Source organism: Hakea prostrata, chromosome 4 (genome assembly GCF_041222555.1).
Source record: "Hakea prostrata isolate BN-2017 chromosome 4, UWA_Hpros_2, whole genome shotgun sequence".
In the NCBI taxonomy this organism is placed as follows: domain Eukaryota; kingdom Viridiplantae; phylum Streptophyta; class Magnoliopsida; order Proteales; family Proteaceae; genus Hakea; species Hakea prostrata.
In genome coordinates, this window is record NC_142603.1 from 15,802,003 (window position 1) to 15,905,766 (window position 103,764).

The window sequence follows — 103,764 nt, forward strand, 5'->3', positions numbered from 1 at the left end:
GGGTAAAAGATATTTTATTCAACACGCAAAAAACTACTGGATCGAACCAATGAGAGGAGGAAGAAGCAAGAAGCAAGAATTTCTGGGCTTGTGAAACGAATATAACGACTTAGGAAAGGATATCAAAACTTGAAAAAGCCGGGAAACGCTCAACAAACAACTTACAGTTATGTGATCCTATGCCAAATGTAAACTCACCATTGGTTGGATTTTATTTATTTATTTATTTTTTAATTTGGGTTTACGAAATTACCTGCAATTAACATTAAGATTGTGGCACTTGTTGACAATGTCAAACTCCAATTAACAATTTGTTCTATCTTCTCTCCTCGTTGCTCGCATTAGATACCTGTCTCCCACCGGCCGTCACACTCTTTAGCAGTGGCGGAGCCGCGTTGGGGCCGGAGGAGCCATGGCCCCTCGAATTTTTTTAAATTTTAAACATTTCTATTATTTTTCCTTATTTTTCTCATTTTTAATGTGAAATACCACTATTTGGCTCACTCCAAAAATTAAAAATAAAAATTTAAGATAAAGATAGTGGGTACAAATGTCATTCTCTTAATAATTATCTAATGATTATCATTAAATTCCTACTTTTAAGGAATAAAAGGTTAAATTTTAATTAAAAACTAACTCACGATCCATGAATTTCTCTTCTATATATTCTCTCATATTTTCATTTTTATTTTATTTTATTTTATTATTATTATTATTACTTTTTTTTTGGTAAGAAAATGGGGTGAAAAGACCCAGAAAACAAAACAAAATCAAATTAAAACACAATTCTTGAGAAAATCCTCTTTGAGGATATCTGTCATTTCTTGCGGGGATCATTGAAAAAGACCAGACCCTCTCTTTCAATTAGTCGCCTCTTAGACAACCAATCAGCAGTCATGTTATTTTTGATGCCTCACATGACCAAATCTAATATGGCATCAAGAAGCATGTAGGCTCCGAATTTCAGCAACTAATCTTCCCCATTGATCCTCTTTTATTCTCTCATGAATCTTCTCTTTTATTCTTATTTTTTCTCACACGATCTCACAAAATATTGCAATAGTTAGCAGACAAAATTTTCATTCCTATTTAATCTCTCATGTATCATAATCCTTAAACTTTCTACTAAAATTTCATTTCCTATTAATGAAAATTTAAATCTTGTTTAGAGTTTCAGCCATCAATTTTATCATATCTAATGATAATCATTTAATTTATTATTGAATCCCTAAACTTTCTCACAAAGTTAGATTCCTATTAATAGCAATTTAAATTTTAAATTTTATTAATTGGATGCTTAAATTTCTGCCATTAATATTATTATATCTAATCATAATCATTGATTTTTTTAAATTAATTTATGATAAATTGAGTGTTTATCCTATATTTAATTAATAGGCTTCAAATCTATCTTTTTTCTTAGGGTAAATATCACTTACCTCCCCTCTTAGCTGGACAAATAGCACTTACACCCCCCTTTTAGTTGGATAATATCATTTACCTCCCCTCTTACCTAACAAATATATCAAACACCTTCCCTCTGTCAATTTTCTTGGTTAAATTTAACTTTTACCTTTAAATATTTTTCTAAAACTATTACCTTTAAAAATATATTTTTTTTAAATCCTAAATTACCGTAATCACCCTCACATTTAAACTACTAAATTGCCCTCAATTAAAAAATTACTAAAAACCAAAACATAATTAAAACCTAAATTATCTTTAATTATTAAAAACCCAACGTACCCTTAAAAAAAAAAAGAATTATCAAACAATAAAAAACAACACGTACTACAATCAAGTAAAATTAAAAATGCAATTAAAAAAAGAGGGTATGTTGATAAAATTAAACCCGTACTACTTTTTAAAGTTACGTTGGGCTTTTAATAATTAAAGATAATTTAGGTTTTAACTACGGTATTTTGGTTTTTAACAATTATTTTAATTGAGGTAATTTAATAGTTTAACTGTTCCGGTGATTATGGTAATTAAAGGTTTAAAAGAAAAATATATTTTTAGCCAAGGGTAGTTTGGAGTTTTAGAAAAATATTTAACGGTAAAAGTTAAATTTAACCGATAAAGTTATGAGGGAGGTGTTGATTTTTGTAAGAGGGGAGGTAAGTGATATTATCCAACTAAGTGGGGGTGTAAGTGTTATTTGTCTAGCTAAGAGGGGATGTAAGTGATATTTACCATTTTTCTTATAATTTCTCCCACAATTTCTTTTTTACTTTTTTCTTTCATGATTTTTGAAGTTTTTCTCCAACAATTTTAGCCTTTACTTTATTTTAATATATATATATATATATATTATATAATTTACTTATAATTGTGTTATTTATATTTTAGTCCTTCTATTAATTTACCTAAATTTTTACTATAGACCCCACATCAAAATATAATAAAATAATTTGAGATGTGGGTCCCACATTGCCCACATATATTTGGCCCCCCAATGTTCAATCTTGGCTCAGCCCCTCAATGTTCAATCCTTGGCTCGCCCCTGCTCCTTAGTCAAATGGACAATGTGAAACTCCAATTAACCATTTCTTCTACCTTCTCTCCAATTTTGTCGCACTAGTTACCTGTCTTCCGCCGTCACACTCCTCTTTCCTCTCGAAGCTCTCTCTCTAGGGATGAAGGGATCCACCCTATTTTATCATGCAACTAATCAATATTAATCAATATTATTCTCACCATCTTTGAAGATATATTACACATAAATTACTATTATTTCTATTACACATAAATTACTGGATTGCAGGAGTTGCTCTCGAGGATAACACGTAAGGAAGTCGAGGAAGAGGAAGTAAATTAAGCATGGGAGAGATGGAGGTAATTCCTTATGGAATTGAAGTTCATTGGATCTCCACATCGATTACCTCACGATTTACTTTTTTCTTGGAGATGAAGACTTACAAGAGACAAACCCTCCTCTTCCCTAACGGTTGATTACCTACTGTGAGGAATGAGGAGATGAGGTTAGGAGAAATTGTAGAAAAATACTAAAATGATTATCAAATCTGGGGTTAACATTGTCTGTTCGACATTAAATGATCAAGTGTCACAATCCCAATGACTCATTGCAGATAATGACAGGAACCGAAATTGTTGAATATGTGAACCGATCCTCTATTCTTCTCTATGCTACTTGTTTGCATGATTCTCTCTTGTAAATATTATGTGGAAAATGATCTTCAAATATTGGTGTGGAGTGTTTTTATGTAATAATCATATATATGGGTTTTGCCCCTTGAAAATGTGACCCATATTGATGAAATTTAGTTACTGTGGCATGAATGAAAATTTCATAGTTATAATACACAAACAAATGCTATATTAATGAAAATATGAGATTGTATCTCAAATCCCTAAAACATCAAAGCTGCTACAAATCATACAAACTGAAAACTCAAACAAATTTCATCCACCTGAGGAGCCGAGAAACCAGCAAAAACAGTTCCAGTATCCTCAAATAATGAAGTAAATACTCCAGCAAAAGCAATATCCAGATGTACACCAATTCCTTCATATATTCTCTTTTAAAATGTAGATTCTAGCCAGCTGCTAGCTGTGGGATTCTAAGGGCTGGTGGTTGAGGGTGGTGGGGAGAGAAAAGGAATCGTGGTAGGGATGGAAGGAATTGTTGTTGGGATTGAAGACAATGGAGGCAGAGAAACCTTTGGGCTGGTGGGCAGTGTGGGCATTGGTGGCAAAGAAGAAGGCATCTGGGTACTTGGCAGGGGTGGCACTATGGTGGGTATAGGCATGTTGGGGATAGAAGGCAAAGGAGGCACCTGGGTTGTTGTTGGCATTACCGGCAAGGGAGGCAGTGTGGCCTGAGGCAAGCTTGGCATGGTGGGAAGAGGAAGCACAGGTGGTGGAGCTGCTGTATCCAGTAGACGGCGAGCCTCCGTGCCTGTAGTAATGCTTGACAATGTCAGTGCCACCATCAAAGACAGAAGGAACGAGTTTCCTGAAGCAGCCATGGTGGGAAGAGGGAGAGACAGATGCAAATCAAAACCACGCCAGAAGCAGACTGAGATTTGATGATTTTGGGTGTGATGAAGATTGATATGAGGTGATGGGTTTTTATAGATTACCATGAACATTGAAGGAACCAATTAGAAGTGGAGGCAAAAAGGAGTTTCGAGTTTGTTGAAATTGGTAGTTGAGAGCAATGGAGAAGAACTATCTTCATTGTTAGTTTACCTTCTCTCATCCACAGCTTAACAATTGTCAAATGCTAACGTTAGGAATTTGGAAAAGGTAACCAACCAACAATTTAATATACGCACGATATCACTATGTCAGGTATAAACCTACAACTGTTGGAGTTTAGTTTTTCCTTGGCGCAGTAAGCAACCTGTAGAAATATGCCTCAGATCATTTCTTCCAAAGTCTGATCCGCTCCACTTGGTCATTGTACCTTCACTGTGATTGATACAAGCGACGCATTCAAGGAGGTTAGTTTAAGGAATATCGCAATCCCACAAACCTTCCCCAACCAAAAGAAAAGAAAAACTCACTGCCACTTGTCAAATGTACAACTTTCTCTCTCTCTCTATATATATATATAGTATTGTATGGTTGTGGGATCTACAAATAATATATTTTGTTAGTTGAATACAAGGTGACAATGCCATGCTTTCTATAAGTTCTCTAGGTCTTTGTGACTTTGTCTTAGAGGTGTAGGATTTTGCCTCCATATATAGGGTGAATGGGATCATGTACAATGGAGGCTGAAGAGGGTGGAAATAGGTATTAGAATGGTATTTTGGAATGGAGGGAAACTTAGTTTAAAATATATATACTCCTGATATCATTTCACTCGCATTTTAACAAATTCTCATTCACGATGACTGAAGAAAATCTCTATCCAATGAGTTTAATATCATGCAAATATGTGCAAAATTTATTTGCAGGCTTATCCAATTATGTGGAATCTCCATTTAAAGTCGAGGTTCTCCTCATTCATTGGCGAAGTCATTAGGTGAGGGAAGAAGATTTAGACATTTCTTTGCATGAGTGCAGATTCACAATTCCTAACCATACTGATCTCGCTAGGCGAGTGCCGTTGGGTGGTAGTTTCCATCTTTTCACCTAAAACCATGCCCTTAGAGGTGAAATCCTGAAGCCATCTTCCTAATGGGCAAAGGGTAAGTGATCCAAAGTCTCTTAATTAGCTTGGCCCTATCTAAGTTGTATGGGTATTATGTGTGGAGATTCAATCAATGGATTAATAGATACAATGATTTAAGTCTACATAATATTAATTCATTCATTAATGTGGTAACAAAATGCTTAGAAAAGTGGATTTTTCAGAACCCACTCTCCATAAATTAACGGAATTGTTCTAGTATAAGATATGATCATATGCTACAACAAAGTAAGGGTGTCAATCGGTACGGTTTTGGTAATTCAGTACGGTTCCAACTTTAAATACTGAAAACCAGAACCGTACCGAATTTAAAAACGGTTCGGTATGGTTTCGGTATTAAATCGGTAAGGGAAACGGTTTAAATACGGTATTTAGTGCGGTAAAATTTTGGTACAAATGAACTTATGCCACTTTTGTTATTAATTCATTAAGATCTTAATGAAATTGTGATCAATCAATCGATAGAATTTGACATTAAAATAGATAAAGTAAATCTAATTAATAGAGACAAAACAAGTAAATCTAAGAAGATGAGTGAATGATGAAACGAAAAATTGAAATAAGGAATTAGGGATAGGGTAAAGGTAAAGTGTTTTAATTGTAAAATTACAATTTATATTCCTTAATTTGGTACGGTACCAATTCGGTACATACCGATGGTATGAGTATCTAAAACCAGAACCGTATCGAAGAAATTCGGTTTCGGTACGTACTGTACTGAATTTTGAACGGTACGGTACGATGCAGTTTTAGACGACGCGGTTCAGTACGGTTAAACGGTTTCGGTACACAATTGACACCCTTACAACAAAGGCCAAGTCCAAGCAAGTGATGTCACGGTAGGCCAACTGTTCTTGGCAACAGTGCTAGCTGCCCTGGGTTGGGCACAGAAACTCCTCACACTGATGGTGTTGGGCAGGCCGTTCTCCCATCCACTCATCCTCCGAGTTGGGCTGACACATAACCTGTCCGTGGTACAAGAACAACCTATTCTAGAAGGTGAGGAGATGGGAGGATGGCATGCACTAGAAGGTCTGGATTTTTGTGGAGGATACATTCCTCCATGGACAAGTCTTTGTTTTTCTATAAAAACTATTGAAAATGTTTTTCTTATGATGTGGTTGAAACAAAATGGGAGATTCCTCCCACATTGCCAGTGTTGGTGGAGTTCTTTCTCTTCAAATAGTTGCATCGGCTTTGAATGTCAATATTTTCGCACACAAAAAAAATCAAGTCTAAATCATTTTATATTTGTTTATAAGTTTCACCGGACTTTCAACTTTTTTTTCCTTTCTTTTTTCGATTCAAATTGCAAATAGGCTCTTACCAAGGAAGAAAGCTTTTGTCTCTCATTGAAGGTGATATAGTAATAAACACTATAAATTAAATATATCATTTCTAAATAAGATATATACGAAACTTAATAGTTTATACCATCACATGAGGTAACGGATCTTGACCCCCAAAAAAAATGGTTTGAAGTTATTCATTTTATGTTATGAAAATTTTATTTCAATTCCCTTGCAACCAAAGTGTAGTTAGGGATTATTCTATTTATTTCTTTGTTTTAATCTTGAGAACAGTCTTATTATAATCTTGCAATTTTTTCTTCTTTAGATCTGAAGTTCATCTGGCTAACTTTTGCACTCCACTACATTATCAGGATAGTTATATATATATAATTAAATGTACGGTAGGGCTTTGCCCGTAAGTCTAAGATGATGCAAACTCTTTTGTCCTTATGCTGTGTGACAATGATCTTTTAAAATTTTTGAAAAACTTCGGTTTTGATGCCGGGTGATGCACCATTCAAATCCAACCCAAACTTAATTCAAGAACGCAGTTGCACATCAACTGATGATGGAACGTTCAAAGTAATACACACATATATTGATACTAAAATAATGACAATATGGGATTGAAACTCAAATTCCTAATACATCAAGGCTAACACAGACCATACAATCTGAAAAAAAAAACATACAAATGATCCACCTAAGGTGCCAAGAAACCAGCAAAAACTGGTTCCAGCTCCAGCATCCTCAATAATGAAGTAAGAACTCCCAGCAAGAAATTTCCAGATATCTGCCAAGCCGGCCCTACATATCTTCTCTTCTAAAATGTGGATCTGGCTAGTAGGATCCCAACAGAATAAATGATAGTGGGTTTTTAAGGGCTAGTTTTTGAAGGTGGAGGGGAGAGGAAAGGAATGGTGGTAGGGATGGAAGGAATTGTTGTTGGGATAGAGGACAATGGAGGCAGAGAAACCTTTGGAATTGTAGGGATGGTAGGCATTGTAGGCATTGGTGGCAGTGTGGGCTTTGGCAGAGAAGAAGGCATCTGGGTACTTGGCAGGGGTGGCAGTGTGGTGGGTATTGGCATGTTGGGAATAGTAGGCAAAGTAGGCACCTGGGTTGGTGTTGGCATTGAAGGCAGTGGAGGTAGTGTTGCCTGAGGCAAGGTTGGGATGGTTGGCAGAGGCAGCATAGGTGGTGGAGCTGCTGTGTCCAGTAGACGGCGTGCTGCTGTGCTTGAATTGATGCTTGACAATGATAGTGCCACCATCAAAGACAGAAGAAATAGATATCCTGCTGATGCAGCCATGGTGGGAAGAAGAGAGCTGGAAAGCCAAACTAAGCTAGAAGACGTACTGCTTGTGTAGAAGAAGATTTGATGATTTTGTCTGAGAGGAATGATAAGAGGTGATGGGTATTTATAGATTACCATTAATCATGGGAAGAACCTAATAGGAAGAGGAAGAAACAAGGAGTTTTCAGTTGGTTGAGATGTAGTTGAGAGCAATGGGAGAGGAGGTACGTACCTTTTCGTTGTAATTAGTTTAACTTCTTTCACCCATAGCTACAACAAATGTCAAATAAATAAGACTAAAAGAGAGAAACCAAATCAAAACTCAGAAAGGCAAAGAAGTTAATAGACGCACGCTATCGCTTACGTGGTTGTCTTTCAAGTGCAAACCCAACTCGTCTACACCTGCAATTGGGTTTAGTCTTGCTTTGGGGAGGTAGGTAGCCAACGGATCTGCCTCATGTTTTCCAAATCACCACTGTTACAAGAGCGTACCCAAGATTTATTGGGTTGTAGACGGCTATTCTGGTGTTGAACCCTTGCACTTATTTAGCCAAATTGTTATTTCATTCACTTGAAACATCATTCATTATCAAGCAAATACTTCCTATTTGAATCCAAAATTAGTGAAAAGATAACATTTGAAAGGTTGAAATGTTAACCCACCTATTCAAGTACAAAAACCGAATATTTAGTGTTAGATAATATCAAATGTTGTAGTTTTTGTCAAATCTAAAAGTTTCATAAATCTTTCTGGCAATACATTTGTAAGAACCAAAAGTGCGGTAAGATATTCATCTGTTAATCCTCACTTAATTATAGTGGCCTAGGGAGAACACGAGATTGGTTGGTCACTGATGGCCTTTAAATGCAGTCCAAGAGGTTATATATGGCCTAGCAGAAATCCTGTAATTCTTGCATTGTAATTCACATCTGTCAGCAGGGAATCCAAATGGTTGCCGAGAATGACCCAGCATTAGTTATAGGTTGGGTAGCTTCACAAGGCAGTGTTCATAGTCATTTGTTCTGAACTTACCAAAAAATGGTCCATTATGTTTCAACTTCTAGGTTTCTTGACTGATAATGGAAAGGACAGAAATCCATGTGTTTCCCATTAAATTGCTACACATTCAATTCCCACGCGATAGTAACTTCTGCCTTCTGACTTTAAGTACGGAGAACCCATTGATATAAATCTCTTTTTTGGTTCATATGGATTCCTTGCATCATTACTATAAAGCACGAGTATGTCACCTAAGCATTTTGATGGATTTGATCTTCTTTGGTTGGCTTTGTAAGTGCTCTCTATCTATGTGTATGGCCCTAACTGATTTCCAGCATGGGGAATTCTGTTTTGGTTTTGAAGTTGGAAGTCCTGAGCGTGCAGTGACCACTATTTTTGTAATCTTATTTGAGTTATAAGCAGTGAAATCATTTGACTACCCTTTACACAATTTCATGGATCATATGCTAATTTCCATTAAACTGGTCTATGAACACCTTTCAGTTTTTCTTTCAATAAACTTGATTTCCATTAATTTCGTGTTTACAGTCAGTTATGACATGCAACCCGTGTTCCTATTGCTGAAGCATATGGTGATTTATATACCCTTAAGAAAGTAATCCTCTTCACCTACTGCAATCCTTTAACAGTTTGTTGTTGGGATTGTAGGCATTTCTATTGAGTTTTACCATCCAACTTTTGGTCTTTTCACTTTTTTCTTTTCTTCGGGGGGTTAAGAAGAAAAGTTATGGAAAAAATAACTGCTACAGGCAATGGAATCTGCCTTGCAAGAAGCCAAAAGCCAACACATCCTCAACATCTTTGAATTTTAGCTTGAAGAAATATGGAGTCTGGGTCAATCTAAAAGATCTATACACAGATTTCGGGTGCCAAAGTATTTTTATTTACTGTATATGAATCAGCAATTAACAGTCCTAATCAGGTAGTGGAGAGCGCAAGTGACTGATTTGATTTCCCGGATGTACTAATGTTCCCCTTTTTTTGTTTCTCTTATGGCAACTATTTCAAAATGACTGGAGCTTGCAAGTTCAGTAACTTTAGATTTCTATTACAGGATATAACATCAAAGCCATCCAAACCCAGTCACAAATGACATACCAAGGCACAATTGAATATTAGAATAATAAAATTCATGGAACCAAGCTTGTAAACTATGGAAAGCGGTGAAGCCACACAAGCAGCTGGAACTGAAACAAAATTCAGCATATAAATATGCCAAGAAACCAGCAAAAACAGGTCCTAGCAGCCATAATAATGAAGTAAAACTCTGGCAGTCCCTTGGGAACCTCTCTTTTAAAATGTGGACTTAGTAAATACCCAATTCAATAGACGGACATGAAACAAAACTTATTGGACGACAGAGGCAGAGCAACCTCTGGAATCATAGGTATCAGGGGTGGCATAAGCAATGATGGTTTCGCCGAGAAGAAGGTATCTGGGCACTTGAAACGGGTGGCATTGTAGTAGGCAAAGGAGGCCCCTGGGTTGTTGGCATTGGCGGCAATGGAGGCTTTGCAGATGTAGCCCCTAGACGGCTAGCCGCTGTGCTCATACCAATGCTTGACAATGACAGTGCGAAGATCAAATACAGTAGAAATGACTCTCCTAAAGCAGCCATAGCAGGAAGGAGAGATGTAAATCAAAACCATGCAAGAAGACTAACATATAGAAGACGATGTGATTTTGGAATCTGGATCTTCTCCCCGTCTCTATGCTCCCCCATGGCTTCCTGACCACAAAATGCAGTGGGTCCCACTGGTGAAAAAGTTTTTTTCTTTTTAATTTTTTCCAAAAAGTGTTTTTCACCGTAGGCCCCATGCATTTTGTGGTCGCGGAAGCGATGCGAGGAGCTCAGAGTGCTCCTCCAGGCTCTTCCGGGCGGTCCGGACTCTTGATTTTGTGTGAGATGAAGAACGGTCAGAGATGATGATGATCGGCTTTTATAAATTATGTTTTTTGGGTAAGAAGATATTTTATTCAACACGCAAAAAACTACTGGATCGAACCAATGAGAGGTGGAAGAAGCAAGAATTTCTGGGATTGTGAAACGAATATAACGACTTAGGAAAGGATATCAAAAGATTCAAAACTTGAAAAAGCCGGGAAACGCTCAACTAACAACTTACAGTTATGTGATCCTATGCCAAATGTAACTCACCATTGGTTCGAATTTAATTTTCACATCCTTTATAATTTGGGTTTCTCAAATTACCTGCAATTAACATTAGGATTGTGAGTCACTTGACCGTTTAATCCAACGGACAGTGTCAAATGTTAAACTCCAATCAATCATTTCTTCAATTTTCTCTCCTCTTTGCTCGCACTAGATACCTGTCTCCCCCCATTACACTACTTAGTCAAATGGAAAATGTTAAACTCCAATTAACCATTTATTCTATCTTCTCTCCTATTTGCTCGCACTAGATACCTGTCTCCCGCCGTCGCACTTCTCAGTCAAGTGAAGTGTTTGTAGCTTTCTATCCTCTAGAAGCTCTCTCTAGGGTTCCACCCTATATCATGCAACTAATCAATGTTAATAAACTGGTTATGCAGTAGAAACATTATGCTCACCATCTCTGAAGATTGATTCCTATTTATATTACACATAAATTACTGGATTACAGGAGTTGTTGTCGAGGATAACACGTAAGGAAGTCGAGGAAGGGGGAGTCAACCATGGGAGAGATGGAGGTAATTCCTTATGGAATTGAAGCTCATTGGATCTCCACATCGATTACCTCTCGATTAACTTTCTTCTTTAACTTTCTTCTTGGAGATGATGACTTACAAAGAGAAGATAAGGTACGTAGGAGAAATTGTAGGAAATACTAAAATGATAATCCAATCTAGGGTTAACATTGTCTGTTCGATATTAAATTATCAAGTGTCACAATCCTAATGACCCATTGCAGGTAATGAAAGGAACCGAAATCGTTGAGTTACTTGAGTATGTTTACAGCCTTACAGGATTCTCTCTTGAGACTATTATGTAGAAGATGATCTTCAATACGTGGTGTGGAGTGTTTTTATGTTATAATCATATGGGTTTTCCCCCTGAAAATATGAGCTATATTGATGAAACTTCTTCCAAATCACCCTTTGATAAAATCTATCGTTACTAAAGATGGTATGAAATCTAACTAACATCACGGTAACACGTGGCCTGAATGAAAATTTCATAGTAATACACAAACAAATACTATATTGATGAAAATATGGGATTGAATCTCAAATCCCTATAACATCAAAGCTGCTGCAAACCATACAAACGGAAAACTCAAATAATGAAGTAAAAACTCCAGCAAAAGCAATATCCAGATGTACACCAATTCCTTCATGTATTCTCTTTTAAAATGTAGATTCTAGCCTGCTGGGATTCTAAGGGCTGGTGGTTGAGGGTGGTGGGGAGAGAAATGGGATCGTAGTAGGGATGAAAGGAATTGTTGTTGGGATTGAAGACAATGGAGGCAGAGCAACCTTTGGGATGTTGGGCATGGTAGGCATGTAAGGTAATAAGAAGAGGGAAAGGGATGGTAGTGTTAGGGATGGAAGGAAATGAGTAGTGTATAGTGGGTTTTTTAAGGGCTAGTTTTTGAAGGTGGAGGAGAGAGGAAAGGGATGGTGGTAGGGATGGAAGGAATTGTTGTTGGAACAGAGGACAATGGAGGCAAAGCAACCTTTGGAATTGTAGCAGCTGGGATGGTGGGCAGTGTGGGCATTGGTGGCAATGTGGGCTTTGGCAAAGAAGTAGGCATCTGGGTACTTGGCAGGGGTGGCACTGTGGTGGGTATAGGCATGTTGGGGATTGAAGGCAAAGGAGGCACCTGGGTTGTTGTTGGCATTGCCGGCAATGGAGGCAGTGTGGCCTGAGGCAAGCTTGGCATGGTGGGAAGAGGCAGCACAGGTGGTGGAGCTGCTGTATCCAGTAGACGGCGAGCTGCCATGCCTGTATTGATGCTTGACAATGTCAGTGCCATCATCAGAAGACATAAGCAACGAGTGTCCTGAAGCAGCCATGTTGGGAAGCTTGATGATAAAAGCCAAGTGGTGTAACTGCAAATACTCTAAATCAATTCTGCAAAGCCTGCAATAGAGAATGTGATGATTTTATGTGAGATGAGGAATGATCGATAACAGGTGATGCAAGGGTTTATATAGATTATCGATCATGAACATTACTTGAACTGGAAGGAACAGCTGCTAGGTAGTTTGTTGAGATGTAGTTTAGACTTCTTGAGGAGGCAGTGGAGAGAACTAGTTGTTAGTTTACCTTCTCATCATAAGCAGTACTTTCAATTCACAAATGTCAAATACAGATACCTGTAGTTGGAAGTTAAGCTAGCTAACTCGATTTGAACTTTGGACAGAGCCACCAAGTTGGCAAACGCATGCCACGTGGATGTATTCAAACTAACGATCACCGTTAGATTGTTTTTTCAAACCCATGAAATCAGATGTAGGCATTTCATGGATCCAGGGATGTCAATTTTGATTTCGAACCATTAAAAATCAAATCGGTCTATTACGAGCCGAACTGAACCAATCCAAAGTTAATTGGCCGAGGTACACGTTGGGCATTGAAAAACCAATTGGCGACTTATTAGTGGCTTGCTAACTTGAATCAAATGGACCGAGCCAGTTATAAATAAATTTAAAAAGGGTGAAGAGGTTGGTTTATTGGGCCTAAGCCCAAGAGCTAGATCTAAGGCCCAAATCAAAACTGATCCAACTTAAACCCAAACTACATCAATCCATAACTGAACCAAAATCGAGATTTTGCTAATGGTTCATAATTGGGTTTTTTTAATATTTTTTAATTAATTTATTAATTGGTGGCTCTCTTAAATGGGAGTGAAGCTTAAGGCACCTCCCTTAAAGTGTCAAGTATTACTAGTGGCTCACCTTTTTGACTCAAAATAAAATGACTAGAATGCCTTTTAATATCATTTTACTAAACTATCTTCCTATACCCAATCATTATGTAATCCAAAACCACCACGCCCCCTCCTACCCCTCTTACTGCCGGCTACCACCGCCCTTCACCCTTTTATTATTAATTACTCGCACTAAATTGACTTATTGGTTTTCCCTTTTTTGGGTGAAAAGGGTCAGTATTTGAGTCTTGTACTTTTAGCCTAAAACGTTAATAGCTAAACTAAAACCGACCAAGATCAAACTGTTGACACCCCTAGCAATAGAGGATAAAAACCCAAGGATTGAATGGATTTTCGCAGTTAGCCTTGTTTCCACTCACATGAGAATAATTCTTTTCATTAGGAACCTTAGGGACCTTGCATAAAGCGCTATACTCACTAACCAAGTCTTCCTCAATAGATTCCTTACCAAATGTTCTCCAAATTGGCTTTGTGGTCCATGAATCTCTAGAGAAGAGGCATTTTAGCTCTTAGCCATACGAAGGTTTGTGAGATCCGGTTTCTATTACCAAAGTGGCCATGTAAGGTTAAGACTGTAAAGCTGAGGTTTGGGCACCGTAAAAAATTAGATCTGAGTTCCTTTACCATACTATTATTTTGATTCATCATCATCATACATTCAGGAAAGAATTCATCCTATCAGTGTTCGAAGATGAACCCCTCTCCTATATATGCAATAAAAGAAACATCAGAATAGCGATATCCATCCCGCTTCGTTAAATATGTATGGGGACTAGCCTTTATTGGTGAGTGGAGTTCGCACCCACTCATTAATCACTATTCTATTATTATTTTTTAAAATTCTTGAGTATCATCGATTTTCAATAAGTTTCAATCACCTTGTTCTCAACGAGTTGGGACCCTCTATCATCGTTGCCTTGTAGGTGGAGGATTGTCCTCTCCTCACATTCATTTATCTTTTGAACAAATTGATCTCTAGTTCATTTATCACTACAGAATTGAGAGGAGAAACTACCATTCTCTACTCTTAAGAATTGAAGATCTGAACTCTTTTTCACTTTTCCTGTTGTCTATTATTTGTGGTCATCATAATTTGTGATTTTTTACTTCTGGTCCAATGTGACAACTTTGTTAATTCCAATCACTAATACCAGTGAAAGAAATTAAATCTTCTATTTTGGCACAAGGTGGGTTCATTGTCAGCTACCAGATATTGCTGAGTCACATTCAATCTTCAATCTTTGCTATGTGACTCATAGCACACCAATCCAAACGATCTATATATATGTGTATGTGTATATATATATGTGGAGCTTAGTAACAGTCATCATAAAATCTATGTCCTTCAACAATAATTGTATTTCCATGGGATATCTATTGCCCACGTTATCATGGGTTCCTCTTACCTGATCATGATGAAGAGATACTAATATTAAAATTTTGTAAAAGAAGAAAGAAACTTTAAAATGAGTGGCTCTCAATATTTTACCTACATATATAGACCAACCACCATACATGAAAGCTCCAGCTACCTCTACTTTCAACTTCTTTGGATCATTGCTATGATAATGATCAATAAATATTTTTCTTTTCCAAGATAGATCTAGAATGGGTTCTCTGTGTCATTATTATTTGATTTTGTACTCATTTCAAATTTTTAGAGGATCATAAAGGGGAGAAAAAGATTTGAAACTGACAAATGAAAATGAAATATTGCCCATCAATGATAAGCGTTTTTCTACTTGGAATCGTGTAAGGCAAATAAAGTAGAGAAGATTAGAGACATATCTAACCTGGCCTCGTACGGTCACAATAAAGGTTAGGGCCAGCCCAACTTCGCTACATAAATGTAAATTTTTTTTTTTTTTGTACAAATAACTTGTTATGGGTAACCCAAATGGAACCACCGAATAATAATGGTTCGAATAAGAACCAACCAGGCGGCTCGGCGGTCCAAGAAGATGTTGCATGACAGCTGGATCAGGAGGCTTCTCGGTTAACAGAAGGCGACGTTGGAAAGACTCGCTGACAAGTCCAAACGCCCTGTAACTTCAGCAGGGCCAGCGGCAGTTAGGGGATCCTTGATATCTCCTCGTTTGTGATGTCTCATAGCATTATGCATTAATTTCAGCAATTAATGTCTCGTAGGCTGTGCAGTGATGAGAGACAGCTTGAAAACCCAACATTCGTTCTAAGACTGCGGCAAGGACAACGACACAACTTTTTGTCTCCTCAACCATGGACTAAGGTCGCATCAGGCCGATACTTGAGTTGACTCCTTGATTACAAAAGATGTCCATAGCAGCCTAGGGTCTGCAATTGTCAGAGGGTGACATCTCCAAGCCCCAAAAGCCATCTCCACCATTGAGCAACGTGATGAAGAGCCAATCGGTCATCGTAGGCAAGAAAATGTCACAGGTTCGCTATAAATAGGAACGAGGTTCCCAGATATAACCAGAGCTTTCTCCAGCCATTATTCTCCTCCATAACTCCTTCAGAAACATTCCTTCTTTCACCTTAAAGATTAACTTAATCATTTGAAGTGGCTTCCCGTCCTCAAAGGCAGCCCACTCTCACTCTTGTTTTATCTATCAAGAAGCTGAGGAGAACTGGAACCATTGAAGGATCGTGGTTGGTCCAGAAAACTGATCTTCCCCACAATACTTGTACATAGAGAGAAGTTTAGCATTTGGGGGGTCGAGGAGAGTGTTGGTAAACTCTTAAGATTTTTCATTAGGGAGAATTGAATCCGTGACCTATTCACTAAAAGGTTTTGATGATTGCCAGCAAGGTCAACTCTTTCTACCAGTAATAAACGGTTGACCTCGTGATGAGAGAAGGTCAGGAATAATATTTTTCTTCTCAAAATCTTTTATTTGAAAAATTATTAAATGTATTTGATAGAAAAAGATATTTGCAAGAAACAAATTTGAAATTTGTCTCCAAATAAAATCCTTTTGAATACATTTTTCTGTCTGTCTTTCGAGGAGAAGCAGGAACATGGAGACTCATTAGACAATGCATATTAAATTGTTTTCATAAAAACGCGTTTGGAGCCACTTAACATCAATAATTTTCAAGCCTGTAACGGTTGGGTGGCAGTTGAAGCTTTACTTTCCAGGTTCTATTCACCGCGTTTACACTAATTAGCATTCAACAAAAGCCAAAAGCCAACCAAAAATTAAATAATGCCTTCTTCTAGCTTTCACATTCTGACCATTTTCCATTTAAAGACTTCAACTTTGAATTCTCTTCAAGGTTTCAATCAGGATTTTTAAAACTGTAATAAGGGATGAATCATTCAAGAACTTTTGTTGCTGTCGTGCCTGGTGATCTTTGTTCAGTTTTCATATCTCAATAACTAGTATTTTAAAGATTTAATGGTTGTGATCTCTCTTATTCTTCTAATTAGATCTTGACAATGTCATACGTTATGATTTTAAAGCTGAGCAAGAGCTCTTAGAAGGTGACGTGGCATGGCAAGAGTAGTTCAACAGCTACTATGATCATAGCTGGTAAAATTCAGTCAGGATCCTCACCCCGTCAGGGGAGCACAAACTTCTCCTCAACGACTTCCCAACCACACAAACATGTGGGGCCCACAGGTGAAAATTTGAAAATTTCAAAAAGTGTTTTTCACCTGTGGGCCCCACGTATTTGTGTGGTTGAGAAGCCGTCAGGGAGCAGTCTGTATTCCCCGACTGGGTGAGGATCCGGACTCGGGTAAATTATCTCATGTCATGCATCATCTTCTAAGAAATGTATAGATGTACCTTTGCTCCCCCATGGGGTTGGCAAACCCGAAAAACAAAAACAAAAACAAAAACTCAAAAAAACAAATGTATGTCTCATCCTACTATCTCTTCTTTTTTCTTTTCTTTTCTTTTCTCTTCTTCTTCTTCTTTTTTCTTTTTCTTTTTTTCCTTTTTTCTTTTCTTCTTTTTTTTCCATGCCTTTGAGAGCCAAGTAGTCAAGAAGGGAAAGGAATAACACAATACCTAATTAAATCACGATTCCCCCAAAAGTGTGTTTAACGGATTCACATCCTCGAATCATTTCCCACAATTTTCAGAATCCATAGATGCCTGTGGATTTAAGTAATCCAATGGTTATCCAATTTAAATTAAATTTGAATTTATTTAAACCCACCCATAATTTGAATTTTATTTAACTCTAGTTTGTTGGATCCTTGGTTACATAATTCCCTGGCCATCCTTGAGGATGGTTGTAGGGGGATTCGAGGTGGAATCGGGTGCTTCTCTTATTATAATCATTTTTAAAGAATTTTATAATTTTTTAAGCTATTTTATAGATTATTTTAGAATGATGTAATCTCTTTTATAATGAATAATTATAACAGCTCATGTGATTACTTTAAAAATATTGACGATAATGACATCTTATGATATTGATATAATGACGTATACTTTTATATTTTTATTTTAAATTGTTTTCTAGAATAAACACAACAATAAAAGTAAGATTTTTTAATTTAAAAAGCTAAGAATCTATCACCACTAGTGACTAAATTCTCACCATTTAAAGCTTGGGCAACCAAAGGGGGTTGGTCCAAGTGGTAAGCAGCTTGGTCCGCTTAAGCAAGGTTTCAGTATCGAAACCTTGTGGATGCAAAATATTCCCGTTGGGAGACTCACCCACCACAACCAGGTGTGCGACTCGGTCGAACACCGGATTAGTCAGGGCAAAGCCTTGGAACCGGGGTTGGCAACCAAAAAAAAAAAAAAAGCTTGGGCAATGTCGAACACCAACCCTGACTTAATTTGGCCTTAAGTGCGGCCCTAATCTTGGCCCTAATGACAAAACTATATAGTAATTTATAATTTCTTATTATTGTTGCCTATTCCAAAAACATCTATAACATGGCAGGACCATGTGAGGCGAGACTAAATCAAGCACTTGACTTTGACCAAACTCATTTTTATTTTGGGAGGTTCAAAACCAAGGCCTCTTTGGTTATACTGCTTCAAGCTACCATCATCGTGCTAGAAGCACATTCAACCTTGACCACACACTGGCCTAAATCTAAGACCATCCTGAATGAATCCTCTCAATGCTAGATTTAAACCTAAAAACCCTATAAAACCTTGGGGCTGACCAAAATGTAAGGTTAGATTTGCACACCAATGATTTTGCTTGGGTTAAGTGCAATAAATATTCTGAACCATTCAATGAGACATTGTGGGCTGACGGATCGAGATTTTGACCTCGACCGTTGAAAAATGAACGATCGAGATCAAAATCTCTACTAAGATGCACGATCTGACGGCCTAAAATCACGTCAATCCGAAGCAAAATCCTGCGCTTCAATAACCATACACTTAGGTGGGTTAATTCCACCCTAAACAAGAGAATTTAGGATGTAGATTACCAGGAAAAAGAAAAAAGAAAAAAAAAAGGAATTTAGGATTTTTCAGGTCAAATCAATTTCAAAGTCAGGCGGCCCAGGCCCAGGCCCAGGCAGCCTATAAGAAAGAGCAATGAAGGTGAACCGTTCATCACAACGGTACATTCTCTCTACCTTCCGGTCTTATTCTAAGGCATTAAAATTGGTAACCAATAAGAGAGAGAGGGAATCCAAATACGAATGGACTGTGGGCCCTCCTATAATTTGTGCTATTCGGTGAGACGATTCGGATTAAATTAGGGTTAGTGGGTCCCACAAACGCGTGGAGAACCCCTTCGTTCATCTTTCCTGGGCTAGTGGCAGCCAGCCGCAGCCGCGTTCTGCGTGGCATCTCGTGTGATCTGTCTCTATAGCTATAAATACTGACTTTCCTGCTCATGCCGAAACCCAGAACTCATTGCTCTTGACAGATCTGGTGGTGTTAGCATATGTCTCAGAGACTCACCGTTCCTCATTCTTCCTGTACAGCTTTCGGCCTTCACTCTCATCTCCTGGTCTCCAGTGAGATGAACTCTAATTCCGACTGGTCTTATTGTTCTTGTTAGTTAATTTTCCCCATTTCCCCTTTTTCCCTCTTGAGCTCCACCTCCATTCTCAATCTTTCTTTAATTTACCCGTTTTCTTTTCATTTTTGAAGAGTTTTCTTGAAGATCCTCAAGAAAACAAAGGTTATTTATTAGTTGAGTCGAATTAAACCCAGATCTCTCACATTACGAGATGGGTGTCAAAGGTTTTGTAGAAGGCGGGATCGCTTCTGTCATTGCAGGAGTTTCGACTCACCCACTTGATCTTATTAAGGTTCGCATGCAGCTCCAGGGAGAAACCCATGTCCCCAAGCCTGCAACTATTCAGACTCTTCGTCCTGCTTTGGCCTTCAACGGATCGTCTGCAGTCGTCTACGCTCCAGGAGCCGTACAAGCTCCTCCGCTACCTCGACCACCAAGAATGGGTCCGGTCGCCGTCGGCGTCAAGATTGTCCAGGCTGAAGGCGTCGCCGCTCTCTTCTCCGGCGTATCTGCTACCGTTCTCCGTCAAACTCTCTACTCCACCACTCGTATGGGCCTGTACGACATTCTCAAGCATAAATGGACCGATCCCAACACAGGAAACATGCCGCTCTTGCGCAAGATAACAGCTGGCCTCATCGCCGGTGGAATCGGTGCTGCCGTCGGTAACCCGGCCGATGTGGCCATGGTTCGTATGCAAGCCGACGGCCGATTGCCGGTGGCGCAACGCCGGAACTACAAGAGCGCTGTGGATGCGATTACTCAGATGACGAAGCAAGAAGGCGTCACGAGCCTCTGGAGAGGCTCGTCTTTGACAGTGAACAGGGCCATGATCGTGACTGCTTCTCAGTTGGCGACATATGATCAAGTGAAGGAGACGATAATTGGGAGCGGCGTGATGAAGGATGGATTGGGTACCCATGTAGCCTCTAGCTTTACTGCTGGGTTTGTGGCTTCGGTGGCGTCGAATCCGGTGGATGTGATCAAGACGAGGGTGATGAACATGAAGGTGGAGGCAGGAGCAGAGCCGCCATACACCGGAGCCATTGATTGTGCCTTGAAAACTGTTAGGGCTGAAGGGCCAATGGCTCTGTACAAGGGTTTCATTCCAACAATCTCGAGGCAGGGGCCTTTCACTGTTGTTCTCTTCGTGACGCTTGAACAGGTCCGGAAGCTGCTCAAAGATTTCTGAATTCTCTGCTAGATGATGACGAGAAACTTTTACCAATTTTATTTATATTGAGAAAAATCAGTTATAATTGCTGTTACTTCATTTTTTTTAACGATTATTGAATGGAAAATTACGATATCATTCTTCCCAGTGTTAATATGTCAAGAAATTCGTAGAGGATATTAGGTTATCGATTTTTTTTTTAATTTTTTATTTTTGGGTTAAATTAAGTTATCAATGTTTATGAATTCGAGAATGAGACAAATGAAAGTTGATTTGCAGAAAAGAAAAGGGGTGGCTTGTTGGCACTTGGATGGAAGAACAACATTGCGTCTCTAGATTTTTGTTTTCTCGAATTATGCAGAAAGATAAAGTTATACCTTTCTCTCTCGTGTAGCCACTCTCCAACCCCTTCTTTGTTCTTCATGGTTTTTCATTGTTCACAAGTGCAAAAATGCGAACCATCTGTGGAGGCGTCTTTTTTGTTGTCTGGTCCTAGTGGTGTGTTGTCAAGTGCTTAGAGCTTCGGTTGTTTGCATGTCACCTTCTACCTTCTGCAAATGGGTCTTTACCCCTGCAAGGGAACTCCTGAGCTCTACGCGTACCTTAATCAACTACCTGTCACACCCGAGCATGAAACAAGTAGTGGGTTTGCACAACTTTTTTTCCCTTCATCTTTGGCATATACTCTCTTCCTTAAGTGCAGAGTCAGGTCATAAGCTTGGATTGGCCATACATCTCTTTTGATGTATTCTTGTCTTTCAAGAAGCTGGTTGTTTGTATTAGTTTCCATAAATGAGGTTTATTTGATGGGTAAGTGTAGGGTTTTCTGTTCTCGTTGTGCTATTAGGCCCAAGGAAAGTACGGTATCGGTAGGCGGATTGGCGCCGGGGAAGGCCTCGGCATGATAGTTGGGTATGTATGGCTAAGTATTTGGTTCTGGAGAGCGGTGCGTTCGGTTAGGTTGGGGGGGGGGTTTTCGTGGTGTCTCATTGGGGGTCATGGAGGTACTACAACGTTTTCATGATTCTAGAATGTTGTGGGTTTGCTTCCGGTTGCTCTTCTCTGCCTCTATATATACTCATATGGGGTTGGGGTTCAGTCTATACAAGCTGTTTTGGTGTCTGGGAGTGGAGTAAATTACGTCTCAGACATCTTCTTGTGCCTTGTTTGGCTAGCTGTCTGTAGTTTGGACACTATTTCTTCATTCCCCTCCTCTTTGCCCTTCCGTTCTTGTCCAACCGGTTCCCTTCCCACTGGGGAAATTTTCTCTGCTGAGTTTGTAACCAGACTTGGCCTCTCAGTGCATCTGGTGGAAACAATAATAGCTCTCTGAGGGCTAAATGGAGGGTATAATTGAAGGAATGAAGGGTACTCTACTAGGTGGGGTTCATGATGGTTTATCAGTGAACCAATTTGATCTTGAAACTTTATACATGCATGCATGGATGCCAGAAGGGATCGAGCTCAAGGGTATTTACCCTATGGAAGGCACCAATGACAGGTTCATATTGAGATTCAAATATGAAAAAGACATGCAACTTGTCCTCTTCTCTCAACCGTAGACATATTGAGGTCATATCATTTTCCCCAGGCCTCGAGAAGTTTCTATCCTTGCCAAGTTAGATCCTTTTGAGGTTGGGATTTTCAAGGTGCAAGTTCAGAACTTGCATTAGATGTGCCATGATCATGACATGCTGAAGCTGAGGTTGGCTGTGTGTTTGAAGTGGAATGCCCAGAGGGGCTGATTGCTGCCAGCTTTGCACTGGCTACTCGTGTGGTTGTCCCTATGAATCAGGATCTGGTGACGTTTGTGAATATAGAATTGGGAAGAAATTTGAATATGACAGTAACTTTTGCTTATGGGTTTTATCCCTCTCTTATTTGTTTCAACTGTGTTAAGGATTGGACATAAAGGGGTGTGGATTGTCCTTAAACAAAGAATCCAGTTTTGCTTCAACAAGGGCCTCTTATTCGTGAAGTGGGTGAGCAAAACATGCCAAAGTTAGCCATTTACACCTAAAAAACAAGGTTTACTTCGAGATCTTTCTAGGCTGTATGCTGAAGTCTTTATCAGGTATTTCAGAGATGACCCACTACCACTGAATGCCACACAAACACAGTTTCTTAAGCCTGCCTTATGCTTTTATTATCACCTTTGCCAAGGCACTTGGAGTAAAGAAATTCTCTAGGGGTGGCTCTCATTAGGCCAGTGCGTCATATGGCTGGTGCTCCAACCTCAATGGCTCAATATGATGACTTGACATGCACTTTATGGTTCAAAAAGTGTGGGACACTCTGGCCTTACCCCAGTGGGACTCCAATCTAACTCTAAGTGAACAAGTTCGGGCACTTATTATAGGTATGTTGAACAAACCCACAAAAGAACACAAGTCTTACATAGATTCTTCTCTTTGTGGTATTTGTAGAGTCATTACACCTCTCTTTTTGGCACAGGCATCAAACAAGCTAAGGCACAGATATCATTCAAGTTGCAACGAGCTCTCAGGGAGTTTAGAGTTGAGCACTCATCACAACTTCAACCTCATACACCAAAGCTGTTAAGTTGGACTCCTCCACCTTCTACTTGGATCAAGCTCAATGTTGATGATCCTATATGAAGGAGAAAGGATGTTCTAGGTATGGAGGCCTTGCAATATACACTGATAGTGACATGATATTCTGTTTTTGATTGGGAAGCAGTGAAAGATGCAATGACTCTTGAAGCTTTGGGTGTTTGTCAAGCACTGAAGTGGGCAAAAAAATGTGGATTTCAGGAAGATTCAAGTAGAATGTGACAATCAAGCAATTGTGAACCTAAAGATTTTGAGGAACTCCAATTCATACATATCTTCAAGGAAGCAAATATGGCAAAATGGTGGCAAATGTTCATGCGAAAGATGCAGCCCTAAAACAAAATTGCTGTGTAGCTTATATAGCGTAGGATGTAAAGTTGCTAGACGGTTCACTCACCTTCAAAAAATATTACTTTTTTATATCAAAAAATAAAATAAAATGGAGAACGATATAAGGATGCATTATTATTAAATTAATTTTGAAGACCTTTTGTACTGGCACAGCACTTATATGAGTGAGATAATGTATTTAGTATTCCGAGACTACATCTAATTATACATAATTGAATACATTGGTAGACGTTGGGCAACAAAAATGAAAAAAGAAAAAAAAAAGAATACATTGGTAGATTGAATACATATCGACATGGCTAAAATACACGTGAGTAATTCTACTCACACTACTCTGTGACACGCCCTTGCAAGCCAGATGAGTCCATGACAATGAGCTTGTCACGTAGAAAAATAAATCTAGCATGAGATAGGCTCTTGCCTTTAATTTGATCCAAGGTAGAGATAGACCAAACATGTAACTATCATGCGGCTACAAGGTTCCTAACAAAGTGAAACTCTATTTCGATGTGTTTAGTACAAGAGTGAAACACAAAATTAGTTGCCATGTAAGGGGTGGTCTATCTCGATTGGTTTAGTACTGGAGTGAAACACGAGATTAGCTGCCATGTAAGTGGTGGCATATCTCGATGTGTTTAGTACTAGAGTGAAACACAGGATTAGCAGCCATGTAAGTGGGGTGCCAATATTATCACACCAAATAATTGGTGCGGTAGGAAGAAAGGCAACCATGCTCACAAAAGAAAAATACGAATTAGTTCCATGTTAGATGGGAGATACGCTCACCAAGAAATGGTACACCGTTTGCAAGAAAACCAAGAGACTAAATGACCACCAAGAAAGATACTAAAATCAGTGGTGGCGGAGCAGTGATCATCAGGACAACCCGCCCAATCCGCATTTGAATATCTGACCAAGGATAGAGTAATTTCTACGGATAGAAAATACCATGAGAAGCAATATTCTCACATAGATAGCGTAAAATATGCTTGACAACAGCCCAATGCATATCTGTAGGTGCATGCATAAACTAAGCAACATGGTTGACAACAAATGCGATGTTAGGGCCTAGTGTTTGTGAGATACTATAATGCACCAACTCTATGTCTATATAGAGTACCATCAGGTAGAGGAGAGAAAGAAGTAAGAGAAAGAGGTGTTGCCATAGGTGTGGAGATGAGCTTAGCCTCGTGCATTTGTGTATGGTGAAGCAAATCAATAATGTACTTATTTTGTGTAAGAAGTAAACCCTTGGAAGACCCTGTAGCATCAATATCGAAAAAGTAGTATAGGTCACCCAAATCCTTTATGATAAAAGTTGTGGCAAGAGCCTTGAGAAGACTAGAAATCGCATCAAGACTATTGCCCGTAACAGGAATATCATCAACATAGATGACGAAAAGAAAAAGGGTGATATCTGAGGAGTTGTAGATGAACAATAATGCATCATTCCTAGAACCAACAAACCCATGAGAAATAATAACCTTGGTAAGCTTGATAAACAGGCTGAACTTGTTTGAACCCATATAAAGACTTATTCAAAAGGGAACTATGACTCGGCTGTGCTAGATCCACAAAACCTAGTGGTTGGATCATATAGAAAGTGAGATCTCCATGAAAAAATGCATTAAAAACATTCAATTGCTTAATGGGCCAGTCATAAGTGATGGCCAAAGAAAGAACCAAATGATTGGTGGTGTGTTTGACTTTGACAACAGGGCTATAAGTGGCTGAAGTGAATGAGATAATTTGTTTAGCATTCTGAAAGTACAACTAAACTGAATATAGAAGGAAATGGCTAAAATAAGCCGGGAGTAATTCTAATCATTCTACTCTCTAACATGTACTTCTCTTTTATTAATAAATACTAATCAAAATAGGTTTTATAATAAAAAATACTAAGAATCTATTCACTGCTTAATACTAAATTCTCACCATCTTAGGAGTGCCACCATCTTAGAGTTGGCACTCCAGTCTTAGGTTTTATCCCAAAAATAAATAAATAATTTTGCCGTGACTGTAATATTTTTTATTTATTTATTTATTTATTTTTATCTTAAAGGATTTTGGAATCAACTTGAAGGTTCATTTCCAAAAACATCTTTGTTGGTGTCATTGGTGCAATAAGTGGTCTTTCAATTCACGACACTAATCCTAATTCTAACCATGAATACCAAAACATGATCTCGACTCTATCCCAAAACTTCGATTCTATCCTTAACCTTCTAAGTCTGACAAAGTCAAACACTCAACCTAACTCCTCCAGAAAAATTATATAATAATAAATAATTATTTATAGCATGGGAGGACCATGTCAGACTTGGCCAAATCAAACAATTTGATTTCACGTAGACTATAGGCTAAATCCATAACCACCTTGATCCAATCCTCTCAAGGCTAGATTTAAACCTAAACCCTAGACGAGACAGTAAGGTTAAATTCACACACCAATAACCATAAACTTTAGTTGGTTAATCTAAACCTAATTATACAGGGAATTTAGTATGTTTCGGGTCAAATTAATATCAAATTCAACTCAGGCGGCCAGGCCTAACGAGGCTAAGAAAGTGATCTTGCTACAGGTTAATGCCATAAATGCGTTGAAGTGTTTAGTAAGACTCACGAATGTCGGATTGCATGTTTGGATCGAGATTTCGATTTAACCAAGATTCACAACTCACATATTGCACATTTTGGTCTAGATTTCAATTTTGAATAAGATCTCGATCCAACGGTCGATTTTTTTCGCGTTGAATAGTTCATATATGGCACTTAATTGAAGCAATTTCGTTAAGGCAATCCAGGTCAACCCTCCATCACAATCTTCCAAATCTTATTTTATTCTGTTCTATTTTTCTGGTCAAAAAAATATCAAAGTCAGCTCAGGTGGCCCAGGCCTAGCCGGGCTAAGAAAGAGCAATGAAGGTGAACCGCCCATCACAATCTTCCAAATCTTATTCTATTCCATTCTATTGTATTCTATTGTATTCTAAGCATTAAAAATGGAAACTAATTAGGTCAAGTGAGAGAGGGAATCCAATTACGAAGGGAGAGAGAATCCAGTCCAACAAGGATTTTTATTTGCGGCAGTTGCTGCTGGCAGCTGCCGACGGTCGAGATTCGACCAACTCATCAAAAATATGTTGAACGGTCCAGATTAAAAATAAAAATTATTATATATAAATATGGTTTTCTCTTTTTCATTTTAAGGTTTTAGAAATTTGTTAATTTACAAACTCAGCCCCTGCAACATAGTAGCCGAACCGGAATCTCTGCCGGCTGATAACCCTCCGTTCACCTCTTCCATCTCTTTCTTAACCTCAGTCGCAACGACCTGAAGAAAAAAAAAAAAAAAAACGAAACTGGTTTTCCTAGTTCTTTTGGTTTACCTGAATGGCAACGACTGGAGAAAAACTGATTAGATCTGCAATTCTTTTATAACTATCTTTCTGAAAACTACGGTTTTTCCTTGTTCATTTTGGTTTACCTCCGCCTTTTTATTTTGCCTTCTATTGTGCCTGTCGCGATCAGGTGTACGGCTGTTGTTCTCGCTCAAACTACGACATCGACTCTCAGAGGTGGATCGACTTTGCAGCCAGTTTTGCCGCCGGAGAATCTGAGCGGAGGGTGGATTTGCCGTGGGCTTCCGATCCGGAGCTCATCCTCTGGGGGGTTCGAGTCCATTGCAGAGAGGAGATGAGGATATGGAAATCAGCGGTGAGTACTGGTTCAGAAATCTGAACATCCGTCTGTGTGTTCTTCGACGACATCCCAATCACACCACCTGCTATTCTTGTTTGTTTCTGAGATGGGAAAAGAAGAAGAAACCCTAGATTTGCAGAAACAAGCCTTTTCGCACCTTCAGGGTGCCTTCGACCAAGACTGCTCTGCTTGTGATCATTCCTCACACGTCGCCTCGCGCTGCCTGAATCGTCCCACACACCTCTGCCGATTAATTTTTATTTGCACCGGAAGGTTGAGTTCGTCACGGGGTTTGGATTCCCCTACCGAGGGGGCTGAGTTTGCAATTTATAATTCTAAACCTTAAAATGTAAAGAAAATTTATATTTTAATATAATATTTTGGAGTTTTAATCTGGACCGTTCAATATATTTTTGATGAGTTGGCCGAATCTCGACCGTCGGCAGCATATAAAAATCCTCCAACTTGGGTGGGTCAAGGTTTAGAGGTTAGTGGGACCCACACACGAACGTGTGGAGGAACCCTTCGTTCCAGTGGCAGCCGCGTTCTGTGTGGCATCTCGTGTGGTCTGTCTCTGTAGCTATAAATACTGACTTCCCTGCTCATGCCGAAACCCAGAACTCATCACTCTTGACAGATCTAGTGGTGTTAGCATATGTCTCAGAGACTCACCGTTCCTCATTCTTCTTGTACAGCTTTTGGCCACCACTCTCATCTCCTGGTATCGAGTGAGATGAACCCTAATTCCGACTGGTCTTGTTGTTCTTGTTAATTAATTTTCCCCACTTCCCCTTTTTCCCTCTTGAGCTCCAGCGCCATTCTCAACCATTCTTTAATTAACCCATTTTCTTCACATTTTTGAAGAGGGTTCTTGAAGTTCCTCAAGAAAGCTAAGGTTATTTATTAGTTGAGTCGAATCAAACCCAGATCTCTCAAATTACGAGATGGGAGTGAAAGGTTTCGTAGAAGGAGGGATCGCTTCTGTCATTGCAGGAGTGTCGACTCACCCGCTTGATCTTATCAAGGTTCGCATGCAGCTCCAGGGAGAGTCCCATGTCCCCAAGCCTGCAGCTATTCAGACTCTTCGTCCTGCTTTGGCCTTCAACGGCTCATCTGCAGTCGTCTACGCTCCAGGCGCCGTACAAGCTCCTCCGCTACCTCGACCACCAAAAATGGGTCCGGTCGCCGTCGGGGTCAAGATCGTCCAGGTTGAAGGCGTCGCCGCTCTCTTCTCCGGCATCTCTGCTACCGTCCTCCGTCAAACCCTCTACTCCACCACTCGTATGGGCCTGTACGACGTTCTCAAGCATAAATGGACCGATCCCAACACAGGAAACATGCCGCTCTTGCGCAAGATAACAGCTGGCCTCATCGCCGGTGGAATCGGTGCTGCCGTCGGTAACCCGGCCGATGTGGCCATGGTTCGTATGCAAGCCGACGGCCGATTGCCGGTGGCGCAACGCCGGAACTACAAGAGCGTTGTGGATGCGATTACTCAGATGACGAAGCAAGAAGGGGTCACGAGCCTCTGGAGAGGTTCGTCTTTGACAGTGAACAGGGCCATGATCGTCACTGCATCTCAGTTGGCGACATATGATCAAGTGAAGGAGACGATAATTGGGAGCGGCGTGATGAAGGATGGATTGGGTACCCATGTAGCTTCTAGCTTTACTGCTGGGTTTGTGGCTTCGGTGGCGTCGAATCCGGTGGATGTGATCAAGACGAGAGTGATGAACATGAAGGTGGAGGCAGGAGCAGAGCCGCCATACACCGGAGCCATTGATTGTGCCTTGAAGACTGTTAGGGCTGAAGGGCCAATGGCTCTGTACAAGGGTTTCATTCCAACGATCTCGAGGCAGGGGCCCTTCACTGTTGTTCTCTTCGTGACGCTTGAACAGGTCCGGAAGCTGCTCAAAGATTTCTGAATTCTCTGCTAGATGATGACGATAAACTTTTACCAATTTTATTTTTATTGAGAAAAATCAATTATAATTGGTGTTAGCCTGTTACTTCATTTTTTTAATGATTATTGAATTGAAAATTACGATATTGTTCTTCCCAGTATTAATCTGTCAAGAAATTCACATAGGAGATTATGTTGTCGATGTCTATGAGTTCGAGGATGAGACGAATGAAAATTGATTTGCAGAAGAAAAGAAAAGGGTGGTCTTGTGGACAAGTGGGGTTTGAAACGACATTGTCTTTCTGAATTCTCGTTTTCCTCAAGTATGCAGAAAGACGAGAGTTATACCTTTCTCCTCTGTTGCAGTTCCCATTTTGAAATTCTCAAATTGTTGAACCTTTTTCTCTCGTGTAGCAGCTCCCCAGCCTCTTCGTTGTTCTTTATTGTTCTTCATTGGTCAAATTGCAACAATGTCAACCATCTGTGGAGGCGTCTTCTTTATTTGTCCGGTCCTAAGTTTTTAGAAAAAATCTAAAAACTAGGTGAGATTATGTCATCAAATTTTTTAACAAAACATTTGATGCCGTGCTTTGAACACGTAGTCAAGAGGGAAGAAGAGTAACACAATTCCTAATTAATTCATCCAAAACGTGTTTAACAATGGTGATAATAATTTTTAAAAAATATATATATTTTTCTTGATCTTTTTAGTGAGTGATATAGTATTTTAAAGAAGAAATAAGAATACCAGTTTATACAAAAATATTAGTGATGTTGGCATCTTATGAGAATGATACAAGGGAGGGGGCGATTTCTTTTTCATTCTCCTTCTCCCTGTTTTTCTAGGGTGAGCTCTTGCTGCATGCTTATTCCTTCCCCTTCAAACTTCTTTCATCTGTATTTTATGCTGCATTTTTCTCGGATTTTTTCCTCAAGCTGATCGTGGTATGGTGATTGAGCTAGGTGTGTGCCCTAGATCTTTGCCAGTTGAATATTTATTATTTACATGCAAAGATTTTCACTACCACTTTGCAAGTTGGATGTGATATAATTTCCTTTTTCTCGACTTCTACTAGCCTATAGCTGTCCAAATCTTTGTCTTTTTAAGGAAATGGAGGATCATTCTGGATTGGAATGGAGTGGGGTGTTGTCAAGTGCTCAGAGCTTCGGTTGTTTGCATGTCATGACCTTCTGCCTTCTGCAAACGGGTCTTTTACCTCTACAATGGAACTTCTGAGTTCTAAACATACCTTAACCAGCTACCTGTCACACACGAGCATGAAACAAGTAATGGGTCTACACAACTTTGTTTGCTTCATCTTTGGTGTACTCTCTCTTCCTTAAGTGTAGAGTCAGGTATGAAGACACTTGGATTGGCTATACATCTCTTTTGATGTATTTTTGTCTTTCAATATGCTAGTTGTTTATATTAGCTTCCATAAATTAGGTTTATTTGATGGGTAAGAGTAGGGTTTTCTGTTCTGGTTGTGCTATTACACCTTGCATGATAGTTGGCAAGTGTCTGACTGGGGTTCATGGAGGTGCTACAGTGTTTCATGACTCTAGAATGTTGTGGGTTTTCTTCCGGTTGCTCTTTACATACCTCTATATGTACTCATATGGGGTTGGGGTTGGGGTTCGATCTATACCAGCTGCTCTAGTGTCTAGGAGTGGAGTGCGCTACGTTTCAAACATCTTTTTGTGCCTTGCTTACCTAGCTGTCTGTAGTGCAGACACTATGGCCTCCTTCCTTCCTCTTCCTCTTCATCTTTCTGTTCTTCTCCAACGGGTTCCCTTCCCTCTAAGGAAAAATTATTTGCTAAGTTTGTAACCAAACTTGGCCCTCTCAGTGCGTCAGGTGGAAACAATAGCTATCTCTAATGGGAAGATGGAAGATATAAATGAAGGAATGAAGTATACTCTACTAGGTGGGGTTCCTGATGGTTTATCAATGAACCAGTTTGAAGAGGGAGATGTCTTCTAGATTATCAGGCCAAAAACTAAATATAGGAAAGGCACGAACTCATTACAACCCTATTACGCCGGCTAGTATGAAGAGGGAGATGTCTTCCAGATTTAATGTATCTCCAACATCAGCTCTTGATATCTATTTAGGCATATCCTTGATACGTGGGAGGATTAAAAACAGACACTGTCATTCTCTTTTCAGTCAACTGAAGACTAGGTTGCAAGGTTGGAAGTCACGATTCTTATCATTAGCCGAAAAAGCAGTGTTGATTCAATCCACTCTAATTGCAATGTCAACACATTTCATGTCATGCTTCAAGCTCCCTGTGCGGTTACTCAAGAGTTGGAGAAAGTGTCAAATGGGGAAAAGCAATTAGTGCACACAATTGGATGGGATGTGCTTTGTCTTCAAAGGAGGAAGGAGGACTAAATTTCAAACACTTACAGTCTTTTAACCTAGCATTTCTAGCTCTAGCATGGGAATTGCTCCACGCAGCTCAATCACTGTGGGAGACGAATCATGAAGCAAAAGTACTTTAGAAACTGCTCATTCTTAGAGGCCAAATCTTCTACAAGAAAACTGGCCTACAGCGGCGTTTCAAAAATGCTGGCAAAAGCTGTGACGTATTGCCGCCATAGATAGAAGCTTTATTGCGGCATTTTTGAAATGCCACTGTTAGTAGTGTTTAATGTGTTTTTTGCGGCATTTTAAAACACCACCGTTAATAGTGTTTTTGCGGCATTTTTAAAACGCCATAGTAAACATAAGAATTCATTTTATTTGCAGGCGCTTTTTATAAACACTGTCATTTGTCACTTATGCTGGCATTTATAAAACGCCAGGATAAATTTTATTAATAAAAAAAAATTTTATTCCCAGGAAGCCATATTCTAATGCTGGACTAAAAACCATACCATTTTGAATGTTAATGTTATGATGAGAACAAGGGAATTATGCATACATGTGTATTTTTACACAGAGTTGTGGGTTCACCCATTACTTATGGTATCTTATATTTCATATAAACTTTATATGTGCATATGCTTTGAGTATCTAGCTGCATGGTTAGGGTCCCCATCATGTCATTATCCTATCAGCATGGGCATCAAGGCCAACTGACCCGTGACGTGGTTCTAAAGTGGTTGGGGCTCAATACCCTGTTATTGCAGGTGCATGAACCATTGTTATACCATGATTCAATCATAGTAGGGTTGCATATAATAAGAGGTCCATGGGCGTCCAATAACCTCTTTAGCAGGTGAGGACATGAGTAGTTTGTCTATTATATGTCGATGACCATAAAGTTATGGGTGTTTCCCGACAATCGGTAGACACTTCGATGAGAATTGACATTTTCTTGTTTAGGCAAGGATATCAGAACAAGTTGGTTGGTGCCATAGGAATGATATCTGAACCTTCAACGATACGATTGCGTATATGCCTTATGCATTAGGCTAGAGAGTTTCCCTGATATGCGGTAGATCTCATGCCAATGGTCGTGGTGAGAGAGTGTGGCCCTATATTCGAAGCCATAGTCGATGATTGAACTATAATCCCAAACCTCGGTCATGATGCCAATCGATTGTCTGTTGGGGTCTATGTGAGACTTTCCATAAGAGATTGGTGCTCTGTCTTCTTCCGTGTTTACCTTAGATAGACACTAACATGGTTAGACTCATAGAAGCATACTCACATTGCATCTTACAATTCATTTGGTCTCTTATTACTTGCATTAGTTCAATGCTTGATATATAATATTGTTGACTTCACTGAGTTCACTAGAGCCCTTCCTGCGTAAAAATATTCTTTTATACTATTATATTGGATATGAGGGCACTGGTCTTCCCGAGTACCTAGTGCCGTTGGAGTCTTGCGATTCATCGGTGAGTGAGGAGATTGAGACCCGTGGCGACACGTATTCATGTTTGGACTATTCATGTGGTGTTCAATTGTTTTGATTGCCAAGTGTTATTCAATTGTTTTACCCTTTCCTACGTTTTGATACTATTTCTAAGACTTCTGCAATTATAACCAGTGAACGAAATATCGCCCATCTTGCCACCCAGTTCGGTAAATTAAAATTGATAGCAGGGCATTAAGAAGGGTGCCGAGAATGGGAAGGAAGAGAGCACTAATAATACCATAGCCAAGGATCTCCAGCAGAAGCTCACTTCCATTGGAAAGGAGCGTGGCAGCTTGAAACATCAAGAATCCATACACGATAATAAGGAAAAGGTTCCCAAAGACAGTGGAGGTGCAAGGCAAGAAGCCGTAAGTCTGTTCGCATGTATCTTCTGATGACAAGATCCGCTTGAGTGAAAGAATGGATGGTTGCCAAACATAATCAATCCCATCAAAAATCCGATCGGATACAGGAACCGTCTCCTGAATAATGAATCTACACCTAACAAAACTAGTTGTTGGCTGTTGCAAGTAAGACAATGACAATAAACAGAACAGAGAGCACAGATTTCATCAAATTTCGGTGATCGGCGATATAATGGCGACTACCAGATTTCTTTCTTTCTCTTTCTTTCTTTCTTTCTTTCTTTCTTTCTTTCTTTCTTCTTCTTCTTGTTCAACGATCCAGCCATTTTCTTGTGACTCGTCAGAAAATCAACGATTTTCTGGCAATTTTCCGGCACTTTTCGGCCAATCTCGTTTCGGTTCACTAGGGGGGGATATCACAGAATTTCGGCGATAAAATGTTCCATGATTATAACAATGAATTTAGATGCTCAACTTTGATAATACATTGATATCTAATCTTGGGTAACTGTGATAACTTATATTTAATACATATAGTTATGAATTGACCGCGAACCTAGATCCTGTAGATGTGTGTCATCTCCAAGGGTATTCGAATCAGTTTAACATCGACTGAGTGGGATGTGACAATACACAATGGCCTATTTATGTAGGCAGGAACAAGTCAACAAATACACCCTTGGCGAGACAATCAGATCAACCTGAATTCAGATCGAAAGATGCTATCCATTGGGATATACAGGACCTCAAAAGCTAGTAGATTTCACCCCCAAAAAAATTCTTGTCTTAGGTTGTAATATTTTTCCTAAATACTTTTTAATATCCTCATGGCTTTGGAATCAACTTGATAAATATATTCTCATTCCTTCTGGCAAGATTCTTAGGTTCATTTCCAAAAACTTCTTTGGAGCTTGTTGAGGAATCTGCAAATATACTTGATCTTACAATTCTTCTTGAGAGCTGAAACGTACCAAATGTACTTTCTTTAAGGAATTTAAACACCCCGATTTGTGCAATACGGTTCTACAGTGTCTTCACCTCAAGATCAATCAGCCCAACCTTTAAGGTTGCACCCTAGAAAGGTCACTTAAGGTGTTTCATGTAATGTTCACTGTTTGACAGAACAACAACAAGGAGAAAGAAAAAGAAAAAGGAGGAGGAAATTTAGTGTCCATAATGAACTCGAAAATGAATTTATATAGAGCCCCAAAGGCTATGGGTGAAAGGGTAAGGTCAACTCTCTTTGTGAGGGTACCTTTCAACTCAACTCCCTTCAGGAAAGTACCTATCCAGATGACATCCCTGCAGGACAGTGCCTCTCACAGTAGGGTCACAACAGGATTCAGGCTCGATTCGTGTCGCTCAAATTAATAATACATGGGCCCTTACTATATATAAACCGTATAATCAGATCCTCTCAACCCGATGTGGGACTAAATAAAACCATGGATAAAAGACACGATTAAAATAGATATTTATATAAAATAACATTAATAAGTTTTAAACATATTTACAATAGAGGTGTCATTGTTGCTTTAAGTGGTCTTTTGGAACACTAGTTCCAACTCTAACCATGAATACTTAACCCTGATCTCGACTCTATGCCATGAACTTTGATTCTGAACTTAACCTTGTAAGGTTGGGCAAGGTCAAACACACGACTTCTACAGCAAAATTATATAACAATCTATAATTTCTTATTATTGTTACGTTTACAAAAAATATCTATAGCATGGGAGGAACATGTCAAATTTGGCAAAATCAAACACTTTGATTTCACCTGGGTTCTAAGCTAAATCTAGGACCACCATGACCCAATCCTCCCAAGACTAGACTTAAACCTAAACCCTAGACCAGACATTAGAGTTAAACTCACACACCAATAACCATACACTTTAGTTGGGTTAATCTAACCCTAAACAGGAAATTTAAGATACTTCCGGTCAAATCAATGCCAAAGTCAGCCCAGGCGGCCCAGCCCTAGCCAGGCTCCGAAAGAGCAACGAAGGTGAACCGTCCATCACACTAGTATATTCTTTCCATCTTCCAAATTTTATTCTATATTTCTATCTATCTAAGCATTAAAAATGGAAACCACTTAGAGAGAGAGAATCCAATTACGAAGTGACTCGTAGTCGTAGGGAGAGAGAGAGAGAGAGAGAATTCGGTCCAACTGGGGAGGCCGGGAGGGTCAAGGTTTGGGTTAGTGGGACCCACAAACGCGTGGAGGAACTCTTCGTTCCTCTTCCTGGGGAGTGGCAGCCGCGTTCTGTAGCTATAAATACTGACTTCCCTGCTCATGCCGAAACCCAGAACTCATTCACTCGATAGATCTGGTTCTGTTAGCATATGTCTCAGAGACTTACGGTTCCTCATTCTTCTTGTACTGCTTTTGGCCTCCATTCTCATCTTCTGGTCTCCAGTGAGATGAACCCTAATTCCGACTGGTCTTATTGTTCTTGTTAAATTTCCCCACTTCCCCGTTTTCCCTCTTGAGCTCCATTATCAGTCGTTTTGTTACCTATTTTCTTCTCATTTTTGAAGAGGGTTCTTGAAGATCCTCAGATCTCTCAAATTACGAGATGGGTGTGAAAGGTTTCGTAGAAGGAGGGATCGCTTCTGTCATTGCAGGAGTGTCGACTCACCCACTTGATCTTATCAAGGTTCGCATGCAGCTCCAGGGAGAATCCCATGTCCCCAAGCCTGCAGCTATTCAGACTCTTCGTCCTGCTTTGGCCTTCAACGGCTCATCTGCAGTCGTCTACGCTCCAGGCGCCGTACAAGCTCCTCCGCTACCTCGACCACCAAAAATGGGTCCGGTCGCCGTCGGGGTCAAGATCGTCCAGGCTGAAGGCGTCGCCGCTCTCTTCTCCGGCATCTCTGCTACCGTCCTCCGTCAAACCCTCTACTCCACCACTCGTATGGGCCTGTACGACGTTCTCAAGCATAAATGGACCGATCCCAACACAGGAAACATGCCGCTCTTGCGCAAGATAACAGCTGGCCTCATCGCCGGTGGAATCGGTGCTGCCGTCGGTAACCCGGCCGATGTAGCCATGGTTCGAATGCAGGCCGACGGTCGACTGCCGGTGGCGCAGCGCCGGAACTACAAGAGCGTTGTGGATGCGATCACTCAGATGACTAAGAAAGAAGGGGTCACGAGCCTCTGGAGAGGTTCGTCTTTGACAGTGAACAGGGCCATGATCGTCACTGCATCTCAGTTGGCGACATATGATCAAGTGAAGGAGACGATAATTGGGAGTGGCGTGATGAAGGATGGGTTGGGTACCCATGTAGCTTCTAGCTTTACTGCTGGGTTTGTGGCGTCGGTGGCGTCGAATCCGGTGGATGTGATCAAGACGAGGGTGATGAACATGAAGGTGGAGGCAGGAGCAGAGCCGCCATACACCGGAGCCATTGATTGTGCCTTAAAGACTGTTAGGGCTGAAGGGCCAATGGCTCTGTACAAGGGTTTCATTCCAACGATCTCGAGGCAGGGACCCTTCACTGTGGTTCTGTTTGTTACCCTTGAACAGGTCCGGAAGCTGCTCAAAGATTTCTAAATTCTCTGCTAGATGATGACGAAAATATTTTACCAGAAAAATCAATTATTATTGCTGTTAATTCATTTTTTTTTTTATGATTATTGAATGGAAAATTACGATATTGTTCTTCCCAGTATTAATCTGTCAAGAAATTCACATAGGAGATTATGTTATCGATGTCAATGAGTTCGAGGATGAGACAAATGAAAATTGATTTGCAGAAGAGAAGAAAAGGGTGGTCTTGTGGGCAAGTAGGGTTTGAAACATCATTGTCTCTCTGAATTCTCGTTTTCCTGAAGTATGCAGAAATTTGAGAGTTACACCTTTCTCCTCTGTTGCAGTTCCCATTTTGAAATTCTCAAATTGTTGAACCTTTCTCTCTCGTGTAGCAGAGCTATCCAACTTCTTTGTTCTTCATGGTTTTTCACTGTTCAAAGTGCAAAAATCCCAACCATCTGGTACAGGTGTGTTCTTTTCTTGCAGGGCTCTAACTTCAGCACAATGTCATGGATTAATAGATCACGTTAGAGTTCCACCCACAAGGAGTCGTAAGTCTTTTAAATTTGAACTATTGAAAATCCATAATCTCTTCCCGTAGCTTCTCTTACCTGAACTCTTTTATCACATTTTTCAGTTTTCATGCTTCAATACATGCAAACTACAAACGGTAGGTAAAACCACTTTTAGGAATGGCCGCTGCTACCTTCTGGCCTTTTCCCCATTACTGATATATTGTAAGAATGGTTTCTATCAAGATTGTCTGAACCAAATACCTAACTGGGAAGGAACAGCTGCTGGGATCCATCTTAATCAGTAGTGACGACCTGATTTCATGGCACAGTTAAAGGCACCATCCATCCAAGACTGGCAGTGGAGATGAAGAGCGGATGATGATTTTTGAAGTGAATCCATGTGAGTGATATCACATTCTTGATATCATAATTACCCTACCCCATTAGAAATTCGACTCATAACGTTTCCCCTATGTGTAAATGGATGTGTAAGCGTTTAAGCCGGGTGAGGAATGTGGAAGAGGAAAAATATCAAACAGCTGGTGTGAGTCTTGTCAATAATGTGAGTGTGAATTGTGATATCTTATCTAAGACTTTGGGCCCATCACAGCACCTATGGCTGTGGGGGATTGAGTCAGTTGAGTGATTGACTGAAGATGAAGACAAGGGGTTGTCACCATTAATGGCCAACTTGATGACTTGACGTAGACCAGGCCAGATTGCCGACAGCTAAATTAGTGGAACTTTTAATTTGATTACTCATTTGATGAGAACTGTTTTTTCTTAATTAAGCTCTCTCGAGAAAGTCTGCTTCCTTCTTCCTTCCTTCTGGGTTTTTTAATATTCTTGTTCTTCTTTCTATTTTTTTGGTCTTCGATCATTCTAATAAACTTAAAAGGATACTTAACTACAAAAACAAGAAAAATACAAAAAAGAAAAATATAGAAAGATAAATTTATGCAAACACAATCATTGAAAAAAAGAACAATCGAAACTAAGGAGATGATTGACTAAACTGTCATATATACAATAGACAAATGTGTTGTAAGGTATGAATCACGTCTAATAAAACCTTAAAACAATAGTTGTAAATAGAGCAGCAAACGGGAACTCAAAATATGCAAAAAAATGTATTCTCCATTGCAAGTACCCAAATAGGCAAGAATATGTTATAAAGGTGGAGACGGACTTGCTACAAGTGCCGAAGAGATAACAAGCCGCAGGTGCAGAGAGATACCACGCCAAAGAGGTAGAGAAACCTTAGCAAAAACACCTACTAGATCAAGTTGGAAGAGTGGATGGGCAAGTTCTTCAACAACAACAACTTTGCTTGCACGATATCTATGGCTAATGATGTTGCAGCAGAGGCTCGTGGCAACAAAACTCCTAGATTCGAGAGATTAACAGTTAGATCTGTGACCACAAACATATGTAAAACCTGTCTATTGTGAGACAAACGAAGTAGATCGATGCACATGGCCTTCCCAACAAACCAAATCAAAAAGATTAGTCTATTGACAATTTTTTTTTTTTTTTTTTTTTTTTTTTTTTTTTTTTTTTTTTTAAAAAAAAAAAAAAAAAAAAAAAAAATAAAAAATTTTTTATTTATAATAAAAAAAAAAAAAAAAAAAAAAAAAACACCCCTCAAAAAAAAAACCCCCCCCCCCCCCCCAAGGGAATGGCATGGGGCCCCCCCAACCTCCAACCAAAGGCAGAGGGGATGTAAACTAGTCAGATACCATGTGACCATGAACACGAGCTTCCAACCATTTATAATTGATTTTGCACCTTGATCAAAGCTTAATTTGCTTATATCAACACTTATCTTTGATTTCTAACTAGAGGGGTGTCATTAATATATTTTTTTCACATAGAGACTAATTAAAAAAATGGGATGACTCAAGGATACCAATAATTTTAGGGATTGCCCAGAGAATTTTTCAAAATAATACAAGAGAAGTTGGCCGCTATGTAAATTGCTTGGTTAAGCGCTCTTAGAAATCTTACCATTAAATTTGGTAGGATTAAATTTGAATTGTTCATCATAAATAGTTTAGATTTAGTTCAATAAATTTAATGGTAAGATTTATTTACACTGCTACATTTATGTTATAATATATTAATATTTTATATATATTTCTTTTGGGTTTAAAAATAGTAAAACAACCGAATCATAAATCATTGGAGTTTTATTCGACCAAGGTTGACAGTCACCGGGTTTTTTCCCAAAGGTAAGTGTGGCGAGAAATTTATAAACTTCATTGTACATGATTTTAGTAAAAATAACTCTTAGACATATGCCGTCTTAGCTCAGCTGGTAGAGCGCATGGCTTTTAACCATGTGGTCGTGGGTTCGATTCCCACAGACGGCGATGTGAGCGATTTTAGAAGTATTTTTAAAAACTTACCAAGAGTTGAGAATACACTATGGCAGCAGATTTCTTTTGGTCTTCTCAAGAAAACACATTGGATGGGTCTTTGCATAACAAGTATCCTAACTCTCATTGGGCAAAAGTAATGAAGAACATCTATTACCGAAGCTGTGATTTTCCTAGAAGCAAAGGCAGGCAGTTGTTAGTTGGTCGAGAGGTGTACTTAAACAAGGCTTGGCATGGAAGGTAAGACGTGGAGACTCCATTAATATCTAGCGTGATAACTGAGCTGGATGATGGGCGTCTTGCAAATGAAGTTCAAATATCAGATGAAGTCACTCAAGTGACATAACTACTTACAGAGGACGGCACCTGGGATAGAGAAAAGTTAAACCTATTATTCCCTGATATTAGCTTGGCGACTCAAAGGATACAACTGTCTATGTTTCCTGTGGAAGATCAAATCTACTGGTTTCCTGAAATATCAGGTCAATTTTCGGTCAAGTCAGCATATCATCTGTTGTCTAATGAAAGGAAAATTGAGAAAAATCTAAGAGCATCTTCTTCAACCCGGAAATCATGGGAGCTTATAGATAAAGGGGTTTGGAAGAAAGTTTGGAATTTAAATGCTCTTCCTAAGGTGAGATCATTACTTTGGAGAGCTTGTAATCAAGCTTGGCAACTGCTGCTAACTGTGTTCATCGGGGTATGAAAATGGAAAATACTTGCAGTAAGTGTGGGGAACTTGAAACCATTGAACACCTATTTTTCCACTACACTTATGCTAGAGCAGTTTGGTTGGGTTCACAGTTGGGGCTGCATTTCAATGAAAATCAAGAATACTCCATTGATCAGTGGATTATAGACTGGGGGCAAATTCAGCTAGAGGATAAAGGAAGATATCAGTTCTTGGAAGCTCAACTAGGGTTCATACTGTGATACCTCTGGAGAGCGAGATATACTAATTATTTTACAGCAGATACATGGCTGCCACAAGAGGCAATTCAGCTGGCAGAACAAGCTACCATGGATTTCATTACTGCTCAAGGTACGGTTGCTGGCAGGGAGGATCTCATCGTGGCATTTTCAATCACAAGCATCCAATGGAGGAGTCCTTCAATGGCAGCCACCAGCAAGGGGAGTGATTAAACTTAACTCTGATGCAGCTTTGCGAGCTGATAGATCTGCAAGTGGCATTGGTGTTGTGGCTAGAGATTGGCAAGGAGAACCGATATGGGCACAATCAATACCTGTAGTGTTTGGGGAGGCAGCAGTGGGGGAGGCTCTGGGTATAAAGTATGGTCTCTGGTCAGCAATTGAAGAAGTGTGGCTCCATGTTATACTTGAATCTGATTGTCTCTTTGTTGTCAGTTTACTCTTAAACCCAGCTCTCCAAGCTCCTACACAACTACAAAATGTAATAGCTGATATTAGACAGCTGGCTAGTGCTCCCCTATCCTGTGTTTTTTCTTATATTCCAAGAGATGCCAATGTTGTGGCTCACTCCTTGGCTCAGGAAGCCCTGGCGCTTGAGACAGCGTTGGTTTGGCAAAATTCCACTGCCTGGTTGAGGGAGCATGTTCCCCATCCAAAGCCTTTGTCACCTTCAATTTAATCTAGTTTTCTACCCCAAAAAAAAAAAATGAGAGCCATTTTTAACCCACACCCATGTCTATGTTTATGGGGCACTTGAGAGACTATACCCTATGAGAGCCATTTAACCCACACCCATGTCTATGTTTATGGGGCACTTGGGAGACAATACCCTATGAGAGCCATTTAACCCTCACCCATGTCTATGTTTATGGGGCACAGACTCTTTTTATGGAGTTCCTTTCTTGTTTTTTGCTTGATATGGAGTCCCTTTCACTGTTACATTCGGATTAGCAGGAGACCATAAGGAGAATAACGTATTTTGCCCACTGGAGATTTATAAAAAAGACAGATGGTATCAGTATTTTACGGAAAATGTGAATATGTTTGGAGAAATGAAATTTTCACAAACATTTGATCCCAACAGATACTACCGGTATTTTAAAAAGAACACTTATCAAGCCTCATGGTGGTAGAGTTACACTAACTTTTCAGTAATGTCATCTCTCAGCGGAATCCACTCACTGGTTATCAATCCAATGGGAGTGCAATTTTGATGCCTAAGATTTTTTTAGATTGTCTATATCAAACTGGAAATCCAAAGTCCACATGCTTTCAGCCTGTTCTTTGTAGCACTGTAGATCTCCGACTAACCATCCCTGTGGGGGGGCGCGGGGGGTGGGGGTTTTGGGGGAGGGGTGCTCCCCCAAGAGGGGAGCCCCGCGCCGGGGGGAGAGGGGGCCAGCCAGAAAGAAAGGAAACCACATTGATACAAAGTGAGAAAAAAAGCAAACATTATATATTCGCAGAACAGACTGGAGACGATTCAAGGTTTAGCCGATTTTTTTATTTTATTTATTATTATTTTTTTAATGAGTAACCGGTTTGGTTTATCTTACCGATTCATTCTCCGAACCGAATTATCTGTACTTGATTTAACGAAAAAACAGAGGAAAACGTAAAAGTAACCTAACCGCCGCCTGATCTGCAGGCGGGGGCCCCGGGGGGGGCCCCCCCTTTGGGCCCCGGGGATTTTTTCCCCTAAGGACACCCTTTCCTTTTATTTTTGAAGCCCTAGGATTTCTAGGGATTTTATGGAGTTCATTTCTAATTTGGATGGGAATGTGTGATGTGTCTTAAGTTCTTTACATTCCATTTACAAGTCACATTAAACAACTGAAATTAAATTTTAAAAAAATAATTGATGTAATTTATAAATACACTCAACCCTGTTGGAAATATGTTTAAAACTTTTTGTATATTATTATTGTTTAAATATATTTTTTAATCATGTCTTTTATCTTATAATTTTTATAACGAAAACTTTAGCCAACATTGGACAAAAAGAAACTGATTATCTCGTTTATGTATAGTAAGAACCTATGTAATATATATTTGGGGTTAAGGATCGAACCTTGTGTGATACGAACCAAGCCTGAACCCAAGTGTGACCCAACAATGGTTATATATAATTAATATTTAATTAATATTAATAATTCTATACAACTTGGGTCGTGCGTCGTGGGCCTTCATCTGGAAGTCCCATTTTATCAATGGACCGAAAAGCCCACTGTTGGGTGAAAGTGTTTAGCTGAATAGGTACCTTCATGTAGGGAGTAGAGCTGAATAAATACCCTCACAAAGAGAGGTGACCTTACACTTTCATCCACATCCTTGGGGGCTTTATATAAACCTATTTTCGAATTCATGTTTTATATGGAATTTTCTCCTCTTCTTTCTCTCTCTGTTGTTATTCTGTTAAGCAGTGAGCATAACCTGATTACACCTTAAGTAACATTTATAGGGTGCAATCTGATCTTAGATGAAGACACAATTGGTATCCGTATTGCACAAATTGGTGTATATTAATACCTTAAAGAATGTACCTCTGTTACATTTCAGCTCTGACAAAATTTCGTGGTTACTACAACCTTTCAAGTGTTTATGAAGATTCTTCTACAAGTTCTCAACAAACCCTTTGATGTGATGTTTGAACACATGTCACCCATCCACAAAGAAATGAATAGTCCATTTCTGCCACTGGATATCAGTCATAGAATACTCTGGGGAACCAATCTGATTGTCTTTGCATTTAAAATTTTGCAACTGTGTCCCATCTGGAATTCATATTATCCTACAGAGTCTCGCAGAAAATTTGTCTCAGCCCAAAATATTCGGTGTATGCTTGTCTGATCCCAAATCGTTCAAGATGAGCAGCATTTGCAGAGCGAATATGCTGAAAGGCAGTCGGCTGACTAGTCACTTCGCTTAGTATAGTATTGATTGTAAGGCATCCAATAAGGATGCTTGAATGAAAAAACTATACTCTGAGGAGCTAAAATAATTGATGTAAATTACTTTTGGAAGTTAAAATAACTGATGTTGCACACTTGCACCTCTCTCTGGTGAGACAAATTGCAATATTGAACATTTGATGAATACAGGTACAGTCAAATGTTAACCATGAGGCTACTTTCCGAATGACTAGAGAGAACAGAAAAGAAACACAAGGCAAAAGTAATGATGAATTTACTTGTCTTTACTTTTCCTTTCTATCATCCAAAAGGAAGCCCGGAAGCTGTCTTGTATTGTAGCTTTCCTACACACATCTTTGGCGAAAGAAAAAAAGTGAAAGGAATCACTCAATTAATCAGCTGACCTCGGCTACCATGAAAAGTGTTGATGAGAAGCAAGCTCATATGGTTCCCAGCCCAGCCTCAATATAAAATGGGTTGGTCCTTCTCATGCACCTGTTCTTGGTTAATATATCGTAGTCGTTGAAGAGAAAGGCAGAGCCCTTTACGGAGGGCATGGCAGATTAAGTTTGCAGAGGTAGAAAGAATATACATGAGATAACAATCTAGCAAACAACTATATGTAAGCTTGCATTATCTGGAAGTGGACCTTGAAGGAGTGTTGTCTGATTTGCCTCAAGATCCTCGACCCTTAGTTGTGTTTTGCAATTCATTGAGAATCTGGTGGCGGCGGTCTTTCAAGAAGTTGAGTCGGGTTATTAACTTTGATGGCCCAGATGATGCAGACACATTTCCCTGCAGGAGACAGATGCAGAAATAGTGAAAGAACAATTAACCAATGAATTCATCTTCTGAAGTGGAGAAGCAAAGAAAGACCTTCTAGACCTTAAGGACAAGATGAAATATGTAGAATACCAGACAAGCATTCTACTGAGCACTGAAGGCTTACCTCGCTCTTTGAACTACATTTCTTAGAGTCTGTTGAAGCATTAGGATTTGTAGCAGATACGATGCTGTTATGACCTGTTGAATCTAGCTTTTGCTTCCGAGGTGGTTGCTGGCTGGTTGAAGATGGCGCATCAGTTTCAGTAACGTGACATGTTGAATCTATCTCGTGTTTCTGAGGTGGTAGCTCGTTTGATAATGATGGTGCTTCCTGCATCTTCACATTTTTATTTCCCATTGGAGCCAAAAATAGTATTTTATTGAATTATGTAAATAGCAACAATCTAGCCTTTTCCTACCTAAATGGGGTGTCACACGCACACATACCACACACAAAGACACTTAAGACTGTCTCCTAGAACCCCTAGACAAATAGGGAGGAAGCAAAACCCTAGAAGGGAAGACATTCGCCCCCTATTTAGTATCTAAAATGGGAAAACAAGCCTAATTACACATTAGTACAAGCAAAAAGTTGGGAAGCTTACAATACAGCAACAACAACCAATGAGCCTTTGTCCCAACTAAATCAGGTCGGCTACAAGGATACTTGCCTTCCAATTAGCTCTATTTGAGGCCATACTGAATACAAGGCCTATGCTATGCATATCATTTATCACCACTTTTCTTAAGGTAATCCTAGGTTTGCCTCTCGTTCTTCTATTTCATTTCAATCTGGATTAAATCCCTTCTCCATACAAGGGCATTTAAAGACCTCTGGTGAATGTGGTTGTGCCACATCAATTGACTTTCTCGCAACTTATAATTTTTTGGAACTACTCCAAGACAAACTCTAATATGATCATGATCATTCCTATCTTATCCTTCCCAGTTTTACCACTCACCCATCTCAACATCCTCATTTCACACTGAGTTTACCTATATGATGCTTCTTAACAGCACAACACTATGCACTATACATCATATATTGTCATACAACGGTCCTATAGGATTTTCCTTTGAGCTTCAAAGAAATACATCGATCACACAAGACCCAAGATGCACCCCTCCACTTCATCCACCCTATTTTAATTCTTTAGGAAACATCATCATTTATATCACGTTTTCTATTTATGATTGAGCCAAGGTACCTAACATAGTCGCTTTGTGGATCTCCTTCTCATCAAGTTCCATCACCTCATCATCCGTCCAATCACGACCATAAAAACTAGATATTCCCTTTTCGTTCTACATAGTTTGAAGCCTTTTAATTCCAAAGTTGCTCCCATGATTCTAACTTTGCTACTAATACCTACTTGTGTCTCATGTATCAAAACAATATCATCAACACAAAGCATATACCAAGGAACCTCATGTTGAATTTCTTTAGTTAAATCATTCATTATAAATGCAAAAAAAATATGGGCCACATTTAACATTCATTACAACTAAAGGAGCTCCAGAGAAGGGGCTTATATCAGTGTGTTGATCTCCAGATGCTGATGGCCTGGCATAGCAAGAAGCAAAGACTGACCAGGTCCAGTAATAGCCGGGGCTAGTGGTCTATATGGCATCTGAACTTGCATGGTTAAAATATCCTCTTTGGGACTTGGATTTTCTATTTTCTCTACCTATGAAGATGTCATGTGAAAAGTGAAAACCAAGCTGCTGCTATCTAAATTGCAAACAATCCTTGTTCCATGAGAAAACTGAATAACATCAAACATGTTGAAGTTGATGATCACTAATTAAAAAATGCCATGACAAAGAACCTGATTGTTACTCCATATGTTTCATCTATTGATCAGTGATCAGCTGGTCTATCTATTTCCTATGTCTCTTCTTGGACCTAATTTCCAGAAAACATTCTTCCAAGGTGTGCATTGGTGATGTGTGTAACTCCAGCATGAGGAGTTCAGATGAGATCGCAGACAGATGGTGGCCTCGATTGGACTACATCATGTTGGTCAACTGTGGGAGTTCGCAGACAGATGGTGACCTCGATTGGACTACATCATGTTGGTCAACTGTGGGAGTATCTGCAATACTCATGAATGGGGAGTAACCCTATTATGAAAGTTGTCTAAATAGTTTTAAATGGTTTAGGTTTTAGCTTCCAAGTCAGCCGATGTTACTTTGCTAATATTCCTTGTATGTGTTGTAATCTGGTTTGGCTTTCTCCATAGATAAATTTATGAGTGATGGACCACATACTGGTTCCATCACTGAACTGTTTTTCTTGCACTCTTCTTTCTTTCATCTTGCTCTTATTCTCTTCACACTTGTATTCTCCATTACTCATGGGCTAGTTATTGACCCTTCTCTTGTCACCTTGTCACACAAAACTTGTACAGACGTACATGCTACTTCAATATAATAATTACATCCTGCCAGTACTGAACATTTTGAGGAAATTCATGATTAAGTCAGGTACATCTTGCATTGGGATGAAAAAGATCATATAAGAACTAGTTAGACTAGTTAGACACAATGAAAAGGCCTACCTCATCCTTTGTGCTAGAATTCCTAGAGTAAATTGAAGCAAGGGGCTCAACTACTACTGGCGGCACAGCAGATGAAGTAACAGGGACCTCCACCGATTTGGTACTGATGTCATAAACTGTCTGTTTCTGAAGTGGTTTCTCGTTTGAAAAATATTGATCTTCTTGACCCCTCACAATCATACTGCCTGCCCTATTGAAACTGGTGTTCTGAGGGAAAATAGGGGAAAAGACATTCATCTGTAAGTCAGGATCCCCAAAAAGGAAAGATAACCATTACAAATCAGTACATACTATGCTTACATGTGTAATTTCTTGAGGGTAGGCCGATTCTGTAGTTTCAACAACCTTCTGCTGATCATCCTTTCTACATCAGACAAATGTTTCAGATAAGCAAGTTACCCGTGAAAGAAAAACCCACTTAAGAAAATAACCACTTAAATCACATTACTATCCTGTTTTACAATATCAGTCATATTCCTCAGACATAATGCGAGGATACACCCCAGATGCCTGTTCGGTAAAAAAACATTTGTAAACAAGGTGGATATATGAGCAGAAGTGAAAACTCACAACGATGCTTGATGATTTGGGGTTTTTTGACAATGACATTGTGAAGTCTTCACAGATTCATTGTTTTGATGGCGTTCTTGATCAAGCTGCACATGGAGAGAAGCAACTTTCTGGTCCAAATTAAGGACTTCTACTTCTGCAGCAGCAATTTCCTTGAGATCTGCCTTGGTCTTCAGTACATATACATATTTTAAGTCTCTTTTCTAAACCATAACACTTCAAATATCAGGAAATAGTTAATTTGCTTTCTTGAACTAACCTTGTAATCAATATTAGCTGAGACAGGAAAATGCCTCGAGGACATACCAAGTCCTGCTTCCAAAGCTTCTCTCAAATCTCTTTCTTGTTGTAACTGTTCCTGTAGTCTTGCTACCTATATCCAAGATATCACCTTGACAATTAATGGCAAGCTATGTACTGAAGGACAGGAAGACTATGTTGAATGTCAATCAGAAACAATAGAATTATGCTGCATTCAAGCGAAGAGTTTACGGATTATACATCTTTCTCCAGAGCCACACGACGGTCATGCAAAGCCTGCTTTCTTTTCTCCAGATTTGCTTGCAGGGTCATATTCTCTTCTTCCTAGATTAAGGAAGTACATAACACTAAGATTAACAAAACAGTTTTCTTAAAGAAGCTCACAAATAGTGAAATGAAAACAGAACACCCTACTTCCTTTGCAAGTCTATTTTGCAAGTCAGCTTTAGTGAACTCAAGCTTCTGAACTACAGCCCTGCATTAAGGCAAACAGTCAGAATTGCAGATAAATTCGAATGAGAAAGAAAAGGCTAATTCCTCAATCTAATCACTTTGAGGGATGGGTTTGAATGAATTCTATGCAACAAACAGAACTTGCAAGATCATACGTGTACTGTAGGGTTTTCGGAAATAACATCATTTCAAAATGCTAGAGTTCCCCATTCCCTTCAAGTTTTACTGTATCCTAATCAAAATAAATTAAGAACCAGATGAAGATGCAGGGCAATGGTCTAACTTGTAAATCATGAAATACAAAGCAAACTTTATCGGTTATGATACCCATGAAAAGCCAGATTTGCACAACAGAAAAGATAAGAGACCTATAATAGTACAAGAAAGTGCATTGAAATCAGATCATATACTTCAGGTTTTCTTCGTATAAAAACAACTCAGCTTAGCCCAACTAAATGGGTCGTCAACATGGATGCTTGCGTTCCAATAAGCTTTAGTTGAGGTCATATTTGAGCTTTCTCAACACTTCAGAGATTATTTTGTTCCCCTTCTCCCTCCCCCCTTGCCCCCCCTGGTTTGGTTCAAAGATCATATACCCCGTCATTCCCTCACCCTTTGGGGAGCCCTAAACTTAGCCCTCCCCACCCAAGCTTTCCTTATTAGCTGCCATATCCCTGCTAATACCAATTGTATCCTTTGTTGGAATGGTACTGAGGACATTGAGCATTTGTTCTTCTCTTGCCCCTTCTCTAGTTCTCTCTGGAGAAAAGCCCTTGCTTCCAATTGGCCCCGCTCCCGTCGCTCATTTGGGTTTGATCGTGATTTCTCTTGGGTTTTGATTAACTTTTCAGGTACCTCTATTTATGACCGGATTAGTAGACTTGTTTTTTGTGCTATGATCCACCATCTGTGGTGGGAGCGTAATTTCAGGCGTTGGTCGTCCAAATCCTGCTCTTTTGACTTGATTTGGAATGCTATCCACTTTGATGTTTCCACTAGGATTATCTCTGTTCACCATCCCCCGGTTGTTGACTCCCCTAGAAATTGGCTCATTGTTGTCTCCTGGGGGCTCAACTCCCAATTCCAATCTTCTCTCTGATCCTTCCCCTTTTGGATCTTTCTTGTAGTTAGGTGTTTGTTTTATTTAATTATGTATTCATCCAAAAAAAAATTATCCAAAAGTTCAAATAGGTTCAACCCCAAGACCTGACAAACAACATTCAGGGCCCTCAGCCCATCATGAACAAAGACGTAACGTCAAATAACACAAACATTTAAAGAATGTTACTTGGTTTGCTTGACACATCTTCCCCATCTTAAACTAGCCTCCATTTGTTTTTTAAATTCACCTATATTTCTATATCTTACTTTCTTTGCTAAATCGCCAATACTCCAGAAAAAATCAACCTAAGGAAAAGAAAACTAAAACTGCATAAAAAACATCAAAAAATTCATGCAATGACACCAAAAGTTTGTACACAAGATGCAAGAAAACATACAGAGCTTCTCTAAAACAAATTTAGGTAAATTTTACTTCAGGTGCATTATGCATCGATTGCTTACTCGTCTTCACTTGGAAAGTCAATGGATTCCATGGAAAGGTTCTTCTTTGCCTGGAGAATGGAAAGGAATTTAGTTAAAATTAACATTAAATTTGGGATAAGCCATCTGCAAAAGATAGCACTAGTGACCCAGTTCATCTTGGATGCACACAACCAAAAATTATAGTGTTACTCAATGACAAAGAATACTAAGGAACATGAGTACTCACAGCAGTACGCCCCCAAACTGTTCGACGTTTGGCACAAGGAACAGGTTCATTCTCTTTATTTGTAGATACTGGAGTGGAAAAGGACCGATCAAAACCAACTTCTTCATGCCCATGAGTTGTTGAAGGAAAAATATCTCCCACTATTGAGACAGAGACATCTTCCAATGATTCAAAAGACTCAATACCAGGCATTGCCCGACCAATATTCTTTTCACCATTTGGATTGTTGTTTCTTTGAACAATAGAATCCTGAGGTATTAAAGACAGAGGTTCACAGGACAGCTCCTGGTTGGCATCAAAATTTTCACTAACTGTAGAAGAATCAGTGGAGGAATAAGCCCCTTCAGAAACCTGCACCATAGAAAAAGGATGTAAAAAATTGTGATATGTGATAAAACCAAAACAAAAGCAGCACACAGCCTAAGATGTGCGGAGATGTGTTAAATGGGGATGAGTGTTGTTAGTTGTAATAATATAAAGATATGTTGAAAAAGCACCAAAGACTGTTAAAGCTGACAATTATTCACTGACCACTGAAATCCTCATTTTATGATGGTTACTGTTTTAGCATCCAAATGCAATGGACAGCCTTAACCTCATTTTATGATAATTTTGTCCATAGCTCATATGTTTGTTTTTTCTGAAGATCTTTACTTCTCTCTTTCAGTTGCTCTAAAGGTGACTTATCCACTAGTGTCAACTGGTAAAATCAGAAACTTTTCTTTTTAACCTTTCTTCAGGGGACGGGTGGGTGGACGTGGAGGCACTCTCTCTCTTGCATATCCCAATTCAACTAAGAGACAGTTTGTTTGCCGGACAAAAAGGGGTGATATAGTTAAAAGTGTGGGACCAATCTAAGTGGGTTGAGGGGACAAAAAAGTTAATGAAAGAAAAGTGAGGGAAAAGTAACTTATGTAGGCTCCACAAACTTTATGTTTTCAACAAAATCCCACAAAAAGGGATGGGATTTAATTAGGCATGCAGTAGGAAAAGACATTCTACAATAGAAAGCTGAAGTGGATGAGTACATAGCAGAGACAAAGACATTCTCAGAAAGTTATTGTGTAACCATAATGTGTGATGAATGGACTAGTCCGACAAGAAAGTCCATCATCAACTTCACTGTGATGGGCAGACTATTCTTAAAATCAGTAGTGCATCCAAAGAAGTAAAAGATGCAAAATACATCTACAGACTCCTAAAAAGGGGTGACTAAGGTTGGGGTGCAAAATATTGTCCAATTTGTAACAAACAACTGTAGCAATTTAAAAAGGGCAATCAAGAAGTTGATGAACAACAAGAAGTATAAACTTTTTCTGGATGCCATGTGCTGCCACTGCCTTGACCTTGTATTGAAAAACATTGGGAAAATCAAGCCTGTGCAACTTGTAGTTGACAAAGCAAGGCAGGTAATAAACTCTGTATACAATCATAGTGAGCATGAGTGTGAAATCAAAAGACCATCGTGGGTTGTTTTTTGGTCAAACAAACACTCATGGATGTTTTTGTAGGCCTTAAAATAGGCACTTTAAGAAGAACCAGACCGGAAAATTGACTAAAAATCATTGTTGTCAAGTTGCTAGGCACCTTATCTGTGACTGTTGTTACCCACAGAATGTTTTATTTTGTCATTTCCATGACATAAAGGTTTAGAAGCGGAGAATTGGGCCAATATCATTGTTTCTGAATATATCAGCAATTTCCTAACAATCCCGATGATTTTAACAGAAGCAAGACATAAAACCATCACCTCAAAACTTATTTAGTACCAAAACATGTCAGTCTTACCACTGAGAACAACACTGGTAAACTTGATCATGCTCCAGAGAAACAGCTTCTGGTCTCTGACCAAAGGAATTTATCTTTATTCAAGATATTGCAGAAATATACATTGACCAAATGAGGACTAAAAGACTTTCTTCAACCACCAAAGTAATACTCTTATTTTCTGAATTATGATGCACCAGTATAGAAATAGAAGAATACCCAGGATCAAAACAATGCACAAGAAATAAACCAGCCACATGATCATATCAGAATCAAAACCTAAGAATTGCACATGATTTGCATTTGATTTATAAATGAAAAGAAATAAAGCATCATATGGTAGGTTTGCCTGACTGTAGATCATGTTCAAGTAAAGGAATGAACCTCTTCATTATTCAGATCATCACCATTGTTTTCACTGCTTTTGCTGCAAGTACCACTTACTGCATGATCATGATCTTCTTCTGCATCGACATCAAGATCATGCTGTGAATCACAGCATTCATCATCTCCAATGACCTCATCATCATCGCTTGCTTCCTCATCCACACTGCCACTCTCTTCCGAATCAGAGTATAATTCAGAAGAATAACCATCATTGAGCTGATCATCCTGCAACACTTCCATAAGCTTACAAAGCAACCGATAAAAAAAAATTAGGACTGTAAGATAACTAAGAAAGATAAGATGAAATAGAATACTAAATATATTTGTTGGTGTACCACAATTTAATATCAACTGTTATTTGATTGTCTGCCTAATTTGAGTCGGTGACAACAAAATCATTTCATGATTTCAACCAGATTTGTAGCTTTTATGATTTTAGTCGAATCATAGTCAGAAAATTATTTTGATTTTGAAATTTGGACCTGTCAAAACATAAGTAATGATATTTTCAAGTGACATTTGCTACTGGTCACATGCTGTTGAGGAAATGCTGAGATTTGACATCCAGGATCCATCCTTAGCAACAACGGAGAGTTGATGCAGGGATTCCAGCTGTCGGTACCCAGTTCAAGGTAATCCAGGAATCACAATCTCAGGTGAAGGCCCAAGCAGTACCAGCCCCCTGGCTTCTGTCCCAGCCAAGTGCAGACCCTGCTGATGGTCTCTCATGGCTTCTGTTTTTCCATTTCCTTTTTTTTGCACAGACGTGGATTCAATTTGTTTCTGTGTTCAAATAGTTATTTTTTGTTTTCTGAAATTAGTTATTTTTCATACGAAGCATTTTGTGTAACTTTTCACATACCTAGGCTATGTTTAGGAGTTAATAATCTTTTTGTATTCCCAGATTTACGTGTCATGTCTTTAATGTTTTCTGCGTAGGTGTTGGGAGTCAAAACTCAATGAAATGTAATTGCATGTAACCAAGAGGCATTCAGCCTCCAACCTTTTCTTTCTTTCTTTGTTATTTCTTCCAGTAAGCGCAGCCTCCATCTTATATATGATACAAACCATGAATTGAAAAAAATGGAGCTCTCTGAGAATTTTCACTTGCAACTCAAGTGGCTGTGGTCTCTTTTGGGCAACCTTGGTGGATTTGTAAGATGGTATCCAGCGGGTCCTTACCATCCAAAGCTATCTCTTATTTTGTGTTTATCTTCATTCACTGAGTTTCCACCTCATATACGACCATCATCTTCAACTTTCCGTCAAACAATTCAAACCACCTCAAACTCGCTAGGTGACTCCTCATCTTCCCTAGGTTGCAACCCTTCTATCCTCGTTTAGTGCCACAACCTGATTCTAATCTGGTTTTCCCCCAGAATTTATCTATCCCTATCCAGATTCTACATCAAGGTGTCATAGGTGCCACTAGGGTAGTTTCTATTTGCTGTTCTCGATAATGGTGAAATGTACTTTCATGGCGGGCTGAACATGAACAGGAGACTCCCCCTGAAGTGAAGGAACTTGAGTAGTGGAGTTAGAAGCAAGAATCAAGGTGATATTACCTGACCAAGAGCTAAGACCTTGATCAGGAGATGACAGTTAGCTAGATGGCAGTGCACGTGTCGTAGGTTCCACTGGGTGGTGTCCATTTTCAGCTCAGTGACAAAGTACATCTACTTTCATGGGGCACTAAACTTGAATAGAAGATCCGCGAACTAGAGCTAGTGGAAATAATATTGGTGGCCGAAGGCACATCTTCACCAAGCAGAGAAGTATTCCCCCAATTGAAAAGGTGCCGAAGAGTAGTAGATGGTAGACTTATGGAGCATGTTGTCCATAGAAACAAGGACCCAGCGAGGATGAGGATAACATTTGTTAACTTAAATGCACAATTAAGTCCATGGTGATCTAACTTGCCACGGAAATGATCCTGGACAAAACAGGCACATCCGAAGACTTCAGGTGGAATAACCAGTCAGGGCCTTGAACTCAAGAACAGCAATAGCAGTAGTGACAGACCTTCATTTTGATAATGAGGAACATTCGTTCAAAATATAAGAGCAACAGCCACTTGCAACAGGTGCCCATTCTTCCAACAAGAAACAACATTTTAAGTCTGTGAATTAATACAACAGGTCTGATGGAGACATTACCAAGCAGAAAGCAGAACCCCACTTCCTCTGTGAAGCATTACAGTAGTTGATGCAAATCCACAATCAATTTGGGCTTCCTTTTAGTGGAATAGGCCTAGGAGGACGGGATATTGGGTCCTAGACCCACAGGTAAACCTTGCAATAGGCAACTTTAAGTGCCCAAAGAAGTGTATCTGGACTAAGTGTAAAATTAGCTTATTATATAGCTTATTTTTATGTTTCTTAGCTAAACCATGGCTCAGTTGTCCTAAAATCTGATCCAATTTGACGTTTTAAGTCTTTGAAATCTTTAATTACTATGTAATGAAGCCCCAAGTAAGCCTCCATGCAGGGGAGGACTAGCATTAAGTTAGGCTAGTTAAAAGTAAGGCAATTAGTCAATTATTTTCCTATTGTTACTAGGATGAGCTGTATTCCAAAGACATTAGTACTCTACCTGTTAAGACCCTTAGCCCTTCCCCCCCCCCCCCTGGGCGGCCCAAAACAATAAGAAAAGAAAAGTATGAGAATAATTCAGATTTGTTTTTGTTAAAAATTTCCTGATTGCAAGAGTTTTTTATGCTGCTGCCTCCTTCTCCATCATGGGACTGATTGAATAAAATCTAGAGTAAACATGGTGTGTTATATCCAAGCACCACACATATCCAAGCTACAAAAGTTGGGAACTTGGGGAGTAATATCCAAGCCCTGATTTGACTGTGGAGTGAGGAATCAGTTCTCTACTACACCAACAAAGCTTGCTGCTGCTGAAGAACAACAGCTGCAGCGCCAGTTGAAGAAACTATCCTTCTTTTCTTTCATCCTTGCCTTTTCCTTTTTGATTTTCTGTTTAAACCTACACCATTCAAACCCCAAGTTTCCCAGCATTATTGTCCATTAGATTAGTTCATAAATCCTGGAAGAAAACCCCTCACGGAAAGCCAATCCCCCCCCCCCTTTTAAAGTCCCATCCTTCCATTAACACTCTATTAAAGCCTTAATAGCCCAAACCTACAACACCAAGGTAGACATGTTTTATCCATCATAATTTAGTATTATTGTTTGGAAATCACCCCCTACATTACCTTCCATCGATCCAAAACGCAACCTTGGAACTTCATTAACTTCTATTCCCTAATTCCTCTCAACTTCCCTACAAGTTTAGGGCCTCTGGGGATTACAACCAACCGTTAGAAAAGGTTGAAACTTGGATTGGAATCCATTTCTTAGCTCCCTCATCACTGTCCTAAAGTTAACAGCCCCATCTAAGATCTAGAAATCCCAAAACCAACTCCCCCCTTTGACACCTGAAATGCCTAAAGAGTGTTGGGTCTGATTTGAGACCTTGGCATTGGCCCTCAACCCAGTTGGGGCTACATGAGTGGTCGGCTTTGCAGTTTCACACATCAATAACCCACATAGACATTCGAATCAATGGAGAGGTAACATGAGCTAGACCATATCAAATAATTGCTCTCATCCAATAGAAGGGAGTTAAACAGGAATGAAGGGAAATCATTCTGAATCCGACAACTCAATCTTTCAATTCCATTTTATGCAGTAGAGTCTACCATTATACTTAGCGCTCAGTCAAAGCAAAGAACTAAGAACAATTGAATGTGACATGAACACTTGAAAGATTTATGCTCATCACAAAGGACTAACAAGAACACGAGAGATTTTGAACCTTGAAAAAGCTGATCCAGGCCTTAAATCCTAAATAAGTCAATCTTATCTTGAAATCCTAGAGAAGTCAAATTGGAACACAAGGGTTGTTAAATTATCATTCTAGGGAGATTAACCCAATAGAAGACGATAGGCCCTGTGAAAGAAGCAGAGGAAGGTAAAAAAGGACTAACAAGAACACGAGACATTTTGAACCCTAAAAAAGCTGATCCAGGCCTTAAATCCTAAATAAGTCAATCTGATCTTAAAATCCTAGAGAAGTCAAATTGGAACACAAGGGTTGTTAAATGATCATTCAAGGGAGATTAACCCAATAGAAGACGATAGACCCTGTGAGAGAAGCAGAGGAAGGTAACAAGGAAAGAAGTGCTGCGAGAAGTCAGAGAGGAAGAAGGAAGTGGGAGGTGGGAACCAAAAGAAGAAAAAAGGCGAAAGGGGACAGTGGGCCATGGTCAACTGTAAAGTAGTTCCGTTGTGATAAAATGCAAAGAGGTCACTGGTTTAAGTCTAGAAACAGCCTCTGTGAAAGCAAGAGTAAGTCCATTATAACCCTCCCCAAGGCACACAGTGGCAGAAGCATTAGCCATTGGGTATGCCATTTCAGAGTGGCAGTGGCTAGGGGTGCAACCTGAGGTGGATCTCAGCTTCGACAACATGTATGATTGAGGGGAATGATTAGTTGCTCCTGAGACAACCCTATTAAACATACGGTTAGAAGTGGAATGATGCCCCTATGGGCAGATTTACCCATTTTACAAAAAACATTCCCAGCATTAGATCAACAATGCATCCTGAAAAGTTAAAGTTGGGTGTTGCAAGGGGAAAAAATGCTTCCATTAGTTAAAAACTCAAATTGGTTTTTCAGAAACATTTCTTACAGGCTTTTTGTCAAGTGCTCTATCATCACCCAGAAGTGCTACCCACAAGAAAAGACTTAGAAAACGCACACACACAGCCACTCAGGCATCAAAGTGGAGACCCTCCAACAATGTTAAGTGTTGCAAAACATGCCCTAAAAATTTGGTGTGGCGCATCATGCATGTCACTGTCAAAGAAATCTTTGACACTGAATCTTAATCATCATCATCATCCAGCCTTGCCCCAACTAAATGGCGTCGGCTACATGGGTTCTTGCTTTCCAATCAGCTTTGTTTGAGGCCATGCTATATAAAAGGCCTAAGCTATACATGTCCTTTCTCACAACTTCTCTTAAAGTTATCTTAGGTCTCTTCTAATTCCTCAATCTAGATTATATCATTTCTCCGTATAGGGCATTTATAGGCCTTCGTTGAACGTGGTTGTGCCACCTCAAATGACTTTCTTGAAGCTTATCACCTATTAGAGCTACTCCCAGACCAGCCCTAATATGATCAACCCTAGCTTTGCCACTCATCCATCTTAGCATCCTCATTTCTACCACGTTGAGTTTATTTACATGATGCTTTTTAATAGTCCAACCTAGTACCATACATCATAGCTGGTCGAATGACAGTCCTATAGAATTTTCCTTTGAGCTTTAAAAAAATACATCAATCATAGAAGACCCCAAATACACCTCTCCACTTCATCCACCCTATTTTAATTCATTGGGAAACATCAACCATCACCTTTTTTATTTATGATTGAACCACTGTACCTAAAGCAATCGCTCTGAGGAATCTCCTTATCAACAAGTTTCACCACCTCATCATGCACCCCATCATGACCAAAGTTACAAACTACATATTTTGTCTTTGTTCTACTTAGTTTAAAACCCTTTGATTCCAAAGTTGCTCACCATGATTCTAACTTGGTATTAATTCCTACTTAAGTCTCATCTACCAACACAATATCATCAGCAAAGAGCATACTCCAAGGAACCTTATCTTGAATGTCTTTGGTTAATTCAACCATTATGAGTGCAAATAAATATGGGCTTAAAGTTGATCCTTGATGTAGCCCACCTGTAATTGGGAATCTTAAATATCGAAAAAAATTATACAACCTAGTTAGAGTGGTAAATCAAGAGAACTAATTTTCTACATAAAAGAAAAATGAAAAAAATTCAGGTTTTCATAACAGGTGTTAGAATTTGACTTATGAAGGAAAAGAAATGAAGGTTCCATTTCTAACTAGGCAAAGAAGTTATTAGTGAAACCTACCCCAAATATGTTGTCATACTCCTCCAGCAGAGTGATTATGATAGCTTGAGCATGATTAGCTGCTGCAGCAGCCTGCAGAAGCTGAACAGAACCATCCCCACCCATTTTAAAATCGTTGCCAAGCTCACAGTCTCCAGCTAGAAGAGGACGAAGAAGTAAGGGTGCCATGCAAGCTGCAACAGCTGATAAGCTCATCCTGTTCGTTGCTTTGTGAGAAGCCACAGTTTGCATCATCTTAAGTATTCTGAACCCACAAGCAAATGAAAATTTATAATAATGATAGCTGCAATAACATTGTGAGCTAATGCAAGAATAATTGCAGAAGAGAACATAATTTCTTAGGAAGGACCAGCAGATGAAGTAAAAGATACCTGAAAAGATTTTGGAGGTGGCATAAACCCCCTACTGGAGAGGTCACTCCCAGGCTTTTCATTAAGGTGGCAGACATGGTGTATTTAAGGTTTGGACACTCAAACAATTTTTAATGGGGATTGAATTGTAACTGGATTTTCTGAGAATCTTTCCTTAGAAGTGGAGTAAAGTAAAGTTCTCATTAAAAGAGACTGGGAGTGAGTGAAGTAGAAAGCAAGTTTTATGTCAACCACTACCACTAGTTTGCCTTGTGTTCAGAAAGCAATGCAAACTTTTGTCGTCCCACAGTCTTTTCTGTTTTTCTTCTTTTACCCATAAAATTTCCAGGTACTTCACTTCTAACTAAAACATTATGCTTATTGGTTGCTTAATTTATGTGGTGTTATGCAATATTTGCATGTATTGGGGGTTTCAATGCATCAGGATATACAAGGTTCTCCCATGATCTGTTGATCACCCTCCAGGGTCTTGACCTTCCATGGCATGGATTTTCCAACCCTCCCTTCACTCTTTAACTATTTTAATCTAAAAAGTTTTCCCTACACTACCATAAAGAAAATGCATGGAAAGGACAAAAATCTCCTGTCCTCAAATTAGGGACTCCCATTTGGAAATGGTTGGAATGTCAAATGCAAGCAGTTACTGGACTTCTTATATCCAGTAAAATGATCTTCCCATGCAGGCAGCAGGGATAGCAAGAATAGAATTTGTACCCTTAATGGTTCAACCTCCTGCAATTGTGTTCTATGCAAATTCATTTCTCACAGTTAAAAAGGATAATACTACTTGAGGCCCTTTCCCTATTATAGCAAGTGCAGGGAATTGAAATGGTAAACTAGTAGAACAACTTTCACTATGAATGACCAATAGTGCTTTCTCTGACATGTTTGTTTTTAAGTGCATGAAGGATGGCCACGTCCAGCATTTTAGATGCTTGAACTATCCCCCCAAGATGTTCAGAGCTGATTAGTTTTGGATCTCTCTCTGTCATTCGAAAGAAAAGTTTTCTTTTAAGGACTCTAAATGTGAGCTGGTGATTAGGGGTGTGGAAGGAACCAATGCAGAACTTTTCATTGTTGTTCCTCATATGTGTTGGCAAAGATCACCAAGGTCAGAACTAAAATGGCTCATTGGGAAACCACATGAAACCGAATCATAGATCTCCTGAAACATCAACATCAATTGATTGAATCTCAAACTCGCAAGATAGTAGTAATAAGACAATAAAAGGCATGATTCAAATGTAAACAACCATACAAGCACCCTTTTTTATTTAAATTATTTTTTTATTTCTTTTCTTTTCTTCGCTTGGGCAGCAAGACAATGGATGGGCCACATTCATTTCTATACCCTGACAGATTTTTGGCACAATTATACAAGGAAAGAGATGCGGAGATAGCAGATTGACTGCAGGCAACATGGAAGGAGGGGCCTTTAAGGCTGTGGTCTACCATGGGGATCAGTGGGGTGTTGCATTCGCCATTTGGCCTTTCTCACCAGAAGTTTCTAGTGAGTGAATCCATAGGTTTTTCCCCCTATTAGGTATATGATTAACAGTAGTTGGGGTTCTATTACAATGCAAGGAATTAGGCTTTGAAGTCTAGTCAAGTTAAGTACAGTGGATTGACTAATGCCGCATTGAATTAAGGTCAGGTTTCGATTAAGTATCAGGAAAAAAAGAGTGATCATAATGTTAATCAAAGTCGGCAACATTTAGGAGACTCCCCTATATCAACAGGCATATTTGGCTCCTCACTTATTTATTGAACTACTCATTATAAAAGATTTTAATCCTGAGGTTGACCAATAAGTAGGCAGATGAACTCACTAAAAAATGAGTGAAGTAAGACTAAAAGATATGTAGTGATATCCAAATTCCTGAAATCTCAAGTCTATCTTAGGGATAGAGTCTTAGGTGGTTATTGGGGACCATTTTCCTTTTGGAAGTTGTCCTTCATTATTGTCTAGTACTTCTTAACAGAATTAGTATCATTGACATCAACCTAACAGCAAAGATGTAAACAACGAAAAATGGACGCAAAAATATTCAATATAAACAAGTTACAATAAGGAAATCTAGCAAAGCACAATAGATAAAAGGAAACAAGTACCTCTGCAACAAGATGCGATTTGGCTCGGGGAAAGTTTCAGCTATAGCTGTATGTATGGCATTGATTCTGAGACTACGATCAGATCCTAACAGAAATGGCGAAATCCAGTAACATTAGAAGCAAAGAATCGTCCCAAATATTTGTAACAGTCATATTCTAGTAACATAAAAGCTACAAAAGAAAACAAAGAGAGACAAAAAGGCAAACAAAATCTGAGAGTGAACAATTAATTCTCCATGAAATAACCAATTAAAAGATTTGCCGCAGAAACTGAAGAGTACCTGCCTTCGTTCTTCTAGGGCACTAGCAATCAAAATGTAAACGGGAAGTTGAACAGTTACCAGAAGAGAGAAATGCACAAGTATGTAGCCTCAACTGAATGAGGAACAGTTACATGATCTCTAAAGAGAACCAGCTCAAATAGAGGGAGGAAAGTTTTCTATAAATTTCGATTAGAGCTGGGTAGGCCTAAGGAATCTTGTGGACCACTAGATGGATTAGGTTGAACCTGTTAGAGTTGTGATGGACTAGGTATAAATGCTTGAGGATCAAGTTTTAGTCCCTGATGGATTGGTTAAGGGATCACCATAGATGATACGCAAAAGGGTTTTCTAATTTGGGTTTTGTGAGACAAGGCAAAAGTAGGGTAATTTTCTTGAGATATGGTAGGAGATTTCTACTAATTGGATGGGATCATTCTTAGAGGGGATGTAGCAGATTTTACCTAAAAATTGGTGATCATCTAATGGGTAGATTGGCTTAAACCTAAGCCCTTGATTTTAGGGTCTTAAGAAGTATTCAAAAAAATACTGTATCATGAAATTCGCTGGTCAAAAGAGGGTCAAGCTTACTAGGTCTGGGAGGATGATGTGCCTGAAATTTGGGGCATATCAGATGGTTGAATTGGTATACCTTGAATTTTCGGTGTCTTGAGAGTCCCAAGAATTCAAGAAAATAAAAAGGAAAGGGGAAAGAATAGGGTGCGGAAGATTTGATCTGCAGCTAACCTGGCTGCTAATGTTGTTCTTCATTGGATAAAGTGCTGATTAGGGGCCTTGGTGGCCCTGAGCTGCCCTGAGCCTAAATGGGTTATGGGCTGAAGATTTTGGCTTGAGGGTAGGTCAAAATATTCTAGCCCTGGTTTAGAGCCAAGGGCATGCCTGGAATTAGTATTTGTCTGATCAATCCCAAACCATTTTGATTTTTGTGGTCAAGGCAGAAATATGGATTTATAATTGTTTTATTGTTTTGTGGACAAGGAAACAATATGGAGCTTGAATTGTTTTACAGTTTTGCGCATTTTATTTTTAGTTTGCCGAGAGATTTTTTTTTATTTTTTATATCAGATTTAATAGCAGGCCGGAAGTTTCGTTGGCTCTTTATTTTTGTTTTTTTATATATCAGATTGTTCAAATTAACTACAGATTAGATTATAAAAGTTTTAGTTTTTTCTATTGTACATCTAGTTGAAATACTATTAATACCAGATTTAACAAGGACATAGATAGTAATCACAACTTGGAAGTTACTTTGCTTCTTTGTTTTATTTTATTTTATATCAAATGATTTAGGGCCTGTTTGGTTACATGAGTTTGGAGATTTCAAATATCCAGATATTTCAAATCTATAGATTTCAACTCTATGGAGTCATAATTTATAAAATTAACTGTTGGTTAATCAAATATGCGGAATGAAATCTGTGGATTCATCTGTGATTTTTGTGAATGTGCAATTGTTTAGCGTCTTTATAGTAGGGATGAAATCTCTGGATTTCACCCCATACCCAAAAATCTACAGATTCACATTTTTAGTGTAAAAAGATGAATCTCTAGATTTCATGAATCTAGAGATTTTCACAACCAAACGGGTATATATCTCACATTCATGAATCCAGAGATTTCAAATCTCTGGATTCATTACAACCAAACAGGCCCTTAGATATAACAAAAGATTAGGCTATGGAAGTTACATTTATGATTTTATCTGTTGTACATCTAGTTAAGATTTTATCATATCAAATTTGATAATAATAGCTTGGAAGTTTGTATTTCTACTTTTCTTTTTATTTTAAATTTAATTAGAGTCTGGATTTTGGGAAGTTCCATTGTTTGAGTGGGCATCTCGCATTAAAATTGAGATACTTTTTATATTATATTTATTAGATTTGCTAGGCCAGGGCCAGGACTAGGGTTAGTGACAAGGCCAATTGGGGTCAGGCCAATCAGGGCCAGGGATAGGGCCATTCAAAGATAAGCAATGTGAACCAAATGCTAGGGCTTTACTTCTATGATTATTGCCCTAGAGTTCAGTTCAGTTCACTCCAGGATCCAGTCTCAGGAACCAGCAGTATTCTAGCGCTGTCGGTGCCTTTAAATGAAGGATTCTTGAATGGATAAGAGCTTGCAAAGATTAAGTATAGGCCTAGAAAAGTTCGGCTAGGCTTGGGGCTATGGAAGTCCAGGTTTTTTGAAGGCTACACCTTGCTATAATTTAGATTTCAGATCTTGGGCTTAGGTCTAGGGATAGATTTAGGGGTTATAGCGTTGAGTTTGAAGAGGATCAGGGCTTATAGGTTAGGGCTTGGAGAATAGGGTTTTGGGTTTCGATTGGGCTAGGGAAGGGACTCTTATTGTTATTTTATATTTTCAGGTTAGTCCTAATGGGTTTGGGTTTGGCTTGAAGTAATACTTGGTCTAGGACTCATAGAAAAGTCAACTAGGGTTAGGGAGAGGTAGAATTGAGGTGGTAGACCTTTGATGCATCAACTAGCAAGAAATCAAAATTTTGGAATGAATACACATCTAACTTCAACATGGGTGCAAAGTAGAAGTTTGTTGACAAAAGAGTGTAGGGATTTAAGGGAGAAATAAGGATTTGTAGCCAAAATTTTGGATCTTAGGTCAACATGGTAGAAATCTTCCAAGGTGAAACCAAGATGAGATCTGCAAATGTGCAAATCTCATTGGAACTAGGTATGGAAGTAACTTAAGATGGACCGATATGGTTCATTCCAGTCAAAACAAGCAAGACAGAGATGGACCGAGATTTGTTACTTTTTATCGTGTCGGCCCATCTCGTCTCGGTTTGTTGGGAAACCAAAATTTCAGGGAGATTTGAATCAGGCTTAGTCCACCAGACCACCTTTTGGGCCTAATTAGCAGCTGCAATTTTCTTTTGTCGCATTTTTATTTAGATGGACTAAGTAATCATATACCAAATTGAAGAAATAGAGGATGTAGGGGGGGGTAATAAATACAAACCAAATACAAGGCCCAGCCAGTATGAGGCCAGGTGCTGCTAAATAGAAGGAGATGATCCCCAAGCAATGACAAAACACTGCACACTAAACCATAGCATTAAGAAAACTAAAGCAAAACTTGACAAAGCGCTGGCACCTAGGCAAGCATACCCACACAATGTGTGCTCCTGGAATTGCAATGTTGTACTGCGGCAACAGGGTTGGCCATTGGCACTGCCCCAAATCCTTTACAGCATGACCATGCTAAGCATGATGAAGCTGACAGACATTTTATCAAGGAGAAGTTAGAAACAAGGCTGGTTTATGTTTCCTCTGTAGAGTCTTCTGATCCGTTAGTTGATATTTTCACTAAGGAACTCTCTAGGAAGTTGTTTTATCCTATCGTTATCAAGTTGGGCATGTTTGATATTTATGCTCCAACTTCAGGGGGAGAGTTGAATAATGTACACTAGAATACCAAGGGGTATTCTGGTTTTTTGGGCTATTTTTCTTTGGTATTGCACTCATGGTTACTGTTTATAACTATCAAACAATGTCATTGGTTACTGTCCATGTGACCAGCAACTCATGAATGGTGCTTTTTCTTTCCTCTTTTATTATTATAAATAAAATGGCAGTGTTCTAATTACTCACTCAAAGCATGGCAACTAATTGTTCTGTTAACAGCCATCATACATGCATCAAACTGAATGATAACCATCTAATCTTCTAATAGCATTATAGACATTGCGTCGTCTTTGCTTCATCAAAGAGATCCAAATGAAGCAAGAAAAATCATCAACAAATGAAAAGAAATAACAGTAACCAAATAAAGATGTAGTGGGAGAAGATTGATAAACATCAGTATGCACAATATGGAAGGGAATGGTGGATGGGAACGCGAGGATAAAAGGAACAATAGTGTTCAGCAGAAATGGTTCACACTGAAAAAGATGAGTGGAAGAAAACAAATGTAGCAATTTTTATCTCATCACACTTAAAATAGTGTGCCCCAAACATTGATGCCACAACATCATGGAGTCAACAACACACTGGTCACTACACCTAAATCTGTAGGACTGAGCAATAGGTAGAGGGGACATTCCTCCCTTTCATCAGGTCATTTCCAATGATCCTCTTTGTCTCAAAATCCTGAAAAACACAAGTGAAGCAAAGAGAGACAACAATTCTTGTATTTGGTCAGATGACTCACCAAAAAGAGGTTAGTGTTAAATAGAGGAAAACAAAGAACTGGGTCAAGGGACTGAGGGAGATGGAAGAACTGACATGGATACCAAACTTGCCAGAAATAGAAGAGAAGGAATCATCAGGCATCAGCAACCCTAACTTTTTACCTTCTAGAATAGGTAAATGGATGTGGATCATATGGTCAACTCATCAGCTCCAGCATCAACGCCCCAGGTAGAGGCAGTAGAGGAGCAAATGTAGAGGCCTATATAAGTTGGGATTTGAATAATATGGCCCCTAGGTTTAGAAGCAGAACTATCCAACAAAACCCTGCAAAATGTTGCTTATCATCCCCAATGAGAGAGTTGGCGTTTGTCTATACAGTCCATATGGATATCTCATAAGTTAAACCGCAGCCATAAGTGCGTGATCACTGGCTCCACCTCTTTTGTGTCCTGCATACCAGGGGATGAACTATAAAGTATCCAACAAGTCCCTCGAGTATGCCTGGATATCACACAGTAGTCACAGTTAAATCCATCCTAGTCATTCCCCTGGGAGGAACTTGGCCTCTTCGTCCAAGAACTGACATAATGTATACATGTAAAAAATAAGGATGATGAAACCATATGAACACACTCTACCCAAATAAGATCAAAAGAACCCTTCTAACACAGCTAACCACAACCCAGCAACTGAACAGGGAAAATATCTCAAAGAAAATAAACTCCACCACGTCCTTCAAAGCATCTATTCATCACACATTCACACAACCACTAGAAAGCTCAAAGAACACTTCTCAGCGACACCAACCTGTTGGTAACATGATAAGCGTCATCAACAAAAATTATAGACAAAAAAAAAAAAAAAAAAAAAAAACAGGGGCTGACAAAAGCATAAAAAGCAAGGAAATATTGAGCTCTAGAGTATCAACCATAAGCATGTCGAACAAGACTAGAGAGATGAAAGTATACCCTAGGTTGACCCAAAGGACTCCAACAACATTACCAAAGCCAGCCAAATGAGAGAGGGATAGAGTAAAAACCATAAAAGCTGGCAGTAATTCCTTTCTTGGTTTGTAGTGCTCATCTTGACCTCCAAGGGTCTATTCTTCAAATAAGACCTTCTCTAGTTGGAGTTAATGTTCTTTGCAAGATGTCTTTAACCATTTCAAAAATAAATTGTTTCCTTACGACCTCCTCAAAAAAAATTCCGATCAAACAAACCAAACACCAAACATGAAGAAACTCTAGTATTCATAGGGTAACGACATCTCATACCAACTCAAAGATTGCACATAAAGTATTGGATGTTTATCAAGAACAAAACATGACATATTGCATTCCAAATGCAAGGAAGAGAGGAGACAAGGAAAAAAGAAAAGAAAAAAACTGATACTGGTTGTACCTGGCAGTGCACCAGAAGAGTTGTACTCTAAAGTCTAAACAACTCTTGCTATCAATGAAAGAGGCCACATAGAAAAGGTAGGGATCCCTTGAGCGATCCTAATGAACCATCTCACAGCCTCAAAAAACAAACGAGAGAGAAAAAGAGAAGAGCTACTCCAAGAGCTTCGGATGTTGTTGTGAGCTTCTGGATAGCTCATAATTCACTGGAGGCCTTCTTGAAGACTTTGTCTAAGACCAATCCCATACTTATTCAATTGATTACACATTTACCTCCCCCTTGGAATCCTTTGTGCCCCAGGGTTCCAAAGAGAGGGAGAAGGGAAGAAAGAAATGCAATATGACCAAAGATGTCAAGGCACCTAGGCAGTCCAAAGCATTGAAGAGGGTGAAAATTCAACAACACCAATAAGGTAAGTGTCCATCCAAGGATCCTACATGCCGAAGCAACACCTATACCAAGCTGGAATATAGGTGTTCAAGGCAAGCAGGAAGAATATAAGAGAAGATGGAGAAGAAAAGAATTTGGTAGAATGTTGTGTGTTATAGAATGATCTCCTTCACACCAATATTACTTCACAAAAAAAGCATACAGAATTGCATACAAAACCCTATGGAGGTGACCAGTAGCAAAGCAATACTATGTATCACAATAAGTAAATATATAAGTTCCCAATTTTTATTTTATCTTGGAGCATGGTTATCAAAGCGTCCACCTAGGCGGCAAAGCGATTTTTGAACCGCTTAAATTGTTGCCGCTTAACTAACGAGCTGATTTCTTGCCCCTTTTTTGCTTAGTCACTACTGCTTTGCCGCCTTTTGCTCCATATTGCCCCCTAGATGCTAAAGCAGCCTTTTTACATTTGTAATTTGTGCATATTATTTTTTCTTTTTTTTTTAATCATAATTTATTCTACAATGCCATATATAAATTTAAATATGTGAGCCATTTCGGAATCAAGGCCCAATTTGCAAATGAACTCCAAGGCCCAAAGTGCCTATCAGCAACAGAATGTGAAGCATGAGCCATATTCAACATTGATAATCAATGAATCATTAAATAAACAATGACTTGGAAATCGGAATAATGAAATCTATTAATTTATCATGTCGGCACTGTTTGTTTAAAAAAAGGGGAAAATGGATACATCAATTCTGATTACTGATCTATGCACAAGAGTACACGACACTTATTTGGCGTCACACTATCATAGAGGTAAGTAAGAATGTAAAATTACTACTTTCATTTTTGTTTTTCACATTGATTACTGATATAGTACATATTACATAATTATTGTTATGAATCTTATGATGCTTGATGAGATAAAGTTATGTTTTTATTATTTTTTTGGATAATTTTTCATAATTGTGATTCTTGATTTTTTTTTTTTTTTTTTTTTTAATGAATGTGATTGTTGAATGTTTGTTTAGTACTTTAGTTTATTATAAAAAATATTTGTATTAAAAAAATAGTTATATTAAAAATATTGACTAAACCGCTTTGGTAGCTTTATTGCCGCCTAAGCGCCAACACGGAGCCCCAATCGCTTTGCCGCTTTAATAACCATGTCTTGGAGAGCAGTGCATGGGGCCAAAGAGGGTTTTGGCCTGATTATTCCTCCAAGTGAGCCCCAGTCACAAGACCTAGTCATTCAAGAATTTAAGTGGAAAACAAATTAAATCAAGGGTAGTGGCTCCAAATAGATAAGAGGAGTCAACACAGGCGATCTGTCAATTTAGATCAGTGCACACTCCAACTTCACTACATAATTCTAACATGCATAAATAATAGCCATAATAAAGACTTACGATATGCTTCAAGTAATGCATTGCAACAAGATGCAGGAACTGGAGATGAAGGTAACTCCCGAAGCACATGCTGAAACCATGTGACCCACAATAACAATAGACAAGAAGGTCAATTGTTAAACAAGACCAGAAGAAATTTTAAAAGAAAAGAAAAAAGAGAAAAGGGGTGGGTTTTGGTTGTTACATATCATTCAGATGAGATTACCTTAATACAATCCGCAATTACATGCGCATCCTCGCCAAGAGAAAACTCATTTTTACCTGAAAATTGTGACAGAAGAAATAATTTTAAGTTTGACATGAAGCCTAGAATAGAGAAAAACAGATAAGGATGTTAGAAGAAAAAATTGAAATGTTGCCTCTCAATGAAGAAAAATAAACATAAAAGATAGGACATCATCAAGTCTCCTCAAAGGCAATGCACAGTAGTTAATAAGCATGGAACTACTATCAAAAGAAAGAAAAATAAAATTACATAGTTACATTCACATAACAAAACCAACACACGAGAGGAGATGCAACAAGGTGAATCCAGATTAGCTCAAGCAAACAAACCTTGCTCATATTCCCGAACTCGACGTTCTACATCATCAACATCAGCAGCTTGTCGCAAGATACCTTCCACTTTTACTCCTGTTGAAATAATCATGAAACATCAGAATTAAAATGACAAACACAAAAACGTTTTTTTCTTTTCTTTTCTTTTTTTTGGTTAATGGATAAAATACAAGCAACATAAACCATTTACACTTTTAAGACTTTGAGCTACAATACTGTTCATTATATCCTCAAGCGATTTTATTGCCCTGCCAATACACAATAATTCTTCACTAAAGCCCAAAAATTCAGTTGCATCAATGACCCATAGGAATATTGCCTTCTTTAGTTATTATTCTTTAAAACAGTTCAAATTGTACATATCTCATTACTGTTTTAGACACTAGAAATCAATAAAACAGTGTATTTCCATTGTCCCAAAATATATCAGGACTATTGAATGATTATAAAGAATGTAATAAATAATAATGTCAGGAGGGTGATAACATTTGAAACACTTCTGAGAGGAGAATACCCAAGGAAGACACTCCTGAGGTTCCTCAGATCCAATTTGGAACGAAGAGAGGAATTATGGGCTAAGCAATATACCTAGGGTGGCTGAATAGGAGATGAGAAGCAAGCAAACAATCCAGAAGTAGGTGGACAAGGTTTGAGGTTAAAAGAAAAAAATAAATAAAAGATTTATTTGCTGTTGTTGGGAGAGTGGGGGGCCATGTGCCCTTCACACATTCACAGATATCGAAAGCAAACTTGTCCAGAGTACATCACTTTATAAAAGACAGAATAATTAAACAAAAGAAGAAAAAAGAGATGATCAAGACAGTGATGCCAGTGATGCAACTGAGTAAGAGCACTGTCTGCAGTAGAGTGTAAGCTGAGACCCAGGAAGCCTTAGCAATGGGATCTGGATCCAAGTAATACAGCCCGTCACAGAAAAACATAATGAGTGGAATAAAAGTTTAACACAGCAGTTGATCAACAGTGAGCCAATAAATCGGAAGTAAATCTGCACAAAATATTAGGGACAGGCGAATGCTGGATGAGGAAATGGTACAAGAGCAAGAAACAGAACTTTAACCAGAAATAGGAGATAGGTACTCATCAGAAACTTGGACCTTGCCCTACCTTGAACAGAGGAGATAGTCACGACATCTGTCCATGGAGCTCGTCATATGGTTGGAGGCTACAGAATCAAGGAGGCAGGAAGGGAAAGAGTGAAAAGACCGTGAAATATACCTGATTGGGCTAGATAGAAAGAGTCGTGAAGAAAGCCATAGTAAAGGGTCTCATAGATAGCTGAGTTATCATACATTGGCACAAAACAATCTTTTACAAGGGAAACAGGGAGGAATTAGCAAGGAAGAACCATAAGTTGTTTCAAACAAATGAATCTAAGGCAAGAGACCCAGGTCTCCAAGCCCTCCTTTTGGGAAACCATGAAGCTTCCAACAGGTCTCTCTAGCATAGAGGGGACATTCACAATAAGCAAAATTAACCAGTTTCCTTGTAGGAGACAGGGGCAGCCAGTTTGTGATGCAGATCCAGCATGGAATTGAAATGTTTTCCTTTGTAATCAACCTAGGGTTGATAGATATTGTGGTTGAGCCTTTGTTTAATACGTTTGTCTGATATTGGGCCTATTCAATGGGCCAAAATTTTAGTGCCAAGTATGAAAATAGTATACCTACTTGGTTTAATTAATGCAAATTCTGCCCAACTTCAGTTATAAGGTAAACTACTCTTTTTCAGTTATAAATATCCTAGTCTAAGCTAATTTGTTTCCAGTTTGAGTTAGCTTCTAATTTCGATTTAGAATCCAGCTCAAGTCCAAATCAATTAGGACTTTAGCATATTATGTATAAATAGGCCCCTCCACTCGATGGGGAGAGACCAAATTGAATATCATACTATCATACTACTATTATAAGAGCATGAACTCAAAGGACATGGCTACATTTCGTTTCCTTAAATACCCTTATCTGTTCAACAATTAGATATAACAAATGACGACCAAAATTGTAATTTTTATTGCCAGCTATAGTAATAATTGTTTGCATTTCAAACCTGAAATTCCATTATTAACTATTTTATTGGAAATATGCAATAAACTATGCCCAAAATTCCTTACTGGTAATTTTCATTGTTGGTTATAGTAATAATTATTTGCATTCCCTAAACCAAAATCCCATTATTCACTCTTTTATTGGAAAGACACAATAAGCGATGCCCAAAATTGCGGACGACCTCATGATCTTCTCCAAAGCTGACCACAAATCCATCTCTTCTATCCTATCTGCTCTTAATCTCTTCAAGTCCATCTCGGGTCTCAAGGTCAATCTCGAGAAATCTTCCATTTTCCTCTCCGGAGTCTCTAACTCCCTTCGCTCCAATCTCCTAAATATCTCTGGATTCAAGCCTAGCTCCTTCGCTGTTGTCTATCTCGGCCTTCCTCTTATCCCTGGTAGGCTCTCTCACCACCACTGTGCCCCTATGCTTGATCATATTCGGAAAAGTCTCCAACTTTGGAAAAGCCGGCTTCTCTCTTTTGCCGGTCGTGTTGAGCTAATTCGCTGAGTTCTTCAATCCTCCTATCTCTACTAGTGTGGCATCTTTCCCCTTCCCAAGTCTATCTCCTTGGAGATGGAGTCCATCTTCTGTGCCTTTCTATGGAAAGGCCAGGTTTCCTCGAGATTCCTCCGTTCCATCAGTTGGTCCAACATCTGTCGGCCTAAATCTGAGGGGGGCCTAGGAATTCGAAGGATCCGAGATGTCAATTCCGCTGCTTTACTTCATCTCATTTGGAAAATTGTTTCTAAACAAGATTCCATTTGGGTCAATTGGGTCTACTCTTACCTCCTCAAATCTTATTCTTTCTGGTCCGTCCCTATCCCTCCTAACCCTTCCTGGATCTGGAGGAAACTTCTTCTCCTCAGACCCTGTGCTCTCCCTACCTTCACCATTCAAATCTCCTCTGGCCTCTCCACTAAGTTCTGGCTAGATCCTTGGCATCCGATGGGTATTCTCTTTTCCCTTTTTCCCGCCCGCACCATTTATGACTCCCGCATCCCCAAGTCTTCTCTCTTATCGGACTTCATCTCCGATGGATCTTGTGCCCCTGTCCCCCACCCTAGCCTCACACAAGTCTGGAATTCCCTTCCACCAATTACCCCCTCCGCTCATGACACTCTAGTCTAGCTCCCCTCTACTACAAAATCCTTTACCTCGGCTTCTGCTTGGAACCTGGTTCGTTCCCCTTCCCCCCCCTTCCCCTTCCCCCCCTTGGCCTTCCCTTGTCTGGTTCCCTGGCCACATTCCCCGGCATGCCCTAACCCTTTGGAGAGCCCTAAACCTCGCCCTCCCAACCTAGGCCTTCCTCATCTCCCGCCACATCCCTGCGAACCCAAACTGTACCCTTTGCTGGACCGGTACCGAGGACATTGAGCATTTATTTTTCTCTTGCCCCTTCTCCAGTTCTCTCTGGAGAAAAGCCCTTGCTTTCATCTGGCCCCGTTCCCGCCGCTCATTTGGGTTTGATCGTGATTGTGTTTGGATCTTGAGTAATTTCTCAGGCTCCTCTATTTGTGATCGGGTTGGTAAGCTTGTTTATGGTGCTATGATCCATCATCTCTGGTGGGAGCGGAATCTAAGGCGTTGGACTTCTAAATCCCGCTCTCTTGATTCGATTTGGAGCGCAATTTATTTTGATGTATCGACTAGACTCATCAGCATTCCCCATCCCCCGGTTGTTGACTCCCCAAGGAACAGGCTCATTGTTGTCTCCTGGGGCCTCAACTCCCAAATCATCCCTTCTCCCTGAATCCTTTTGTTTGGTTTCTTCTTGTAGTTCGTTGTTCTCTTAATATCATTATTTATTCATCCAAAAAAATAATAATTCTTTATTGGTTTCCATTCCCAATCGTATTTGATAATTTCTTATTCACTAGGTTTATACTGGTCTTTTTATTTGGGAAATTTATTAATAAAGAAAGATAGATATATTTTTGATACAGTAATAGTAATAATTTTTTCCATTCCCAAAACCAAAATCTTATTATTGACTCTTTTAATGAAAAGACGCAATAAACGGTGGCCAAACCAATGAAGATCGTTGACCCTCTAAATTTTATGTTATTCAATAAATTCACTCCAAAAAAAATATTCCTTTGAAAAAATAATGAATAATATATCCATAACAAAAATCTTCCAATTTCCTTAATTATGTGTTCCCTATTTTCTTTAGAGAATCTTTAATATTCAAATTCCTTAAATTAAGACTTACAAGTAAGGCATTCAATTCCTTATTTTTCTCGCGCTCATCTTGGAAAACTCTTCAATTTTGGATAACTGTCTCAGAATGGTGAGAATTTGATTTGAATATAACTATAGAAATTCCACCAATTTTTCAACAATTGAGATTTTGGCAAAAAAAAAATAACGATTGAGATCCCAATAAGCTTAAGAAAGCTCTTCCTCTTCTTCACCACAGAAGGAAAATACCTAGCTTCAAAATCCTCTCCCAGCTGTTTCACTTTCGTTCCTCTACCTCTTGTTCCAAACCCACTATTGAAGACTGATTTTGTGAGGTCGTTAACTCTACAACTTCTCTGTCTTTTTTCTTTGTCTATGGAATCATGTTATCTCCTTTCCTTCAACCATCAATTACTCTCTTAATTATTTGAATGCTTCTTTGTCTGCTAGGTTGAAACTAAAGGAGATGGACAGAGTTAGTGAATAACTAGCAAAGCAATCAACTGAATCTGCATTCCCATATTAATATATTACTTTCCCTTCAATTTTATCCTTTTAAGTTTACATTTTCCTAATCTGCATTCCTATCTTAATCTGTCTTTATCTCTCTTGTATTTAGATTAGTTTCTTTAATTATTTATTAATGTCATATTTGAAGATATATTCGTATTTGTGCACTCCTGTTTTGGGTGGCTAATATTGGTTGTTTTTGGTTCCCAGAATCATAGGGAAATGGCTAAAACCATAGAAATTTCAAGAAGCAATAAGCTAGGTGTGCCCGAGCATTTTATCCATAAGAACTGCTTGCAAGAATTCACCCAAAAAGCAGCCATCGCACTCCCGGTATATCAAACCAGAAACGGAGGATCCCCCCATGCTCCAAGGTTTAGAGTTATTGTCATCTAAGACATTTTTGCATGTTAAAGAGGCTAAACAAGCTATTGCAAAATATGCCCTTGAACAAATTAGAAAGATAAAGAATGATGGATTGCATCTACTTAGCAAGGATATGCTTTGGTGAACAGACCCGTTCCTTCTTCGCCACCAGTCAACAATCAACAGCAACAGAAAGTCAGAAAGTCTGCGAGGCTATGACGGGACTTAGTTTACTCCCTCCCTCTGCACCAGCTGCAACTCCATCCAAAAAAGTAAATATCCCTATCCCACCAAAGAGACCCTGCTCTCCCCAGCAAGCTCAGCTTGCTTTCCACTCCATTTTTCTCCTCCCCCCCCCCTCACACTTCTCGCATTCCTTTTCTTATGTACCACAATCCTAACAAACTCCCACACTATCTCCAATCATTCCCTGCCACGTGGTGTCTATTTTGCATGCCCCTGTTTCAACGTTGTTGTGGATGCTGCCCAATACCCTCCTGCCATTTGTCATTTGTTGGTTGGATTGTCCCTGATATTTGCTGGTGATGGTCCAATGCTTCCCCTCCTATTCTTCCGTTTGTATACTCGAGTTATAAGGGGCTTATCAGGTTCTAAAGGTGAAGTCAAGCCTATACACCAACATCTGATTGATGATCAAAGTGCAACCTTCAATCCCAGCATTCCATCTTCAAGGCTCCATTCAAGTAATACTGGCACCCTACATCAATCCCTTTCTCCTATCACAAAATTTGTCTATTCTTCTTGAATTTTCTTAGATTTAATTCAAGATCAAATCTACGCAAACCATCCATTAGATCTATCCCAGACTTTGAACACCCTTCTAACCATCCAATTTCAAGATATAGAAATTTTCCTAAATTCCTTACTCCCTAAACACCCCCCCCCCTAAAAGGACCCTTATATCTTCCAATGTAACCATCCAAATCCAACAAAACTTCGAGGGTCATATCTTTATACCCACATCTCAAGAACTTCCCCCATCCCACACGTCTAAATCCAACCAAACTTCAAGGACCATCTTTTTTTTTTCTTTTTCATTTTTCTTTTTAAATAAGCAATTTTTTGTGTTAGAAAAAGGGAAGAAATAGAATAGGAAATCTCCCAGAACGCAATTGGTGGAAGAAGATCCCAACGAAAAGGGCACTTCTGATGTAAACCAGATCCATGACCACCTAATAAGGGCCCAAGGAACTTACTGGTATCCTATGGCCCTACCAGCAACCCAGGCATATTTGTCCAAGTACAAGGGTATATTGGCAATTTGACACTTTTTCAGTTAAGTCAACTCAGGGTTTCACTAGGTTCAGTATGTTTGTGGGACCTTAGATCTACTTCTATGTTTGAGTTTTGAGTCCTTATTTTGCAAGTTATTAAAGAGTTCTAATTATAGTAGGATCCTAGTTTGCAAAGGAGTCCGTTAGGGTTGTGCTGCTCTTTTCAAGGAATCTACATCTACTCTTTGAAATCAAATTGGATTCCTCTACAGTAAGTTATGAAGGTTCCTTTTGTGAGTTAAAGTCTTAGGAGTTTTAGTTTGATTTGGATTGCTAGAAGAGTCCAAGTTTGATTTCTTTTCTAACGTTGAGTCCTAGTCTAATTTTTTTCTAGGCCGTAAATAAGCCTTCAAACTCTGTAAATAGAAGATTGATTTGATGAAAAAATTTTGATTGAGTTTGGAGGCAAGCTTGAAAGGTCGTGGGTTCCTTTGAGGGGCCTGTGGTTACTTCAAGTGAGCTATTTTCTGCAGAATTTCTGACATACAGCATTCTTTTTCAACCCTAAGAGCGTGCAAGCCCCTTCCCCCAACCCCAGCCCATTCCTTACTTTCCCCTCTTGCCCACAGCCTTCCCCTTTTCCCTCAAACCCTAATAATTCTCAAGTCCCAGCCCCTTCCAACCATTGCGGCAACATTCCTAGGAGTAGGACTCCCCCACCCCTATTCCATTAATCCCTTCCTTCCCGAACCCTATCTTAGTAATTCCAGCCCCTCTCTTCACACTTTCTCTTCTTCTTCTACTTCTTCTTCTTCTTCTTCTTCTTCTTCTTCAACCTTCTAATCTGCGGCAGCTTAGGAAAACCAGACATTACAAAACCAGAATTCTAAAAAAAAAAATCCTAACATAAACCCTAGACTTCCCCTACCCAAGACTTACCCCCATTAGGAGATTACAATCCCCTTCCCTAACCCTCTCTGTGATGTTAGGATTCAACACATTCCCTCCTTCTAAACCCTAAGAGTCACTTGACCCTAATTTTAGCTTGATCCAAACCCTAGAAACCCTAGATTCTTAAGAAACCCCAATTTCCCAAAGCCTAAAACTGGAATTCAATTCTGAAAATTAACTTACTCCTTAAAGCATAAAAATCCAATCCCTTAAGCCTGGCAAAAACTACCCCAGGCCTAGCCTAACCCTTGTATACTCTATCTAAACCCATCCAAACCCCGAGCACCGAAGGTACTTCCAACCTTAGACCGCTGATTCTCAGGAAAGAGGATCCTAGAGTGAGATAGATTCTAGGCAATATTCCAACAACCAAACCCTAGAACTTGGTTCACATCAATTCCATCTTAACCAGGGCCCAAAATAAACCAGAAAACCCAATTGCAATTATAGTCTGAAATAAACATGAGCTTCTGCATCCTTGTGAATAAGCTCCCTTGGAAAATCTATAGGCTGACTGCCAGTCATGAAGTCAGCAGGCTGGTTTTGCTCCCTCCAGCACATGCACAGATTCCCTTTCATACAGGCTAGCCGCCTTCTGTCTTATTTCCCCTTAAAGATTGGACCGTCAAGGACCCCTGAATCCTCATATTAATAATGTCAATTGCAACTTGGAGTCAGATTGGACTGAAACAACTAGTAAACCTTTCAAAATGCAGAGATCTTTAAGCCTTCATAAATTCCTTTCATCTCCATTAATAAGACTTAAAGCTGTTCTCCCTTTCATGCAAAAGCCAGGATAGGAACTCTCCTATTATGTCATATTAGACCTCCATAAGTTCTGGTGAGTGAGTTAGAGCCCCATCACAGTGCAATGCAGTCATATCTTCAGGAGGCTTGAACCAAGAGCAAGCTCTAGGCAGCTTAGACTTCTACTCAACTTGTATATTCCACTTCTCAACTATGTAGGAAGATTTATCATTTCTTTCACAAGCAAAAAGGTTGGTTTCCCACTTTTTCTTGACATCACCTTTGACTTGTTTGATGTTTCTAAAGAATTTGGAGTTCCTTTCAGTCCAGAGGTGTTAAATGGTTTGAACAAAAGAATAATCTTGCAATGCCTGCTATTGCCTCTGTAGTTGCAAAATGTGTTCATCATCCATAGGGAGACCTCTTGCAGCTAGATCCTCATCCTTTTCTCCATGGTAAGCTTGCCATTGATGCATCCCCAAACCAAAGAGCTAAGGTTGCACAGAAAGAGCAGGTGGTCTCTGCTTTCTATATAGAAACAATCAAACAATAGGCTATAGGTTGATTGCACTGGGATATTCCTTTGAACTAAATTCTTCCTGGTTGGTAGGCTATCTCAAAGATATACCCAAGATATGAAGAATGTCAAGGGATATTGTTTGCATCAAGGCTACCTTCCACTATGCAACCTCTTGAGCGCTTTGTCTGATGCATTCCCAAGCTGACTTTGTTGTGAACTGTCCTGTAGCATTTCCTTTCTATGTCACTAAATCATTACACTCCAGAACCAATCTCTCCATCTGTGTCAAATCTCTCCAGACAGCTAACAAGTTTGGGGGCATCCAGTACAATTCGTCCACCTTTCATTACTGATAAATCTGTCCACCTTCTCCATATGTTGGGAGTGGCAGTGCGCAGGTGGTGCCATTGCCAGTCAGCAGGTCAGTAGAGAGGCAGCATATTCTAGTTGACCATGCTCAGCCTTTTAATTTGTTAGGGCCAAAAGCTCCTACCAATAGAAGAAAAAAATACCCAAAATATAAGGACTCTAATACAAAGATGAGAAGGAAGAGTTAGAGAGAAAAGATTGGCTTTTTTACAATGACAGAGGACATTGGTTAGAGGAGTTCGAGAAAACAGATTTACAGAGGACATTACTTACAGAGGACAACGGATACAAATAAATTATGTTTATGTCAGGCTGAGTCACAAGCCTTATCCTAACAAACAATGAATCTAGACAGTTCTAGTCAACATTTATCCCTACCAGAAAAATATACCAGTCCCAAGCCCCATTCTATATATTACTTGCAGAAATTCAAATCAAGATACCTTATTTTGCCTGTTCAACATCTTTAAGCTTCTAGTGCTGCCTCAATTCAAGATATTTTGACAAACTCTGAAACCAATTGTAAACTGAGACAAAATAAACTGCCAGATCATAAGGACCAATTGCTCAATTCAGTAACCAAATGCTGATTCCAATGAGCTAGATTCTTGCCGTCCATCCTTCCATGAAAATACATAAATTACAACTCTAGAAACAATAGAAAGTGAAGTCCCTCAACCTCTTCCATTGCTCCAGGAAATTATAGCACACTTCATATCATGGTTTTCAGATTCTTTGATAATAAGATTGTTTAACTCTATTTTCCATGTTTGTCCTACAAGAAACTTCTATTTTGCCATGTTTGTTTTACAATAAACTTCAACTTACAATCACCAAATTACCACTTCACTCAAATACATGATTTCGGGAGCAATCAACCAAAAATACAGCTGATCAAAAACTATATCTAGCAAAGCAAGATCAAGGTTCTGACGGGCTGACACAAATATCTTTCTACAACAAAATAGTAGGAAAATACGAACACAATAAACCAATCAACTCTACATAATTATCAAAGCACAGTAGTGCACCCGAGGAGATCAGGGAACTGACAATGAAAAGACAGCCATAAATGAAATTATGAAATATAATAAGAACAAGGATCGTACCATACTGTTCTATAAACCTAAGGGCTTTCTCCAGGAAAGACGGAGTTCCATCAATATCTTCCAAAGCAAGTAAAATTGGCCTACCAATAACCAAGGCATTCAATATTCGCTTATCTCTACCTGTAACAGTTTCATACACAATTTAACTCATTTACCTTATCAAGAAGCCAAAAAGCAAGCTAATCAGGATAACAACACTTTGAAATGATATAGAATTATGCAACCTAGACAGTGGAATAGATCTCAGATTCCCATCAGGATTATATAAATTTTACTTGACATCCAAGAAAAGAATTCACAGTTTCTTTCCTTCTTTTTTTATTTTTTATTTTTTATTCCCTTTTGCTTTTAAGTTATAACAAGAGATCAAAAGCACCATTATCAAGTTAGAACCAAAACTCTAGCTCAAACATCATCAGATTCTTGGCTGCAAAAGTAAATTTTTGGAACAGAAAAGGGAGTCCACAATCTAAAACTTTCGAAGCACACCTGAGCAGCTGAGCTTTTGTCGGTTCAACTATACTATGAACTATTTAAGCATAAACCATCAACATTAGCAAAGCTGCTAGTCATATGTTGCAATAGAGAAGCAAACACAACAAGGGGTAACACACTAACACCCACACAAGAAAAATTCATCAGCAACAAGAAGAACAACTACCATGACCATAAGGCAACTAAACGGGGTTGGATGCAATGGATCCGATATAGGCTGAGAAAATAGCGAGACTGAGAGACGTTAAAAGAAATAAAATGGGTTAAGGAACTACAAGAAAGAAGATGAGTAAAGGAAGAAGTCAGAGCACTGGTCAAACCAGCACCCAGGAACATTCCTCTAGAAGGGGTTAATACAGATCCTTGTCATCCAGACGAATCTATCTGCACTACCAAGGTCAAGCCCTATCACATGCATGTCTATTCTTACTAATCGTCCAACCATCATTTAAGGCCTGCCCCAAACTTCTATTAGCTCCGAAAAACTGAATCTGCCAGTTTTCCTTATTGGTACATCCATAGGTCTCCAACGACCATGAACCTACCGTCTCTCATGGTGCTTTGTCTTGAATGGGACCAATTAGTGCAACACTCAAGTTGGCTCTAAAACAACCATTCCTTATTCTATCTCTTCTAGTCTTGCTGCAAATCCTCATCTCATCCATATTACTCTTCTTAATTGGCCAATAATCCACCAAATTTGTCAAAGCCGGTCTTATTAATGTCTTGTAAAATTTCCCATTAAGCTTAACAGAAATATTTTCATGATGGAATACATATGCATCTCTTCATTTGATACATCCCATTCTAATTTTTCAAGAAACAGCATGTTCGATAAGAACCTCCTTGTTAATGGTTGACCCCAGATATCTAAACAAATGACTATGTGGCTGTTCTCATTCATCCAGTTTCACCACTTCATCACCTCTCATGTTTTCCTTAAAGCCACACATCATATATCCTGTCTTTGTTCTGCTTACCTTAAAACCTCCTGTTTCCAAGCTTGCAATCCAAAATTCAAACTCACATTAATCCCTTCCATTGTCTCATACATCACAAAGATATCGTCTACAAATAGCATACCCTAAGGGACCTCATCCTAGATGTGCCTGGTTAAATCATCCATGACGAGTGCAAACAAAAAAGAGCTTCGAGATGATACATTGTGTAACACAATTATAATTGGGAATTCACTACCTCAGCCCTTTGTAGTTTTGACATTTGTCAGCTTGCCTTTATACATGTACTTATTTATGTCCAATAGTTACTCGTGCTCACTCACTTCTCTAGGACAAGCCAGATTAGGTCTCTAGGTACTCTGTCATAGGCCTTCTCTATATCAATAAAGATCAGATGGGGTTTCCATTTGTAAGCTATAAAAAATTCCATAAATCTCCTTTAAAAGATAAATGCTTCTATTGACGATCTCCCTGGCATAGAATGAAATTGGTTCCTTGATATATCAGTTTATCTTTTTTGAGGGTTGAAATGATTTTCCTCTCGAAGTTTCATGGTATGACTCATCAGTTTTTTGCTTACAAATATTGCAATTCATGATATTACCTTTATTCTTATGAATTGAAATATAATCCTCTCATCCAATCATCTAACATTTTATTTTTAATCAAAACCTTGTTTAAAACCTTGGTTAGCCAAGATACCCACCCCATGATATGAACTGGATGATAATATGATTCTATCTCCAAATTGTTCCACCAATCTCTAGCAACACCTACTAGTTTGGTCTTGGCTAGTGTCATCTTTCAGTCCTCTGATAGGTCATACCAGTAAAAGTAGTCATGATGTGAACCGAATTCAAGACCACCCAAAAAGGGCCCAAGAGGCTACTAGTACCCTGCGGCCCTACCAGCAACCCAGGGAATCTCGGCTAGTATACGGGTATTTGGGTAATTTTGCATTTTTCCAATTGAATCAATTTAAGGTTTCATTAAGTTCAGTATCCTTGTGGGACCTTAGATCTACTTTATTTTTTAGTCTGACTTATTATTTGTTAAGTTATTGAAGAGTCCTTTTTAAGTTGAGATTCCTATGTCGTAAGCAAGTCCCCTAGTTGTCATCTTGTTGCTAGGATTCCATATCTACTTTTAGAATCAATTTGGATTCTTCTATAGTGAGATATGAAGGTTCCTCCTATGAGTTAAAGTCCTTGGTCTAGTAATTTGAGCTTGAGTTGTCTTGCAAGTTAGAGTCCTAGTGTGATTTCCTTCCAAAGGCTATTAACTATAAGTACGCCTCCTGACATTGTAATCAGCAAGTTTGATGACAATATAAATGACCGATAGTTGAAAGCAGCCAGAAAAGTTGTGAGCTCCCTAGAGGAAGCCTACGGCAGCTTCAAGAAGAGAAGATTTGCAGATTTTCCAGATTTTCCAGCTACCAACCTTGCATTCCAAGTGAGTACTAAGCCTCCACCCCAAACCCAGCCCCATTCCCTCTTCTTCTCCCCTACCCACAACTCTCCCCTACCCCTCTCAACTCTAATTTCTGCATCTCCTCCCTCCATTGTAGTTCATTCCCCTAACCCTAGATTACTAATCCCAGCCCTATCTCCTCCCCCCCCCCCCCCCCGCCTTCTACTTCTTATTTTCCCCTTCAGAAGCTTGCAGTACCTTCTGGAATCTCCAGAAAACTAAAACCAGAATTGCAGCAAGTATTTTAGAGAATCTAAACCTAAGATTGCCCTATCCCCTTGACCTAAACCCCTCCCTTTTAGAAATTAAGATCCCTTCACAGCCCCCTACCTACGATCCAAGATATCAGCCATCTAAGCCCTAGAATTTCCTCTAATTAATCTTCTCAAAGCCAAACCCTAACCCTAGAATCTTCAAAATCCTAGAACTACTTAACCAATCAACAAAATCCTAAACGCTTTGATATGAACCTGATTTTAAGGTTAGGGATTTCTCAAAAAAATTCCCTAAAACCAAGGCTCATAAGTGCATTTTTTTAGGTTACTCTCGTACCAAAAGGGATAAAAAGTTTTTGACCCTCTAACTACACGTCAATTTATCACAGCAGATGTTACATTCGTTGAGGGTACCCCGTATTATGATCCTAATCATGTGGTCTAAAGACGATAGGTTTGACCCACCCTTTATGTTTGGTTGTACCATTCCCTACTCGAGATACCTAGATCAGAGGAATTGCCTGAGGGAGAACCAAACTTTGGAACTCCTAAGAATCCATAGTACTTCCTGGTCTGGTTGAGATGCTAGTTCAATTTCCACCATTACAAGTCTACCATCGGCAGAAGAAATAAAAACAGTCGTAAGGTACAGCAATCGATATCACTTCTTCTATAGATCCTCCTCCAATGTCTGATAGTCCTAAAGATCTTCCCATTGCTTTGAGGAAAGGTAAGTGTTCTTGTTCCCAACGTTCCAATGTTGTGTATCCTATTTCTCATTATGTTACTACCCTTCACTTGCCAGTTCGGTATCGTACCCTTGCCACGTCTCTATCTTCTATTACAGTTCCATCTACAAATCTAAGGCTCTCTCTGATCCGGGTTGGAAAGCTACCGTAAAGTCTAAAATTAAGGCTCCCCATTCTAGGAATACTTTTGACTCTTATGGATTTGCCTCCAAATAAGAACCTTGTTAGATGTCATTGGGTATTTGTGATTAAACATAAGTCTAATGGATCTATGGACTATGGAGCGCCTTAAAGCGCTACTGGTTGTAAGGGGTATACTCAGACTTATGGTGTAATTTTTTTTAAACTTTCTCCCTTGTAGCTTGTCTGAATTCTATGCATATTTTATTGTTATTGGCAGCTAACTTAGAATAGCCTCATCATCAATTAGATGTCAAAAATGCTTTTTCGGACGGAGACTTGGTTGAAGAAAGAAGTGTATACGTACCAACCTCCTCGATTTGTTGCTCGGGGGAATTCTACTAAAGTGCGTCAACTTCACAAGTCAATCTATGGATTAAAACAGTCACCAAGAGCATGGTTTGAAAAGCCCAATTCAGTACTATCTAAAGTGGGATTTTCTTAGTGTTATTTAAGTCATTCTATCTTGTAAGAAAGACAAAGTCTGGAATTGTGATACTAATTGTTTATGTGGATGACATAATTGTTTCAAGGAGTGGTAATGCAAGCATTGATGACATAAAGAATTTTTTGAGTACCTCGTTCCAGATAAAGGACTTAAGGCATTTGCAGTATTTTCTTGGAATTGAAATTCTTTGAAGCATTCATGGGATTAGCCTTTCTCAACGCAAGTATGTGCTAGACTTGTTGATTGAACTAGTATGCATGGGTGTAAACCTATTGATACACCCATGGACCCTCATCTCAAACTCACCAAGGATGAAGGAGAGGATTTTGTGAATCCGCAGAGATACAAACGGTTGGTAGGGAAGCTTATATACCTAACTGTAACTCGACTAGACTAGTCATATGCTATAGGTGTTGTTAGTGAGTTTGTGCACTCACCTAAGAAGCCTCACTGGGATGTTGTGATGCGTATTTTGTAGTATTTAAAGAAGGCTCTAGGAGTCCAGGGAAAGGGCTTGTGTACAAGAGAAATGCTCATCCAAAATTGTGTGCTTATTCAGATGTAAATTGCGCAGGATCGCGAAATGATCGAAGATCAACTTCTAGTTATTATACTTTCCTTGGAGGAAATTTGGTCACTTGGAGGAGTAAGAAGCAAATTACATTGGCTCGGTCTAATGCTGAGGCAGTGTGTCGTGCTATGGCTCACACAATGTCTAGAATCTTTTGAGTCAAGTCCTTCTAGAAAGAAGTTGGGATTGAAGTTAAAGAGCCAGTTGAGATGTCATAATCAAGCAACAATCTAAATTGCCAGTAATCCAGTATTTCATGAGAGGACCAAACACATGGAAGTGGATTTGCATTTTGTGCAAGATGCAGTCATGAGAGGAGTTATAACTGCTACACCATATGTTGCTTTTGTTGAACAAGTTGGAAACATCTTCACTAAGTCCTTACCTGGTCCAGTCTTTGAGGAAGAATGCCCCAAGCTGAGAGGTGGTGATTAATACACCCCAGCTTGAGGGGGGTGTGATAGCTGAGTGGAGTCTTGGAGAGCAAGCTGTCACAGAATTAGAAAGTGTTGCCTTGGAGAACAAGCTGTTGCAAAATTAGAAAGTTTGGGTGTTCTTCCAAATTAGAAAGTTATTACGTTTCCAGTTGGTTTAGTTTCATATTATCCTTCTTTTAGACAGTTTTAGAGTCTTGGAAAGTTAGTATTTATTTTTGCAATGTACTCAGAATTAGTAAGTTGGTTTTGGGACAGATGTAGTGCTGTACATTTCAACTATAAATAAAAGGTTCCACTGCTACTGCAGAATCGTCTCTGTCCCTTTCTTCTTCTCCTCATTCTCTTTTCTCATCTTCTTCCTCAGCTCTCTAACCTCGTCTTCTAACCTATGGCTGCAACTCAGTAGGAGGGTCTGGTTTGTTATAGAAAGGATGTGGACTGTTATAGGGTTATCCTGATTTGGGAAGTAATGGTATTAACTTAGGCATGGTGACAAAGGGAAATATCTTGGATACCGGACCATGCAGCAAGGCAACGGCTGGGGAAAATCTTGTGATTATTTCTCTTCTTTCTTTCTTCTTTTTTCTTTTCTTTCTTTTCTTTCTTTTCTTTCTTTGTTCTTTTCTTTTCTTTTTTTTCCTCTGTTCTTCTTTCTTTTCTTTCTTTTTCTTTCTTTCTTTTCTATTTCAATTCTGCTGCAAGTTTCAGAAATAAAAGAAAACAAAAAATTTAAAGAAACAGAAAAAAGAGGGAGAGAGAGGCAGCCGCATGAAAGAGAGAGGGGGATCTTCGAGCTGTCTCTGGGGTGGGAAGAGGCTGGGGATGCTTGCACAAGAAGGGAGATGGGTGTCGCAGGTAGGGGAAGAAAATATTAAGACTGCTTGTAGATGCTGGAGATTGGAAGAAGAGTGCTAGAATGCCGGAAGAAGGTGCTGATCTTTGAAGAAGAGAACTCTCAATCTTTTACTCGACCGCAGCCTTCACAACGAGACCACAATCCTAAATCAATTATTTTTCAAATAATCAGACTTGAAAATACAATGAAAGACTAGGCTTATTTATAGCCTTATAAAGACTCCAACCTAAGTGGAATTCCTTTATAGGCTAGGATCTCCCTTACAATTAATCTCAGCCACACAAATATATATTTAATTTAAACTCAAAAACTAATGGAATCTTCTTGAAAATTGATTCCTCCTAAGACTCTAGGACTCTTAACATAAGGAAAGGAACTCTTCTTATAATAAAAGACTTACAAGAGTCCTTTATAAAAAAAATCCTAAGGACTCAAGAACTCAACTTTAAATCAAACAAGACTCTTGAAAATTAAGTAGTTAAAAATCTGAAATTTAATTCCAACATATATTTAGCTGGAATTGACCAACCTACCCTTCTTAGGGTTCGGCCAGCCCTAGATGCACCACCTTGATGGGGGCCTTGGGGCCCACAGAAGGGTTTCGGCCAGGTGAGTGATCCTTGTACACATCACCCTTTTAGGATGGCATCCCCATCCCACCTTGAAGACTCAACCGTAGCCCTAACACTAGTTCAAACCCTAGAAATTCTAGAATCTGAAAAAAAAACCTAATTCCCAAAACCCTAGACTTAGAACTCAATTCTGAAAATAAATTACCAGCACAGGATTAGACTTGGATCTAGTAACCCTAGCCAAACTTAACCCTGCCCCATTCCCAACCCAAGAACCATCTTTCCAGCCCGAATCCCATAACCATAGGGTATGACAAACCCTACAAGACTGCTGACTCACTCGAAGAGGATCTTCAGGGTGGACCTAGACCTAGGGTTTGCATCAATTTATTGAACCCTAGATCCTAGATCACATCAAGTTGGTATCAGAGCGAGCATGAATCAGCATTAATCAAGCCATGAACGAATCAGTTGTACGTACCTAGAGAGAACCCGAAATAGATTTGAACCTTCTTCCAAGTTCTAACAAAAAATTAACGGACCTAGTTCCTTTCCATCAAATATAAACTAGTCTCAAAAATAAAGACCAGAGAACAGCATAGGGTGTTATACCATTTGAACTGAAACTGTGAAAGACATTCAAAATCAATGCACAAGAGAACCACCAATAATTCCTTAAAATCTGGAAGGAAAAAAGAGATCTACCATAAAGAATGGAGAGCCCTTAGTTCTAGAAGAAAATATAAAAAGAATGGACAAGAAGTAGTAGAAGAAAATATGGGAGAGACCTCATGTGAATCGTGAGGGACTCAAACCCAAGCCACTTTGTTATAGAACTTACATCAGATCTAAGTAACAATAGGAAAAGGGACTCAGTCCAAAACTCTCTTGGACTAATCCCAAGAGATACTTCTTGTTCTCTTTTACTTTTCTACATTTATTCTAACACAAGCTACTAAATAAATAATCTAACTCCTAAAGTACCCTTGGAACATAAATCTAACAGCAACCCACGTTTGTCAGATCAGACAGACAAAATCCTTTTGGGTTCTAGATTCAGTTTCCCCATGTACATAGGGTTTTCTTCCCATACAATTTCTCAAAATCAGTGTTACTTTTGTTATATGCTAGCGAGCAAGACAAACTGGATATGTGGAGCAATACAAGGCCATGAACCAGAATTTAAGCAGCATATACAAACATAATAGGTATTAAATTAACAATAAATGTGGACATGAATATGGAAAAGAGAACCATACACTGCTCTGGGTTGCCCTCATCAGCCGCATCATTCCTGAAAATACCATTTTGTCCCATCACAAGAGCTGCACTTGGTGCTTGTGCCAAAGCAGTCTCAAGTGCATTCTTCCACTCATATAGATCCTCTGATGTCTCAGCCTAGCATAACCCCCCCCCCCCCAACAAAAAAAAAAGAAAGCATTACAATTTTGTATAGAAAAGGACGCAAATTTTCATAAGAAGACATATTATTAACCATATTGAGAAACCTCATTTTGAGCATGTTTCTCAGTTCTAAACTTGATTAACAGTTGTTCTCAACTACAAAGCAGTAGTCAGTTACAAGCACTTTGGCAATAAACTAACCAGCTTGATATGTAATGAAGATGCACAATTTAACTCGTCAAGCAATGCAGTCAAAGAAATTTTTCATTGGACAGGCAGCAGAAATTTTATTTAGATTAGGGCAAGAAAGCACTGAATTGGAAGCCTAACAATACATGTAGGCTATGTAGCCAACCCCATTTAGTTGGGACAAAGGCTTATTGGTTGTGGTTGTACAAGAGAGTACCAGATGTAAAGAGGAGCACAAAGCAGCCCCAAAAGGAGAAGAGGAAGAAAGGACAGAAAAAAGAGCCACCCTGGGCATCAAACAGACCCCCAGTGACCAATCCAACATCCACCATCCTACAACTCACTCCCAACAAGGAACACATTAGTCCAGGAAATTGCAAAGAAAGAAAAGGGAAAGAGATAAAGAAGAAGACTGACAAAAGAGAGAAACAATGGACGAAAAGCACCAAGCCTCCAAGGAATTTCTCCATAGTTCCTTAGATTTTACTGCAAATAACAAACGGAGAGAATTTTCTATCCTCTCCTGTTTCTACATTAACATTTTCAGACGAAGTTTTTAGCTCCTCACCAATACTTCCTTAGAATTGAAATTTTGCTTTTTAAGAAAGGAATCAGCCTATCCCAGCAAAAATATGTGCTGTATCTGTAATCTGACCCAGGTTTGCATCCCTCTAAGTCTGTTGATATTCCACCAGACCTCATCACAATCTAGGGCTGACAATGGTGAAAATCCTGAAGATAAAACACCATAACTGAAGTTTGGTTGGTAAACTTATTAATTTGAGCATTACCCAACCAGACATATCCTTTGCAGTGGGTAATTTGTCAGTTTAAGCAGTCTTCCAACGATCCTCACTGGGAGGCAGCTTTTGACATTCTACAGTATCTTTATTGCAGCTCCAGGAAATGGACTTATTTATAAATCACACCAGAGAGTAGATCTGGTTGGGTTCTGTCCATGATCTGTTTATGATAGGTCCACAAATATTTACTCCTGTTGGTGCACCAACAAACAGTCTTCTGTGGTAAGATCTAGTGCTAAGGTTGATTATCATCAAGCTATGTTTCATACTACAGCTGAGCTAATGTGGATGAAATCATTATCGCAGGAATTGGGATTTGTTCTGTGATACGAAGCTGCCACCCACAATGCAAGCAAGCTGGGATCCCAGGAGAAAACCAAACAATTCAAGTTGACTGTCATTCCCATTATGCACCTTTTATCTTCTTTGCAGATCATGTTGGTGACCTTTTTACTAAGCCCTTATTCAGTCCAGTGTTCTGGAAGGGTTGTTACAAGCTGGGCATAGGTGATCTGGTGCTCCAGCTCTTGGGAGAAGTCCCTCTATTGTGGGGTAGTTTCCTAGTTTATTCCTTTACTTTAATTTTGTTTTTTGGAGTCTTAAGTTCTGTTATGGACATTTTACTTTCCTAATCTGATCAAGAAACCTATGTATTGTATCTACCTTATTCTATGTAAGATTGGGGAAGCTTAAATTGCCTCTAAGTTCTCTTAGCAGTTTGCCTCTCTCCTTCCTAGTTTCTTCCACTCTCTTTTCTGCTGGATTTATTTTCTAATATTGTAAAACATATAAAAGTACCTGATTAAATTACTGATTTGACTTATAAAAGGAAATTCTAATCGCCCTCATCACACTCAATAAAGTAAATTGTTGGGGACCCCAACCCTAACAAGAAGTTTGAACAACAGAGTTAAGAGGATAGAACCACCTTGAGCGTAAAAGCTCGCCCATCACGACCATCAGGGAAGAGCACAGTCAAGAGTTTTTTATCTTCTTTGACTACCACACTGTAAATGTAAAACATAGAAAACATTTTAGCGAAGAAAACAGAATGCCACACAGTAATAGTCAAGAGTAACAATAAAGTGTGAAAATCCCCCACCCCTAAACAGAAAGGAACTGAAATTCAAAGAAGCAAGCCAACCTGCCTGAGTTGTTTAGGTCAATACCGCCAAGTGTAAGATTTACCTCACCGCCTTTTGGAGGAGCAACATTCTAGAAATAAAAACAATAGTCAGGAAAGCCTTCCGTATATTTGCACAACAAAATATATGTCATTGTTTATAATAACAACTTGATGACTGCCAAAAATAATAATCACAGGAAGTACCTTTTAAAAAGAATTTTCTAATTAACACTCTTTAAACTGTCTAGAATTTTATAACCTTAATGTGTTCCACAACCAGGCTGCTGTCCACCTCAACAACCATTACCATGACCACAACCTCCTGAACCTCTACCTCTGCCATGACAATGGCCTGCAGTGAATGTGCATTGCCTTTTGAAGAAGAAGAAAAACAGATTCTGTGAAGTCAAAGCACTGAATATGGGAATATGCATCAAAAGTGGGGACTCCAGTTCGTGACCTTTACCAGCTTCTAACTCTAGGACTAAACCAGCCAAAAATTAGAAACATTGAATCCATGAGTCTCCAACTTCTCAATATCAGTAGTGAAGTTAAAAACATTCATCTCCTCTACCATTCCCCCGAAAGGCACCATAATACTCCTGTATTGACTTCCCAAACTGTCTAAATATCAAATAATCAATCAGTAAGATCACAAATCCTAGTAATCTTCTCTTGGGGAAACATTTCCTGCAGATCATCCCAAACACCTTTGGAAGTGTTATGAAACATAACATTGGCAGCAATATCCGACTCCATGCTGTTTCAGAGCCAAATATAATTAATGACATTTTCTTTGTCCTTTCTGCATAAGCCTCATAGCAGATTCTTTTTTACTGTCCGACAAGTAGGAGGACCTGAATGTGAAGCTTTCCTTTGACCATGATGTACACCTTTACAGCTTAGGCCTAAAATAGGTAGTTTACATTTCATTCAAGTTTGATCGATGTAATTTAAACATTGACATTGTCCACAGCAGCTTTGGAATCAGCCATGAGAATTTTAATAATAAAAAAAAAATTCAGCAGTAATATGGGAAGTATTCAATAATCTAGGAATTCAGACAAACTACACCATGTGGAACCCGGCCTCAATACCAGCAGCTCTTCAAGTAGGAAAAATAAAAATAAAATAAAACCTTCAATAAACACCACTGGTACTGCAGGAAATGCTAAATACCAGCAGCATAGGAGAAGCAACCCAACAGTACATTGAGGCATTGAGCAAAACAAAGAAACTGCAATGAGGTATTCAGGAGATTATCAAACCAGACTCAGCATCACATGAGAGGTCTTGAGTTAGTTACATAGCACCCAATCACAATCACAACAAAAGCCTAAACATCTTAAAGTCATTATTGCAAAAAAAAACTCAAAAAAGACAAACCCTAGAGATCGTGCAGAAGAATAAGAGGAGAAACCATCACTCTCGTCACAATAGCTCTAATACCAAGATAGAAAACAGAATCTTGTAACCAGATTTATAGAGAAGCAGAAGGTGGAAGAAGAGAAGGAAGAGAGAACCAAATTAGAGAAACTTGGCCTGCACTCCTGGAAAAATCAGATTGCAGGTGTGAATTATAACTTAAGGAATTGGACACTGAAAGGACAAGACTCCCTTAGTGTAGCTGACACACTTACAAAGAAACAATAAAGGTAGATTTAATTGACTATCCTATCTACTTAACACTAAACATAAGTAAAACTCTAAAATACCCCTAGCTTTAGTATCTCAACAGCTTTGAAAACCCTTTTACAGCCTTGACCCCTGAGAACTAGGGAAATAGAACAAGGGTCAATCAGGATGCATTGAGTTCCATATACACCCATATAGGTGTCATTTTGACATTCCCAACTCAAAATGCGCTAAGAGTTGACAGGATGCCATTATGAATGTTAAGCCTAGACCAATCATCAACCTAGAAACAGAAATGAATTCCTCAGGTCACCACTCAACAGTTCTCATGACCTTATTCCGACAAAGCAAAAGTATTTCAGTTACCTAAGAGGTTCACGGTTGATTTTAAACATTTTCCATTAATTTGGAACACAGAAACTAAGTTAAATCAATTCCATGGTGGACAATGTGCAACTGTCAAGGTAAAAAAAAGCTTGACCTTTCAGAGCCTGAGTGCCTAGACCAAGCGGAGCATGCACATATCATTGAACTATGAAGTACCCAAGAGACAATTCTCAAGACAATCTCATGGAATTTTTCCAATGTCTACTACAAAAAAGATCAAAAGAAAATTTACAACTAATGAGACACAATTACTTACTGGATCACTTCTGAAGAAGACCAATGAAGTACGAGTTAAGATAAACCATCTTTTCTTCCATGATGTCCATCCTATCCCTACATATGGCAGTTGCAGGATATTAATTACAGATAAGCCAAATACATAAGTGGCAGAAAAAAATATTGGTTCAGAATCTGTAAAAATTTTTTTTAACACAAAAGAGAAAATATAAAAATTAAAGACCAACATAACAACATTGCATCCTAGACGAGTGCAAAGACTATATACCACCTCAAACATCCTCAATCTCCAGCCAAATTTCCAAATTAGTACCTCTCATAATTAGGCTCCATAATTTTATTTTTATTTTTTTGGATGAAGAATTAGTGATTTTTGTTATCACATCATGAGTCAGTTAGATCAACTTGGAAGGCGGGTCAATTTAATCTAGCATCGGAGAACAATTACACAGGCAAGATAAGTTCAAAGGGCAACACAACTACAAGACAGACGGTAAGACTGGTAGCTGGTACAGAGCTACAAATTCCTTGTTTGGATTCTCTCTATTTGTGAACCTAAGAGAATTCAACCTATCCCTAGAAGACTAGAATACAAATCAAAAGGCTGAGTAGGCATTTGATAGCTCTCTCAGAAAACGTTTTTCATGTTTTCATGTGCTTTGAGAACAAAAAAAAGCTGAATTGTGTATGATATTTGTTTGCTTTTCTATGCCCCAAAAACAGATCAGATGTAAATCTCACTCAAAAGAAGGTTTTGCAGAACACTTCAAACTTCTTTTTCTGTTTCAGAAAACAGTTTTAACCAAAGTGTGCCTGATAAAAAAAGCCCCCAACACAGCCCCAGGCTGCTCACACTAGACAAGGGACTCCATTATCTCTCTGAATGGCATCCCTCCAGATTTTTGTGGAAGGAATTTCTACACTGAAGGAAGAGATAAACTTTAGGACTTTAGGGCTCCGATGGTATTTCTTCTCCATTGAAGGAAAGCAAGGGGGCGAAGAAGAGAAGAGTGAACTATTGGTGGTGTTTCTCGAAAAAATGAGTGATTTCATCATATGGAATTCCTTTTTAGAGAGAGACACAATGGACTACAATTGTGGATGACGTTCTCCTTGAGAAATTCTCAATCAAACCATCCTTTCGTCACCCTGCATGATGAATGCCAATGATGATCATGTAAACCACGAAATTAAAGAATAGGATAAGAAAACACCCAAAATGTGTGAAGGGTGAAGATTCCATCTCTTTCACAAGAACTGAGCAGCTTCAAACTTCCCAGTTCCCACCAGTTTTAGTTTCTACATTTGGCTCTGCTTCAGTGTCTCTGAATCCCTGCACTACGAAGCTCCCATAAAATGGTGATGAGCTCTTGAAGTTCTAATTGGCTCTGCAATGTGATGGAACTGATACACCGATCGACTGTTCAAAATGCTTTTCTGGCAAAAATGGGGGCCTTTAAGGAACCGCAATGGACAAACAAAGCCGTTCTCATTGTGGAAAATGTGGTTGTCCAAAGGATGCAAAAGAATTGTTCAAAGAAATGCCTCAGAGAGATGGTGGGTCGTGGAAAGCAATAATAACTGCTTGTTCACAATGTGGCTTTGCTGAGAAAGCGTCTAAAATGTTCTCCTGCATGACTAAGACAGGAATTGCTCCTAACGAGATCAACTTTGCTAGTGTTCTTGAGTCCTATGCTGTGATTCTTTCCAGGTAAGTGCATGGGCTTATTATAAAATATGGCCTTTGCTGGAATGTGATTTTGGGTAGTTCATTGGTTGATGTTTATGGGAACTGCCGGATTACTGATGACGCTCTTAGAATGTTGATAATGTTGTTTTTGTAATTGTCAATACTTCTTAAAAGTTTAAACTTCACCAAGAACATATTTCCTAGAATGTGTTTATTAATCGTATTTTTGTTCAGAAAATGTTTAAGAAATATTTTTGGAATGTGTACAAAATATTTTTTGAGCATAGAAGAACCAAAAAACATTCTTTGTGAAAAACTGGGCTCCTAGCATAGAAACGTTATAAAACGCATACTGAGTAAACTGGACCACTTTCACTTTGCACCTTCTTGGCTTACCCTGATTTTTTAAAACAGAAGAAACCTTACACAATTAATTAATAGATTAATTGTGATCCATCTTCTTGTGAATACAGTGGTTTTACTTCAGGGGAAAAGTATAGACATAAAATAGAAGTCAACATATCTCTATAAATAGTTCTGAATTGCTTGGATCACATGCTAATTATGGACATTACCTTATTTTGTTTAACTTATCAAAAGACCAAGTTATCGAAAAAAAACATTTTCAAGTAATAGAAAACCCAACACACCTTTGGATGAGATAAGAAGTGGTCCACTCTTAAAAACCTGCAAGGAATACAAGGGTTAAGACAGAAGAGCATTAAGCATTTTAATAAATGAAAAACACGAAAACGAGGGGGAAAAGAGCATCTAAAATATTGCCGAAGTCTGATCTCAAGATAAGATCAAGCATACAGAAAAAACTAGTGCAAAATTTTATATGCTGCTGCAGAATTGATTTACACATCAAAACTTTAATAATGAATTAGATTCCCCCATTGACTAACCAACTAACCAATTAGCAAACTAAGGCCAGTGCTTGGGAACACAAGAATGAAAAGGCAGAAGCTCCTTTTTGAAAACTGACTTGAAGATAACATCGAAACATCACTTGAACCAGAACCCCGGTCTCTTCACCAATGGATCACTTTGTCACCAAGGAGTTTTACAGATGGAACTAAATTTAAGTTGAAAATTGATTGAGATATCTTAAAATTGACACTTTGAGACAACCCTCAAGATCAACACTGGATAATACCAAGTTTTGACCATATTTAGTAAATTTTGATAGTTTCAACCTTTCAAAAATCTCAATTTCAACAACAAGCCTTGTTCCAACTAAATGCAGTTGGCTACATGGATCATTGCCTTCCAATCAGCTCCATTTGAGGCCATACTAGATACAAGGCTTAAGCTATGCATATTCTTTCTCACCACTTCTTCTAAGGTTATCTTAAGTCTGCCCTGTTTCTTCTAATTCCTTCAATCCGAATTAAATAACTTCTCCACATTCGGACATTTAAAGATGATGTAACCAGCCCCAAACATCCCCAAAAGTGTCAAAAGAGGGCCCCAGCCCATGCCAAAGTAGGAGCCAAACCAGGGGTGCCGAAGCAGACCAGGGGCAAATTGGTCATTTTCCACCCCTAGTTCGAGTCATATTTAGTAGGGGCTAAGTCCAGTTTTAAATGGAATTTAGTTCTTTTCTTTCTTTTTTTCATTATTTTTGGAGTCCAAGTTGGTAAGTAATTCAGTGTTTGTTTGTTAGCTGTTGAGTGGTTAGTTGATTAGGATAGGATTCCTTATTTTAAGGAACCTTATCTTAAAGTTGGTTTTAAGTTGTTTATATTAGTAGTATCAGAGCTGCTGGTTCCAGCAACTCCTAGAGCTTTTGATCACCATGGATAATCCAGAATTGGGTCAACAGATGGAACAACTTCTGAAGGCCCAGCAAGACCTGATGGTACAACTTCTGAAGGCCCAAAAAGACCTTCTTATACAGTTCACAGAGATGAAAAACAGAGTTACCACCCTTGAACAATCCAAGGCAACAGATCAAGTACAGACTCCACCACCTAGACTTAATTCCCCAGTTGAACAATAGAGTTACCACCCTTGAACAATCCAAGGCAACTGATCGAGTACAGACTCTACCACCTAGACTTAATTCCCAAGTCTATATCCCTCATGGTGAAGGAGCTAGTGGAACCAGAAGATACAAAGAAGAGGAACCAGAGCACTATCATCCCTGGCAATCTAGAGATAGAAACGGCTATACCAGAAAGTCCCGCCATGAAAATCAAGAGTATGAGAGGTATGATACAGATGAGGGTCAACCAAGGAGGCAACCAATGACCTAGCAATCCTTTGAAAATTATATGAAGGCCTACTTCAATTGTGGCCAAGACCCAAGAAGGGGAGCAGATCATCACAGAGTAAAGCTAGAACTTTAAGAATTCAACGGGTGCCTTGACCCACAGGTACTCTATGACTGGAGAGCAGCCCTCGGCGATTTCTTCGAATGGTATGACCTATGAGAAGAAAGGAAAATGCAGCTGGCTAAGACCAAACTAATTGGCACAGCAAGAGAGTGGTGATTCACCAGAGCTAGAGAGCTCCACCTAGAAGACATAGAACCGCTTACTTGGAATCAGATAAGATCAAGAGAAGAGAATTGACAGACAAGTATCTCCCAAGACGTTACAAGGCCAAACTCCAAGACCAGTTCCATACCCTAAAACAAGGTAACTTAATAGTTTCAGAATACATTCAGCAGTTTGACACCCTTGGTTTCCAGGACCGGCACAAGGGAAATCCCACTTCAGTCCCTGACTAGATTTAAGTTGGGACTAAAACCAGAGATCCAGCTAGCCCTAGGAGTTATTGATATTACTGACCTGGGGACTTATTTGACAAAGCCCGGGCCAAAGCCCTACTGCCCCAAAAGAAGCTACCCAACCAAGATGCCAAAAGAGACCCAACCCTCACTATGATTCGTCCATCATCCACCAACCCCAATGCTCCACCACTTCGGATGGATGTCAAGAGAAGCTTCCCCACCACCATCAACCCTGGGGGATGTTACTACTGCCATGAGACGGGTCACAAAGCCAAGGACTGTCCACAAAAGAGAGGAGTCACAGTGTTTGACTCCAACCAATAGGAACAGGAAGAAGAGGTAGTATATGCCCCACTGGAAGACAAGTCAAATACACCTTGCTCAGAAAGATGGCAAGGCCTAACCACCTCAATGTGGTGGCCAAGAACTTAGTGTCAGACACTGAACCAGAGGAATGGAAGAGAAATAGCATATTTTAATCAAGGTCAAGGTAGGGCTTATAGCCCAGACAATTGTTGACAATGACAACAGCATTAATGCAGTTTCAGAAAAGTTTGTCAAGAAGGCAAGGCTGAAGACTGAGAAGCACCCACAACGATACAAGGTAGCCCTCCTGAACAGTGCAAAGGTGAAGGTTCACACCAGAATGTCTAGTACCAGTAAGTCTTTACTCATATTCTGAAGAAGTTTGACGCAACGTTGTTCCCATAAAACTGTCGACCATCATCTTCGGCAAACCTTGGCTCTATGACAATGATGTTGCTATCTCCAGCAAAGAGAACACTTGCACCTTCAGGCATAGGGGCAAGAAAATTACACTCCTAAGAAGCGAGCACTCCGCACCAGTCAAAGGAGCCCCAACCCAAAGCAGCAACTCACGATGACTCCCGTAAAAAAAGTACTAGAACCTGACAAAAACTTCAAATTCATTGAGCAAGGGCAAGCAAGGATCAAGAAGACTGAACCAGCCTACATCAGCCCTTCATCAGGGATGTACAAATTCAAGACAAGAAGAGCCGATGTAACCAGCCCCAGACATCCCCAAAAGAGTCAAAAGAGGGCTTAAAGTTAGTTTTTAGTTGGTTACATTAAAAGGCCTCCATTGAACTTGGTCATGTCATGCCACCTCAATCGATTTCTCATAGGTTATTATTTATGGGAGGTACTTCTAGACCAGCTCTAATATTATCATTCCCTACCTTATCCTTTCTAGTTTCGTCATCATCCATCTTAGCATCCTTGTTTTTGCTACACTGAGTTTATCTATATGATACTTCTCAGCAGCTCAATAGTTTGCACCATACATCACAGTTGGTCGTACGGTAGTCCTACAGAACTTCCGTTTGAGCTTTAAGGGAACATGTCGATCACATAAAACCCCAAACACGCCTCTCCACTTTATCCACCCCATGTCTAAAAGCCGAATTTCAACCAGTCCCAAAAATACCAACTTTCAACCAGTTTCTGTAGTTTCCACTAAATTCATCCAGCCCATGACATTTCAATTTTGGCCCAAAAAGATACTAGGTTTCACTCTAAACTTGGGACATATTGGTTTCAGCCAGTAAAAAGGCATTGAAGCTAAGATTTGAAACCATGTTTTTACCAACCAACAGTTACTGCTTTCATAAATTCAGAAGGTTTCCATTGGGTCTGAGTTTTGACCAAGAGGTTCAAACTTCAGCCATTAATTGGATTTTCCAACTACAAATCCTTTCCTATCATGATGGGTGTGAATTTACTCATCATTTCTAACACATTATAAGTATTACTTCATCAGAAACTGATAAGAAGCAGCACAAAAGATTGAAATTTGGTAGAAAAGGGAGACTTGATGAAGTATTATAATTCAGTATTCAACTATTAGCAAGATAACTTCTGTTATTTTTAGGGGGAGAGCGCCTCAGGAAGGACAAAATAAATATCAGTAGACGACCCTAGATGTAAAATGTGAATCCAATGGCAAACAAGAGACAAAATTGATAAATGATCAATTACCGTATTGCCAGCACGATTTCGCAAATGATCCGGTGGGGCAGTGGGAGGACCAGCTGAATCACCATCTCCCTTTAGAGAAACAAAAAAAAAGTTACATTGTTATTTTCCTTTCTTATATATTAACAAAACGACCTACATCGAGCCACAATTTCACGGAGGGAGGAAAAATGACAAAAGAAAATCATTCTGCAAATCATGATCCAATATTCCTGAACCTACGCATTCTCACCTGAGAAGAGTCTGCGTTTCGGGTAACCATTAGACTATCACTGAGCAAGAATCAACAACCACAACATAACTCAAAATCCTGCATTGCCAATATCAAAGAACAACAATGACAAATAAAAGCAATTAGAACATGAACGTTTTCCACTCAGATACGATCATTTCCCCTGAAATTAACCAATCAAGATTCATGCAGATCAACAATTCAGGAAAAAGCAAATGCAGATTAAGAGTTGCATACCTTGACACAAGGGGAAAAGTGAGCGAGAGATAGCACAAGGTGCGACCTTTCTGTCTCCCCCTTGCGTTCCCTGAATTTCCAATGGAAATCCGTTGGTCAATCGTCTGATTTCGAACACGCCCGGAGATTGCGGAAGCACTTGCCCTTTAACTTTATATATGTGTGCGTATTTGGAGGGAAAACTTTGATGGCATTTTCCTTCTAAATCCGGCTAAAATTTCGGTCATATCGGTCAGAAATCCAATCGACGGAGACCTACTGAGTCTGTTCACCATCATACGAGGGACGGCAATCTATGTGGGTCCCAGGTTTATTCTGACCAGCACGCGCGTAATGGCCAGGCTGACCATGCCTCCCACGTCCTATTAATTTGTTAATAATAAAATCTCTTTTTTTTTTTATGAAAATAACATAATAACATAATATCCTTTAGTTTATCAAACCTATGGATAATATTAATTTTAACCAATATCAATCGAATGACTAGTTAATTAATCACCAATCATTTGCACGTCTATGGTAGCGCTCTTTTCCTTTTAATTAAGGTTAATTAATTTTTATATAAAAAGGGTTTGAGGGTGCAAGGGTAGAGTTAGGATTCAATATTAGGAGAGGCAGGATAATGAGTCTGAATCATCTCCCTATTGGGGAGCACTTATGTTTTTTCACCACACATTATATTGGCTTATGTGAACTTACTAAAGCTCCCACATTTGAATTATATTATTCTATTTAGACATGAACCCACACAAATTAAATATATAGATAATTATTAATAATTATATTTTTACCCTTACAAAAATATAAATAAATTATTTACAAAAAAAATAGTAAATTAAAGCATAATAATAGCTGCTAACAAATAAATATCTTATAAAATGTTTTTTAGTTTAAATTAATTATTTTCATAAAAAAATTACAAAATCAACATTAAAAGGAAAAAAATATGATTTCAACAATATAAAGCTAGATGCAAACCAAAGGAATCATAGTAGTTTATTACTTTAAAATTATAAATATTCAATTTACAATATGAAAATGACAAAAAATAATCGAGAAAGAGATACCATATAAAATCAAATAAAAAGGAAAATTAAAAAAAATCAAGAAAGAGGGAGAATAAAAAGGAAAATAAAATTCTACCAAAAAAAAAATAAAAAAAAAAATCAAGAAAGAGGAAAAATAAGAATGGAAAACGAATAAGGGAATACGTGATTGTGGATAAGATTTAGAAATAAACTCCTTATCTTTAGTTTTTTCAAGATTTCTTTTTTCTCTAAACCATACGTGAAGAAATAAGAGATATGATAAAATGAATAAGAATGGAAAGAGAGAATAAATATGAAGAGATTTTAGCGATTATAAGTTAATTTTTAATTGAATTTAATTATTTTTCTTCTTAAAAAATAAGGGTTCAATTGTAACATTTGGAAAATTATTGAGGATTATGTTTATACTCTAATCTTGTGGGGGCCCCTATAGTTCATGGTCAACCGTTGTCGAGGAGAGTGCTCCCCGTGGGAGGAGATGATCCGAACTCCCACCACTGAGGGTGTGTGAGCTGGGCTCTTGCATATTGAGTTTTTTAGGACATATATGGGGTTGCAGATTGCATAGATAAGAGAGTTGAAAGGTTCTATTTTCAAGTGTGTTTTTGTACATTGTCTAAGAGAAAATAACATTTGCCCCAACCTAAATTTTATTTTTATTTTTTTTGGGTAAAAAATATGGATTAAAATGAGGCATGAAAAGCCATAAGATCTTAATTACAGAGTTTCAAGATTCAAGGAGTGGATATGAGCTAGAGCAGATCTCACATGCACTAGACAGAGCCCTCCTAATTAGGGAATCCACAATTGAATTATGTTTCCTACAAATGTGCTTAATAGAGCATGTTAAGAACAAACATAAGATGTCGAATGTCAAAAATTACTCCAAAAATTCCAATACATCCGATTGGTTAAGAATCAGCTCCATCAGATCCTTGCTATTCGATTCAGCCAATATATCATCAAACCTTCTCCCATACATGTTGTCCAAGATCCTAAAGGGGTGACATTAACGAGAGGCCAAGTCATTGTCCGGACTGACTATTTGGCCTTTATCCACTCCCTGGCTAATGGATTTTGATGTTTCAGCTCAGGTGTCTTTGAGTTAGTTTGAATGAAAAGTCTGTCTAAAAAAAACAAAAAAACACTAACGAGAGGAAATGGGACGTAACATGCTTATTTATATAAACTCCATTTATAGGAAAAGAAAAAAACTTAAGCATGTAGAAGTGTAAATTGATTCAGACTTCTCGATTCCTAAAATACCCAATGTATCATATTACATACCACATTAGACAACGTGATGGGTTGTGTCGCTTCAGTAAATTTATCAAGTCGGATAAGTTCAGTTTTGTTTTTACTCTTAACTTGATAATATAACATGTATTATTCTTACCCAAAACAAACCTACAAAAAAACACTCTATGTATCATATCACACGATAAATTATCCGCTACTGTTATGGCAGCCAATAAAGTGATACATTAAATTGTAATTTAGGAAATACAAGTAATATAATTAATATGCATAAAGTGGGGTTATGATTTTAGTTATTAGTAATATAAATGGATAGTCGAAATCTATCTCTAAATTTGCATTCATATTGGTTTAAGAATGTCTGAATCCATAATTTTTCTTATCGAAAAATATTTGTATCCTTCGATAGATAATCGGATGTGGATTCAAATAATTGTTTATCACGTCGGATAATATCTGAATAAAATTTTATCCGATTATAGTAAATTATTAAACATTTATTTCTTCGAAAATGATTGATAATCGAGTTTGAAAACTAGTAATTGGTAACCAGAAAACTAAAAATCGAATATTTGGTTAGAGTCAAATATTAAACAATTTTCTTTAAAAAATGTTGATAATTGAATTCATATACCATTAATCATTAACCAGAAAATTAGTGATCGGAAACAAAAAATAATAAAAAATGACAATCAACAATCAAATAGTTTATTGGATCTAAATATTATGGAATATCCGATAAAAATTGGGATTCGAATACCTTCTAAAAATTTTCACCAGATTCGGATAATGGTTTTGCTATTCGGATTCGGATAGTGGTGGATCCAACCCAAACCCAATATGTTTTATAGGTCTAATTGGTAGGTATCATCTTTCAGTACCTTCCACAATATTTGAATTCAATATATCGAAAAGAAAGAATAACTTTTATCCAATCCCTAAAGAATGAAGGGTGATGCGTCACAGTTATAACTTTGGTTCCGACCTAACCCCTTCTCGTGATCGAGACAATGAGTCATGCAATAAACGTTGGACACGGGCCGGTTCATATGCCGGGCAACCACCTCCGATGCCTAAGTCAGACAATTAACATATTAAGATCCCGTGCAAGAGCTACACAATATAATGTTCAAAATGTATTGATTCCGGCCGTATAACACTTTGGGCATAAGGAGTAGCGGAGTTAGATGCAACAACTGATTATGAAGCTTCCTTCGAGACCCTTCACCCGGGACCTCATCAACTCGGGCTTCCTCAGCTTGGTTAGCACACAGGGCACGGTTCATTTCTATTATTTCCTAATAAACCTTTACATCATCATCAGGGGAACTTTCATTTGAGTCATGAGTGCGCTCATCATCCGAGGACTGCTCGTGCAAATCCTTCAACGATCCCCGGTAGGTTAACCCCTATCGTTTGATCACTATCACCCTCACTCATGTAACCCTCTTCTTGACGACGTTTTATCTCACGATGAGTCAGGATAGGAACACGGGGTTGGAACCTAAAACCCCTCAAACTCTTCTTTGGCGCCATAGTCGGGAGAAAAGAACTTACTAGTGAGAAATCAAGAAAGCTTGGCAAGCTAGTTGGGAGCATATCTTGATTGAGAGCTACGAAAACAATGGATCAAAACAAAGAAGGAAATGGGGTATTTATCTAACGGAAGAGGCGTTATTGGTATTGATCGAACGGTCGCAACGTAACAAGATCAATGGCTCAAAAGAAGAGACGCTTGGTCTTCTCGAGGCCGTCATAATGACAATTGACTCTGTCATTTGACGTGGCAACACGGACTAGGCGCAGTCTTTGAGGAAACTGTTATTAGAATGTTAATCACTTCATACGTGAGTACTAAATGAACTCGGCGAAGAATCTCTCGAAAGCTATTACACCCGATGCCCACATCCTGCGGGATAGGGGGCTAGTGATACGGGAGGATTTCTACCCAACTAGTTTAGACCCGGGCCAGGATTGAACCAGACACTCGGTCGGGACGGTTACCGACCAACTTAGGAATGGTGTTTCATACGTTGGACTTATATGGCAACAACACTTAAGATGAAAAGTCAACTCAAAGCATGATTGAGCGGGACCAATGACAAGAAGACGTAATCTCAGGAGAAACAGCAGCCCTCGTCGGGTAATCTTACCAAATCCAGAAAAGGTGATGCATACACTATAAAAACAAAGACTCACCCCTCCGATAAGAATCCAATACATTCTAAACATTATATTGTATAGCTCTTGCACTGGATCTTAATCTGTTCACCGTCTGACTTAGCCATCGGAGGCGGTTGCCCGGTATACGAATCGGCCCGCGTCTAACCTTTCTTGCAGGACTCATCGTCTCGATCGCGATAAGGGGCTATGTCAACCAGAGTTATAACTATGACGCATCAAAGGGAAATGTTCGATATAAAATAAGGCAAAAGACCATTCTTTCCACATAGGAGGTCATAATTCGAATCTCCGCATGCCAACAGTGAAGTCCCACCAGTATTAATTATATAAAAGCTTCCTTGAGGATGTAGTCGAGATGCGTGTAAACTAGCCCGAATAAACCTCATATTTAAAAAAAAAAAAAAAATTCCATCACGAGAATAAGTTTGGACTAGCGCAACTCCCTCCTTGTAGAGGACCCAATGTTTATCTCTTTAATTATTTGAAGAAATAATTTTTAAAAATTCGTTATTATCTAATAAAAAAAATGAATGACA

General features: G+C 38.9%; 4 protein-coding genes, 1 non-coding gene and 2 pseudogenes across 5 annotated transcripts; 5 read left to right on the plus strand and 2 right to left on the minus strand.

Annotated features, from left to right (window-relative positions):
- Window positions 1-7,288: 7,288 nt before the first annotated feature.
- LOC149018156 (uncharacterized) lies at window positions 7,289-7,834 on the minus strand. Its single transcript, XM_089154398.1, has one exon. The coding sequence runs from the start codon at window positions 7,763-7,765 to the stop codon at window positions 7,331-7,333; it is 435 nt and encodes a 144-aa protein (XP_089010524.1). The 5' UTR covers window positions 7,766-7,834; the 3' UTR covers window positions 7,289-7,330.
- An 11,630-nt stretch (window positions 7,835-19,464) lies between these two features.
- LOC149018157 (mitochondrial uncoupling protein 5 pseudogene) lies at window positions 19,465-21,074 on the plus strand (annotated as a pseudogene).
- Window positions 21,075-28,010: 6,936 nt separating this feature from the next.
- LOC149018158 (mitochondrial uncoupling protein 5 pseudogene) lies at window positions 28,011-29,795 on the plus strand (annotated as a pseudogene).
- A 6,032-nt stretch (window positions 29,796-35,827) lies between these two features.
- Window positions 35,828-38,231, plus strand: LOC149018159 (mitochondrial uncoupling protein 5-like). The gene has a single exon (XM_089152472.1). It carries the CDS (start codon window positions 36,120-36,122, stop codon window positions 37,098-37,100), a length of 981 nt encoding a protein of 326 aa, XP_089008598.1. The 5' UTR covers window positions 35,828-36,119; the 3' UTR covers window positions 37,101-38,231.
- A 1,662-nt stretch (window positions 38,232-39,893) lies between these two features.
- Window positions 39,894-39,966, plus strand: TRNAK-UUU (transfer RNA lysine (anticodon UUU)). The gene has a single exon. It is a non-coding gene; the product is annotated as a tRNA-Lys (tRNA).
- Window positions 39,967-40,680: 714 nt separating this feature from the next.
- LOC149018161 (uncharacterized) lies at window positions 40,681-41,581 on the plus strand. The gene is made up of 2 exons (XM_089153856.1): window positions 40,681-40,892; window positions 40,975-41,581. Exons 1-2 carry the CDS (start codon window positions 40,681-40,683, stop codon window positions 41,579-41,581), a joined length of 819 nt encoding a protein of 272 aa, XP_089009982.1.
- A 2,050-nt stretch (window positions 41,582-43,631) lies between these two features.
- Window positions 43,632-99,052, minus strand: LOC149018162 (rho GTPase-activating protein REN1-like). The gene is made up of 25 exons (XM_089152473.1): window positions 98,739-99,052; window positions 98,502-98,579; window positions 98,273-98,341; window positions 94,185-94,221; window positions 91,864-91,940; window positions 89,604-89,674; window positions 89,388-89,466; window positions 87,323-87,461; window positions 79,109-79,228; window positions 69,051-69,128; window positions 68,701-68,756; window positions 68,496-68,565; window positions 60,855-60,939; window positions 58,372-58,615; window positions 52,407-52,652; window positions 50,256-50,606; window positions 50,048-50,097; window positions 48,446-48,506; window positions 48,272-48,355; window positions 48,030-48,143; window positions 47,771-47,940; window positions 47,501-47,564; window positions 47,201-47,407; window positions 44,764-44,976; window positions 43,632-44,609 (listed from the first exon to the last, which is right to left on the minus strand). The coding sequence occupies exons 2-25, from the start codon at window positions 98,529-98,531 to the stop codon at window positions 44,490-44,492; spliced, it is 2,835 nt and encodes a 944-aa protein (XP_089008599.1). The 5' UTR covers window positions 98,532-98,579; window positions 98,739-99,052; the 3' UTR covers window positions 43,632-44,489.
- Window positions 99,053-103,764: the final 4,712 nt, after the last annotated feature.

Bases quoted from the DNA above. Each gene is read 5' to 3' on its own strand.
- LOC149018156 (XM_089154398.1), bottom strand. From the start codon at position 7,765: ATGGCTGCATCAGCAGGATATCTATTTCTTCTGTCTTTGATGGTGGCA.
- LOC149018159 (XM_089152472.1), top strand. From the start codon at position 36,120: ATGGGTGTGAAAGGTTTCGTAGAAGGAGGGATCGCTTCTGTCATTGCA.
- LOC149018161 (XM_089153856.1), top strand. From the start codon at position 40,681: ATGGAAAATACTTGCAGTAAGTGTGGGGAACTTGAAACCATTGAACAC. The intron at 40,893-40,974 runs GTTCATACTGTG...GAGGCAATTCAG, and splicing joins TTCTTGGAAGCTCAACTAGG to CTGGCAGAACAAGCTACCAT.
- LOC149018162 (XM_089152473.1), bottom strand. From the start codon at position 98,531: ATGGTTACCCGAAACGCAGACTCTTCTCAG. The intron at 94,222-98,272 runs GTAATTGATCAT...TATTCCTTGCAG, and splicing joins GAAATCGTGCTGGCAATACG to GTTTTTAAGAGTGGACCACT. The intron at 50,607-52,406 runs GTTCATTCCTTT...TCTATGGTGCAG, and splicing joins ATGATCTGAATAATGAAGAG to GTTTCTGAAGGGGCTTATTC.